Below are 101,850 nucleotides of genomic sequence, written 5' to 3'. Positions count from 1 at the left end.
CCAGTGGGGTCACCACTTAGCGGTCACAAAAGACAATTGAAATTTGGAACATGGGATATATGGATACAGATAGGGAATGTCCTGAATGCAGGACTGCCATCATCGCTAGGGAGTTGAGACTTTTAATATTGACATAGCAGCACTCCAAGAAACTCAAAGAGCAGGAGGACAACTGAAGGAAGAAAACGGAGGTTATACCTTCTTCTGGAAAGGACTGCCTGAACAAGAATGACAAATACATAGCGTAGGCTTTGCTATTAAAAATAATCTTGTGGAGCTCTTGTCAGAAGTTCCTATTGGCATTAATGAACAACTCTCAACTCTGCGGTTAAAACTTGCCAAAAACCAGCAGGCAACTATTCTAAGTGCTTATGCATCAACATTAGATGCTGATGAAGACATCAAGGAAAAGTTTTATAACCAGCTGACCACTATCTTATCAGAGATACCTAAGGAGGATAAAATTACCCTCTTGGGTGATCTTAATGCAAGAGTTGGGCGTGATTTTGATTTATGGCCAGAAACCATTGGGAAAGAAGTAGTTGGCAATAGCAACCTGAATGGAATTCTACTTCTGACTAAATGTGCAGAGCATAATCTTGTTATCACAAACACAATATTTCACCAGAAAAATAAATTTAAAACATCATGGAAGCACCCTCAGTCAAAACACTGGCATCTCCTGGATTATGTAATTGTCCGTGCCAGAGATCGTTGTGATGTACTCCTCACCAGGGCCATGACGAGTGCTGATGACTGCTGGACAGATCACCGATTAATTCGATCCACTATGGCCATTAATATTGTTCCTCAATGTAGGCTCCAAGGAAGAAAACCAAGGTGTAAAATGAACATCCATGCCCTTCGAGATCCTATTAAGTGAGCCTGCTTTCAAACAAGTCTCAAGAAACATCTACCCACAGAACTCCCTGAAAATGTCGAGGAACACTGGATTAAACTGAAGACATCCATTATTGCAGCATGTGAACAAACTATTGGATACCAAACTAAGAAACATCAGGATTGGTTTGATGAGAATGATAGTGAGATTGAACATATCATTGGCAAGAAAAATAAAGCCTTCCAGATACGGCAGAAAGACATTAACTGTGCTGCTAACAAAAACATCTATGACGTTGCATGATATTCACTGTGTCCCTCTCAAGGCACACTCTGGTGCATCCTGCAACATCATGCAAATTCACATCTGTAATGTTTCTTCAATTTCATCTAATTCTTAAACAAGAAAGGAATTGGTCATCATCACATTCTGGATGCGATAGAACAGGAAATGATAGCTCAAGTGTGTGAGTGACATCTGTTTCATTTTGTTGCACACACTGTTAACTGTGGTATCGGGTGTGCAACTTTTCTGTTTTGTCATCCGGCTGAATTGCTCAGTTTATAGTGTTAAGGGTGAATCCTTACCCTGGTGCAGCAATGCTGTTATTCCTGTACTGCATATTGTTAAATGACATGTGCATACATTTGAGCAATCTACCTCTGCGTATTGTGTGGTATTTTGAGGAAATTTTGAATTTGTGCCAGTTTAGAGTTAAGGAAGAACACAATGTAAAAAAGGTGTGTCTGAAATACCAAGAAAAGAGAAAAAAAATGATCTGGCAGCACTAAAATTAAACCTACAATTAAGATGACCTGAAAACAAAAAAGGACACATTCAGGAAGTGGAAGGAAGGCCAGACCACAAAGGACGAGAACAGACAGGTAGCACGGAATTGCAGGGATGGAGTCAGGAAGGCTAAAACTGAGAATGAGCTGAGATTAGTGAGAGATGCCAAACGCTACAAAAAAGCTTTCTTCAGGTACATCCATAGTGAAAGACAGAGAAAGGAAATGGTGATACAGCTACTCAATGAGGATGGCAAAATGATAACAGATGACAAAGAAAAGGCAGAAGTGCTCATTTCCTACTTTGGCTCAATCTTCTCCCAAAAGAGGGTCTATGACCCTCCTGGGATACATGAAGTAAAAGGGGCAGGATTGGAGCTTGAAATTGAAAGAAAAATGGTCAAGGAGTTCTGAATCACTTTGAAGAAGTTCAAACTGGCTGAAGAACTCTCCGAACCAGTCTATTCTCTTTTCGAAATCATGGAGGATGAGTGAAGTGCCAGATGCCTGGAGGAGGGCTAATGTTGTCCCTATCTTCAAAAAGAAGGAACCTGGGACATACAGATCAGTCAGCCTGACATCAATCCCTGGGAAAATTCTGGAGCAGATTATAAAATGGCCAGTCTGTAAACACTGTGAAAACAATGCAGTGATTACTAGAAGCCAACATGGATTTATCGAGAACAAATCCTGCCAGAGTGGACTAATCATATTTTTTGATCGGGTAACTTCCCTTGTAGACTGTGGCAATGCTGTGGACATAATATATCTCGACTTCAGCAAAGGTTTTGACAAAGTGCCCCGTGATGCAAGTTAGCTAAATGTGGGCTGGATGGAACAACTATCAGGTAGATCCACAGTTGGCTACAGAATCATACTCAAGGAGGGCTTATCAATGGTTCCTTCTCAAAGTGGGAGGAGGTGTGGGGTACCACATGGCTCAGTCCTGGGCCCAGTGCTCCTCAACATTTTTATTAATGACTTGTATGAGGAGGTGCAGGGAATTCTTACCAAGTTTGCAGTTGATACAAATAGGGAGAGATAGCTAATACCTTGGAAGACAGAAACAAAATTCAAAGGCATCTTGACAGGCTGGAGCATTAGACTGAAAACGACAGAATGAAATTTAACAGGGATAAGGGCAAAGTTCTACATCTAGGAAAAAGAAACCAAGGGCACTGTTATAAGATGTGGGATACTTGGTTCAGCAATACAATGCTAGAAGGATCATGGGATTGTTGCTGATCACAAGATGAACATGAGCCAACAGTGTGCTGTGGCTGCAAAAAAGGCAAATGCTATTTTAGGCTGTATTAACAGAAGTATAGCTTCCAAATAACATGAAGTATTGGTTCCCTTCTATTCAGCACTGGTTAGGCCTCATCTTGAGTACTGCGTCCAGCTCTGATCTCCGCACTTTAAGAAGGATGCAGACTAACTGGAACAGATTCAGTGGAGAGCAACAAGGATGATCAAGGGACTGGAAACAAAGCCCTATGAGGAGAGACTGAAAGAACTGGGCATGCTTAAGTGCCCTGATCTCTTCTCGATCATCCCAAAGTGCAGGACATGGAATAATGTGCTCAACTTACAGGAAAGTAGATTTTGACTGAATATCAGGAAAAACTGCCTAACAGAGCTGTACGACAATGGAACCCATGACCTAGGGAGGTGATGGGCTCTCCAACATGAGGCATTCAAGAGGTAGCTGGAAAGCTGTCTGTCAGGTATGCTTTAACTTGGATTCCTGCACTGAGCAGGGGGTTGGACTCGATGGCCTTATAGTCCCCTTCCAACTCTATGATTCTATGACTACAAAGCCACAGTGAGGACCAAACAGAAGGAATTAGGATTGCTTGTCCGCTCATCTTCTTGGGCAAAAACTGGAGAGTAATGGCAATGTTGGCAGAATTAGAGAATTTGTCACAGAGATCATTCAGAGCCAATAACTGCAATTTGGCGATAGAAAATATTGGAAATCCAAAGACTGTGTGTGCACTCAAGGAGTTTGTGGCTTGTCTCAGTTTGAGTAATTTTGTTGGATTTATTATGTTCAGACTTTTTCCAGTTTTCTAATGCAAAGAATCCTTTTCAACTGAGGCTGGGGTCCCCACCATGGCACCCATGGACACACGTGTATCCCACAAAGCTTTTCCTGGTACCCACAAGAGAACCTAAACCCACTGAAATGAAAATTAGACAATTAGAGGCTTTAATTTTGTTTTCTGTGTGACAGGGCTTGATGATGTTCAGTCATTCTTAGGAGGAATTGTATGGGGGGAAATGACATAAGTGGGAGCACCAATGTTTTCCCCCAAAATGTTTGTGGACTCCGGCTCAGAGGCATCAGATGTATTTGTGGGAAGACTTGAGGTCTGATGTGCCATATTCTGAACTTGACAAGCTTGGACTGAATCAAATCAGCTTTTGGCCATAGTACAGATCAAGGTTTCCCAAACTGTGGTCCATGTACTACCGGTGGTCCACAAATGTCATTCAGGTGGTACACAGAGTGTCTGTAATATTTCACTTTAAAAATTCTACAGCATCTAGCAGAATGCATTACAATTGCCATAACAGGCAAAAGCATCATTAAGTGGTTTGCCAAGACCCTCAAAAATATTCAAGTGATCCATACAGAAAAGTCTGGTAATCATTGGTATAGATCAGTGGTTCCCAACCTGGGGGTGGTGATCCCCAAGGGGACTGTGAAGTAATCTGAGGGGGCCACAAACAGTAAATAAATTGATTAATTCTTTTACAAAAGTCTTCACTCCCTGAACACTGTCTGATCCCCACTGCTGCTGCAGACAACACCTTCCCCTTGTTCCAAACGAGAGGGGAGGACTTTTGCTGAAGCACCAGAGCATCTTTCAGGCACACCGAGGGCAAGCGTCTGCTTATAAAATGTGGCAGATGCCAAAGGAGGCTGAGGATGGAGCTACCAGGAAGAAGAGGGGATTACTATTGCCAGCTCCCGTCTCCTTGCACTGGGGCTCCTGATGCCCTTGCTCAGAAGGAGAGGAGAGAGCTTTAAGAAGCACGGCCGCAAGGGAAGGCTGCTTTCCCTTTCCTCCCTGGCAGCCAGCCTGCCTCCCTTTCTTGGCTCCTGCTTCGCTGCCACCTCCTTTTAAAAATTATTCTTATTTGTGAGGCCGCCCAGAAGACGGAGCCAAGGAGCAGTGAGGAAGCCCAGGACTTGCTTGCCCCCATCTCTGAGGCTTAGTCCCCCCCTTTCTTCCACCTACACTCTGCCCCCCAATCTCTCTCTCCAAGATGCTGTGGCAGTTGAGGGCTTCCCCCCCCCTCACATGCCTGAATGCATGCACGCCTGCAGATGCTTGCAGGAGGGGCAGGTGTGTGCCGATCTGTCTTCTGCTCCTCTCTCATTCCCCAAATGCATGCTAACCAAGTCATCAGTTCCCATGATCATTCCAAGGCCTAAAAGCACTAACACCTCAATTTAATCTGTCCACTCTGCTGTCTGCAGTGCACAATCTAGCATCCCCATCACCACCACATTGCTGCTGCTTGCTTTTGCTTTTAAACAGCTCAGCAGCTCAGCGCTGTCACCCACAGGTGATGGGAGACAGGACTGTACATCTTCAAACTGTGTGGGTGGGTTGGAAGGGGGATGCCAATTTGTTTAGACCCTTGCATTAAAAAAAGAAAGCAACACGTTCCTGTAAATAGATTATTTGCACATCAGGGAGTTTCTAATGCAATTCATGATTCTGGGTTTCTGTCTGCAGGGAGCTTCTAATGGAAAGGGACATTTGGAGATGTGATTTTGCCAAGCACCATCTGAACGTGTTCACTCCATTACTACCACTTCAGAAATGAACATAAGAACAAAATCAGAGTCGAAAACATAAGAAAGAATAAAGGAGGCTCAGCGGATGTAGGATGACTCAGGAAAAGGCAAGACTGACAATAAAAAATGCTAGGAAGTCATAAGAGGGAAGATAGGAACAGAGGTGAAAGCACTGACCCCCCTCGTCAATCTATCCATTCTTTTGTCTTCACAATCTAGCATCCCCACCACTACCACACTGCTTCTTCTTCATTATTATTATTATTACTATTATTAATAATAATAATAAAAAGCTGAACAGGTTGGCTGAGGCTTCCTAAGAAGGGTTGCTCCACTACCTTATGTACGGTTTTGTTTTTATATTTTTTAACCTTTTACTTTTTTTATTTTAAATTTTTATTAACTGTTTTAATTTTTGAACTGTAAGTCACTTTGAGTGTGCATATGTGTATAGAGAAGCAACTAACAAATGTAATAAATAAATATTGCAGGATAAACAGGTGGTGGTTTACAATGTGGATGGAGATTTGTCATAATGATGACACAATAAATTTTTGTCCCTCAGAGGAGGGCCAGGATCTCTTCTTGATTGTTCCAGAGTGCCATACACAGAATAATGGGCCCAAGTTGCACAAAGTCAAATTGCGAACTTCAGGAAAAACTTCCTAACTGTTAGAGCAGTACGACAATAGAACCAATGACCTGGGGAGGTGGTGGACTCTCCAACCCTGGAGGCCTTCAAGAGCTACCTATCAGGGATGCTTTAATTTGGATTCCTGTGCTGAGCAGGGGGTTGGACTCGATGGCCTTATAGGCCCCTTCAAACGCTACTCTTCTATGATTCTATGACCAGGACTATATTCTGTGCTGTGATAACTCCCGCTTTAGGCACCACTAATATATATATATTAGTATATATATTAGTGCACTAGCCCTGCAAACCAAATGCACAATGATTGGGCAAATGCTCCTCACTTCTTGGGGATTTGCCCAATCATTGCGCATTTGGTTTGTGGGGCTAGTGCATGTTCAAATAACTTTAAAAATGTTGGAACATTTATTTAAACCACAACCATAGATTTTGTTATGATTATCATAAAATACTTTCATCTTAAAAAGCATGGTTAAAATACTTATAAATATGCTGCCAGTCATATCATTCTTTGTTATTATTTTTGTTATTGTTTTTCTATAGATAAAAATAATTAGAATCATTAGCTAATAGAAATTTGAAGACATCATTCTTGTAAAGCCATACCTTCATTCTTCATCTCATAGTTCTTATTCAGGAATTTATTTTATGCGACACCACTTATTCAACAAGTTTCCACAATAAATGCTTTCTGTTTCTGTTATTGGCCGAGCAATCCAACCTATCCCCTGATCTCTCACACTGGAAGGGATGAGGATGTGGAGGCCGCTTTCCTCAGCTCCGCTCCACTAGTGAGGGGCCTCTGCTGCTGCTGCTGCAGGGGTTCTCCCTGTGCCAAACAGAAGTGCAGACATGAAGATGCTTTCGCTGGCAGTCAGGCAGGCAAGGGCTGCCACTTCTGGTGCTCTCCGTTTCTCATTTTTCCAGTCTTAAGTTCAGTTCTCCACATTTCTGCAGCAATCTGCTAACTTTAACCCTATCCCCAGGGTCCGAAACTGAGCCCTCTAAAGGTCTCTAGGCAAGGGCTGAGCATCAGAATAAAAGGAACTGAGAGCATAGAATCCCAAGTCCTTGCATTTGTGAACCTCAAAGTGTTTATCCTTGTATTTGAACTCTGGGTGCCAAAACAAAGGAACAGTGGAGATAAACCAGGAAGGCAGCTTTCTTTCCTTTGTGCCAAAACTTGAAGGGCAGCTTTGAAATGTAACTTTGATTATTCAAAAGGGCCAGCCGAAGTTATTTCCGAACAAATGGGATCTTCTCTAGCAGCAGGGGGTGCAAAGCAGTTTTGCACTGCTGACACCTGAAGCCATTCATAAAAACAAGCAAATATCTCAACTGAAAGGCTTTAATAAGGGAACTCCCCACTCTTCTTGATTTGGAGACCCGTAATGCAAGAGGCTTGGCTGACCTTGGCTTTTTGCTGCAAAAAATAAATAATTAAATTTTGGGTCTGCCAATATTGTCGGAATTGCTCTCTATTGAGATGTGTAGAAAAGTTACGTAGTGCTGCAGAACGGAGAGTATTGAGCGAGCTGTGTGTGTGTGTTTGAATCTTTGCTAAGATTCTACCTTCCCTGCAAATTAGTCAGAGACTTAAAGCTTTAAAATAAGAAACAACTACTTTATTCTGGAAGTACATGCTTGATAGGAAAGAGTTCTATATCTAGCTTCACTGGTTATGTTGGAGAAGCGAGCACTGGTCCCAGCACTCACCCTCATCCTGGTTGAGAGGAGAGACAAAGAGAAGATGTCTGCTCCCCTCTCGAGAGAAAGAGAACACAGAGAGAGGCGGGAAGGAACTGAGATCAACGTTCCTTTGCTTATCAGCCTAGCAGGAAGGGAAGAGACGGCAGGATCACAGGAATAGGTATAGCCTCAACCAGCAAGAGGTCTAGCTCTCTAGCTACCCTTATTAACCCCCATGCAGCCTCAACCCACCAAGTTGGAGTTGAACCTCATACGTTCCAACAAATATTTGAAACACCTGTCTGCCACCGCATGGGGAAGAACTTAAAATAAATAGGACAATTTCAGAAGAGCAACCATCTTGACTGCAGTCAGGGCCTGTCCCAAAGGGTGACCAGGTTGGGCCCTGGCCAAGGATCCCTGGAGCCACAGAAGCCCCTGAGGTGCCTCTCGATAGGGTGGGGGAAGAGTAGCACTCCTTTTCCGTGATCCGTGGCAGAGTAACTGTCACGGATCACAGGGAGGGAGCTTCTTCCACCAGCCCGTTCATTGGCTCCAACTACCCGTCTCTTCTGTCATTTGCAGCTGCGCGGGCAGGACTGCCATTAACCAAGATGGCGGCTGAGGTTTACCTAAGGGGCTGAAGCCTCCACCACCATCTTGGTTGATGGCAGCAATGCATGTGCGTAGCAGCCCGTGCAGTCGCAAAAGACAGGAGAGACGGAGCCAGCGAATGGGCGGGCGGAAGCTCCCTCCCTGTGAGAGACAGGTAGGTGCGCATGCGTGTGTGTGGGCGCATGCTCCGGGGCCAGCTGGTGCCCATGGATGAATCAAGATGGAGGGCAATTTCGTGCTGTGTGTCTCATTTCTGGTTGAAGGCTGCTAGTAGTTCTCTGAACATTGCACTTTCTGCGCCAGAGAAGAGGCTCTGATAAGAAGTTGGTACAACGTTGCTGGATAGCCAAAATAATGTCAAAGTGAAATAATAATACAAATGCATGTTTGAAACTCTGACAAAAGATGTCAGTGGAAAATCACAGATGCAAGGGTTTCAGGTACTAATTTTATTTCCCTCCCAGATTATGGTAATTCATGGTCTATGTATTGTGGGGTTCCACTCACAATTATTGAAATTCATGTTCAATTACTGGATGATTCCAGCCTCCTGATCCAAGTTTGCCAGGTGATATAAAGGGATGTATTTACGTTGTAGAAAAAAGCTGCTTTTCTTAAGGGGGGGAGGGAATTGCCTTTGGATTGCTTTTTATTTTCTTGCTATCTGCTCTGTTCTGCTTTGTCTATTCTAGGAAACTCAGGGTAAAAAATATACAAGTAGCGGGCTGCAGTGAGTTAGGAGGAAAATATGATTTGTTAGTTCATATTTTTGTTTTAATTAATTAGCTTATGCAAATATATATATCGCTTTAAGATACCTTCTAACTTATTTTACCATTACATTTATGTAAACATTACCAATGTAACTTTCAGTTATTGTATTTTGTTCCATCATTTGATTGTATTGTGCTTTTTCATTACAACATCTAATTCTTGTGAGCTCTGTACCTTTAATAAACTGGTGTATTCGTTCCAGTGATAGTTGTTTTCTTTTCTGTTCCACTAGGTTGTTGCAGAGTAAATAGACCCAGGGTGATGAACTTCCAAAGAAGCTTGATGCACAAGCCTTGATTGGATCCACAAATTTAGAACCTAATTATCACCCAGTACTTTAGATATCGCAATTTGAGTCTTGGGTGTTAAGTTAAAACAGAGCAGAACTGATTTTTTGAAGTTTACTTACAATCCTGCTGCTGCCTCAAAAGCAGCCAATTCAGGTTTCAATTTTGGGAGAGCTCCGACTGAATTTTGTAGCATCAAGGGCATGTCAGCAACATAAATACTGATGGCATGATCAGATTCCTGAACAGAGATACCCTCAATACCGGGATTAGCCCAAATCTTATTGGCAAGAAACTCAATAACCAAAGTGAACAAGTGGGCACCAGTACGTGTATTTTGTATGCAGTTTGGAGGCCATTTCTCCAAACATAATGTATTTTATATGTTATTTTGAGAATATATTCCTTTTGATGTCCCCCACTATATGCCTTTTTGTAAACGTTAGAGAACTGCATTGCAAAATTCGGGAAAGTGCACATTTTGAGAAACAGCTGTGTATCCTGAGTGGACAACTGAAGGGCAACCTACCAAAGCTAGCTTACTACAGCCGCCATCATTGTTTGAGTCTCAAGACCCACTTCTCTGGATGTTTGTAGAGAACATGAGACCAGCAGCTTGTTATCAGACACCAAGAGAATCTAAACTAAACATCTGGCTCTTCAAACACCGCTGTGTCCGGTTCCTCCATGAGACCGGCCTGGCCATGATCTATGGAGACGCTGTAACTGGTGAAGCTGCCCATCCCTGGCCAAGCGGGTGATGCTGGGCGACTTCAAGGCGCTCCTCAACTGGCCCACTACAAGTTCTACTTCAAGTCTATGGACGATGATTTCGGGGAAGAATCCGATGTTGGTGAGCAAATCCTTTACAACAGCTGCTCAGTGTTTGAGGACTAAAATCCTTGAAGAGGCAGTACTACATTTTAACGACAGATTATCTCCAGGCCTGTAAAGAACCTTGGTTTTTTTTAACAATGTTAATATTTTGTTATTTAAATTTTTGTGCACTGTATTCTTTTCTGATGTGTATTTTGTATTTATTTTTTTGTGAGCCGCCTTGAGGGCTTTTTGGCCAAAAGGCGGCATAGAGATAGAATGAATGAATGAATGAATAAATACATCTTTGACCAGATGTGGCTTTAAAGGCAAACTGAGGCATTTCTCCCGCGTCCCTGCCCGCGGGAATCGGCATGACCTCCTGAGGCGAGGCCAAGGGCCAGCCTGGCTGCTGCAACGGGCTCGCTCGCAACCAGCCTGGAGGGGGCTCCATCCGAAGGGGCTCTCGGCGGCCCTTCTTGTAACCTGGGGCCCGGCAGAAGCCCCGGGAGCCCCTCTCGGCGTGGGGCGGGAAGGGCAGAAGCGGGGCCGGGCCGGGATCCGCGCATCTCCCTCCCTCGGCTGCCGCGGGAAATGAGGGTCAAGAGGTCGCAATGATGGATTCGCGAGCATCCCGGAGGCGCTGCGGCCACAGGACGTCGCTGTCGTCGGGCTCTCCTGGGCGGCGCCCTCGCCTCGTCCGCCTGCCTCTGTCCACGCGGGCCGGCGGGCGGGGAAGCGGCCAGCCCGGCTCTCTTGAGGAGGACGTCGCCCGCCCGCGGCGGCCATGAGGGCGGTAGGAAGGGAGGAAGGAGGCGGGGGCAGCGGGACGGGCCGCAGGAGCGCCGCGCACGGAGGGCTCGCCTGAGAGGAGCGGACGGAGCGGAGCGGAGCGGAGGCGAGCGCGATGCTGCGCTACAGCTCGGGTCTCACCCTCACCACCACCACGCCGAGGAGGGCCGGCGCCGAGGGGGGCCCCACGGAGAGGAAGGTGAGGAGCCGCGAAGGGGCAGCCCCGGGCGGGGACGAGGGAGCCTGCCGAGGGGAACGAGCGACCCCGAAGCGGCCCCTCGGCGGAGGCGCGCGCATCAGGGAGCGAGTGCGCACGCGCGGAGGGAGTCGCCCCCTCCCCCGGCCCCAGAAAGGCGGGAAAGGCGCCGCGGCGCTCCTGCCGCCTTCGGGCTCGGGAGGAACGAGTCTGGCGCCGCGCCGGGACCAGAGTCGCCTCTTCCGGGCGCAGCGTGTCTTGACGCAGCCTTCCTTGGTGCCCTTCCTCCAGGGGGGCCTGGCCTGGCCTCCTCCGGCTCCCATGAACCCGCCCCAGGCAGCGTGGCCAGGGACCAAGGCGCGTCTGGGCGGCTCCGGGCCCGGCGCCTCCGCAGGCCCCCTGCTGCCGTCAATTGTAGGTGTTCAGCCGGCCTGAGAGACGTTTTGGGGCGTGTGTGTGCAAGGAGGAGGGAATGTGCCCCCAACCCCGCTTAAGATGGCGGACGGGGCAGGGGTGTAACAACCTCAGGTCTGCCTGGCGGGTGGAGAAAGGGGACGGGGGCATTTTTCTCCCTCCCTCAAGAGGAGCCTTGGTTCCTTACCACGCATGGTTGGAATGGCAGGCCAGGCCAGCCCCGGCTTGTGTTCCCTGTGGCACCAGGAGTGTTTGGAAGTGTGGCGCACAAAGCAGGCCACTGATGGGGTGGCGGTCGGTGGCTTTGAAGGAACAGGAGAGGCAAAAGCACCACCGGCCAAACCAAAAGGGTCAAAGGCATTTGCAGGGAGACACTGCAGGCAAGTGTTGATACGCTAACGCTAGAAGCCTCTGAACCAACACTGGTGAACTGGGGTTGCTTGTCTCCGAGGTCAGCATTGATACAGCGAGCATAACGGAAACCTGGTGGAATGGAAGAAACCAGTGGGACATGGTTATCCCTGGATAGAAACGATCAGAAGGACAGGGAAGGACATATTGGAGGTGGTGTCGCTCGAAACATGAAAGAGGGCATTGAATCCAGCAAGCTAGAAACCTAAAAGAGGCAGACTCTTCCACAGAATCATTGTGGGTGGTGAGTAACGGGACATTTTATCATCCCCCTGATCAAGATGCTGAGGGAGATCTTGAGATGACAAATGAAATCAAGGAAGCATCCAAACTTGGAAATATTGTGGCAACAGGTGCCTTCAACTTCCCTGACACAGACTGGCTACATATGTGTTCCAGTCATGACAAAGAAGCAACATTTCTAGATACCCTAAATGACTGTGCCCTAGAACGGGGACCCTGGACTTAATCTTAAGTGGCAGCCAGGATCTGGCGTGATATATAAGTGTTGTCAAACCGATTGGGAAGAGTGACCACAGTGCTATTAATTTAAACATACACGTAAACGGCCAGTTGCCAATAAAATCCAACACAGTCACATTTGATTTCAAAAGAGGGAACTTCCCCACAATAACGCATGGCAAAAACTAATCAGAGGCAGTGAAAGTAGCAGCCAGCTAAAAATGTAGCTCAGTAAAGCAACACAGTTTTATCTTGGGACAGGAGAGAGAGAAAGGGCTCATTCACAGGGGAGCTAAACTTTGTATTAGACACAGCTTTTGCCTTCACAATAGATTTGCAAGGTTCACACTTCCTACTTTCAAATCCGCTGTTTTACATTCACACTAGTGGGTGTTCCCCTGGGAAGGATGTTTACTTCCTCCAAGTATTGCTATCCCAAATGGAGAAGGGGATGGGTTTGTTTTTTTTCCAGTTTCATTGTTTCTTGTCAATTGCATTCCTCTCCTGGCTAAAACCTGGGGGTGAAAATTGACAGGAAACTGGTGAGGGGAAGTGAGTGAAGTAGGCAAACAGAACTCCAATGCAGCAGGACAGAAGGAGGCAGAAGTGGATTTTGCATTATCAGCGAATTGGGTTGATACATATTTAAAGGGGGAAATTTCATTATAGCTTCTCCTTGCCTGCAAGGTCATGTGAACCATGTGAATTAAACAGGGATGCAAGTAACACCAATCTCATAGTAAGTCGCCCTGTGAAAGAGCCCAAAGCCTCCAGGCAGGGCTGTCTATAAGGAGGGGCAACGGGGGACGTTGCCGTGGGCCCTACACTTCGGGCACCACTGTGCCTGGCCAAGCCTTGCTGCCTGTGCTCCCCTGGCAAGTCTTTCCACCTCCTCCCTAGAGCAAGGCAGAGGGCCTCGCTGGCACTGCTGCCCCTAAAGCAGCGGCAAAGGAAATAATGGAGGCAAAGGGGAGATAGGAGAGAGGATGCTGCTGCTGAAGTGGCAGCCGAAGAACACAAGCTGAGGGCGGGAGGAAAGGCTGCCCCCACTGTGAAGAAGAGGCAGGCGGTTGAGGCAGATGGAGGCAGTTGCGTGGAGGGGCTACAGTGTGATTTGTGCTGGCCCAGCGCCTCCCTAGGAATGACTCTGTTGGCAGGTAAAAAGTCTTCCAAAATGGAATAGTCTTTGCTGACCTGCTGAAGGCCCATAGAGAGAGGGGGCTATATGGGCCTCCCTATGCAGGGAATTCCCAAGCAGCTATTGAGACAGCATTCTTTCATGTTCCTACCAAGTGTGCATCTGATATTAGTAGGATGTGGAGGACACAGAGGGCATCCCAGTATGGCCTTTTTTTTTGCTGCCCCGAGCAGGTACACACTGGAGTCTGAGCGGTGTGCATGTAAAGAGTATGAAAAAATTGCCTTAATTCTAGTCAATGCTCATGATTGTGTAGGAAAAAATGGTGCAAATAGATAAACAGCATATGTTAATAATTGTGAGAGCTTATTTACATATTGCATTCCAATTATCTTGTCACTTGTTGCAACATTTAGGTCACAGGTCAACACAGATTAAGCAATAGTAAGTCTGTTGAAGTCTCTTGTGACCTCAGCCTCTTGTGCTTAATGTTCACGTGTTATAAAAATTATGGCTGTAACCAGAAATAACTTTTAAGGCTGCAATTCTACAGACAGTTACCTGTGAAGAAGCCTGTTGAACAAAGTGGGACTTTCTTCTGATTAAATATGCATAGGATTGCACTTACATGGTGATAATAGCTTTGAAATTTGAATTATGGATTACTACACAGATATAACATGTACAACATATATGCTACAGAGGTGATTTTTTTATGGAGATTGTCATGATTCTTAATATTTTTATTATTCTGTCACTGTGATGTGTATGTGCCCAGAGCTTTTTCCCGCTTTCTTTTAAGGCAGAGTTGAATCCAACAAAGCCATTCTCAGCATAGTCCACCTTGATTAAATTAAGTCTACCGATTTCAGTGGGCCTAAGATGCAACCCAAAAGCCATCTGTGAGCTCCCTGGCTCTTGCCTGAACCTGTACTCCAGAATCTCAAAAACAAATTCCAGTTGCCAGTATATTATTGGCACATGTACTGATTTGTATGTCTCTTTCTCTGTCAAGGTCAGGGAAGTAGAAAGGCAACATTTAGTTGTTTAAGATACTCAGATTGCACTTGTTCATTAAAGCAGATCTAAATGAAATTGTTAGTTCCATATTACAAAGGTTAATTGTTTTGCTTAAGATAAATTTTCTCCAGAGCTATGCATTCCCTCCCTTTTACACACTGAGAGACCTATGTACTTCAGGATTCGCAGCCACATTAAGATGAGCTGGCCGCATGTGCAATCCTATATAGTTTCCCCTTCTCCCAGTTGTGATGTTAATGTGACTTGTATTGCATAATTGTTTGATCCATGCCATAATGTTCATTTAAGAGAATTTATAACCATGCTTCCACTGTCTGTAGTGTTCAGGGCAGCTCAGAATAGTTTAAAACTACAAAATATAGAAATAATAAAAACAATAACAGTAAAATAGAAATATAGCGACACATAAAGTAACTTAAAGCAAGGAGTCAGCACTATATAATAGTATTAAATTACGGTGTAAACATACTTCTCTCTTAGGCTAAATGCTATTTTCTGCCTGTATTTTTCATGAGTGAGACTACTCAAAACGTACAAACTAAAGGGGCTAAAATAGTTCAAATGCATGTCAAAGTGCTTAACTGGCTGTATGCAGTGTCTCTCTTCAAGTGGCACTTTTGGTTTGGCTGGTGGTGCCTTTGCCTTTCCTGTTCCTCCATGAATCTGGCAAGTCCTGTAAACCTCACAGGATTTAATTTGTATTTATACGTTTGAGAAGGTGTTTTTATCATGGTACCAGGTAAAACACATTTGTTTTGTTGTAGTATCAATATCTTGTCTAGTGCAATCGTTTTTTGTTATTTTTATGTCCAAACCATGTACAGCATTTTCCTGATTTTAGATAGATGTTGGTTGTGGCTTTGATGGTTATAGAGAAGCAGTCAGCATGGAGGCATTTGGTTTGGCTACAATGAGTTACAGTCCTTCTACAAAGAATTTTTTAAAAGAAGTTTGCAGTGGAATCTGAAGTATGAACCTAGTAGGAGCAAACTTGTGTTTGCAAACAAGTACACTCAGGAATCTAGGCTTGGTTGTAGCTCTTGTGAAGTGTGCTTTCAGAGATAAACCTGGGTTTGCCTCTGCTTAGTGAATGAAAAACCCCTAAAGGAATGAGTAACAATGATGATTTTGCTGCTTCCTTGGATACTGGCAGTTATCACTTATAAGCATTAACTTAAAACTATGTAAATTGTTTCTGAAACATCTCAAAATCCTGGTAAAACGTGAAAAGGCTGTTCATGTATTCATCCTTCTGTAAATAGCATTTCCACTAGTTTGACAACCTAGACTGTTGCCAGGATGCATACTATTTGCATGCTCTCGGGACAGAAAACCAAGATCGGCTGATAAATGCTTGCTTTTAGAGAGCCATTGTTCTGATGTTTTGGAACATTTCCTGTCTCTGTTCGTGCAATGGAGCACCACTCACAGATAATAAAATGATGGCAGAATATTAGCATGCATCTCATGCAGTAAAAATGTTGAATAAGATCTGACTTGCGCTAGAACCCAAGAAGCCTTAATGCACGGGTGGGAAGACTCAGGCCTGGGGTCCCTTTGTGGCCCTGCTGGGCTCTCATTGCGGCCCATGCAACTCTGCACGTCCCTCCTTGGCCCTGCTTTGCACCTTCCTTGGGTACTTTTGTCTGGAACGTCTCCTTGAGCTCTTGCTTGTCTGGAAGGAAGGCAGAGTGGCCAACCAGATCGTATGTGGAAACTAATCTGCATTTACTGGTCTGCCTGCTTTTGCCCTTGCCCCCCCCCCCCGGCATATGGCCCCCGGAAGGCTGCCTGACAGGGAATTTGGTCCTCAGTCTGAAAAAGGCCCCTCACTCATACCTTAATGCTTTCTGTAATTGATGGGGAACTGTGGTAAATCTTGCACTCAGCATCACAGTATTTATTGCCTGGTTATTTTACCATCTCTTGAAAAAATGTACTGGAAACAGCTGTGTCAAAATGGTTGCAGAGCTCTCCAGAATGAAAGCAAGAGCAAAATTTATTCCGTTCAGAGGAGTGCAGTTTTATGTATTTTCTTTGGTAAAGTAAACATTTTCCCCACCTAGTTCACTCTCTCTGTTTATAAAGTGGCAATTGTCTGTTGTTCATGAGAATATTTTCATATTGATAATTCCGTTTGTCATGGAATGAGTTTGACTTATGAAAACTGTTGCTTGTAGATAGTCCTTGTCTCACCTCCCCCCCTCATCTTTCAACAGCATTTAATCATTTCTGATATAAAGTTGTTCTTGACTTCTGTTTTTCTTGTTCCTTGAACTAAAGAAGCTGTCCACTAGAAAGTAACTTTTCATCTTTTTCACAAAGAAGGTAATGTTCTTAATATACTGAAAGCAGAGTTTTGTCTTTCCTTTAGGCAAATGTTTGTCGACTACGCTTGACCCTGCCCCCTGAAGAATGCTCGCTTTCTCAGGAAGCAAAAAATAAGAATGAAAGAACAAAAAAGGTAGGTTAATGAGGTTTTGCTAGTGTTTGCTTCACCTGTGTTGTCGTAGACAACCTCCACAAGAGGTAAGCATGAGATGAGATTGCTGATCCATCTAAAAATAAAATCAGATGAGTCTGTCGGGTATACATTAAGCAAAGGTCCTAGAAATCTGCACTACAATTCACAGATTTTGTAACAGTAATAAATTTTATTTATTTATTTATTACATTTATATCCCACCTTTCCTCCAAGGAGCTCAAGGTGATGCATATGGTTCTCCTCCGTCTCCATTTTATCCTCACAACAATCCTGTGAGGTAGGTTAGGCTGAGAGGCTGCGACTGGCCCAAAGTCATCCAGCAAGCTTCATGGCAGAGTGGGGATTAAAATCCTGGTCTCCCAGGTCCTAGTCCAGCACTCTTCGTTTTATCAAAAGGTATTCTCTCTGCTGCCTCCCCTTTTGGGGCAAAACTAAGGCTAAACTACATATTTTGTTGCTCGCACTTTTTAAAAAGCATGCTTAAGCTGGCTGCCTTTCTTTTGAAGGAGAAGCAGCTGCTAAGCCAATCTGGATCGTTGCAGCTCTCTTTCACCAGTCGTCCCCCCCCCCCCACCATTTGCCTCTGAAGGTGCTGTTTACAGGAGTAAATGGGGAAGCAATAGTCCCTTCAGTTGTATGCGCTTAGCCTTAGTTGCAAGCTGAGTGACAGCAGGTAATGGGAATGAGGTGGCTGTGCCAAAGGAGAGATGTGACGGAAAAGAGGCAACGTCACAGCAGTGTAATTGGGAATAAGAACATAAGAAGAGCCTGCTGGATCAGGCCAGTGGCCCATCTAGTCCAGCATCCTGTTCTCACAGTGGCCAACCAGGTGCCTGGGGGAAGCCCGCAAGCAGGACCCGAGTGCAAGGACACTCTCCCCTCCTGAGGCTTCCGGCAACTGGTTTAGCAGGTTTAGTAGTTCCTGGCATCAGAGGGAGCAAGGGCAGGTGGCTTCAAGGCCTAGGTGAGGGGATCCAGAAGTGCTGTGCCTGCCTTAATAGTGGGATTTTTCAAATGTCCTTTGCACCATGAATATATTAGTAGCCTTTGGAAGCTATTGTTCTCTTAGCCTCAGCCCTTGATTTACAGTGGGGTGATAAGAATCCTGTACTACAGGACTGTTGTAAGTAGTACTGAACTTACTTGAATTGTTTAACTGTTAATATGCTATATCAGCATGAAATAGTATTGTTGTTGCTGTTTATAACCTTTTCTATCCCGCTGGAAGATAGCCTGTCTATGGCCATACTACCCTGAACACACCTGATCTGGTCTGCTCTCGGAAGCTAAGCTGGGTCAGGCCTGGTTAGTCCTTGGATGGGAGACCGCCTGGGAATAGCGGGTGCCATAGGCTTGGAGGAAGGCAATGGTAAACTACCTTTGAATACCTCTTATCAGAAAACCCTATGAATATATCCAAAACAGATTCATAGGGTCGCCCCAAGTCGTAATCGACTTGAAGGCATATAACAACACCAAAAGATAGCCAACAAAAGTTAAATATAACAATCAAAAACATGTTAAAGCAAATGATAAAAACAGCATCCCGCTAAACAATATTCCTATAAAAATCATTTACGTAGCTACCCAGAGATTCAATCTGTGCCCCCAGTGTAGTGAGCAATTAAAAATGTTTTTTTTCTCTGTAGCTGTGTTGTCTGATGAGTGCTGTGCTATGTCTTAGGTTTGTGATGCTCTTCGCCATTTGGCAGCTTTGACTCCTCAAAAGTTTTCAGTTCTGGCGCTGGCCAGTATTAGTACTATGGGAGACATTTCCAGTCAACAGCTTCTGACACTCTGGGCACAACTAATCTGTAATTAGGATCTTGGAAACCTGTAATTAGGATTTCCTATGAGAGCCCTGATCAGATTTGTGGGAGGTTTTGGGATTTGTTTTTGTGCTTCTCCTTTGTGATGTTTTCCCAGTTTTAATCCTCTTTGATGCTATTTGCCCAAGGGGAAAATGTTCAGGTATCCATATGGTACCTGTATGTTTTTCCCTGCAAAGAAAAAAAAGCTGGAGGGATGAGGAGTGATTGAAACTGTGATGCATAAGGGAAAGGGGCAATCCTATTCTTGTGAATCCAATTTGGGAACATATATGTAATTACATATATAACAATTTATCAGATTATCTTGACCCATTCCAATCTGGGTTCAGGCCTGGTTATGGGACTGAATCGTCTTTGGTCTCCTTTGGGAGAAGGACAGGGGGAGCGTGACCCTGTCATTCTTACTTGATCTCTCAGCAGCTTTTGATACCATTGACCATGGTATCCTTCTGAGCCGACTTGGTGAAGTGGGTATCGGAGGCACTGTTTTACAGTGGTTCGGATCCCACCTCCAGGGTCGCTTTAGGAGAATAGCATTAGGTGATTGTCTTTTGGCCCCCTGGCAGTTTTTATTTATTTATTTATTGGATTTCTTAATCGCCCATCTGGCTGCCTAACCAGTCACTCTGGGCGACGTACAAAATAAGCAAAATAGCATAAAGTGACACATCAATACAATAGCATTAAAATCTAAAAGTAATGATGTTAAAATCTAGCCCACCCCAAAGGCCTGCCTGAAGAGCCAGGTCTTCACGGCCCGGTGGGAACTCAGTTGTGCTGTGGGGTGCCGCAGGGTACCATCTTGTCTCCAGTGCTGTTTAATATCTATATGAAGCCCTTGGGAGTGGTCATCAGAAGATTTGTGGTGAGGTGTCAGCAGTACACTGATGATAGCCAGCTCTATTAATCTGTAACATCTGAATCAGGAGAGGTTGTGCAAGCCCTGGGCTAGTGCCTGGACTCTGGTTTGGGTGGGGTTGTACTCCCTGTGAAAGAGCAGGTTCATTGTCTGGGGGTGCTCCTGGAACCATCCTTCTCGCTAGAGGCCCAGGTGACCTCGTGGCTAGGAATGCCTTTTACCAGCTTCAGCTGGTAAGACAGCTGCGGCCGTTTCTGGACTGGGATAGCCTGACCACTGTTGTCCATGCACTGGTAACCTCCAGGCTGGATTACTGTAATGCTCTCTATGTGGGGATGACCTTGAGGTTGGTCTGGAAGCTGCAGCTGGTGCAAAATGCAGTGGTGTGACTGCTCACTGGGGCAGGGTATCGCCAACATGTTACTCCTCTGCTGAAAGAATTGCACTGGCTGCCCATTAGCTAAATTCAAGGTACTGGTTTTGGTGTACAAAGCCTTATGCAGCTTGAGACCAGGATCCTGAAAGATCATCTTTCCCCTTATATACTGAGTTGATCACTGTGCTCTACAGGTGAGGGCCATCTTATCAGGAAGTTGTTCCATACAGCACAGGAATTGACCTTTAGTGTTGTGCACTGACCTTTTTTGAATTCCCTCCCCTTAAATATTAGACAGGCACAATTTCTGTTATCTTTTCGGTGCCTGCTGAGGACATTGCTCTTTCAACAAGTCTTTTAAGTGGAGACCTTATCCCAGTCTGCATCTGTGCTGGAATTGCTTTTTAATGTTTTTTAAAGTTGTTTTTTAGAAGATGCTTTTAATATGTTTTGTTTTAAAGTCTTTTGTTCTTTAGATGTATTAATTGCTTGTAGTGTTTTTGTTTGCTGCCCTGGGCTCGTTCTTGGAGGAAGGGTGGAATATAAAATTGAATAAATAATAAATAAATAAACATACTTTATCTTTGATGAGTAGGGTGCTGAATGTGCTGGTGCAGGTGACACTTCTTCCCTCCGCCTTCATAGCAAAGTGAGGCTGACAAGGAGGTGAAGCAATCTCAAGAGCTTAGCAATAGCTCTGTTATCACACCCTCAGTTTTATGAGGCCATGTGAAAATAGCTGTAAATGCCAAGCTACATTTTGAAATGGGGCTGGGCTTCATTCTGTTGAGGCACAGTGTCAGGCTGGTGGCTCGGTGGCACTAGCTGGATTACCCTGCCAAACGACTATTGTAAGTTACTGGTTGATGTTGATGATGAGTGCATTTTATTTAACCATTACCTGTCTCATGAGCAGTTGGTAGCTGAATTTGGTGGAGAGCGCCCTCAGTGGCTCCAGCTACACCAAGTAATTCCCTTTATTTCTGTGGCAGCTGTTCTTACTCATGCCACACGTCCTTTAACCCAGTTTGAAAATTTGATTCAGAGTATATCCCTGACCACAAAGAAAATATTATTTGTATGTTATAAAATAAGAAGTGACATCAACACATCCAGTTTAGATTTGGTGAAGTGCTAATGGGAATCTGATATGGGAACTGAAATGGATCAGGGTGATTGGAACAATATATGGATCAAGAAACCTGTGATATCTGTCTTGGCTAAAATCTGTGAAACACTATTAAAATTTTACATAGGTGGCATCTGATTCCACAGAAACTCAACAGGATTGACCCACAGGTGTGCCCTCCTTGCTGGAGGCGTTTTAATACTGTTGACACTGTGCTTCATATGTGGTAGCTTCGTTTTAGAAAAATGTCTTCAATAAAATGAATATTGTGCACGCCCCAGTCTCTGAGCTCTGCAAGACTTCCAGGGGTTCAAGTGCTTACCCAGGGTTTGGTTTCCTTGGAATGAAGGTCAGCAAAGACTGTGGTGTTTTTAGGATATATAGTTTTATTTACACACACATACACACACACACAAAACGCGGGCTTAAGATGGAGGGGTTCTCAGTATTAACAGTCCAATAGATCTTGCTTCCCCATTAGACTTGTAGGGGACTGTTCCCAGCCATAGCTTGGGGTTCAGCACAGACAACAGAGAAAGCTCCTCTGTGTCTTTTCCCAGCTCCACCCAGAGTAACACTGATTCAAACACATAAAGTACTTCTTTATGAGAGTGTGGGGGGAATTGCTCTCCTTAAGGAGCATCCCTGCCCATTTCTTCCTATGGCAACACATATCTTCTTGTCCAAAAATCCTTACAGATGTTAATGGAGCAGTTGACAAACTTGGCTGAACCCATTAGCCCATGAAAGGAACTTGTTTGACCAGTGGAGCAGATTTCTCTGCTACAACTCCACTTGTACAGATTCCAAATTGTGCTGAAAAAAAGACACCAATCCATCTCAACCCCCCAATCCTATAACAGTATCATTACACAACAAGGTGTTGCCTGCTCACCCTGGTTGGCTTTATTGACAATTTTCCATGAGGACTAGAAGGATCTACTATGTAAAGATTACCTTTTTCCTTGTGGCAGCAAGGCAAGTCACTGCACAATACTGGAAAGGACTGGACATTGTAAATATACATAGTTGGAGGCAAAAAATGTGGACTGTTGCTTTAATAGAAAAGTTGATGAAACAAGTATGGGCCTTGAACGACCACAGGAGTAAAGTCGACTTTTTGGAGACATAGTACTCATTTACAACTCATGCATTGAGAATAGACAGAACTGGACGCCACCAGTGATACATGAACAACTTTGGGCTAGTGTTTAAAAATGTACTTTCCCATGTCCATCACATTGGAGGAGGGAGGGAGGATGGTGGGGAGGTGACTTATTTGTTATTTGTTGTTGCTTGCTTTGGAAAATCCAATAAATAAAATGGGGGGGGGATCCAAATAGCATACCAAACTCTCCTAAGAAAATTCAGCAGTCAGAATAATAGTGAAAGTCCTCTGATGGATCAGTACCTGGTTAAAACCATAAAAAAGGGGAAAGGTCCATAAGAAAAACTCCAAACTCCACATTGGGGCAATCCCTTTAGATCAACTAAATTCGTACAAAATAGCTTTCAAGCTTTCAAGTTCTCTATCAACTGTTAATCATAGCCCGATATGGTAAACAAATGGGTTGGGGGGGGGAACGCTGATGCTGGAACCACGGATGGAACAGGAAGCCAAGAGCAGGAATAAATAGACACATTTCACAATGGAGGGAAGTAAACAGTGGGGTTCCTGTGGGATCTGTGCTCAGGCCAGTGCTGTTTGACACATATATGACCTTCAGTCAGAGTTGGAGTGAGGTGGCCACTGTGCTGTGTTGAATATCTTCAGTTTGCACCAACATCTTTGGAGTTACAGTGCAATCCTGTGCATGTCTACTCAGCAGTAAGTTCCATTGAGTTCAATGACTTACTCCAAGCTTATTGTGCTTTAAGCAGGATAAATTGCTACTTGGCTTTCACAAAACCTAGAGTTTCCTCATGTAAAATTGTGATTTAGTTCACTGTACAACCAGCTTTTCCCCCTAAGTGTTCTGTGCAAGAAATGTGTCCATTTTTTATTTAACACACATTTTTGCAGTTATTTCCTGACAGATTGTTCGCTGTCTTTTGCTCCCTACTTTCACAAGCAGTGAGAAGTTCAGGGCAGTTGTATGGTGTTTAGTTTGCTTTAGATGAGAGAGAACGCTGGAGACCAGTGGTATCTTTGTAATATTTGGTTATAAATGTACAAGCAGAATATAGTGGAAGCGGACTCCTAAAACAGGTAGCACAACCACTAATTCTGTTTGGAAGAGCGGTAGCTCCATGGTAGAGCACCTGCTATGCGTGCGAAAGATCTCACGTTCAATTCTAGCATCTCAGGGTGGGGCTGGAAAGGACTCCTGACTGAGACCCTGGAGAGCCACTGAGTGTTGACGATAGTGAGCCAGATGGACCAAAGGCCTGACTTTATATGAGGCCGTTTTTCTATGTTCCTTTGTTTAGGAGTCCCAAAGAGCAACTGAACTCCAAACTGGCTTCAATTTTAAGCAATTCCAGTAAAAAAAACCTCCATGCTCTCTCTTTATTTATCGACACATTCAAACTGCTTCTTGCAGTTTCTCATCCAAACTCTGATGGGAGTCGCATCTCAAAAGCTGGACAGAGGTTTAGGATCTTAAGGATCATCAGGTTCCTTTTGTTAAATGCTCTTGACAACCCATCAGGTTACTTAACACCATAACAGTAGACCCATTCACAACAATAACATTCATAACTTTGATTTAGACAGTTAAGAACATAACAGCCCTGCTAGATCAGATCAGAGGCCTGATTATTCCAGCATTTGGTTCCCACTGTAACTAACCAGGTGCCTGTGGCTAAGCCCACAAAAAGGACCTCAGTGTAACAGAGCTCTCCCCACTAGGAATTCTCGGCACACTGCCTCTGATAGTGAAGGGGTGTGTGTGTGTGCACCATCATGACTGTCAGAAGATCAGCACTCTCCATGACAGTACTAATACTGTTCATCCTGTTCTGGATGGGGTTACACTCCCCCTGAAAGAACAGGTTCGTAGTCTGGGGGTTCTTTTTGACCCTTCCTTGTCTCTCGAGGCTCAAGTGGCCTCGGTGGCACGGAATGCGTTTTACCATCTCCGTTTGGTAGCCCAACTACGCCCCTATCTGGATGGTGACGACCTCGCCTCAGTTGTTCATGCTCTGGTAACTTCGAGATTGGATTACTGTAATGCGCTCTACGTAGGGCTGCCCTTTAAAACAGTCCGGAAGCTTCAGCTCATGGGGTCTGAACTGGCGGTGACCGACCAGGAGAGAGACCTCAGGGTTGTAGTGGACAGCACGATGAAAATGTCGACCCAGTGTGCGGCAGCTGTGAAAAAGGCAAATTCCATGCTAGCGATAATTAGGAAAGGTATTGAAAATAAAACAGCCGATATCATAATGCCGTTGTATAAATCTATGGTGTGGCCGCATTTGGAATACTGTGTACAGTTCTGGTCGCCTCATCTCAAAAAGGATATTATAGAGTTGGAAAAGGTTCAGAAGAGGGCAACCAGAATGATCAAGGGGATGGAGCGACTCCCTTACAAGGAAAGGTTGCAGCATTTGGGGCTTTTTAGTTTAGAGAAAAGGCGGGTCAGAGGAGACCTGATAGAAGTGTATAGAATTATGCATGGCATTGAGAAAGTGGATAGAGAAAAGTTCTTCTCCCTCTCTCATAATACTAGAACTCGTGGACATTCAAAGAAGCTGAATGTTGGAAGATTCAGGACAGACAAAAGGAAGTACTTCTTTACTCAGCGCATAGTTAAACTATGGAATTTGCTCCCACAAGATGCAGTAATGGCCACCAGCTTGGATGGCTTTAAAAGAAGATTAGACAAATTCATGGAGGACAGGGCTATCAATGGCTACTAGCCGTGATGGCTGTGCTGTGCCACCCTAGTCAGAGGCAGCATGCTTCTGAAAACCAGTTGGCGGAAGCCTCAGGAGGGGAGAGTGTTCTTGCACTCGGGTCCTGCTTGCGGGCTTCCCCCAGGCACCTGGTTGGCCACTGCGAGAACAGGATGCTGGACTAGATGGGCCACTGGCCTGATCCAGCAGGCTCTTCTTATGTTCTTATGTTCTTAGTGCAGAACGTGGCAGCTAGACTATTGACGAGGACCAGTCGGTCTTCGCACATAACTCCTGTTCTGGCTCGTCTACACTGGCTACCTATCTGTTTCCGGGCGAGATTCAAGGTGCTGGTTTTGACCTATAAAGCCTTACACGGCGCGGGACCGCAATACCTTGTGGAACGCCTGTCTCGCTATGAACCTACCCGCTCACTTCGTTCTGCATCTAAGGCCCTCCTCCAGGTACCAACACATCTTGAAGCCCGGAGAGTGGTTACTAGATGTAGGGCCTTTTCTGTGGTGGCCCCCGAGCTGTGGAATAGCCTCCCTGAAGAGGTATGCTTGGCGCCTACATTACTATCTTTTCGGCGCCAGGTAAAGACCTTTTTATGCTCCCAGGCATTTTAACTATTTTAATTCTATAATTTTCAATCTTTTTAATGTATTTTGTCTTTAGTTTAGTGATGTTTTGTTTTTCTATTTGTGTCTAGTATATGTTTTTGTGATTCTATCATTATGATGTACCGTATTTTACTCTTGTTGTTCACCGCCCTGAGAGCTATTTTGCTATGGGCGGTATATACATTGAACTAACGAACTAAATAAATAAATACATACATACATACATACATACATACATACATACATACATACATACAGAGCATTTCTTGGTGTTTTCCAGTTTTGTGCACGTGCATTATGCTGAATTATGACACAGTATCTCAGGACTGAGAAATGATATTTTGAATGATGCCAGAACTTATTGTTCTGTGAGTAATGTTCAAGTCCTTGGAAGAGTAAATACTTCTTTTGAAGCACTTGTTCCTAGTTCAAACTACTTTACTGTTTGGTATTTCACAGAAATGATTCTTTAATGTTTCAGAATGAATAATAAGTTAGGGGAGTGGCTGATACCAAAGCAACAAAGGAAATATTTAATCCAGGAAATGAAAGGCTGTTTTTCTATGTGGTGCCAAGCCCAGTTCATATTGAATATCCGTGCTTCCCCTCTCCTTTTAAAAGAAAACAATATATTTTACGTGACAAGTCAGAACTGTGAGGCAGTGTGATTATACATATGTATTACACATGACATGTATTTATTTGACATTTTATGCTATATACTAAAATGGGTGGTAAAATACTTCTCTGTGGATAAGAACCAAATGTGGCAGGGGCTTCAAAATCATACAGACAGATGATCAGTAACTAGCTTTATCCTGACCTATCTTTATCTGTACTGATGTGTTTTCAGATTGTTGTGGTGGTGTTGTTTTTAATGAGTTTGCTTGTTACAAATGGTTTTAATGTTTTGTTGTAAGTCGCTTTGTGAGGAAAGTGGCTGATTAATAATAATAATAGCTTAATTGGTATTCTAAATATATGTAATATCTCTCTGCATGCACAAATACAAAGAGATCTTCCATCAAAGTAAAACCAATTTTCCATGAATCAATGCAAGATCATTAATTGCCAATAGTATATAAATGGAAGCATCACTCTATAAATACTTGGTAGTGCCCCCTACAAAGGAATAATTGGGTAGTATATCCTCAGTTTCATTCAACTGTGCACATCATTTCCTGTCCTGCCATTCTCCTTGTAATGGTCTGATCTGTGGTTCCTTCTGGATTTTGCAGTGCTGTAAGATGTAGCCACAGATCCTTGTAATAGACACCTGTATTATCTGTGGGACTTGCTGAACACTAAAGCACATGTTCAAAAATAGTGGTTAAGGTATTGGACTATGACCTAGGAGAGCAGGGTTCGAATCCCCACACAGCCCCACACAGCCCTGAAGCTCCCTGGGTGACCTTGGGCCAGTCACTGCCTCTCAACATCAGAGGAAGGCAGTGGTAAACCCCCTCTGAACACCACTTTCCATGAAGTGGTATCAACTTGTCGGAATCGACTTGAAGGCAGTCCATTTCCATTCATTCTCTATTCTCAGTTCACAGTGGTGAAGAAAAGCATCCAGTATCTGGGAATCGTTAGCTGTTCCATGCTTGTAAAAATATTTTAATTCAATTCCACTGCAGTTATATTTATTTTAAAATGTAATCCATACCCCATGTTCAAGGTGGATACGACAGAGGAGATAAAAGCAGCTCTAATGTAATTATATTTTTGTATGCGAGCCACCTTGGGGATCCTCTCAGTCAAAAGGGGATAGAAATTAAATGATGATCATATAAAATAAGGTATATATTTGCCTTTCCTCATATTGATAAAAATGTATTTATTTATATATAGCAACTCTACCATGTTCCCAACGGATTATCTGCAAGAAACTTACCACATGGTGTGGTGTATGGTGTGGTGCACAGATCGGACGATAATCATAACAAAGAAATGGTGGTTTATGGATGGTCAACTCATCAGCTGAATGAAGAAATGAAATATATAAGAGATGTGAGTTAAGGTTCCGTATACTGCTAGAATTCTGATCAGCAAATCCAACTGTGTAAATCAACTTGCTACCCTGCCTCTCCCTTTTCTTGTCCTTCCCTCCTCAGCTCTATGAAACAAAAGCTTCCACCTTTCCTTGTCACTGCATGTCACTACCGTGGGGAAGCCTGACTTTTGTTTCGTGCCCACAGTCCTGGGATGAGATGAAATAAAAGGCAAAGCTCCCACTGGTTTTAATGACCTGGATTGTACCCTTGGTCTGTGGCAGGTTTCAGTGCTCTGCATGAGAAAACTCTCTGTACCTGGATTTCCATGCCAACTGGATCACTTTATAACTGAGTTTGAGGGCCAAAGTAGACACAACAGCAGCATCAGACCCATTTGCCTGCCCCAGTCCCATAGAAAGTGGAGGTGGACATTGGAAGTTGCCTTGTTCTGAATCAAACCATTGATCCATCTGGTCCAGTCCTGTCTATTCTGACGGCAGCAACTCTCCAGGATTCTGTGCAGAGAAATACCTTTTCTAGTCCGGCTACCTGGGAGTATGATGGGAGTATAATATTGGGCGGTGTCAAAGTATGGGCAACAAGATGCAGTTTCAGGAGTAAATCTCAACTGGAGTTTGTGCTTGTCGTGGTCTTGGCTTTATATGGTTGCAGGAGTGTATAAGCCACCACTAGAACCATTTCTCTGTTAAGAAATACAACAAAGATTAAACTGAGCACATACAGGCTTTAACTTGGATTCCTGCATTGAGCAGGGGGTTGGACCCAGTGGCCTCATAGATGCCTCTCAACTCTACTGTTCTCTGATTTCTGATGATATTTTGTGTGTTTTCATTTTGTCGTCTTTTTAAGTTAAATTTGATTGTGTATGTTGTGTGTTAACACTTAGCATGACATTAGGCCAGATGACTACTTATTAGAGTAAAAGCAAAAAAATGGATTATGTTATAAGTAGAGTGTAAGTGGTTCAAGTCTCTCTGAAGCCAATTGAACATTGGTTAGTACACACAGTTGTGCCTACCATGTGGCAGTGTGCACTGCAAAGAAGGCTCACTTCAAACCTTCCTTCGCAGCCTCTAGTAACCAGCCAGTAGAGTTATTTCAAACTGTTCAAAGGTTACTGGCTCCCACTATGAGGGAGGGACCTCTAGAGCATTCGAGGACCCACTGTGACCAAGTGGCTACACACTTTGAGGATAAAGTTGCTTAACCTTAGAGTGACCTTGACTCTGCTGTTGCAGTTTCAGATGAAGTACCCAACCCTGAAGTCGCTCATGTGTTGTGGGATCAGTTTCAGCTTATGCAGTCAGCTGATGTGGACAAGGTGCTGGTGGCTATATGCCCAACCATGTGCCCTCTTGACCCCTGTCGCTCCTGGCTTATTAAATCTAGCAGAGGGTGTTTGACTGGTTGGGTCCAGAGTGTGGTTAACACTTCATTGCATCAGTGGGTGGTCTCTGTGGCCTTGAAAGAGGCGGTGGTGAGGCCACTCCTAAAGAAACTGTCCATGGTTCCTTTAGACTGGAATAACTGTTGACTAGTTGCAAATACCCCCTTCCTGGGGAAGATGGTGGAGAGGGTAATGGTGGGGCAGCTGCAGGCATTCTTGGATGACATGGGTTACCTAGATGTGTTCCAGTCTGGGTTCAAACCTGGCAATGAGATTTGAGTCATCCTTGGTTGCCCTGATGGATGACCTGTGTAGAGAGCAGGACAAGGGGAGTGTGAAAGCAAAAACCTTTTTGTTTAAGCAAGCCTGTCCAGACACATAAATGTTGATCAATCTCTCTGTGGCTTTTCATACCATTGACCATGCTATGTAGCATTGGGCAGTTGTTTTTTAGCCCTCTGGTGGGGTGAAACGTGCCTTGGGGTGCTGCAGGTTACCATCTTATCCCCGTTGCTATTTAATATCTGTATGAAGCCAATGAGAGCAGTCATTATGAGTTTTGGGGCACTACTCCATGATTTTAAGCATCAGGAGAGGCTATGAGGGCCCTGGACCTGTGCCTGGACACAGTGTTGGAATTGATACAAGGAAATAACCTAAGCTTGAATCCTGGCAAGATGGAGGCACTGTGGGTGAGGGGTTCCTGTGTCCGAGCAATTGGTCAATTGCCTGCCCTGGACAGGGTTGTGCTCCACCTGAAGGAGCGGGTACGCAGCCTGGGAGTGTTTCTGGATCAATCTCTCTCGCTGGAGATGCTGTGGTCCCAGGTAGCCTCAGTGGCTGGAAGTACCTGGTGAGACAACTACGGCCATTCCTGGACCAGGAGAGCTTGGCCACAGTAGTTCCGGCCCTGGTGGCTTCAAGACTGGATTGCTGCAGTGCGCTCTGTGTGTGGGGGGGGCTTCTCTTGCGCTTGGCCCGGAAACAGCACTTAGTGCAGAATGCTGCAGCCAGATTGCTGATGGGAGTGAGACCCTGTCAGCATGTCACACTTCTGCTCAGAGATCTGCACTAGTTGCCCATTTCCTACCAGGCCATGTTCCCATGTTCAAGGTGTTGTTATTGGTATATCAAGCCCCTAACAGCTTGGGGTTGGTTTACTTGATGGATTGCTTTACCCCATGTGTGCCCACTCAAGCACTTCAATCTGTGGAACAGGCAGTGTTGGAGGTGCCACATAATACTTGGTCTGCACTTGTAAGAAATCACTACTGTGGCAGCACCTACTCTTTGGAACTCCCTGCCTATTGACATCAGGCAGGTGCCTTCACTATATTTCTTTCGGCGCCTGCTTAAAACTTTTTTGTTTAAGCAAACCTGTCTAGTCACATAGATGTTGATCTCTCTTAATCTTTTTAGTAGCTGTTTTAATTGTTTTTAAATATGTTTTAATTACTTGTTTTTAACTCTTTTAGTGATAATTTTAATGTTTTGTAAACGGCATAGAGGTCTTTACACTCAAGCGTTATATACATTTTGTTAAATGTATTGGATTTTGTTGGTTATCACTATAAGTAGGTCAATATATTAGAGCTGAGGAACTAATAATGGGAGCAAGATTCAGTACTGTAATTGTTTTGCTTCTCAGGTGAGATTAACATTGGAAAAAGTAAGAAAGAAAATGTATGGAGAATATGATGATATGAAACGGAAAATCCAAGAGCTTACAAATGAACTGGCAGTAAGTAACCATGTACTTTAAAGATGACAGAAGTAATGAGTTGAATAATTTCTGAATTCTGGTTATGCTGATACTGTTAAGGTGGAATGAATAAGAACATTTTATGCCCATCAGTATTAGATGCAACATTGGTCTGATGCTCAAGGATGCTTACATTATAGAAAAGTATGAATAATGTGTCAGAAGACAAGGCAAGGATCATTTCCCCAACCAGTTTTCCCTGCTTAGTATTCCTACTGTTCTTTCACTCTTATCAGCTTAGTCTGGAAACACAGATGAACAGGTTACAGGATGCTCCTGCGCTCTGTCACTTTCTTTGTTCAACACCTCCCTGGTTCATCGACTCCTAAAATCTGTCTGCTTTTGCATTCTGCACTTGTCTCCAAAGTACACCCTACCCCCGCTGGCTTAGTTTTGCATGTGCCCGCTTAGGAAGCAGTTTATGGAGTAACTCATTAATACATATTTTTGGAGAGCTGGCCTCCAGTGCATGTACATTTCTTCTAGATATGGATCACATTTGATGTTGGCAAGGCTACACCTTTTGGCTTAATTGACATTATTTGATTTACTGTGGGATTTTCTGGTAATGTATTTTTGTGATTCGTAATTACATGTGCTAGTAGTCAGTCTGTAATATCCTTCTCTTAGGGCAGAGACACACGTGGTTGTGCTGGCTTCAGTGTGTCTCCACCTCCATTTTCTGAATGTCGGGACACATGACACTAGTGAAATTCCTCCTTTGGCAAATATTCCCACTTCTAACCTAGCTGAACCCAGAGACAGTGAAGGATTCAGAGATAATATTCATACTAATGCCTTCCCTCAACCAAACACAGCCCAACTGAATCTAACACACAGTGTATAGATATCTCTTTGTCTATTTGTGATACCGTCATGAAATTTTTATAGGAAACAGATTCACATTCCAAGGTTTGTTATCCCTATCCTAATGTCTTTGGTAATAAACCAAAAACATTATGCTTATCTTGAAGCTGTAAAATATTGGAGTGATGACCATCAATTACAAGTAATAAAATCGTACTGATAATAGGCCATTAATTACTTCAATCATAAATCCCTAATTGGCTCCAATTAGTCGGACACCTTGTTTGTAGAAATACTGAAAAACATTGCCTAATTGACAGTTTTTGGAATGTCCAGATGGGAGAGCCAGTGTGGTGTAGTGGTCAAGGTATTGGACTACGACCTGGGAGACCAGGGTTCAAATCCCCACACAGCCATGAAGCTCCCTGGGTGACCTTAGGCCAGTCACTGCCTCTCAGCCTCATGAAAACCCTCTTCGTAGGGTCGCCATAAGTCGGAATCGACTTGAAGGCAGTACACACAGATGCATACCAGATAAAATTAATATCTAAGAGAATTAATGTATGTTATTCTGTAGCTGGGATTTGTAGAATTTCTTTCATGTATTCAGATATATTGTGGAATATATCATCTTATTATATTTTAGGATAGTTAATTTTTCTCTGACAATTGTGATAAGCAGCAATAAGGAAAATTTAGTATAAATATTCCTGCATTTAAGGATCAATTCAGTCTTCCATGAGAAGGCTCATACCTTGCTTGCTTCCTTGGGGAAGCAGGAGGTTCCCGGCATCAGTATGCACTTTCCTGGGAGTAAGTCCCATTGAACCCAATGTAGTTTACTTCTTAGTAGACATCTATTGGATTGCAGCCTTAGACTCATTCATTTCAGCGGGTCCGAGTATAACCCAAGTCCTGTCCAATGACTTCATTGCATCTACTCTTGAGTAGGGGTAGCGTTGGATACAACCTTTAGTTACCCACTTTCCTCACGTCTGTATTCCATCCCTCCTCAGTGAAATTCTTGAGCTTGAAACTACTATTAGGATTAAAAAAATGTCCAGGTTATTTCCAGCTTTCCAAAGTAGGGTTAAAATTGAAAAATACTTATCAGATTGTCTTGGGTATATCTCTATCTAATCCTAACCTGTTGCATAGACAAAATATTGTGGGATTGGGATAGCCATAATTTTGTCCCTTTGTAGATGTGGGCTTTGCTACTTGTCCCTACCGTGTGTTATAAATGCTGTTCCATGGATAGGCCAGGATCACAGAAGCTTGATTAGAGTGGCTATGGATTCAGCAATGTGCCTTTGGGGCTTCTTTTGAGGAAGGTGTATTGAAAAAGCTTCAGTGGGTTCTCGGTGGCAACTGGGGCAGATCTCATTGGCAAAAATAGAATGCAACTTGCCTTGTCCTTTCAAAGGTGCATATTGTGGCAAGTAATGTAGGGTCACATATATTTCCATAGATGCCTCATTGTATAAACGTGTAACCTCAAAGCAAGTCAGCTGGTAGGTTTGCAGTGCCTAATGTCTTAAATTGAGGGGGAAATCTTGCTTGTATTTCTCTAGGTATCAAGCGCTCAGCAGGAATCATTGGAAAATCACGTACAAGTGCACTCTGCAGCTCTGGATAGCTTCAATGCAATGAATAGCTCATTGACCTCAGCCTCAATTGAGTTGCAGGTAAATTGATGATATCGTTGTCACTATAGATACATAATTCTGTTAGCAAACATGACCACGTTTGCACCATTAGTTTAAAGTGTAGGTAGGACAAAATGGCAGTTAAGTAAACATTTGGAGGGAAGAGTCTGTTCGTTCAAATATCCAGTGAGAGAAAACTTAAATGCTAGATTTAAGCACTTAAGGTTATTTTCTACAAGGATCAGTTAATATTAATGAACTTTGTTGATTTCCTTGTTTTTTGGCCTTCCTGCCAACATTTCATGCTTGGTCTAGTGATCAACAACGCTTCTTGGGTTATTTCTGGATGGGTTTACATCAGAAGGTTACTCTTCTCCCTTCTTTTCGTCTGGTCTCTAGTCATCCTCCAAGGCAGGGGTGTTGAACTGGTTCTGGCCGTCGGGTCAGATTGTTATCTCCCCCAGTTCCCATGGGCCAAGATTGACAGGTGGGAAGGAGTGCCTACCTGACATCGCAGTGATGTCAAATAACCCTTTTTGTTGAAATGATTTGAAATCAGTGCACAGCCTGCAAACGCCTCTAAAAGCACACTGCAGGGGTGCGCTGCAAGGGGCTTTGCAAGCTGATTGACGGCTGTTGCAAAACCCTTTTGGCTGAGCCAGGTCTTTACCTGCTCGACACCTGACATCAAATGTAGGACAGGTGGGCGTGGCTTGGCCAAAATGACTTAGCAGGCCACTTGGGGAAGCAGGAGGTTCCATGCCCCTCCTCAAAGGTATCTGATGTAGAACCAGGTCCTGCAAATAATCTACCGTATTTATGGCTCCTTGTATAGCACACATTTGGCAAGTCTGATCCTGAGGTTTACTAAATGTGTGTTGCTTGGGTAGGGCCACTCAGAAAATCTAGTTTTTCACAGATTTACCAAAGAATAGCTAGGGGGAAATGCTGGCAGGAAAAAAACAAAATCTGTTTCCTGTCTCTTCAATTTTTCTGGCAACAGTGAATTAATTTTTTATTTATCTGATTATGTTCACAGAAAACTCTAGTTGATGTTACGTTGGAGAACACAGTTATAAGAGATCAGATAAAGAATTTAAAACAAACACATGAACAGTCCATGGAAAAACTGAAGGAAAAAGAAAAACAGCTGGAAACTGCCAGAGTGGAAAATGAATTGCTCAAACTCAAGGTAAGCTGAGGCAATGCATTACATGGCGGGTGGAGGCTCGTCTTGCAGGTGATGCTTGGAAAAGAAAACTGCAGTATCTCTTAACATTGGGATCGTAATAATCTTTTCAAAGCACTGACTGGTTAGAAAGAGAGTATCTGTGGAATGTGATACCATTACTCACGTATTGACAAAGAATTCTGAATGGGTTTACTAGATGAAACCTAACCTCAAAACTTGCCCATTTTCCTGTCATTGGTTTTTGTTGGTGGTGTCAATAAAAGTGTGTAAGAATAGTAAGGGATATTTTAGGTGACCTGGATCAACATTGTGGTGTTCTTGTTTTTGCAAAATTCCAGTGGCTTAGTAGGCAAAGTGAATTATTTACATGTAAGAGATGAGTCTTTGAAGGACTTAATGTTAGGTGACCTACACTGACAAGTTATAAAGAGACTTACAATGGAGAGGTTATGATTTTCACTCGGCTGGCTCAAGAGCTCCAACCCAGTAAATCCAGCATACATGCACAGGCTTTTCCTTTCCCCTCCATGACCCCCACCCCACCCCACGTTTGCACGGAGCATTTCTGTTCTTCAGGAAAAACAAAAGGTACCCCTCTCCTGCTGTGCTTGGAATCACACTCAAAGGACTGGGCACAGTAGCTCTTATTTGTCACTTGTTCTGTTTACTAGAGAACTTAAAAAATGAAGGTATTTTCACAAGAGCGTATGGGAGGAAAGGATTAGTACTTTTGAGTAGCTTTCTTTCTAATTTTAGATACAGCTTGGATCCATTCCAGTCTGGCTTCAGACCTGGCAATGGCACTGAAACTCTGTTGGTCACCGTGGTTGATAGCTTCTTTCAGGAGAGAGATAGGGGGAATGCAACCCTGTTCATCCTCTTTGATCTCAGAAGAGGGCAACCAGAATGATCAAGGGGATGGAGCGACTCCCTTACGAGGAAAGGTTGCAGCATTTGGGGCTTTTTAGTTTAGAGAAAAGGCGGGTCAGAGGAGACATGATAGAAGTGTATAAAATTATGCATGGCATTGAGAAAGTGGATAGAGAAAAGTTCTTCTCCCTCTCTCATAATACTAGAACTCGTGGACATTCAAAGAAGCTGAATGTTGGAAGATTCAGGACAGACAAAAGGAAGTACTTCTTTACTCAGTGCATAGTTAAACTATGGAATTTGCTCCCACAAGATGCAGTAATGGTCACCAGCTTGGATGGCTTTAAAAGAAGATTAGACAAATTTATGGAGGACAGGGCTATCAGTGGCTACTAGCTGTGATGGCTGTGCTGTGCCACCCTAGTCAGAGGCAGCATGCTTCTGAAAACCAGTTGCCGGAAGCCTCAGGAGGGGGAGTGTTCTTGCACTCGGGTCCTGCTTGCGGGCTTCCCCCAGGCACCTGGTTGGCCACTGTGAGAACAGGATGCTGGACTAGATGGGCCACTGGCCTGATCCAGCAGGCTCTTCTTATGTTCTTATGATCTCTCAGCGGCTTTTGATACTGTTGACCATGGTATCCTTTTGGAACGTCTCAGGAAGGTGAGAGTTGGGGGCACTAAGCTTCAGTGGTTCCACTCATACCTTCAGGGCTGCTTCCAAAAAGTAGTTATGGGAGGCTACTTTTTGGCACCATGCAAGCTGTCCTGTGATGTTTTGCAGGGTTCCATCTTGTACCATCTTTAACAGCTCTATGAAGCCGCTGGGAGCTGTCATCAGGAGATTTAGAGTCAGGTGTTATCAGTATGCAGATGACACCCATCTGAATCGGGAGAGGCAGTTGAGGTGCTAGACTGGTGCTTGGAGGCGGTGACTGGCTGGATGTGAGGCAATAAACTGAGTCTAAATTATGAAAAGATAGAGGTGTTATGTGTCTAACGCTCTCATGTCTGGAAAGAGGGGAGATGGCCTGTTCTGGATGGGGTTGCAGTCCCCTTGAAGGAGCAAGTCCACAGCTTGGGGGTATTCCTGGATCCAACATTGTCATTAGAGGCTCAGGTGGTCTCAGTGGCAGGGAGTGCCTTTTTATGGCTCCAGCTGGTTCGCCAGCTTCAGCCTCTTTTGGACAGAGATAACTCGGCTAGAGTGCTCCATGCTCTGGTAACTTCCAGATTGAATTATTGTGATGTGCTCTACATGGGGCTGCCCTTGAAGACAACTCAGAAATGTCAGCTGGTCCAAAATGCAGTTGCCAGATTACTGAGTTTTCCTTTAGATTTCACGTAACCCCTGTTTTAAAACAGCTGCATTGGTTGCCAGTTAGTTTCCAGATCCAATTTAAGGTGCTCGTGCTAGTGTTTAAAGCCCTAAACCACTTAGGTACCAAATATCTGAAAGGCTGCCTCCTTCCCTACAGATGCTCTCAGGTGTTGAGATCAGCAGAGGGGCCCTTTTGGTAGTTCTGCCACCTGCAGAAGCTTGGAGGGCATTTTCTGTGGTGGACCCTAAGTTGTGGCACTCCCTCCCCACCAAGATGTGTCTGGCAACTTCATTGTACAGTTTTAGGCAAATGCTGAAGACTCACCTTTTACCCTGGCCTTTGACACCTGAAGTGTATATTTTTAATATATTTAATGCTATATTTTAGAATTGTTGTGACCTATCCTAGAGCCTTTGGGTGCAGGGTGGGTAATTATTATTATTATTATTATTATTAATAATAATAATAATAAAGTAGTAGTAGTCTGTTTACCATGACAGTGGGGAACAGTTGTGTAAACTGCCAAAGGGGAGACTGAAAGCCTACTAGATTGTATATCTAAAAAGCAAAGTAAAAATGCATTATAAACAAATAAAATGTGGTGTGAATTTCACTGAAGTGACCAGAGGTATCCTTGGTTGTGCTCATGCACAGGCCATTTTTATTGCAAAGAGTCCTGTGCCAGAGAAGTCTCTGGTGGATTCAGGATTGTGCCCCATGTTGACTTGTGGGGGAGAGGGCTTCGGGGTTTTCTGCTTCAGGCGTAAAATGTCTTAGGACAGCTTGTTGAGCTTATGCCTTATGACATCTGTTTTTCTTCTCCCAGTTTTTAATATTCCTTCCTCTTTCTGTCTTGTCCTTGTTTGATTTTGCTGTGAAAATGTCCCCAATTTTCCATAGGTGGAATGTTCACAAGAAGCAAATGCAGAAGTAATGAGAGAGATGACCAGAAAACTATATAGTCAATATGAAGAAAAGCTACAAGAAGAAGAACAGAGACATAAACTTGAGAAAGAAATCCTCATGGTATGTGGGAAGCTGTTTCCGTGTTGTGCATTCCCTGCGGATGGGGGAGTCTTACGTTAAAAAGAACATGAAAACCCTAGATTGCCAGTTCCAGCAGGCCTCTCCCTGCATGGCTGTACCTAGTCCATCTGGCTGTAAAGATGAGCTGGTCAAAGATTGTCCACTGTTCAGGGAAGCCAATATGTTTGGATAATTTATGGACACATGCTTTGTGTTATAGTTCGTTTTTAATTGATTTTCCATTGAATATGCATGTGCTATGTACACACTAGTTTATCTGCTAGTGCAGAGTCTGGAAGCTAAACCACCCCTTTTAAAAAATATTAAACTATCCATCCTGTGGTCTGAAGGCACATGAGGCCAGCATCCCGGTCAGGTCTGGTCAGTGCCTGGATGGGAGACTGCCTGGGAACCATATATAAGCTGCCTTGGGTTTCTATCATGGAAAGAAAAATGAAATGAAAAGAAAGGTGGGGTAGAAATGTAAATAAATAATAATACATTGAGGTGTGAGGAAATGTTGAAAAGTAAAAATCCCAAAACATTTCATTCTAAGGAAATGGAAATACTTCAGTCATATGCACATTTAGTTGGAAGTAAATCCTATATAACTCAGCAGAACTTGCTTCTAAATAAACATTTGAAGAATTGGGTTGTAATAGGTTGCTTTTAAGTTAATTTGTTTAATTTCTGTAAGAAAAAATATGTTGCTTTATGTTCTTTCAAAACTGAAGTTTTCAATAATTCTGAGGTCAGAGATAACAAAGGAAGTATGTTTACTGTAGTTCTGGTTTTACACGTCATTGGATTCTCTAGTGATCGTGGGGAAAATATGTGCATGCAGAATGAAGCCTAGTACGTGTTGCCTGGGAAGAGCTGTAGCTCAGGGGAAGAGCTCCTGTGTAGCATGCAGAATGTCCCAGGTTCATCCCTGGCCTCTCCAGGTAGGGCTGGGCCAGCCTCCTTCCTGAAACCCTGGAGAGCGGCTGCCAATCAGAGTAGGCAATGTTCAGCTGGATGGACCAATGGTCTGGCTCAGGATAAGGCCGCTTGCTGTGTTCTTGTGGCCCATGTTTCTCTGGGGTTTGGGAGAGGAGACTTTCAGAGCTGGGATGAAGCTTACAAGAGAAGCAGGATAATATTCTGCTGATGGAACATTGCTTTAGACACACTGCCTTACTTAGTGTGTTGCTAATATGGCCTAATGTTTACTCTGCAGTCTGAAACAAATAGACTGCTTACAGCCATTGAAGATGCAAATAAGAAGATGAGACTTACAGAGATGAGTTTACAGGAAAAAGACCAAAGAATTGGTGAGCTGGATCAGTTCATTCTGCGCATGGAAGAGGTAAGGGTGTACAGTGAAGCCCTTCACTAAATGTGTGTGCATGCATAATCTTTTTATTTTACAAAAATAGAAAGATCATTTAAAATCCCCTCACTTGTTGCAGTACGGAGGGTTTTTCATATATAAAATAGCAACATGGGAACACTTGTTTTTATTCTTGTCTTCCATTTCCATGTGCACAAACTTCTTTGTTCATGTTAAAGTTGCATATAGCACACCATTGGTTCATTAAGTGACCTCCAAGGTGGCTTATAACACATTCATACAATATCCTCTCCCCCACCTTCAGCTGTTGAGCGCCCTTGCTCCTCTGGCTTGTGGAAGGGGCCAATTGCTGTCTCAGGGCAAGTGGCAGTTTTGAGCAAAGTTCTTTTGTGGCAAAGAGTAGGGCAAGCAGGCTCCCTGCACCTGCTCATTCTATGGCCAGTGTCTGGGTCTAGACCAATCTTCTTGCTGTGGTAAACTTCCGGAGGGAGCGAGGGGATACAACCCCCCAGTGGCCCTTAGACCCCTGGTTTAGGAACATCTGTGGCTCTCCAGAAGTTGTGGAACTCCCATAAGCCCCAGCCAACATGACTAAGGGGCAGGGGTGATGGGAACTGGAGTCCAAGAATGTCTGAAGAGCTGCAGATTGCCCACCTCTGTGAAAACTTCCTTTTGCTTCTGCAGTCACAGGGCAAATGGCTCAGTACTGAGTTTGTTTGTTGAAGACACAGCCAAACACACTATGTTTTTACCAGTGAGTTGTAAGTCCCTGACAGCAGCAGTCCTGCTGGCCACATATCTCACATAACATTAACAGTACTGCTGTTGAACAAGTTGTAGCAGATTTTCGTTCCTTGCCCTTCCCTTTTCATGGACTTTGCCCTAGGTGAAAGTCATGCCAGTTTTGAAATGATGGCTGTTTCTCAATGTGATCTAACAAGATAGAATTTAATGCATGCTAGAAAGTCTGTGATGCAGACTTCTGCTATCCCACATCTAAAAATGTTATTTTGAAAAATTGTTCTGTAGTGATCCTCCTAAACCTATTTACTTTACAATATTTGTACAGTCCATATGTGACCTCAAAGAGAAAGAAAACGCAGTATGATCTACTGCCATTCTTTCAGATTATGTTTGAAGATGTCCTGTGGTGTATGCCGCTTCCACAGTGGTGTAATGTTGCTGAGCAGTTTTGTGCCCCAATCTGTCAGGCTGGCACTTGGGTTCTGTGCTGGAGACTTGCACCTGGGCTGCACAGAATGAGACGAGAGCCAACTGCACCAGATGTTAGATATCAGACATCTGACTAGATCTCCTGTCTCTTTCCATTCCTCTTAAAGAAGCAGCAGGGCACCTGAGTTGGATTGGGACCATGAAACTGGACGGACGGAGACAATTGTTTTCCTGATGCTGTTCAACCTCCCAAGCTGCTATTTGCTCTATTAGGGAAAACACACGGCTACATTATAATGTGGGGCAAGATGCCCAAAGGATTAAGCGCCTCCTTCCCCTGACACCATTGCCCCAATCCACAGTCCCTGTGGCTGCTTTTTAAAGAAATATCTGAGCTTGGATTTCCAATATTTCATCTAGTTTGGCCCTGAGACGGGGATAAGTGCTTGTGCTGAAAGGCTTTTATTGTTGAGGGAACATTCAAAAATTGTATCCCCCCCCCCTCGTAGTCTGAAGTGGTACAGTCCATTCTGCAAATCTAGCCCAGACCTCGTTCTGTTATTGGTTGAGGTTTGTAAATAAAAACAATAGAGGCAATTTTAAAAAATACGCAGAACAGACTGGATATGAATTAACTTTAAAATGCCTGGGCAAAAAATGAGTTGGTACCCATCACACCCCTGCAGGAGAGCAGTCAACAGGTGGGGTGCCACTACACCGAAAGTCCCTGCATCGTCAATACCACATAATGAACTTCAGCCAGCAGTGACTGTATGGAGAAGAGCCTCCCTGGAAGACACAGGCAGGCTGGTGTCGGGAGAGGCGTTTGGGTCCCAAGCCATGTGCAGCATTAAAGGGAAGCACCAGCACCATGTACTGGCTCAGAAGCGAATGGACCTGTTCTTTTAATCCAGATGTTTCGATTTCTATGGCCAGTGTATACCCTCCAATGAAAAGTATCTTGCATAGCCAATTTGTAACATATTAAAAGGCAGAAATACTTACAAATATATTTTCCCCTTAGGAACGCCATCAACTTCAAAAGCAACTAACAGAGTATGAAATACAACTTCATGGAACAAACCTTCACAGCCAGTCAGGCAGAGAGAGGTGAGGTCCTGATTCTTTCTAGAATTCTTGGTGCGGATAACATAGCCCCTAACTCCAGCTGGTGATTAACTTTGGATGAATGTAGTGTTAGAGTTACTCAATTTGAGCAATATTTTAAAACTGCTAGCATGCCATAGATACAATTATTACCTATATTTGCAATAGGGAAGGAGTTCTGCACACGTCACAGGTGCATTCACTTATAGTAATTGGCAGTAGCGACTCTCCCAACAATGGCATCAGTGCAGCATGCCTGGATTGGGGGGGGCAGTTGGTGGCAGCAAGGTTGAGGCTTTGTTGCAGAACCAAGCTGGTGCTCCGGCTGCACAGCCCTCACCTCAGTGCCCTGCCCGCCACCCAGGTAAACTGCAGTGCAGCCAGTGTCAGTAGGGTGGCTCCACCCACTCCTCTGGCCAGCACTGGTAATCTGTGTGCAGGGATTCTCAGATGTAAATAAGTGTTCCTTTCATCTTCATTGTGTGGAAGAGCTTAAAGGTTTTTTCAAGTGCTAAAATGTCTCACGAGTTTCCCATATTTAGAGGATCCTCCTAGGAGTCATCTACTCATTTGGAGAACTTTCATCACAGAGCGGGAGACCAGCACTAACGCTGCCTTACCCTTTGAGGGAGTTTTCTACTTGTGTTTCTCTCCTTAAAATTCTGATTTTCATAGCTATTTTGTGGGTTATTTTCTGAGAACCATTTATACTTGCCTTGCCCCGCAGCTTTGGCAAGAATGAGCTCAAGTCCTGAAAAGAAGAAAGAAGAAAGATAAGGACAATTAAGAAAACTATGCAGAGACACGTCTTCCAGACAGGAAAATGTCTTGAGAGGAAGTATTTATAATGGGGAGATAGCAAAACTGGGCCAGAAACACAAAAGGATGACTCCAGTCTCTAGAAAGCCAGTCTGGGTTGTCTGTCTTTGCATCCATGTGCTGAAGGGGCCTTCTGTGCAGGAGCCCTTCAGGTGTATACAAAGGCATTTCTCATATGAGGGGCACCTGGCCTATCACAGGCACGTGTAATAAAAATATTCTGTGAGGAGATCCTTGAGCTGAGCAAAATTTACCATCACTTTGTCAAGAAGCTCCAGATGTGTTCAAAGGGCAGGCAAGACCAGAGTTGTAAAGCCATGCCACGTAGATGTGACAGTGACAACCACGTTTGTTGTTTACATGTCTGCCCCGTTAATATATAAGGTGGTCTAGTTTTTGTTAATCAGGACATCCAACAAGGGCTCATGCATCCTATGCCAGATTCTGTGTTGTGCATCAACCCTTACTGAATTTTTTAATCCTGGTTCAATTTGATCAGCAGCAGCCCGGTGGAATAAGGAGTAAAGTATGATGACAGAAAAACCACAAACTCAGACTGTAACTGAAACAAATACACCGGTTTGTTGATGTACACCACTTAGAAAATATTTACTGATAGAAAATAAAACAAAGGCCATTTGAAATTACAGCAGCTTAAAGCAATTTAGAAAATACCTTAAAGCAATGTAAGGTATGTAATGTAAACAATGTAATGTATGTTATATATTTACATAAGCTTAATGGTGTTGTAGTAATGATAATATGAAGCAATTGAAAAAAGATATTTGTGGTTGAACCAACTAATGGTTAATGATGACATGAACTAAAAATTTGTTGTTATGTGCCTTCAAGTCGATGACAACTTATGGCGACCCTATGAATCAGTGACCTCCAATAGCATCAATGGCTTCCCTAGCTGAGCTGACGGAGATAGTCTCGGAGGTATTGTTGAGATCCCCCAGACTTGTGGTACTGGGGGATGTCAACAACATTCATGCCGAGGCTGTCTTGTTCGGGGCAGCTCAGGACTTCATGGCCTCCATGACAACCATGGGGCTGTCTCAAGTTGCTACTGGCCCGACGCATGTATCCGGACATACTCTTGATTTGATCTTCGCCACTGGTCATGGAGATGGTGATCTGGGGGTGGGGTATTTTTCATCTACTCCATTGTCATGGACAGATCACCGCTTGCTGAGCTTTAGACTCACGGCAACCCTTTCCCTCTGCAGAGGTGGGGGACCTATTAAGTTGGTCCGCTCCCGGAGGCTTATGGATCCTGTTGCTTTCCAGAGCGCTCTGGGAGTTTTTCCGGCTGATAGCACTGGCGCTCCTGTCGAGGCCATGGTCGATCTGTGGAATGCGGAGATGACCCGGGCCATTGACATGATCGCTCCCGCGCGCCCCCTTCGGTGCAGAACTCAAACAGCACCATGGTATACCCCAGAGCTGAGAGTGATGAAGCAAGAGAGAAGGAGGCTAGAGTGCAGGTGGAGGCGAACTCCTGACGGATGTAGTCATTCTTTGGTGAGTGCTTCCACTAAGTTGTATGTAAAAGCGGTTAGGGCGGCAAAAAAGTCTTATTTTGCTGCCACCATTAGATCATCTCTTTGCCGCCCAGCGGAGCTTTTTAGGGTGGTACGAGGGCTTTTACATTCTGGCCCTCCTGATACTAAGGAAACATCGGAAGCCCACTGCAACGAATTTGCGGAGCACTTCCAGGACAAGATTGCATGCATCCGTCGGGACTTAGACTCTGATGTTATGACAGATGACTCCATTGAAGTGTCCAGAGCGTGGTCTTGTCCTTCATTGTTGGATGAGTTTCAGTTGGTGCAGCTCGAGGAAGTGGACAAGGTGCTTGGAATGGTGTGGGCGACCACGTCTGCCCTTGATCCTTGCCCATCTTGGCTGGTGAAGGCCAGCAGGGCTGTAACCACCGGCTGGGCCAAAGAGGTGATAAACGCCTCCTTGAGAGAGGGAGTAGTCCCTGGTAGTCTCAAGGAGGCAGTAGTGAGACCTCTTCTAAAGAAACCTTCTTTGGACCCAGATATTTTGAACAACTATAGACCGGTAGCGAATGTCCCTTTTTTGGGCAAGGTCCTGGAGCGGGTGGTCGCCGGCCAGCTCCAGGCGCTCTTGGATGAAACCGATTATTTGGATCCGTTTCAATCCGGTTTTAGGCCTGGTTTTGGCACTGAAACAGCCTTGGTCGCCCTGTATGATGACCTTTGTCGGGAGAGGGACAGGGGGAGTGTGACCCTGTTGATTCTCCTTGATCTCTCAGCGGCGTTTGATACCATCGACCATGGTATCCTTCTGGGGAGGCTCGCGGAGTTGGGAGTTGGGGGCACTGCTTGGCAGTGGCTCTGCTCCTACTTAGCGGATCGTCGCCAGAAGGTAGTGCTTGGGGAACATTGCTCGACACCCTGGACTCTCCATTGTGGAGTCCCTCAGGGGTCGGTCTTGTCCCCCATGCTTTTTAACATCTACATGCAGCCTCTGGGTGCGGTCATCAGGAGTTTTGGAGTGCGTTGCCATCAGTACGCTGATGACACGCAACTCTACTTCTCCTTTTCACCTTCTTCAGGTGAGGCTGTTGATGTGCTGAACCGTTGCCTAACCGCGATAATGGACTGGATGAGAGCTAATAAACTGAAACTTAATCCAGACAAGACTGAGACACTGTTGGTGAGCTCTTTACCTGCCCAGATGGTGGATGTTCATCCTGTTCTAGATGGGGTTACACTCCCCTTGAAGGAACAGGTTCGTAGTCTTGGGGTTCTTTTCGATCCTTCCTTGTCTCTGGAGGCGCAAGTGGCCTCGGTGGCACGGAATGCGTTTTACCATCTTCGCTTAGTAGCCCAACTACACCCCTATCTGGACAGTGACGATCTCGCCTCAGTTGTTCACGCTCTGGTAACCTCTAGACTGGACTACTGTAATGCGCTCTACGTAGGGCTGCCCTTGAAGACCGTTCGGAAACTTCAGCTAGTGCAAAATGCGGCAGCCAGGTTGTTAACGAGGACCCGCTGGTCTGCGCATATAACACCTGTCCTGGCCCGCCTGCACTGGCTGCCTATTTGTTTCCGAGCCAGATTCAAGGTGCTGGTTTTGACCTATAAAGCCTTACACGGTGTGGGACCACAATACCTTGTGGAACGCCTCTCCCGCTATGAACCTACCCGTTCACTTCGTTCAATATCCAAGGCCCTCCTCCGGGTACCAACTCATCAGGATGCCCGGAGGATTGTTATTAGATCTAGGGCCTTTTCTGTAGTGGCCCCCGAACTGTGGAACAGCCTACCTGTGGAGATACGCCTGGCGCCTTCGGTACTTTCTTTTAGGCGCCAGGTTAAGACCTGGCTATACTCCCAGGCATTTTAATGTTCAATGTGTTTCATTTAATTTTTTTTTTTCGTTTAACTTGTTGCTGATTTTATTGTAATTTTATTGTAATATTGTATTTTAATCTTGTTTTGTTCACCGCCCAGAGAGCTATTCGCTATGGGTGGTTTAAAAATGAAATAAATAAATAAAATAAATAAATAAATCTGTCATAAACCACCCTGTTCAGACCTTGTAAGTTCAGGTCTGTGGCTTCCTTTATGGAATCAATCCATCTCTTCCTTGGCCTTCCTCTTTTTCTACTCCCTTCTGTTTTCCCCAGCATGATTGTCTTTTCTAGTGAATCATGTCTTCTCATGATGTGTCCAAAGTATGATAACCTCAGTTTCATCATTTTAGCTTCTAGTGATAGTTCTGGTTTAATTTGTTCTAACACCAAATTATTTGTCTTTTTTGCAGTCCATGGTATGCGCAAAGCTCTCCTCCAACACCACATTTCAAATGAGTTGATTTTTCTCTTCTCCGCTTTTTTCGTTGTCCAACTTTCACATCCATACATAGCAATTGTGAATACTATTGTCTGAATGATCCTGACTTTAGTGTTCAGTGACACATCTTTGCATTTGAAGACCTTTTCTAGTTCTTCCATAGCTGTCCTCCCCAGTCCTAGCCTCCTTCTAAGAATAATATGATAAAAATAAGAACTCGTAGCACTGACATTATAATTATGTAGCATTGACATGGCAAACATTCTAGATAAATGATTATATTTTCCACTTAATTCCCTCCACCCTCACTACTTGTGTATTTTAGCTCTAAGGTTCCCTAGCATATTAAGAAAAATCAAAAGGGGTATGAAGCGCCACCTCACTCCCCAGCCACACATACCCACCATCCAGCACCAGAAATGAGTTGGGTTGAGAAGAAGAAAAAAGTGCTTGGCCCAATGGACAGTGGCAAAGGGGGGATGAGGATGGTTTAGCTCCCCCCACTTGTATGGTCCCTTTGCTGTTAAAATTAGATAGGCAGACACACATGTCTGAACAGGGAAGGCAGCTGAACAAACAAAATGTGGCTGTCACCAAATGATATAAAAAGCAAAGGGAGGATGCTGTTGCACTCAGATCCTGCTTCCGGGCTTCCCAAATGTATCTGGTAGGCCACTGTGAGAATGCTGAACAAGAAAGGCCTTTGAGCTGGCCCAGCAGCCAGACTCTTCTAATGTTCTTATGTACATACATATTTTTGAGCTTTCATTTGGAGGTGAAGTGAATTTGTTTTTGTCTCCAAATAAAATGTTCACAGATAGGATTATTTATATGTCCAACTTAAAACCTTCCTGGGATTGTGACCAGGCATAAAATATGCCAGGCACATATTTAACAAATTCCTTCATAAAATTATCTCCTCCACCAATTTTTCAAATTAAATTGCTTCTCTATCCCCTATCTTCTCTGATCCATATTCCAAAATAATTTAGTTGCAACTCTGTTGAAAAAACTTCCATTTTATAAAATAAAAATAAAGTGAGACAGGTGGTAGTTGGTTTACTGAAGACAATTATGTATTTGTGGATATATGTAACACTTCCAATTTTTGTGTGTTTTGTTTTATTATTTACATACTATTTTCTTATTTAAAAATGTATTTGTATACCACTATTTTATTAAAAACATCAAAGCGGGTTACAAATTAAAACAAACAAACAAATGACATATGATAAAAACATTAAAAATACAATAAAAACAAAGGTCAACTGTTGCAAAAAAGCATCTACTTAGTTGCCTGTATAAGCCTGGCAGAACAGAGAGGTTTTCAGCAGGCATTTAAAAATTGAAACAGAAGGTGCCTGCTGAATCTCTGTTGGCAGAGCATTCCAGAGAACTGTGCCGATGACACTGAAGGCTTGATTTCATGTCAATGTTAAATGAGCCTCACCAATTTGGGGGGCGATCAGAGCCGCTCCTGCAGATTATCCCAGTGATTGAGCTGGAATATAAGGGTTCAGGCGGATCCTAAGATACCCTTGATATGTTTTTGGGGAGGAGGCTATTCTCACATAGATGTATATCTTACTCAATTTAAATTTACCAATTTAGGATCTACATTTTTTGTTAGGTCACACCAGTTGGAGGAGGTTACAACTAGTTTGCGAGAACGAATCAAACATCTGGATGACATGGTTCTTTGCCAACAGAAGAAGGTCAAGCACATGGTTGAGGAGGTAAGTTACAGTATTTTTTAATTTATTTTTTACTTTGAATAACCTAGGTTCTTATTGACAAGATTCTCTTAAGGTAGATTGGAAATACATGAGCATGAAGATGTAAAAAAAGTTTTTAATGCCTTTAATATATTAATTTAAAATATAATTTTAACACATAACAATTGTACTGGAAATCTGACAGCACAGTCTGTGAAATGCTGACAAACTAGTAGAATTTTTCTAAATATCCCAAATCTGACTGTTCTTGGCCAACCTGGCAGATGGAACATGAATTGGATTTCTGAAATGAAGTGAAATGAAATACATGAATACATGTAGATACATGAAGCATCATTTCTAGTTAACGAAACTGCATTGAAGGCTCATACATTTTTATGGTAGAATAGTGAAACAACTGAAGTACATCTCCTTGTTACATTTTCCTGTTTCTAAGCTGGTTATCTGCCTTATTCAAAAATATTCCCATAATGTAAGCAAACCAGCTTTCCCACCTCCCTTTGCTTCTTGTTCTAGAGGCTTCTTTGTGCTCACCTCCGGAAAGTTTTTCATGCTGCTTGCTATTGAGAATGTACCTCGTATTGTACACCAAGGTTTTTTCTGTGGCAAGTTTCTCTGAATTGACGTTGCTGTTTGCGAGAGCCAAACTGACTTCTGTATCCTAGTGGGTCCAGGTGGGCAACAATTTGGGACCCATGCAATGGTGTGTTTTTTGGATATGCCATCACAAAGTAGTGATCCCATAGTCAGTATTCCTTTTCCAGCTCAACAAGTGTTCTATGGACTAGATTTAAACCAGTGCTTTTGGCGAAACCTAAATCGGAAGATAATTTGGCATGGAGAGTTAATGGCCCCAGAATAAAATTTGGTGAGAAAATCTAACTGAGGATAAATGTGGAAACTTGATCTACTCAGTGCATCTTGTATTGTTATATAATCCTGATGTGGGGAGCAAACACAAATAATTTAGAGATCATGGCTAACTGTGGTTCACACCTAACAGGAAATGCATTTTTCTTTATTTAAAATATTCCTTAACCACCCTTCATCAAAAGATTCTAACGTGATGTACAAAAGTGTGAATAAAATTAATCCACAGAACATATAAATATAATTGCAAACCAAGAAATATAACGAAATGCAACAGTGGTACAATCCTACTGTCCCTGGAGGATGTTCGAAAGGCCATAGGATCAGATTTACCTCTCTAATGCCTGAGAGGGAGGTTTGATGTTGAAGCTTTCCTCCCCGCTACCAGCTCTTCTGACACCCTGGCCCAACCAACATCAGACTTTCAACATCAGTAGGGCCAAAAAGGGCATGTTGTTGGTGTTCCAGGAAGCAGCTTGGATCCAAGGAATCCAAAGCTGCCCTGGTCCCCTGAAACACCCGCAAAGTGTGCAGATACTTAGTCACCCTCAGCTTTCAACGGGGTGGAAAATGTTACAAAAATTTAAAAAGCAAAACCATCAGGAACACAGAGGTCTCCTCCACCCTCACTTCCACTCTGCCATTCTGTGCTCAACAAGGCATAGAATAAGGTGGTACAACCACTTTTATCCCACCCCCACTTAGGATTGCACCCTTAAAGTGTGATCAAACAGATTCATGTCTTAACTCAGCCACAGCCCCGGGCAAGCCATTGCGTGTGTGTGAGCACCAAACTATACATTGTGTTAAGTGTATGAATTAAGTTAATATGTTGTTGTTGCTTGTTGTTGTGTAAATACCAGCCACTGGGAAGCCTGACCAACCTCTTTCTCTTCCGCAAAACAAAAATGCTCTTTCTGCAGCTGCATTTCAAGGAAAGCCTCGCCAGCCCCACATACTTGTGAGGCTGTAGGCTGCTATTTACAGAACAAAACCTTGTACATTAATTACATTCATGCAATTAATATTGTGTCTAGTTTTGCCCTGAACTTTCTAGTATCTGCAAAATGAGAATGATAATGCTCTACCTCTGAGGATGGTTTGAGGGAATGAATGAAGTTAACATGCACAATTGTAGACACCCTCTATCATGCATCCCTCATACTCTTGTTTTTCCTAAACTAAGAAGTCCCAAATGTTGCAATCTTTTCTCATAGGGGACTTGGTGCAGCCCCTTGATCATTTTGGTTGCACTTTTCTGCACTTTTCCCAGCTCTACAATATCCTTTTTCAAATGAGGCGACTACAGCTGTACACAATATTCCAAATGTGGCCACATTTGTATTTGTATAACAGTGTTACGATATTGGCAGTTTTATTTTCAGTCCCTTTCATAATTATCCCTCACTTTGTGGTGCAGCAACAAACATTAAAACCTAGCTGATAGTTCCAATACATTATCTCTGGGCTTTGTACTCAAAGTTTTGTTTCCTTGCATTTTTTTAACCTGTCATATTAGGTAACATAATTTGTATCGGCTTTGTCTTTATTTTGAGCAGTTGTGTGGAATTAATGCTTGTACAGTGCTGCAAATGTATAATATATATACAAGAAGAACCAAACAAATAAACCTGAAAAACTAGTTTATAGGAACTAATTTATAGATAAAATCTCAGGTGTTTTTTGACAGGTGATGCTGTCAGACAGTTACGTTCTAAAATGAGGAAAGCCAAAGCATAGAGGGGGAAGGGGATGAATGAGCTGCAGGCACTGCCAAGTCTAGAAAAATAATTATATGTTTCAGTGTGTGATATTTAACAGGGATAGCAATGTTTTAACTGACTAAGAAATGTTGTAGCCTGTCTTATGTGAATTATAAGGAATTAATGGATAGATGGTGAAGCAGACCTAACAGACCTGGAAAATAGGAATTCATTGTATGCCCTTGGCCTAAATGCCCTAAAGAAAGTTCATGTATGGCCTAATCTTCATGATGTTGCATTCCAGGGAATAATGAACCCCCATATTTACACCACTTTATTAGTGAAGCTGCTATTTATCATAGTTGCTTTCTATGCCACCCCAGTAAGGTTTTGATCTGAGATATTAGAAGGAACAAATAATGTGGTTACTTCCAGTGCCAACACTAACTCTTTCTTTCCCCTGCCGTCCTCTGTGAAGGTTAGAAAGTAATGACAAAATAAGTCTCAACTGTGTGATCGCCCTAGTTCAGATATTACTGAAGTGGTATGGGAAGGAACCACAAAGAGATGGCAACCACCCTCTAATGTGCTTGTGTCCCCAAATTTTATTTTTAAAGTGAAGTGTGTGGTAATTGCTTTGCCTTACCTGTACAAACAGCTGGAAATGAAAGGAAATGCTTCCAAGTTACACAAGTATGATTCTCTTGCTCACACACTTTACACCAAACTTTTCTGTAGCGATTCCTATAGAACCAGCTGGCTAAAATGTGAGCATCCCGATCAGCAGTTAGTCGAAATTCAGCTGTGTTCACTGCCCCCTTCTTGGAAGGATCAGGACGATGAGTGGAGGCTTAGGATAAGCAGCTGTGACTTGTAGCAGAGTCATAGGCTCTTTTAAGACTTGGTGCTGGTGCCCCTGCCAGACCACTGCTATACTTAGTCCCCTTGGAAGGCTTAAAGTAAAAAGCTAATTTGAATAAGCAACAAAAATGTTTATTTAGCTTGAGAAATCCTTGGCTACAAAACAGCCTAGTAAGAAGCAGAAGAGCAAGAACCAATTTTTTACTGATTACATAGAACCACATTTTGCACCCTGGTTATTAAGACATCTATTCTCCTCGTCATATGAAGAGGGTAATTGTAAAAGCAAGGCTCATTGGTAGATGGAGATTTACAGAATTAATCTAAAAGGAATGTAAAAAAAGGAAATGTGTTCCTTATTTAAGAAGCAATTTGCAGAGTACAGATTTAGAGTGACATTCCCCTAACCAACTGAATTGAACTGTCTCTAGGTCATGGCACATGAGCTGTTCTCCACATTTAGTCTCAGATTCATTGGAAGATGATAAATGGTGACTACCTGAAACAAAAAGATCATGGAGAGAAATAACGTGGATGCACCACAACCAAGGAATGTTCTCTGATCCATTCTGTGCAGCTTCCCTATACCCAAGCCAAACTGAAACTTGACACCTGTAGCTACTTCGAAAACTGTCATCATACCACACTAGCAGTCACTTGGAAATCCAGCTGTCAGAGAAGCAGTGCTGAAATGCCTTGCTCACACAAACTCAAGCCATTGCAAGTTATGCGATATTGCATATTTTTTCGTTCCCCAAACGATGCTTGATTGAATTAAACTGCTGAAAAAGAAGTCAATGAAGCAGAGAGGCCATGGGCTCAATATGCAACTTCTGGATGGATTTGAGGAATGTGCATTGTAAACTGAGCCAGTTACATTAGTGGGAATGTATAGTGGTACACTGTGGTAGAGATACCAGTTCTGAACACCTGTGTAACCCAAGTACAAAAGTTCAGAATTGCATGAGGTACTGATTCTAATCTCAGGTTTGTGCAATATATTCTCAAAACCAATTAGTTAGGCACTTATAGTAGAGCAATACTTCTTGTAAAACTGGTTGGACATATAGTATCTGTAAAAACAAACTCAGTGAAATGACAATTTTACTGAATATTTATGTAGAGTAAATAATAATATTAATAACAGACTGGAATTTTCAGAAGGCATAAGAGGAAGTTAAGTTCTAATCATAAATCTCAGTGAGAATGTTTGGGCAATGAGAAGTTTCTGTGAATCTCTTTGAGGAAACACCATGTCTGTGTGGTTACATTAAAATCTGCACAGTTTTTGAACAGGCAAACCCAGAAACATTCAGACTCTTAGGCTCTACTTTTAGAAAGCCTTCTTTTAAACTAGTTTTATTTTACTGGGTTTGATAAACTATGGAATGTATTTAGGTGAAATCTGATCTTCCTTGTGTATAACTGATGGCAAAGTTTCCATTCATCTAATTGCACTTTCTCTCTCTTGTAAACATTCATGTTTCTGATGTTTTATATCTAACATCATATGCACAAAAAGCAAATGAACAATTGTGAGGAGGGCCTAGGCTCAGTGACAGAGTACTGTTGAGGGTCCCAGATTCAGTCCCTGACGTCTCTAGTTGAAATAATCTCCATATCAAAGGCTGGGAAGGGTCTTTCTCTCTACTTGAGACCCTGGAGAGACACTGCCAGTCAGAGGAGACAGTACTGAGCTAGATGGGCCAGTGGCCTGATTTGGTGTAAGACAGCTTCATCTGTGTTCCTCCTGCTACGGAAGCCAAGATTGTGTCTGATTATGACATTGCTTTATAATTCCTGGAACTGCCAGATGGAGAGGGGGAAATTCCCAAGGACATCCCAAAGAACAGGGACTTCTGGCCATTGAGAAAGGGAGAGGAGGAGAAAGAATTCAAGAGAGAGAGGCTGAAAAAAATGGAGATGCTGGAAATGAATCATGAGGAAGTATTGCCGTGAAAATAGATGTGCGTCAAGGGGAGAACACAAGCAAAGACGGGGACAGAAAAGATGTTGAGGGTGGAGAAAACTGCCGATTGTATTTTCATTTTTTATTGAAAGTTTTGTACCTGCTCATTTTTCCTTCTTGTACAAGTTGCATGGACACAATTTCACACAACATTCTCTACACTTATAGCTCATTGTGTAGTGGCAACAACTGCATTTTCCTGATAATTTCTGCACCATCTCGTGCCTTGGCCATGTGCCTGGGGATACCAGAAGCAGTATGCTCAGCTGAATCATTGAAGGCACACTGTGCTGGTGATAAATGGCTCCATATGGAGCCCAGATAAGCCAAATGTACACTCTTCTGCCATTGCTAGCATTTATTCTTGTAGATGATGCAACATTTAAGTACTATCTTCCCACATATTAGGAGTTTGCACGGGTTGGTTCTGTTTTACTTGAATAAATCTTGCAAACACTGTAAATGTTATAAATATTGATCTGATTTTTAAATGTGTTATGAAAACAATGCAAAGATGAGCCAATAACCTTATCAGGCAGTGCACTTTTATGCAGTGTTAACTATGTAAAAATACTGTCATGTAGTATCAAGTGTTAGTAGAGTACATGTTTTATTTTAATAAATATTTTATAATACTTTTAAACTTTCGCTTTTCTTTGTTTTTCAAACACAGTCATGTGTCATTGTTTGAGAGGGTTTGGGAAAGGCAAAGTGCGTGTCTGTAAGGCTGAGAAACTAGACTTCTCAGGCTGTTTTTGCTTCTGTGTTGCCATCTCTGAATGCCTGCCCTGACCCAGTGACAGGTTTTGGTGGCCAAGAACTAAAGGATGAGATCTATCCAGTGTAGTGTGAGAAGGTATTTGCTCACACAGTAGGGCCACTCCTCCAGCTGCATCCCCCTGTGCACCCCAGAAATCTACTCTGGAGGACTAGGGGACTTTCCAGAGCAAATGTTGGGGGCATGTGGGAGGCTGCAGGGAGCAGAAGAAAAATTGGATTTTCCATTGTCAAGTGGATTTCCAATGTGCAACTGGGCGGACATCACTGGATTTTGTCCAATATGTTTATTTGCAATTCTTCCAGGATTCTGTGAAATACATTAATATTATTCAGTCTGAAGCCATAAGATCTTACACTGCTTCTACTGGGCATGATCCTGCCAAAGGTTTAATAGACCCGTCCAAAATGGTGGTGGTGGTGTTTTTTGCAGATGTATACAGCAACATGTCATTAATGCAATAATAGTACATTAGTGATGGATTTGTACTAGACTGTCTACATGTCATTCTTGCTTTATTATTTGTTCTGCGATGCTTCCTCATTGCATCATTGCTGTCTGGAAGGGCACTCTTGCCCTATAGTGCAACAAAAGCAGAATGAAAAGTAAATCTGAACATTTGTGGTATAAAAAATGACAGGGTTTTGGCAGAAAGCTACAGGACATTCACTGATTGGAAACAAGGCAATGTGTCTGCCTTTAAACTTTTGCAGCAGCAAATAGTATCGAAAGCAGGATTACAGATAACCACCCCAGTACCACCATGAGCACAAATCATCGTGAATGCACAATAAAAAAGGATGTCTGGAGAGGCCCTAAGTAAATACTTAACTCTTACATTAAAATCAGGGGGACTTCTAAAAGTGCTTAACTTTGGCTGGTTACCCATTGTAGTTCAATGACTGGTTGTATGTTGCTTCAAGCTCTGCTTTTTGAGAAGGAATTGATAAATAGCCTACATAAAATACATAGTAAATCAAACCTGAATTGAAAATCAGTACAATCCACACTAATGCATGGAGCAAAAATTGGATTTAGGGCCACCTCAAATGTATTTTTCTGACATAGAGACTTGTATGATCTCATAGCATTTGCTGCCATTGCTTCAGTGGTTGGTCTTCTGTGAGCGTATATCAATGGTAGTGGTTTCCTTTAGGTTTCTAAAGTCAGCGATGCTAATACAAATTCTGCTTGAAAAATATTCATCTTTTATCACTGACCTTTTTTCATCTTTCTTCTTTTCCGACTATATGGCTCAAGCTTTTTTCTTATATATACATCTGTAAACAGTGGACTTATTAATGAAACATCTATCTTAAAAGTATTAACTTGAATAAAAGATCAACTACAGAATCAGAACATTTTAAACACTTTTTATGCATGTGCATTTTAGATGGGAATCTAATTTATTCTAAATAAGAAACCAACTCTTCTCATGAGCTCATTAAAATAAACAATCCCTTTGCTATAGTTTATTTATTTTAAAATATTTTATAAGACAAGTGAGAGCCATTCAGACATCTATTTAATAGAGTGTACACTTTATAGAAAATTTTATAGAAAATTCCTATTTATATTGCTCTGGATCTTTTTTTAACAGTTTTCTTACAGTGACACAGTAAAAGCTATTTATTACTCTTTTTGGGGGGCTCACAGCCCCGTTCTTGCATTTAGTTGCCCAAACAAGGAAGTTTATGGGTGCACTTCACATCAAATATGAGTGGCATGTGATATATAAAGCACATAGGAAGTCAGGTTTACTAATGTGCCATTATGGGATTAAAAAAAGGGAAACTTGCATTCTCCCCCTGCCCCCTGGCAAAAAAAAAGTGTATAACATGCTTATAGCTGTTATTTGTGTTCATGGAGTGTCTAACCTCCAATTCTGAATCCTGCATCTTCATGGGAAATGCAAGATACTTGTTTTAGAAATCGTAGAGCAAAAGAAGAATCCTGCTGGATCAGACCAAAGGGCAATCTAGGTCAGCATCCTTTTCTCACCCTGGCCAACCCGTTGCCCCCGAAGGGAAGCCCACAACCAGGTTCCGAGAGCAACCACACTCTCTCCACTTGTGTTCCCCAGCAACTGATACTCAGAGACTTACTGGCTGTGATACTGGAGGCAGCACCTACCCTTCATAGCTATTAGCCATTGATAGCCTTGTCCTCCATGAATTTATCTACTCCCCTTTTACAGCCATCCAAGCTTGTGGCCATTGCTGCATCTTGTGAGAACGAGGTTAATTAAACATAGTTTAACAGCTCAGCACTAGATTTGCTTCTTGGCTTTGGACTGGTCATTGTTTCTGAAATATAAGGGAAATATTAAATACGGCTCTCAAATGTAAAGGAGTGGAAGTATGGGCCCTCACCCACCCGCAGTCTAACTTGTTGCAGTGGTTTCGAACTCCTGTTAGGTGGGTGGTGACCAAGGACTGGGTTTTCTCCATGATGGCATCCCTCTTTGGAACATACACACACACACACACACCGGCCCAGTGCCTATACTTAGTTCTAGCTGCCAGGTCAATGTCGTTTTATTCACCCAGGTTCTAACATTTCTAAGCGTTTGCTGCTATGGAAGTCTCAATTTTAACATCAGACCAATTCATCTGCAGTGCATTTAGATTTTTTAAAATTCTGCTATTTGGAATGGATTTGTTTTAAAGTTCTGCTGTTGATATTTATCCTTTTATTTAGTACAAAATGGTTGTGATTGTAAGTCACCTCAGAAAGCCCTTTCATTTATTTAATACACAAACAAATAAAATGATGACTGCGCTGACATGGGGACAAATAAGGAAATGAAGTTAGCTATCCTGAGTTGCTTTTAATGTAAAGGAAACAAGATAATTACCAACTAGTCATCTGTGTTTATGGTTTTCTGGATGCATCCTGGTATGCTGTGTCCCAGCCCTAACAGACACTGACAGGCAGCATCCTGTTTGGTTGCCTCCTTTGACTCAAGCTGCAGAAGCATTTCCTTCCAGGCTGGTGGAGCCAGAACAGCCGCCTCCCACTCCCGTCTTGAGGCACATGTGATTCTCCAGGGACCTCAAATGTGCTCACACCCTCCAGCATCCCATTCCTCCTTTAACTCTTTCCTTAGAATGCCATTTTCTGGAAGTTTTTTGGGGCTTTTCCTCTCCCCCCCACCTCATCTCAAACGTGTTAGTAAGGAGTTTGTTTAAATTGTGCCTGGATGAAGCCTTGAGGTACAAACCACCAAGATGTCAGCTCAGCTGAAATGCACAGGAGTGGAGCAGCAGAACTGCAGAACTGGTCATCGAAGAACATCCTGGTACATGATGCAATCCGGCTGATCGATAGTCACGAGGGTGCCATTTGGATTTTCTGTTGATGCAGGCACTGAATGTCTGGGGTGGCCTCTGTTGCTGAATTGGGGTCCATTCTCATGACCCCCCCTCTGCCCAGGACCTCTTCATTATCTCAATATCCTCCTTTCTCTGCTGCTAGTTCTGCCCCTCTCTGAATTCAGCGACTGTTGCCTGGCAAAGCGCTGAAAGAAAGGAGTCGCAGTGGCAGAGCAGCACAAACGGAGGGCAAGACTGAAGAGCCATGGAGTCCTCTTACTTTGTGCAGTAGCAGCACATAGCTTGTCCAGACATTCTATTATTAATTAAGTTTATATCCTGCCTTCCTCCCAAAAGGAAGGAATATATCTTGGGTAATCTGTCATCAATTATACATGGGTACAACAGATTGACTTCAGTGAGACTTTTGTGCATGAGATACAAGGGACTGGAACACTAATGAATGATTTATTCATTACATTTGAATTTACCCCCTTACCACAAGATGATCTGGCGGCATATATGGGGCTGCCCTGTCCCCACCCCCCCCAATCTTGTGTGGTAGGTTAGGCTTGAGAGAGTCCAAGGACACACATGGAATTCTTGTCTGTGCAGGGATTTGGAGCAAGTTCACCCTGCCTTCAGTCCAGTATTCAGCCCACTACCCCATACTGGCTCTCACTGACAATGTTTATTTGTGGTGTCTTCTTGCCATGTGATGCTAGAATCAACCATCAGACAAGGGCAGTAAGATATGGGGCAAAATCAGTCAAAACCTGATGTCTTTTCTGGGTGTCCCCCCCCCGCGTCCTCTAAAGGGTGGCCCATGCATGCTTGCATGAGGGAGCCTTCTCAATGGTCCACCTCCAGGCTATGGGAATTCCCTTCCCCAGGGAAGCCTGCCTGTCTGTAAGCAAACAGTAGAGGTCTTCCTCTTTCAGAAAGCATTTGGAAGTCGTGCAGAATAGCTGCCACCATTTGCTGCTGTCTAGCACTGTTTACTGTTTTATGTGTTTCTGCGAGTTCAGAAAATTAACAAAATAAATTATCAAATGATTGTTTTGTTTTTTATATTTTGATCATAGCCCTATTATTATTGCTTTTAATGAGAAAAAGGTTGAATAAGAGTGCTTTAAATAAACAACACAAATAGTAACATTTCATCCTTTGAATCTGGAAACTAATTATTGCACTCGGTTACCTAGTCATGTGTTCAACAATCACAATTTGAAAACTTAGCTGTTTTCACACTGCAAAAATATTCAGTTTTAGCTATAAGGTCTGAAGTGAGTCATTTCATGTTCTGAGAAACAGAATATTGCATGGATCTTGTTTTTGTTGCTGCTGTGGGTATGTGTGCATCCTAATTTCTGGGTAGTAAACTTATTTAATGACATGGCTTCTCCCGCTGTCTTTTCTGTCTTTACAGTTTTTCTTCCTTTTCTTCATAGATTGAGCTGCAAAAGAGAAAGATGAAGCAAAAAGAACTGTTTATATTACAACTTTTAGAAAAAATATCATTCCTTGAAGGAGAGGTAAGGATTATATACTGAAAGTTATTGTTGCTAATTAATATTCAGTTTATTATCTTTGCCTGTGTAAAAATACCTGAAAAGTCTTCAGCAAGATTGCTACAACTGATTTTGTTATGATTTTAATTCTTGCATGTGCATCCTCCTACTTTTTCATTATCTGGTAGGATGCTTTTGTGATTTCGATTAGATTGCTATTTAGGCAGCATCCATCTTCCTACATTTTCTGTAACGCCTATTTTTTTTTTCAGGCTCTCCACAAATAGTAGATATTCTTATTTGTATTTTGCACAGATGAGCAGTAGGCCATAAATATAAGCCTGTGAAAATTAATAGAAAAGTTTTTTTCACCTTTGTGGTTGGATTTGAGAGATGGCAATGTAGGGAGCAGCCTTCTCCCGAGTCAAAACATTGGTCCATCCCATTCAGGGTTATCTGGCAGCAGCTCACTGGGGAGAGGTTCTTTGCAGACCTACCTGGAGATGTTGGGAATTGAACCTGGGACATTCTGCATGCAAAGCAGACGCTGCACTGTTGAGCGATGGCTCTTCCAGGGAAACACTGGCAACTAGACTCTGAAGGCACCATGGCAGAGGCAGACGTCTGGACTACTTGTTGCTCCTCGTTGCAGAACAGGAGTCCTGGAGCTGTGACATGGAAGGGGGTGCAGAGGACTGAACATTTCAGCCATGGGGCATTCCAGCAGGATTTGACCTGAGGGTGGGCAGCTGAAAAAGTGGACGGGGACTCCTGCACCTTTATCTTTGTGGAGAAAGAGGAGGAGGAGGAGACAGAGAAGACAGTAGAAGAGAATCATAGAGCTGGAAGGGGCCTAGAAGGCCCTTGAGTCCAGCCCCCTGCTCAATGCAGGGATAATAATAATAATAATAATAATAATAATAATAATAATTTAATTTTTAGGCCGCCTATCTGGCCGAAGCCAGATCCAAATTAAAGCATCCCTGACCGGTGGCTGGCCAGCTGCCTCTTGAAGGCCTCCAGAGTCGGAGAGCCCACCACCTCCCTCGGTCATTGGTTCCATTGTTGTACCACTGAAACAGAAATGTCCCTCTTCTCCCCAGCTTTTAAAGGTGCAGGACCTCTGTTGTTGTTGTTTGCCTCTGGCTGCCCTCTTTGACCTGCGTCTGCCTTCCTCTCCCACCCAGCTGAGTTTCCAGTATTCCAACAGGTGGGAGGAAGCTCCAAAGCGCTTCATCCCCATCAGTGTAACAGGTGTCAGAGCAAGGAATTAGGGAAGATAGAGCTACTACTGGGAGCTCTCTTAAGAAGAAGAACACTAATTAAGAATACCCCAGATAAGCTCTGGGCTTAGAACAGGGCCCCATTCACACCATACATTTCTTCCACTATTATTCCACTTTACATCGTCATGGCTTCCCCCAAAGAATCCTGGGAAGAGTAGTTTGGGAAGGTGCTGAGATCCCTATTCACTTTATAGAGCTAGGGACTGACTGTTAATTCACTCTAGCAATTGTAGCTCTGTTAGGGGAATAGAGGTCTCCTAACAACTCTCAGCACCCTGCATAAATGACACTTTCCAGGAATCTTTGGGAGAAGCAGCCATGACTGTTTAAAGTGCAATAATACTGGAAGAAATGTATGGAGTGAATGTGGCCCAGTTAATTAGACTGACACAGCCTCTGACCCTACACTTCCATTCTCAAGCAGAAGTGATACATGAGGAAAGTTAATTGTTGAAATGGAAGATGAAGGCTGGCAGAGTACATGTTAAGAAATATTTTTATTTAAATCTGTGAATCTAGGCTTTCATCTTAGCCGAGTGTTCAGTATCCAATGAACTCATAAGTCCTGTCTACACACTGCATCTATGCACTGGGGATGAAATCAGAAATAGGATATAAACGTATGGATAAAATTGCAGGCAATTAGTGGGAATAGATCCTACCCTGCTATGTCCCAAGCAGGACACACGTGAGAGTTCCTAACACAACAATCCTGTGAAGTAGGTTTGGGGGGGGGGGAGGATAAATTCAGCACTCTGTCCACTATATTTCCATGGTGACTTTTTGCATTATCCTCTCGCTTTCTGCACCTCTTATTACCTCTTATTAAAGAAATATCCTATAACCTTCCTGAGTATCTCTTTTAAGTAGCCCATTCCCTCTCTGCCCTCTTTGTTGGATTAATTTTCTTCTTCTTCGAAGGTAAAAATAAATCAAACAAGCCTCTCTTAATCTAAAGAGATTAGATTAGATGGGAGCCTCTGCAGTGTAGTGGTTAAGAGTGTTTGATGAGGAGCGGGGAGGGGGGGGGAGAGACTCCCTCAGGCCTGGTTCAAATCCCTGCTGGCCAGGAAGCTCACTGGCCAAGCCACCGTCTCTCAAGGTAACCAAAGAGAGGTTATACGGATAACAGTGGGGGAGGGGAGTCAAGAGCTAATGGGGGCAAGGAGGGAATCGTGCACTGTCAGGAGTTTCTTGGAAGCTGGTGTATTGTCCTGTAATAAAGTAAATGTGTGAGGGAATTGCTTTGCTTTATAAAGTAATAATTAAGCAGGGAGCATGTTGGAATACTGTAATCTGAGGAGCTATGCTTTAAATTTTGTGTGTTTCAGAATAAAGAATTACAAGACCGTTTGGACTACTTGATGGAGTCACAGTCAAGGACTGATGTAGAAACCAGAGATGTTGGAGTAGGGTGTAATCTTCCACTGAGGTATCTCGGCATGAATACATTCAGGGGCTCCTTTGTAGTCCATCTCTTTAAGAAACATCTGCAGTACATTTGCATAGATTCCAGATAAATACAGGGCTTTTTTTGTAGCGGGGACTTGTGTGTGTGGGCATTCCCACGAGAGAAGCCGTGCTCTTTTGCGGCCAAATGAGAAACAGTGATTAACCATGCGTGATAAACTTCCATGCATGTGCTGGTTTCAGCGTGCCAGAGGAAACGTGAATCTCAGCCGCATGCTAACTTAAGTCATTTCACTAGAGCACTTTAATGAGGCACTAATAAAATGACTCAGTTATGATTTTGCCTTTCTGACATTTCAACACTGGTTGCAGAGCTTCAGCCTAGAGGCGCTATACTAGGAAAATGCTGAGAAATCTCCAAACATGATGACAGCTTATTGAGGGACCCTCAAGGCGCCAAAGCATCTTTGCACTGTTCATTTGGAAATTTATTCTCAGCCTTTACTCTGCTTAGTTTTATGAAGCTCTTTGTTTTTCCTGATTAATTTATAAATAAGAGTTAATGAATTTTTATGGACTGTGGAAAGCTCAACGGTCCTAAACCAAAGGAATGCATCCGTGGGATGTGGCAGATGCTCCTCCCATCATAATAACCTGGCAAATGGCAGCAAGAGACCAGGGAAAGGCATTTTTCATGCTGTTTGTAAGTAGTTAATTACTATTCCTCAAGCACAGGCTTAAAATTTGAGATCAGAATTGTCTGCATAACCAAACAGAGACCCAATTATATCTATATAGTACCCGTATTATACTAATATAAGTTTTCAACCATGTACAAAAGTGTTAAATATCAATTAATACCAATAACCATGGATGACTGGTAACACATCCATTTAAGCGAAGCCTTTTTGCAGTCCCTACACGTGAATAATAACTTTTACGTCCTTGGAGGAAAGTTCTTAATCTGATTCCAGCCTGAACGATGAAGAGTGCTAGTCTTTCCAGGAATATTTATGTGTTATATGTAATTCTTCCAACTTGTTGTGTCATCTTTTGTAAGGAACTAGCAGCCTTGTTGCTTGGGAATTCTAAGAAACAAAAGAAAGATCTATGTAGTTTTGAAATCAGTGGTTCAGATCAGTGTAGTTTTGAAAGGTTTAGTCCACCATCTTGTTATCAAAATGGCATCCAATGACACCCAAACATAGACAAAAGCCTGCTTGTGATCTCAGGAACCAAGCCATCATGCAAAATTTGCTTACAGTATCTTAATAGGTGTGCAAATGCATAGCAAAGAAACATCTTTCTAAATGTATATATATTTGTTTCTGATTACCAGTTGTGTTCCTGTATATAACACAAGCAGCCTGAAACACTGTCCTCACTCCACTTGCCTAAGGAAAGAATCATATATGTTGTGGATTCATTTTTATTGGTTTCGATTGGTGATATTTGTGAATCAATATTGTTTAGTCTCTCAAGTGTCTAACATTTTGTGTTGCTGGTTTTGATTCCCAGCACTGAGAACAGCAGCATGTCTCCTGAGACATCAAAGCCTGCCAGGACATACACTCCATTCAAAAGAGTCCTGGAGTATTCGTCAAAGCACAGCAAGTCCTCTAACCTTCCAGGCCCAGGCATCCCTTATAAGTCTGCCAGTCTCTTGCATCCCTGCAGTTTGAAAGACTGATGTGGAAGCCTTTCATGTACTTTTCTCCATGAGGCTGGCCTGTATTTATTTGCAAGGAACCCAGAGGTGAGCAAAACCTCTGCCACTTCTAATCTTCGGAGGAAGGAAACTGTACAGAGCCAGCTGAAGCTTTTTGAGCATGTGCAAGGAGAGGCTGTTCGACAGTAGTCCTAACTGTGAAGGGAAACTAATGTCATATGAACTTTAATCTAATGCTACATAATATAAGCACAGTTTTCTTCCTTTGACAAAGGCAATAATCTCTTAGTTCCTCTTTTTCTTCTTGGAAAAGTGGTAGTTACAGCCAAAGACGTATTTGCAGTTTATAGAGGAGAGTCGTCTGTGCTTTTTGTAGCTCTTTAAGATGCTGGCTGTACAAACGCTGAATGGGATGATGGTGCTCCTGAAGATGTCCTGAGGAATGCTTGGACCACCCACCAAGCATGCCAATGTCCTTGTGAGCCTTGCTGAAATGGAATTTTCTCAGCAAATAAATGCTCTTGGCTGGTGCCTCAGGATTTATCTTTTTGGGGTTTCTGCCACAATGCACTTAGTTTTCTAATCTCAACAGTATTAACTACCACATTGATTTCTGTAGCCAGTAACCTCCAGTTCTCCTCTGTGTTCTCTTAAGATTCACACTGGGATTTTTTTCAGTCTTTCACATCCACCTTTCATCTGTCTCCAGGAAATATGGCACCAGTCCCTCATGTATTGATACCTGGAACTTCTGTTTATAACCTTCCTGTTTAAGAGAAATTATTGTTTTGTATATTAAAAATCCCTGAATGTTGTTCTATTGAAATATGGGTTAAAAACATTTGCCTTGAAGCTCCAGCTAGATTTGACTAACTCACAGTATATATGCATTTTTGTATTGTGCTATGTTGTAAATGTTGTGTCATTTACAGTGATGTTGTTCCTCAAGCATTTAGCACAATGTGGGGAAAATGTTGATTTTATTAGCATAATGCTTTTAAAGACTGGTCCACTGCTACTATGTTTAGCATTCGACTATGCTCTTTCAACGGAGCTAGTGTTTTCTTCATGGATTTGCACTATTTAGCTAGTAAATAAAACAGGACAAAGTACAGGAAGGAATCCTGATTCATTGGGGTGATTTGGAGAACTTTGGGCACCATCCAGCAAACTCAGTTCCTGCCATGTGGCTTGATTAGGGCTACACCCTTTATGGTCAAAGTTTGCACGTAAACTTATCCATTCCTGTCCACATCAGTTTCACATTCCAGAAATCTGTTCTGTCCTGTTTCCACAATAATCTGTGATTTTTTTAAAAAAAGATTCACAACAATGTGCACAATTGTTTTTACAAAAACATATTTTCTCTCAAAATAGTACTTTTTAAGTATATTTTGATAACGTTTTTAGTTGAGGACTGCACTGGAACACCTGGAAAGCATGAGAGCCAATGGATAACAAAGTTCCAATCCACAAATTAGTCCAGGAGGTGCAGATCAGGTAATTTTATATCAGAATTTGCAGTTTGAATTCCAAATCCATCCATCAAGGGGAGGGAACCTTTGGACCCACCCATAATGCATGAATCAGATCTGACTAATTAGTTGGCCCAGCTAAATATGTTTATATTTGTAATCATGTTATACATATGAGTAAGACAATATTTCAGAATAAGAAACAGTTTTTAGATAACGTACACAAATGTTGCAGGAGGCATTGCCTTGTGTATAACAGAAGGAAAAAGAATCTTCTGAGATGGAGCCTGCCACTCATCAGTTTTGTATTAAATAAATTAACATTGGCTTTAAATGGGGGGGGGGGGCTGTAGTAGCCCAAGGGCAGCATTCCCTTCTGAGGGCCACGTGGGAGTTGTGGGTGGAACAACCAATGTGGAGGTAATAAGAACGTAAGAAGAGCCTGCTGGATCAGGCCAGTGGCCCATCTAGTCCAGCATCCTGTTCTCACAGTGGCCAACCAGGTGCCTGGGGGAAGCCCGCAAGCAGGACCCGAGTGCAAGAACACTCCCCCTCCTGAGGCTTCCGGCAACTGGTTTTCAGAAGCATGCTGCCTCTGACTAGGGTGGCACAGCACAGCCATCACGGCTAGTAGCCATTGATAGCCCTGTCCTCCATGAATTTGTCTAATCTTCTTTTAAAGCCATCCAAGCTGGTGGCCATTACTGCATCTTGTGGGAGCAAATTCCATAGTTTAACTATGCGCTGAGTAAAGAAGTACTTCCTTTTGTCTGTCCTGAATCTTCCAACATTCAGCTTCTTTGAATGTCCACGAGTTCTAGTATTATGAGAGAGGGAGAAGAACTTTTCTCTATCCACTTTCACAATGCCATGCATAATTTTATACACTTCTATCATGTCTCCTCTGACCCGCCTTTTCTCTAAACTAAAAAGCCCCAAATGCTGCAACCTTTCCTCGTAAGGGAGTCGCTCCATCCCCTTGATCATTCTGGTTGCCCTCTTCTGAACCTTTTCCAACTCTGTAATATCCTTTTTGAGATGAGGTGACCAGAACTGTACACAGTATTCCAAATGCAGCCGCATCATAGATTTATATAACGGCATTACGATAGCGGCTGTTTTATTTTCTTTGTGCATGGGGCTAGTTTCTACACGCATTTCACACACCCCTCCCTGTTCATCGTCCAGACAAGTGAGAGGCATGCAAGGACACATTGCATCCATGCAAAAACATTTAAGGAGTTTGTGAAGGGCTGTGGCCTGGGGAACGTCCCCAGGGCCACATGAGAGGGCTGGAGGCCACAATCAGCCCCTGGTGTCTGGCGTGGAGATTCTCCCCCTGTCTTAAATGGTGCCTGATCAAAACGGCACTTCACCTAACCTAGCACAAAGCCACTCTCACAAGGGAATCCAAAAACGTCAAGCAGATGTTGAAGAATGTATTAATGCAATTAATTCCAACAAGTGGAAAGTTCCTCTGTTTTAAAATATGCTTCCCAAGCATTTGAGTTCATGTGCTTTCAGTTGTTGCCCCAAATAAGAGCATTTGGTGAAAGACACTGGGCAATTCATTTACATTAACGAATTCTCCTTTAGCGTTTGCTTAAGGCTCACCTCTCTTTTTTGGCTAGTTTTAACATGACTGCCAGGGCAACAAAGATTACATCTTTGGCTCCACCCTGAGCATACGTGCTTGCCTTGTACGGCATCAAACCGTTGATCTTTCTAGCTGGCTGGGGCTCATGAGAGTTGTTGTCCAAAACATCTGGAGGGCACCAGGTTGGTGAAGGCTGCTCTACACCCTGACTGGCAGCAGCTCTCTAGAGTTTCAGGCAGCAGACCAGCCCTACCAGGAGATTGAACCCAGGACCTATGGTAAGCTGTGCTCTGTTTCAGTTGTGCCCTGTAACATAGATGAAGTCTGCCAATGTAACTCCACCCACATCTGCCTATCCACAGCCCGGCCCAGTGAGGTCATGCACATTTGAGGGGGAGGGTGTTAAGGAAATGCTGGGAAGGGGCCTATCCTGGCAACCTGAGCTCACATCATTTCTTTGCCTCTCCCTTGCATCCTTCAAGTTTACTTGAAGCCCCCAAACCACCCCACTGGGGGGGGTGACATCACCCAGCAAGGATGCCATCTTAGGTCTGCTTTCCGCTATTCCCAGGACTAATTTGTAAGCTTTTAAACCACCCAAGTCTTCAGTAGAATTTTACAAGGAGGTGTTCTGACTTTCCGATGAACAAGAGCATACAGTGTGCTAAAATTTTGGAACCTCAAGCGAACTCCTGCCAGCGGGAAGCCTGAAGCGCCCAAGAGAAAACAATATAAATGCCACCATGTGTCCAAAGGCTTCCAAGAGCGGCAAGGTTGATGTTGATCTTGTGTCTGACATTTTGGAAAAATTTAGAGAGGATATGTTTTCCGAATGGGAGAAAACTATACGTCCTCTACAGCAATAAGTTAAAGAATTAGCAACTCAGGTAAAAGAAATCATGCAAGTAACAGCGGAGGTGAAGGAGCAGGGAATGAAGCACAAGGCGGCCATTAAAAACCTATCAACTGAGCAAAATAAAGAGGCATATTGCTGACCTGGAAGATTACTCCTTCTGCCAGAATTAGAGAGTGGGAGGGGCTATTCAACAAGAGGGAGAAGCAAATGCATCTTTACTAAAGAACTTGGTAATGTGGCTGAATGATTAATTTCCCGAGGTAAAATTGACAGAAGAAGATATTGAAAGAGGTTCAGAGCTTTATACTCGAAGCCAAGGGCGGGGGAACGTGCTAGAGACATTATAATACAATTCACCAGATATACCTTGAAGGAAAAGATTGCTCAGAAGATTAGATCCCTGGAGTGGAAAGACTCCCATCTCAGTCTTTCAAGACCTGAGCCAAGATACACTTCAAAAAAGGAGAGACTTCAAACCATACACAGACTGGTTCCGCAAAGTGGATCTGCAGTACACGTGGGGATTTCCCTTTAAACTGCGTCTAAGAGCAGACGGGAGCAGACGTGTTCCTAACTGAACTAAGGAAGCAAAGAAGGTAGTGACTCTAATGGGTCTAAAATCGAAAATCAATGAAAATCTGGAAGCCATCTCTGACAGCTCGAGTGAGGAAGAAGACAACTTAAAATGGTAGAAGATGAGGAAAGGGGGCAAAAGAGGACGGCACTTTAACCCAAAGTCGTATGTACTTGGCTAATGGCTTTAAGTCTTTATACCCTGCTTAAAATGGTTCATAAGGAAAATTAATAGTTCTTAATTATAAAAGTGATGTATAACTATAGCAATGAAGTTATTTATTTATTTTATTATTTGATTTATATCCCGCCCTTCCTCCCAGCAGGAACCCAGGGCGGCAAACAAAAGCACTAAAAACACTTCAAAACATTATGAAAACACTTTAAAATACATTAGAACAAAACGTCTTTAAAAACTTTTTTTTTAAGCTTTCAAGACATCTTTTTAAAAAAAGGTTAAGTTTAAAAACATTAAAAAGCAATTCCAACACAGATGCAGACTTAAGGTCTCTGCTTTAAAAGGCTTGTTGAAAGAGGAAGGTTTTCATTAGGCACCGAAAATATAACAGAAGTGTTGCCTGTCTAATATTTAAGGGTAGGGAGTTCCACAGGGTAGGTGCAGCCACACTAAAGGTCTGTTTCTTACGTTGTGCAGAACGGACCTGCTGATAAGATGGTATCTGCAGGAGGCCCTCACCTGCAGAGTGCAGTGATCAGCTGGGTAAGACGGTCTTTCATTGCATGTTTCACTAGGCTTGTTGACAGTGCATCTGCTTGGGTTGGTTATAAGGGGGAGATTAAAAATTATCATAGCTACTGTTTAAATTGCACTGTCCCAAGGGAGGGGAGGGGGTACTTAACTACTTCACTTCCACAGTTTTATACTGAAGTGAAGGGATTTTGCCTCTTTTAACTTTGGGCACCTTTGTGAGGACTCTGGCAATATGAAACTGGAATTATGTTTTCATGTTTATTGGGGGGTTGGGGTGGGTGGGAAAGGTTAATTACGGGGGGTATTAATATTTTTACTGAGAAATTTAAATCTGAAAACGGTAGTGTTCAAAGGGATTATACTTTCGCTGTCTTTCTCCTTAAACACTTAATGCCTGATTTATCAATTATGTCTTGGAATGTTAATGGGCTAGGGACTGTGGTCAAAAGGAAAAGAGTTGCTAAGTTTTTATACAAGAACAATGCAGATATTATGTGTCTCCAGGAGACTCATAAAAAAAGAATCCAGAATTCCAGTACTTCCCCCTAGAGTGGGAACTTAGTATTCCGCCCCAGGTTCCTCTAAAGCCAGAGGAGTGGCATTATGGCTAGCCAATAGGATTGGTTGTGTAATAAATAAAGTGCTCACAGATCTTCAAGGCAGATATGTGTTAGTCAAAGGCATGACTGATGGTGTGAAATATACGCTGGGCTCAGTGTATGCCCTAAACACAGCACAGTTAAGCGTCTTGACAGACTTTTTTGCCCAACTAGAATTATTCCAGGACAGTAAATTAATATTAGGAGGTGACTTAAATGTAATGCTGGACCCGCTCCTAGACAGGAAGTCTGAGCGTTCTAATACTGTACATAAGACAGATCCACCCTGTTGAATTCACACAAACTGGTAGACTCTTGGAGATTTTTGCACCCCCTAGATAAGGATTTCAGCTTCATCATGCATCTTCAAGGATAGATTACATCCTATTTACAGATGACCTTCTCTCTGCCCTTAAAATAGCCACAATCGATTCAATAATTATTTCAGATCATGCCCCAATTTCTGTTAAACTAAGTTTTATTCCACAGCAGCAGCAGCATAGATATTGTTTATGGCACTTGTCCCCAAATCATCTTCAGAATGTGTTGGCCTCTGAAAAAATTAACCAAGACATTAAAGAATTTCTTCAAAATAACAACAAGGTGGCAAAAATCTCAGCAGCGCTGCATTATGTCAGCCAATCCTTGTCCAAATTTGGGGACAAAAATTCAAAATTGTTGGCAAATAAATTGAGAAAGAAACAAATCAGGAATAAAAATAATAGCATTAAAATCCATTTCCAACACACAAAATTTCAACACAGAAATCCCGGATCAGTTTTGCAGTTACTGATAACCCAGTCAATAAAAGAGTACCTAGTAAAACATGGTACTCATCAGCCAAGCCAGGAACATGTAGAATATTTAGACAGGGAAATATCAGTACTGGAAATCTCAGGCGCTATTAGCAAGCTCAAACCAAATAAAACACCAGGTCTAGATGGTTATAGTGGAGCCTTTTATAAAAAATACGAAGATTTATTAACCCCACTCTTATAGAAACTCTACTGATACACAAAGGGGTGGCCAAATTCCAAGTTCCTGGAAAACTGCACATATTGTTCTACCCAAACCAGGCAAAGATGCGGACTCAGTTGAGTCTTACAGACTGATATCCCTCATAAATATACAGTAGGGCCCCGCTTTCCGGCACTTTGCTTCTCAGCGCTTTGCTAAAGCGGCGGTTTTGAATTGTATCCATGTTCCATATGTTCGGCGCTTGTTCCGTTTTTGCGGTGGAAAATTGCCAGAATACAGAGAGATGGTGAGTGCACAAATTGATGGTGCCTGACGCCTTTCTCGGACTCAGCTACTGAGCACGTCGTCAGAGCTTGGAAACATTCCTTTTTAAAACTACATTGGACTGATGGGAGTTGTAGTTCAAAAAGAAACGTTTCCAAGCTCTGATGACGTGCTGGGCATCCGGCACCATTTTATTGTCAAGGGAGGTGGCAGAGGACGAGCGAATGTGTGAGCGAACAGGCAGGGGGGAGAGCGAGCGGGCAAGGGGGGATGAGTGAGGGAGGTGGCGAAGAGCGAGTGAGCGAACAGGCAGGGGGAGAGTGAGCGGGCAAGGGGGAGACAAGCAAGGGAGGCAGAGGAGAGCCAGCGAGCGAACAGGCAAGGGGAGGGCAAGTGGGCAAGGGGGGACAAGTAAGGGAGGTAGCGGTGAGCAAGAGAGCGAACAGGCGAGGGAGGGTGAGCGGGCAAGGGGAGGGCGAACGAGGGAGGTGGCGGAGAGCAAGAGAGCAAACAGGCAGGGGGAGGGCAAGCGGGCAAGGGAGGACAAGTGAGGGAGGCAGCAGAGGGTGAGTGAGCAGGCTCAGGCAGCTCCCTCCCTGCTGCAGAAGGCGAGCACTACTGCCCCACCATAACAAGGGTGAGTGATGCGAGTGGGGGGGAGAGGGCAATGCATGGAAAAGCGGAACATCGATCAGCTGTTGCGCAGGGAGCTTCGGGGGCCAAGCACTGTCAGCTGGAGCTCCCCACACTACAGCTGATTGGTGTTCCACTTTTCAGCGGTTTTTGCTTTTCGGCGGGAGTCTGGTCCCTAACCTGCTATATAAGTGGGGCCCTACTGTAGCTGCTAAACTGTTCACTAATATTCTTGCAGATCATTTAGTCCCAAATTACATTCATTCTGACCAATCTGGATTCATTTGCTTTTTCTCATTATCTGACCCAGTTAGCAGGATATTGAATACAATCTTCCACTAATGTATGGAAAAGTGAAATGGCCTTGGTGTCTTTTTATTCAATATATTAGAGCAGTGCTTCCCAGACTTTATGAGTGCAGGACCCTCTTTGTAAGCTCAAAAAATTTCATGACCCCCCCTCATGCTAATTGTAATTTTAGTCTGTTAATTGAAAAAAAATGGTATGTGGCAAAATCACATCTCCAAATATCCCTTTCCATACAAAGCTCCCTGCAGACAGGGAGGTATTGCTTTCTTTTCTTAATGCAAAGGTGCAGTCAAATTGGTATCCCCCCCCCACAGTCTGAAGATTTACAGTTCTGTCTCCCAACACCAGTGAGTTACAGTGTTGGACTAAGATCCTGGTTCAAATCCCCACCCAGCCATGAAGCCCTCTGGGTGACCTTGGACCAGACACAGTCTCTCAGCCTGACCTATCTCACAGGATCTGTGTAAGGATAAAATGGAAAGGGGGGGGATCACATGCACCTCCTTGAGCAACTTGGAGGAAAGGTGGGATATAAATGCAATAATAATTAAATAAATACATTTCAGCTGCAGTATGTGGACCCCAGCCTCAGCCAATGTGCTGAGCTTTTAAAAAATAATAATAAAAGAAGCAAAAATGTGGTCATGGTGGGGATGCTAGATTGTGAAGACAAAAGGGTGGATGAACTGAGAAGGAGGGTTAGTGCTTTTAGGCCTTGGGATGATCATCAGAACTGATTACTCGGTTAGTGTGCACTTGGGGAGTGAGAGTGGAGCAGAAGACAGATCAGTGCAGGCACGCACACAAACACTCCTACCTCCCCTGCAAGCATGCAGGCATTCAGGCACATGGGAGGGGGGAAGCCCTCAACTGCCGCAGCACCTTGGAGAGAGAGATTGGGGGGGTGGAATGTAGGTGGAAGAAAGGGGGAATGCTGGCACACACATTTAGCCTCAGAGATGAGGGGTGCATAAGTCCTGAGCGTCCTCACTGCTCCTTGGCTCCTTCTGGGCCAAAGATGAGATCTGGGCGGCCTTACAAATAAGAACAATTTTTAAAAGGAGGTGGCAGCGAAGCAGGAGCCAAGAAAGGCAGGCAGGCTGGCTGCCAGGAAGGGAGAGAGCAGCCTTTCCTTGCAGCCTTGCTTCTTTTGCTTCATGAAAAGCCCTCTCCTCTTGTTCTGAGCAAGGGCATCAGCAGCAGCGAGGAGACGAGTCAGCAATAGTAATCCCCTCTTCTTCCTGGTAGCTTCACCCTCAGCTTCCTTTGGTGTCTGCAACATGTTTTATAGGCAGACGCCTGCCCTCGGCATGCCTGAAAGACGCTTTGCCACTTCAGCAAAAGTCTTCCCCTCTTATTTGGAGCAAGGGGGAGGTGTAGTCTGCAGCGACAGTGGGGAGCAGACAGCATCCAGGGAATGAAGACTTTAAAAAAAATTAATAAATAATTCATTTCTTTACTGTTCGTGGCCCCTCTGGATTACTTCATGGCCCCCTGGGAGTCATGGCCCCCAGGTTGGGAATCGCTGTATTAGAGCAAATGAATTTTGGTCCTGTTTTCCTCCAGGTTTTGAGATTGCTATATTGTCGGTGCGTGCGTATAGATATCGCACAAGTAAGAAATTCTGGTGCCGGATAGATTCAGTAAATAAGCCAGGCCAGGCAAGTATCTTGTAAGAGTCTTTACTGACAAAAAGCATTAAACACAAACGACTTTCCCCCACACCAGAGCTTCTGCAAGAGCAGCTTCTTATCTACCAGGTTGCCCTTGCCAACCACCTGCTGGCCTTGAGGAACCTGGCAACCCCTCTTGCTCTGTTTAACCTGTTTATTGCAGGTTTCCTTCTTTAACTGAAAAACCCTGTCTGTGTGTCTCATAGCCTGCATTACTGATCAACAGCCCCCACCTGAGACTCACAGATCACAAAACTACATTTATCTTATTTTACAGTCATACATTACAAGTTCAATACACATAAATATACACATCCTTTTGTTTCTCTTTACAGTCTCTGTTTCCATTTCAGTTTTGTTTCTTTATTCATACATGTTATACAGCATTTTGTTCACTTTTATTTGATAACACTCATTGATATTTCATTCTTCAATACAGTATTTCCACATGAGATCCATTGTTTCTTTGTCTATTGGACCTTCTTTTTCCCATTCTACAGGATATTCATCTGTCTCATCATTCTTTTGTGTAACGTTAAATGTGAATCTATGACGTGGTTTTCCTTTTGTTTTTCTTTCTGATCTCCTAACAGTATCTATTTCCATTTCTTCCTCACTCTCAATTTTACTTGGTCCTGCACCTGTGTCTGCACTTGTTCCTGCACTAGTACCTGGCACCTCTTTATCTTGCATTGCCATGTCTTCACTCCTCAGTCTTTTCACAGTACGTTTGCCACTCTGAATTAAGTCAGTCAATGCGGTTCTTAATGGTATTTGATGCCCAAAAGGAACATCTGCTGCTTCCTGCTTGCTTGCACCATCAAGTATTACTGTTTGACTGTCTTTCCAAGGTTTATCTATCACCTTTATGCTTCTACTTAACACTAATTGTTGTTTCTCAGGCAACCAAATTCTATAATATGAATTCTGAAATCCCAAAATGCGACCTGCCTGAGCTCTTGGGGCTAATTTACCATGCCTTTTCTGCTTTGAAACATGCACCCAGCATTTTGCTCCAAAACACTCTATGTGTTTTACCCTGGGTTTTCTTCCTGTCAGTTTCTCATAGGGAGACATGCCTATTACTGTGTGCAGAAGACGGTTCTGAATGTAAGCAGTGTACAGAATACATTTTCCCCAATAGGTGTTATTCATGTCTGCATCAGCCAGCATGGCTCTCATTGAATCCTGCAGCGACCGGTTCCTCCTCTCTGCAGTTCCGTTAGAAAATGGGCTGAAGGGAGCAGTGAGACTTTGGATTATTCCCTTCTTTTCTAAATATGTTTTAAACGAATTACTGGTAAATTCCCCTCCTTGATCTGATTTGATATTTTTAATAACAACCCCATATTGTGTCTCTGTCCTCTGTATAAATGCCTTTAATTTATCTTCTGCTTCACTTTTCTTTTTCAATAAGAATACATGTGTAAATCTGGAAAAATCATCTACAATCACTAAATAAAATCTTGCCCCACCTTTTGAACACTGGAAAGGTCCAGCCAAATCCACATGTATCAGCTGATAAGGTTTCGTGGTAGTACTTTCAATGCTCTGATTAATTGGAGTCACTGTCATTTTTGTTTTATAGCATACCTCACATTCATCCACATGCTCACAATGTGTTAGTTCCAAATCTTGACTATGCTTTGGGGTATTTTTCACTTTCTCAAAATGTGCGTGCCCTAATTTTCTGTGCCATTCATGTATACAGTTTTCGTGTATGTTTTTATTTACTCCTATCCAGGCACATGTGGGTTTATCAAGCTTGCTCTCTACCATAAACATTTGGTTCTGTAATTTCCCTTGCATACAGATTTCACCATCCTTTCTCACAAAACATCTATTCCCTTCAAATATAATTTTACAACCTATTCGAGCTAGTTTTCTCACCGATAGAATGTTATATTTTAAACCAGAAACTAATAACACATCTGTCAATATAGTTCCCAAATTACTTAACCTGATCGTGCCTCTTGCAATTGCGTTCTGAGTTGATCCATCAGCCAGGTAGATCTTCTCTTGCACTGGCTTTGATGTGTAAAACAAACTAGAGTCTGTGATCAGGCAATTAGACGCTCTGCTGTCGAGAAGCCATTTAGAGTTAATTAGTTTATTGTCCTCCTTAGCAATAAAGTTCACGCTTGGTTTCCGATGTCCAAAGTCCCTGTTATTTCTCTTCTTACTTAAACAATGTCTCTGTATATGTCCTCGGGACCCACAAAAATAACATATTTTATTCTGTTGCCTGTTTCTTTGATGTTGTTGTTGTTGTACAGCCTCAGTCTCTTTTATCTCAGTCTTCTTACTCTCTTGTCTCCTATTCCATTCTTGTTGAAGTTTCTGCTCTACAAAGTCCAGAGATAAAGTTCCGTCTGGTAAAGTCTCCAAACTAGAGACCAGTACATCCCATTTTCGATCAAATGAAGATAACAGTATATAGACCATCTGAATGTCACTATGATGTACTCCTCTATCTTGAAGTTCAGCAAATAATCTACGAAATTCAGCCAGATGCTCTGTCATAGTCACTTCATCTGTAAAACGCATCTGATAAAGCTTCCACGCTAAACACAGCCGGCTCCCTGCAGTTTGCTGCACATGAGCGGTTCTTAGCTTCTCCCACATTTGATGAGATGTTGGCTCATTACTCTCCAGCAACAGTTGAGAATCAGACAGCCCCAGAGTAATAAAAGCCTTCGCTTTCTCGTCTTTCTTCGTCCACGCTGCTGAAGGAGCTGCCGGAGGGTTTTTTTCTACAACATCATTCAAATCTTCTTTAATCAGAACTGCTCTCATTCTCCATTTCCAGCTGGAGTAGTTTACAGCATTCAGTCTCTCCATCGGCATCCCGGATGACAGGTTTACAGCCATGTTGTCCACTCTTTACTTGCCTCTTTCTTGCACTTTCTTTTCTCTGCAGCAACGTCACGTAAACGACACTTGAACCCCTTACTTTGTGTGATAAGCTGGGCCCATAACCCCTGTCGGTGCGTGCGTATAGATATCGCACAAGTAAGAAATTCTGGTGCCGGATAGATTCAGTAAATAAGCCAGGCCAGGCAAGTATCTTGTAAGAGTCTTTACTGACAAAAAGCATTAAACACAAAACGACTTTCCCCCACACCAGAGCTTCTGCAAGAGCAGCTTCTTATCTACCAGGTTGCCCTTGCCAACCACCTGCTGGCCTTGAGGAACCTGGCAACCCCTCTTGCTCTGTTTAACCCGTTTATTGCAGGTTTCCTTCTTTCACTGAAAAACCCTGTCTGTGTGTCTCATAGCCTGCATTACTGATGAACATATATAAGGGCACCTCTGCTTGCATCAGGGTAAATGGTATGGATTCCAAACACTTTTGCATAAACAAAGGTACAAAACACGGTTGCCCTCTCACCTATTTTATTCGCTTTTGCACTTGAACCTCTGGCGAATGCAATAAGACACAATCCTCTAATAAAAGGGGTTACAGTCAATGGTCAGACCCATTTGCTCAGTCTTTTTGCCAACGACATAGCTCTGATGTTGTCTAACCCAAAGGAAGCAATTCCAGCAATAATGGAAGAAATTCACACCTACCGGAAAGTGGCAGGTCTTGAGATTAATTTTCAAAGATCAGAACTGTTATGCTTTAATATGCCTCCAGAATTGACTCAAAAAATACAATAAATATCTAAACTAAAATTATGTTCTAAGTCATTTAAATACCTTGGAGTGATGATCCCAAAAAACCTACCTAAATTAATGTAATTAAATTTTATCCCCATAAGAAAATAATACATATGTGAAAAGGATGGTCTCAATTCTCCCTATCACGGCTGGGCCGGATTGCAGCAATAAAAATGTCTGTTCTACCTAAATTAAGTTTTTTATTTCAATCCATTCCATTCCCTAAAGACAAACCAACAATTTGGCAATGACTTACCAACCAATTTATTCACCAGGGCAAAAACCCCAGATTAATTAAAAATACTCTCTATAGGTCCCCCAAGAAAGTTGGTCTGGACATACCGAACCTGCAACTTTATCATGATGTATCCCATTTCAAAAACATAATACCTCTACTGCATGAATCTACAGACAAATATTGGATTGACATGGAAAGAGTGGGTATCTCCTTACAAGAATCCAGAGGTCTCCCATTTGTGACTCATATAAAGAAATAACTAGATGCTACAACTAACCCACTTTGAAAAATAACAATTTGGAAAAATTGGCACTCAGAGTTACACCCCCCCCCTGATCTCACCTTTGATCCCTATTCTCAACCATCCCGTTTTATGAAAGAAAGAAATTCCACCAGTTCAGAGACTGGGAAAAAGTGGATCTTTACCACATTAGGGAGTTTTATACAGGGTTTGCAAAAATGCACTGAAGCTGATTTTTAGAGGGTACCTCACTCCCCACACCCTACATAGAATTCATAACGAGCTCTCCCCCTTATGTTGGAGGGGGTGTGGGGAGCGAGATATGTGGTGGTCCTGTGCGTTGATCGTTCCCTTTTGGCGGGAAGTGTTTAATGAAATCAACAAGGTTACCAATCAGTCCCTTCACCTTGACCTCCATCACTGACTTTGCTGTTTGTCTTTTGTGAAGTCAATAACAAAGTCACACAGAAAACCCTGACGATCTTTCTTCTTATAGCAGCATGACTGGTGATAGCTGCTTCCTGGAAAACACTAGATCAGGAAATATGGAAATTAGCGCTTATGGAAAAACTAATGCATAAAAACAATGAGGCAAGGAACAGAAGCAAATAAGTTCTACGAACAATGGTACAGCTTTATTGTATTTGTTAGTCAAAGTGATGGGGCTTGCAAGCCTCCAGCCTTGATTGTCAGATTTGGTGGTCCATATTGGGATAATCTCTGTAAAAAAAGCAGAACAATAATTAAATTAATTCATACTTACCTTCCTAGAGCATTGCATGTATAACAACTCTTATTGATAACTATACCATTTTCTCACTGTTGTATAAGTTAGGTTATATTTGTTTTGTATTCTGTTTTATCCAAAACCAATAAAAACGTTTTTTTAAAAGCTACTCACTACATCAAAAGATCTGAAACACAAAGATTTAATCATCTTTCTCCTGGTAGCAGCACCGTAGTTCAACTATGTCAAGCCATAGTTCAGCACTGGAAAATGCCTAGCCATTGGATGCTGGTACCAATTAATAGCCATGTGTTTGTCTAATCCTCTATCAAACTATGGAATTTGCTCCCAAAAGAGGCAGTGACGGCCACCAACATGGAAGGGTTTAAGTATGTGCTGTGTGAAAAAGTACTTTTTTTGTCTGTCCTGAATCTTCCCACATTCAGCTTCACTGGATGTCCACAAGTTCTTGTATTTATGAGAGGGAGAAAACTTTTTCTCTGTCTGCTTTCTCCATGCTATGCATAATTTTATACACTTCTATAATGTCACCTCTTACTTGCCTTTTCTCTAAACTAAAAAGCCCGAAATGCAGGAACTTCCTTGTAGGGCAATTGCTACATCATTTATCATTTGGGTTGCCCTTTTCTGAACTTTTCAAACTCTGCAATCTTTTCTGAGGTGAGGTGATCAGAACTGTATACCGTATTCCAAATGCAGGTCCACCATAGATTTGTATAATAGCATTATATTGGCAGTTTTATTTTCAATACCTTTCCCAATGAGCATGGAATTTGCATTTTTCACAGTTGCCGCACTGGGTCGGCATCTTCATCGAGCTACCCACCTCAAGGTCTTGTTCTTGAGCTTTCACCTCCAATTCAGACTCCATGAGTGTACATGTGAAATTAAGATTTTTTGTTCCAATATGCATAACGCTACACTTGTTTACATTGAATTGCAATTGCCATTTTACTGCCCATTTTGTTGTAACAACCCTGAGCAATTTAGTATCATCAGCAAACTTGGCCACCTCACTGCTCACCCCTAACTCTAGATCATTTATGAACAAGCTAAGAAGCACAGGTCCCAATATCAATCCTTGGGGGACTCCACTTTCTACATCCCTCCATGGAGAGGACTGTCAATTTATTCCTCCTCTCTGCTTCCTGTTACTTAACCAATTCCTGATCCACAAGAGGACCTCTCCTCTTATCCCATGACTACTAAGCTCACTCAGGAGTCTTTGGTGAGGTACTTTTTTGAAAGTTTTTTGAAAGTCCAAGTGCACAGTGCCAACTGGATCACCACTTATCTATCCTATATGCTTGTTGACATTCTCAGAGAACTCCAATAGCTTAGTGACACAGGACCTACCCTTGCAGAAGCCAGGCTGGTTCTGCTTCAGCAAGGCTTGTTCTTCTATGTGCAGAATGCGGCTGGTAAGTGGGGCAGCCCAATGGGACTGTGTGTTCCCAGTCCTGAAAGTGCTGCACTGCCAGAGAGCTGCCAGCCCAATTCAAGGTATTAGTACTAGTGTACAAAGTCCTAAATGACTTGGAACCCAAGAACCTAAAAGTGCGTCCTCCAGTATCAACCATCTCAGGCCCTACAACCAGCAGGGGAGGCCCTGGTGGTGCTGCCACTACTGAGGGCTGCCCAGTTGGTGTTGAAACATGACAGGGCCTTTTCGGTGGCAGATCTTCATTTGTGGAATGCCTTCCCTGGGAGGTGTGCCTTTCTCCCTCGTTACTGACTTTCAGGAGGGATTGAAATACATTCATGTTCACCCAGCCATTTGATAGCTGAATGATACCCTTCCTGACAACCTCTAAATTCTTAACTATGATAATATATGACTGTTTTTAAATGTTGTTAGATATTCTTAATGTTTTAAAATGTTTTTACTTATTTTAATTATATTGTTCTGCTTCCTTGTTTGTTGCCCTGAGATCCTTTCGGAGGATAGAAATTTAATAAATATTTTGACTTTGGTTTGAAGTAAACAAAATGTAATGAATGCTAATTAAAATGGAGCATGCTACATTAATTTTCTTATAATTAATTTGAACAATGTAAATATATTTCAGCACAGAACCCCACCCTTTATAGCAGGTCCTTAAATCAGCAACAAAAGGCGATCCAAATAAGGGATCAGATAAACCTATTATGAATAGGAAGGGAGTAAATTCAGAGCAAGCTGTGAGAGTTTCCACTAGGGCTGTGCACAGACACACAGACACCCATCCATCCTGCAGCTCCGATTGGGAGGGGAGGCATCAGAGCGACCCGTCCTGGGTCGATCTTGGGACCACCCACCCTACTCAGAGCTCCTCCCAAATAAGTTTGGGAAGTAGGGCTCATGTTTAATGAGGGTTTTAAAAAAACCTAAACATATGGCTGGGAGGAGGCAGGGGAAGGAGGCGTTGCATCTCTCCACCCCAACTGAGAGTGGGCAATGCTGATTTGCAAAGGATTTGCTGATTTGCAGGAAAGCCCCCACAAAACAGCACATGCGCCCCCAGAGGATCTCTGTGGCTGCCTCTTCTTCCTGCCTGTAGCCCTGTGGCCTGACAGCCCCAGGTCGCTCTGGGTCATCAAATCTGACCTGTAGCAGTCTGTGGCTATCAAAACCTGACTTGGCCAAGGCCCGAAAAGGTCCTAATGGGCCCAATTTGGCTCAGGCCTTGGCTGAATCCAGTGCAGAGCCCTACTTTCTACAGCCCTACTTTCTACAGTCACACATCACTCCGACAATATAACCCAAAGAGGAAGAGGGAAAACACAGGTGGAGTAAATGTGTCTGTTTTGTTTTGGCCACTAACTAATTTTCTTTTTTCAGTTTGCTTTTCTAACAGCCATTTGCCACACTTTAATGTACCACCTGTCCAGACCTAGATCTTTCATATCTTCCCAAGTTCTTGCAATGAGTGCCTTTGCTGTTGTTAGGGGGTGACAGATAAGATCCTTATTTTTAAAAGGGTTGTTACGTAGATAAAATATATTAAGAGCAAGTTGCAGTGCCAGTCTATTATCTCGTTTGTGATCATCTGTATTTCCCAAAAAAACTTTGCCCAAAAGTCCTGAACCCAGGGATAGGACCACCACATATGCAAATAGGAATCTGTTTCTCCCCATCCCCTCCAGCATAAACTAGATTGTGTTTTAGTAATGTGAGATCATAGAATAGTAGAGTTGGAAGGGCCTATAAGGCCATCAAGTCCAACCCCCACAATTTCAATGGAGTCATGAACCAATGATGTACCAACTTCTGTACTAATTGAAGCTTCCAAAATGTTTCTACAAGGCAGACCTACGTGAAGCATATTGCAATAGTCCAACCTTGAGGTTACCAGAGCATAGATTACAGTATCTAGGTTATCCCCATCCAGAGATAGGGTCATAGTGGGCCACCGGCCTAAGCTGATCGAAAGCACTCCATGCCACCAAGGTCACCTGTGCCTCATGAGACAACAATGGATCCAGGAGAATCCCCAAACTACAAACAGCCCTGTGCTCCTTCTGGGAGGAAGAGCGGGATATAAATTTAATAAATAATAAAATAAAACCCGCTTTTTCAAGGAAGTGTGACTTCATCTAGAGAGGCTGCACACCACAGCCGTTCAAAGGAACCACCACCAGCAGCATCTCAGTCTTGTTTGGATTAAGCGTCAGTTTATTGGCCCTGATCCAGTCCATTATTGCAACCAAGCACTGATTCAGCACATCCACTGTCTCACCTGCAGAACAAAAGTAGACCAGCTTCAAAACTCTGTACGAACCCACTCAGCGGTTTCAGGTAGATATTAAACAGCATGGGGGACAGAAGTGACCCCTGGGGGCCCCATGCTGCAAAAGAATATAATACTGGAGAACAATACAACATAATTTCCATAAGACTTTTAAGTAGAGACCTTATCCCAGAAAGTGCCTGTATTGGAACTGCTTCTTTAAATGTTTTCCTAAATATTTTTTTTAAAAAAATGCTTTTAAGATGCTTTGTTTTTAAAATATTTGAAGATGTTTTTTGTGTTTTGTCCCTTGCTTGCCACCCTGTGCTCCTCCTGGGAAGAAAGCCAGGATAGAAATTTAATAAATAAAAAAATAATTTCAAGTCTTGGCTGGATTTGCTAGTGATGCTTACAGGGATTTGTTATTGTCCCAGCTGGTGTTCAGCTACTGTACAGGGATGGTCCTAATTCTCTGTAGGTGGCACGAACTCTTCTTGCTCAAACCAAAAATAAAAATCTCTAACCCCTGGGCAGGGGAAATTTCAGAGATACTCTTACAAATTTTAGAGACTAAGGTGTGAAGCAGTATGCATGGAAATGGACATGGACTGCCTTCAAATCGATTCCGACTTATGGCGACCTATGAATAGGGCTTTCATGGTAAGCGGTATTCAGAGGGAGTTTACCATTGCGTTCCTTTGAGGCTGAGAGGCAGTGACTGGCCCAAGGTCACCCAATGAGCTTCATGGCTGTGTGGGGATTTGAACCCTGGTCTCCCAGGTCACAGACCAGCACCTTAACCACTACACCACACTGGCTCTCACAGTATGTATAAATGGCTGAAATAAAAAATAATAACCTCCAAATTTCCCCATGCATTCCCCCAGTCATCCCTAGTCAAAAATGTAATCCTTTCAGATAGAAAATTCTATGGTCCCCTTGGATAGAATCTCTGGCAGATAAACTTGCCAGCAGCTGCAGATGCACCTTACATAATCAGTCAAACAGGAAGAAACAGGAGCTTACCCTGAAAATGATGAACAAATTAATTAAGAGTTGGAACATAGATAGATATGAAAGCTGTTTCTAGAATGCTCTTCCAAGTGTCCAAAGCAAGCAAGATACAGATGGCAAAAAGCTACACCTTAGCAAAAGTAATAATGCAACTCCCATTTTGGCAGGTGAACTCTGAAATAAGGAATGAGCCACTGAGAGCCTTGTGAAACCAAATGCTATAGATGCACGTCACCCCCTAAAGATGACCTTTGCTTTATGACTCTCCTTTGCTAAAGCTTTATTTCTATTTAAATACTGATATTGTAAGCAGGGCACCTCCCAAACTATACTGGGAAACACCTACCCAGTCAGATACAGGGTGGACTTTGAAACAGGAGAAGGGAATGCAGTCCTACATTCTTGCATCTGAATGACTACAGCTGTAATCATTTCAGATGTAACCTGGAAGTGTGTAGGCAGAGAACTTCTATCCAGCAGCTCTACTGAAGTGCTAATTGAGGTTGCCTTCCCAGGCCACAGAAAATGACTGCCTCACATGGCTGAGGCCATCTGTTTGGATATGGATTAGAATGAAAGTTGTAGTCAAGTGAAGATATGGCTTTTTTCTCTTTACAAGTTCTGTGTCTTTTCCCTTGTGTTAGCATCTTATCTGCAGTTAAATTAAAAATCAGTTCACATTCTGAGTATCTTTTGGGGAATACAAAAGAGAGACCACTGGATGCAGGGGGAGACTAGAGTCTGGGCATTTTCCCCGTAGACTCTACCACCTGGCCCCCAAAGTTGTACCGCTAGATGTTAAATGCAGTTCAGTCTTTAGAAAGGTGTGTAGAGTTTAAATGTCACTGGACAGAGTAACGTTAGCAAAGGAGGTCCCTGCCCAAAGGAATTCATGATCCAAACTTAGACCGTTGGTAGCCGTCAGTCAACAGAGAAAGACAGAAGCATTGCCCTCTAGTCCTTGATGATGGAACTGGTCTTAGGACACCAAAAAGACCTCTTGTGCAAAGCTGCCTTGGCCACTGAGGTCACTTAATGCGGCCCTTTTGCACACACATCCCACCAACTTCTAAGGCAAGGGTGGGAACCTCAGTCCCATCTATCCAGCTCTCAGGATCATCCCCAGGCCACAATCCCTCTCCTCAGGCCATGTCTCTCACCAGCCTTCCTTTGAGCTCTCAAGTGCTTTTGCCTTGTTGGAACACATTATTGAACAGTGATCATGTCTCTTCCTTGCCTGGAAGGTGGAGAGGGTGTGTGTAGAAATCTCTGACTTGCTTGTGGTTGGAATGTGGCCTACTGAGCAAAGTCACCTCTTTTCCTCCTCCTCGTTGCCTCTGCTCTACCCATCATGCCTGGCGCGTGTTTTCCCCACCACAAGTGTGTTCCGGCTGTCCACAAGGGAATGTGGGCCTTGGGCTCAAAGAGGCTTCCTGCCCCTGTCTTAAAGAGAGGATGGTGGGCAGCCACATTTATAGAGGAAGCATGGGGGGGGGAAGAGGTGCATAGTGCCAGCCCCCCCCCCAATGGAGAGGATGTGAGGGCTGGGCCAGGCCAGGGAAGGGAAAGGCTATGACCTTCCCCTTCCTCCATCCAGAGTGTGTTAACTCACATGAATGAAGTTTAGTTGATTGAATTGTCTCACCCTTTTTTGAGAGCTCCCCAGGAACACCAGACCCAAAAGCTTGACTTTGCCTATAGCTACAGCCCCCTTTCACCTGGGGTCTGTCTCTGTGTTCTGATCCTCATGAGCTTGGCTTTGATGCTGCATTTGGTATCTCCATTTTAGATTCCACCTGAAAAACAAACTAGTTCATGCTATAAGCTTAGCGGAGGGCAGAGAGAAAATAAAAACTTTAGGGTGTGTTTGTTAATCCCTCCTTGAGAGTCCCTCCTTCTAGTCTTGTTCCTGACCTTTAGGTTTTCCTTTCTGTTGGACAATCAAGGGAAAACTTTTAAACTGGCTGCTATATAAAGGACTAATTAAGCAATTGGAAACGAATTGTGGAAAGCAATTGGATTTTTTTTCACTGGTTGCTGGGTTGATTTTTCTGTCCAGAACCCTGAAAAGGCCTCATGCTGAGCTGCACATATTGGAAAAACCAGAATAGGCCTAATTTAGGTGTCCAGCTAGCTAACTAGGTAACTATAATGTACACAGCAGTATTTCTATTCTTCTAGGGCTGTTTTCACCCTTTGCCATCAAGTTATCAAGATAAAGAAGAAAATAGCCACTATGCAAGTATAGCGAGTGCTTTAAAAGAGTAAAGGGTAACTTAGGGTAGATATTATTTCAGTTCAGTTTAAGTGATCTCTTTATCTCATCCTTTAGCAATAAGCACCCAATCCTGCTCGACTCATTATAATAACTGCAGAATAAACAATCTCTTACTTCTCACTGCAGGCAAGCAAACATGCTTCTTTATTGCTGACTGGGTAGAGAACACAACTGAAACTGAATCTGAAAAGCAGAGCAAAGGAAAGTCCAAGGGGTAGAGTCTAAGGGAGCAATCCAACTGCCAGGAAGCTGGTGGAAGAGGAGCTGGCAGAAAGCTCCGCGGGATCCTTCTCCTGCTAGGGAACTGCCGGCCTGGCTCAGTCAGGAGGCATGCGCACAAGCCGGCTAGAAAACTCCAGCTCCAGCCAACAGGCCTCCCCAGGAGTAAGTGCTCCCCATAGGCCTGAATGGGATTTTAAAACAATATATATTTTTAAGGGGAATCAGGACCCGGGGAAATGCAAGGAGGACCTTGCGTAAGTCCCCCCCCATGGCACCTCTCCTGCCACACCCTGTTTGGGAGGCTTCTGCCAGGCCTCAATCTTCCAGGTTGGCCATCCCGGCACCGCCGGGGATCCATGGCATCCAACTCACCCCAGCCCAGCAGAAGGGTAAGTTGGATTGCTCCCTAACTCTAGCCCAGAATACAAAGTTCTAATATGTAACTCTTCAAAGGTCATGTTACCATGCAGGCTGTTTTTTTCAGGATCACTTAAGTAAACATACGGTGACTGTTATCATGAAAAATCCACCCTCAGTCAGGGAACGCCTTGAGTGAGCAGCTGTTTGGGGGCCTTTTCCAGATGAGGCTTTTGTTGTGCACTCGCCCTGCCTGATTCACTGAATTTTTCGGAGGGTCTTATTCTTAAATTGCTCCCATCCTTAAAACAAGCTGTCATTCTTTAAATGGAGGTTGTTGCTGTCTGCCACGTCACAAATTAAAAAGAAATTTTTTCAAAAAAAATCTGAGGGGGGGGAAGCACAGCTCTGTGGGGCAGTACACTTACTTGCCCCCCTCCACCAGCTATAGCATTGCTGGTAGGGATGTAGTAGAGGCCTTTGCTGTTGGGGCAATGCTCCCTTTCCTGGGGAGGATCACTTGGCCCCCTTGTTTTGGGGGTGGAGCACAATCAACAATAGAAATAACTGTTTTATTCAGGCAAGCCTTAGTTAGTTCTTCGTTTTCAGCTCTCTTGTTTTGATTGGTTCTGCTACCATTCTTGATATTGTTATGCTTGGTCTTAGTTTTTATTTTGATACTCTGATGTGTTTATGGATATTAGGAACCTTAAGACACTCCTGCATGAGGAAAAGTGGAATAAATAAATTTGTAGTTATGGTGCAAATCTTGCACCTGTAACACAACAGCTGTGCAAATACTTTTGTCAAGTACTGCAAAGTGGGGATATAACTATGACCTATTTTGCATGCTTTATCCAGGTTAGAAGGAAGCCCCATTAAAGTTGGAAGGACTTGTTTCTGAATCCACGTGTCTAGGGTCAGGCTGTAGGTTCTTTTTTAAAAAGACCCATAATTTGCAGAGCACTTTTTACACGTCCATTTTGGCCTGTTTTGTTTTCTAAGCTCTGATCGGAGCTGTATTAAACCCACTCAGCAGAAATAGTAGGAAAACCCTCCCAGTTGGTGGATTTCCCTCTTTAGAAAAATGAAAAGAAAGTCCAAAGTGATTCCTCTTTGGTCCAAATAATCGGAAAAAGGAAATCTGATGCAGTCACTCACTGTTCAGTCAAGTATTTGATAAACAGGATGGTCTGTGGGTCAGGCCCTACAGAGGAAGAAAGGAAGGAAGCCCGCTTGCAGACTGTGGTGTTCACTTTTCACAGTTATAATCAGTTAAACCGGTAAAGCTAGGAAGGGGTCTATATTAGAGTAAATGTGGTATGGAGAGTGAGAAGGAGGAGCTAGTGAGTTAGAATGCTGAGGAATACTATGTGCTGATTGGCAGAATGAATGGGGATGGTGAATATATCTGGAAGGAAGTGGGGGGTTAGATGGGTAGGAGAAGCAGGCTTGTATTTTTATTTTCTGATATTTTGCAAGATAAATGAAAGCAGTAATCTTTATCTTGCAGCCACATTCTCCTGAAACCTGAATATGGAGTAAACTTGTTTCTATTTCTTACATCTGCTATATAAAAAAATTCATTTGTTTTTAACACACACCTGATTTTTGGCCTAGTTACCAAATAGAAGTGCAGCTGTGACTAGTGACAAAGCTACACAGTAGACTGACATAAGGTAACTCATGGCAGAAACAGTTGTTAGTGGTGGCAGCGAGATTCCCAGTAGAGAGAAGCAGTTACTGGTAGCAGAACAACCCATAGCTAATAAAAGTATCCAGAGGAGTTGAGGCTTTCTGTTGCCAAAGCTGTTTGTAAGCAAAGGCTGGGGGTGGGAAAGAAAACAGGGTACCTAGAGCCTAGCAACAGCTTTGCTTACCTCAGTGAGTGGAATTAGGATCTGTCATGGGCCCCAAGGAGAATCTCCAACACAGTTGGGAGAATGGAAAAGTGGTTACCGACCCTGGGGAAGACATTGCCAGCACTGATGAAGAAAATGAGGTTAAGAACATAAGAAGAGCCTGCTGGACCAGGCCAGTGGCCCATCTAGTCCAGCATCCTGTTCTCACAGTGGCCAACCAGGTGCCTGGGGGAAGCCCGCAAGCAGGACCCGAGTGCAAGAACACTCCCCTCCTGAGGCTTCCGGTAACTGGTTTTCAGAAGCATGCTGCCTCTGACTAGGGTGTCATAGCACAGCCATCATGGCTAGTAGCCACTGATAGCCCTGTCCTCCATGAATTTGTCTAATCTTCTTTTAAAGCCATCCAAGCTGGTGGCCATTACTGCATCTTGTGGGAGCAAATTCCATAGTTTAACTATGCACTGAGTAAAGAAGTACTTCCTTTTGTCTGTCCTGAATCTTCCAACATTCAGCTTCTTTGAATGTCCACGAGTTCTAGTATTATGAGAGGGAGAAGAACTTTTCTCTATCCACTTTCTCAATGCCATGCATAATTTTATACACTTCTATCAGGTCTCTTCTGACCCGCCTTTTCTCTAAACTAAAAAGCCCCAAATGCTGCAACCTTTCCTCGTAAGGGAGTCGCTCCATCCCCTTGATCATTCTGGTTGCCCTCTTCTGAACCTTTTCCAACTCTATAATATCCTTTTTGAGATGAGGTGACCAGAACTGTACACAGTATTCCAAATGCGGCCGCACCATAGATTTATACAACGGCATTATGATCTCGGCTGTTTTATTTTCAATACCTTTCCTAATTATCCCTAGCATGGAATTTGCCTTTTTCACAGCTGCTGCACACTGGGTCGACATTTTCATCGTGCTGTCCACTACAACCCCGAGGTCTCTCTCCTGGTCGGTCACCGCCAGTTCAGACCCCATGAGCATATATGTGAAATTAAGTTTTTTTGCTCCAATGTGCGTAATTTTACACTTGTTTATATTGAGGTTGCAGAGAATGTGTTTCCAGAAGCTTCAAAGCCGGCTGCTGCAGTTACGAGGAAGGCTCAGACAGCCTGTCCTTGTCTCAGCCGGCTGGTGAGGACTTTCTGCTGGCACCAAGGCCAAGCATAACAGCAGAAGAGATAAGTATTAACAAAAACATTGGAGCTTCTCAGGCAGAGGAAGATGAAAGCGACTCAGCAGTCTGAAATTGGCATGTCTCCAAGGTCATGGAGGATAGAGATGGTTACAAGTAGCCCAGTTTCATCATAGCCCCCATCTCACAGTTAGTGCTGAAAAGAGCCTGAAGCAATAGCATAAAGTGTCCATCCTTTTTCTGTATATATGATGTAGCACTGCTTGTATTTGCTGTTGCAACAACTCGTCTTTCAACATCTAGGATGTGTGTTCCTGTTTGAATCCTGGTTTAGGCCTGGCATGAGATGCTAGATCGCTGTTCTGATTGCTGGAATAAAGCTTTATGCAGAAAAACCCAGGCTCTGAGTCCTGAATCTGCTTCTCAGGTTGGGAGGCAGGACAGGATCTCCCCTTGCACTAGGCAAAGCATGGAAACAGGGATTCTGGTAATGCGTGGGATAAGAAAATCTGAAGGAAAAATAACTATTTCCTCCTGAAGAAAGAGTTTTGGCAAGGGGAGATATGACAGAGACACAACCACAGCCACCCCTTTGCTCAGATGAAGCTCAAAGGCCTGGGATGGAACCAAGTGCTCAGCTTTCTCCAGAAAGGTACTTAGAGCAGGCTGAGGAAACCAGAGAAAGCTGGCACAAAGACCAGAACCTCTGTGTGTATTATTCAGTGTTTCAATAGTTCCATGAGAACTGGGCCTTCTTCTAAAGCCAGCCATGTAGCCTTCTGAAAGGGAGGTGCCATGTCTTCCCAAGGGGCAAGTCATTCTGTGTATGTTCCAAGGAAATGTGTCCTTAACAAAGCAACAAGCAGGAGCTGCTCGTTCACCTCAAAGGAAATAATTCTGCACATGCTCAGAGAGACACTGCCCATGGGCATTATGTCTACCAGTTGGTTTAAAGTATGTAAACACCGCTGTTTAACCGCCCAAAGAGGTTTTCAATTTAAAAGAAACATACAGAATCAATGAATATGAATAACGTAAGGAAAGAGAAGGCAAACATCCTAAAAACAACAGAAGGTGGAAGAAGATTTAGAAACAGTCTGCATTGGATTTTAAGATGTTTTATACGTTATTTTAGTGTTTTATCGCTTGTTACCTGGGAGGAAGGGCGGGATATAAACTTATAACAACAATAAGCAAACAACTGCCACTTCTCTCCATGACAGGCGCAGAGCGCGGCCTATGAAGCGAGCGAAAGCGTAAAGGCGGCGCCGCGGTCTGACCCTTCCCAGGAGCCGTAGGGCCCTTCCGGAAACATGGCGGCGCCCACGCGGGGCCGGAAGTGGCTACTTTGCCGCTGTTGTGCCGCCGCCGGGGCCATGCGGGCTTTCTGTCCCCGGGTAATCCGTCAGGATGGCGGTGGCGCCGGAACCGCTGCGGGGTCGGAGCCTGCCGGAGCTGCGGGAGATGCTGAGGCGGCAGGAGAAGCTGCTGGGAGACCGGTAAGGAAGGAAGGAGGGGAGGCAGGGACGGAGGAACCCTCGCGGGCGGGCAGCGACCCGCCTTTCTTACAGCCCCCGCCCGCGGCTTGCTTCGTGCCGTTCTTGGTGGTTCTGGTCTTTTCCAGCCGCCCCGCAGGAGCCGCTCGCCAGGGTTGGGCCTGGGTCTGACCTTGCCCTTCTTGGAGATGCTGAGCCCTGGAGCTTGTGCCTGGGCAGCAGGCGCTCCGTTCTCGGCGTCAGGCCCTTCTCGAATGCAGGGAAATAAAGAGATCTGCTGCCAGGCAGCGCTCATGAAAGAACCGCCAGCGACTCTCCGGCTGGTTGTCACACGTGAGAGCAGGCCCGTCACGTGCATTCGTGGCTGCAAAGAATCAATGAGCTGCTGCTGCTGCTTTCCCACTCCCCCATAGCCGCCTTATCTGGAAAGCAAGTGTTGCTGCACTTGAAATGGGACAGGAGCGCTGCAAGCGCACAGCAGTGCCCCTGTTGTCACCTGTGGGATGTGAGGCGCTCCGCCCCCTTGAGAAATGAAAGCGCCAAGTAAGGGTGGCTGAATGTCACATGGGGCGAGATGCGCCCTCCTCCAGTCCAACTTGGATTTATGCGCTGGGGTTTAAGATACTCTTTTAGTCTATGAAACAAATGTTGTACTATACCTAACAGAGCATTGTTTGTGATGTCCCCTAGTTTATATAACCAACTATATATGTCCAACTCCCCCTTTTTATTGTATGCATTCCTACTTAAAGAGGTAAGGAGGAGGTACAATTTAAATCCTTTCAAGAAATACAGTTTTGTTCATGATGGTTGCAAAGCAGGTGGGGAATGGAAGTTCTTGGGCTGTATCTACCAGAACAGCTACCATTTCTTGTTTCTGCAATTATATTAATAGTGATTCACATATCTTTTTGATGTGAACTAGGCAGTCATTCAAAGACTAAGTACATAACTATCAGAGCTGTGATAGTTTTTAGCTATTTGAACCCCTATACTCAGCTCTTACCAGAAGCAGAATTTCTCGAGTGGTAAATAGGTGAACAACTTTATTAGGATCTTCTCTAGCTTACTGTTTGATACAGATACGAGAAGGAAACCATGGAGGTTGAAAATGTAGGGTAGCACTTGTATCCTGGGTCTGGGGAGGTCTTCAAATTTTCAAAGGAATAGTGGAAATGGGTATGGGAAACTGATGGAAAACATGAATATAGAAATTAATGACAGCAGATTTTTCCCCAGAGAAAGGACCATCCCAAAACACTTAGCATTTTGAGGGGGAAAGCACTGCTTGATGTAAAAGTGGAACATGCTACAAGAAAATATTCTTTAATTTAGAGGAGAAAGAATCCTCTGTAGCAATTATTTTATACCATAATATATTTTCAGGGTGTCTCTTTGACAGAAATTGGGAGTTTTTGAAAGAAGGAAGGAAAACATTTTGAGAATACATTTTTGTTGAAGTTTAGAAGGGGTCTTTTGTAATTTTTGATGGCTTCACTTGATATATTGAAGTGTGAGGATGAAGGACTAGAGAATGCGTCTGAAAGAAAAAGATACTCATCTTACTTTGTAATACTATATATAAGACTCTTCATTATTTGACTACCTAAGTAATACTTTGAATGTACAGTCTTGTGGTGATTCATGGCTTGAAACAACAAGTTACTTCTGAAAATTTATATATATATATATATATATATTCTTTTAGTCTGCTGTCTATAGACTGATGAATTAGCAGCAACATTGATCATGCAATTGACCACTAATGTTGGGTAGAAGACTTTCCATTTCATACCTTAACTAGCAACAATGAATGGATGCCAACTGGAAATACAGTATTTGGCAAGCTTGTTAGTTTCAAATTTTTTAGCTTTGTTTACTAAATTAAAGTAAAATAAACATGCTAAATTAGATCACTCTGTAGGGCATCAGAAGGTTTTCCGGTGCAAACTGATTTGTTTCCAATGAGTGTTTCAGAAACTTCTGGAAACCCCACATCACTGTCTCTGACAATCTCAAACTAATCTAAGGGATTGTAGCAGGCTATTTCCTGAGGGGATCAGGAGGAAATTAAAATGTAAGTTAGAACTCATCCTTGCATTCTATTTACCGTGATTGTGAATCACCATTGCCTTTATGATGTACATTATAGGAAATTTATGTCTAGACTTCCGGATAAAGGTAAAAAGATAGCCGATTTTGCTGAGAAATTGAAGATTGCCATCTTGCAAGAGGAAGAAATAAGGAGAACAGCTGAGCTTTTATCTGATGTTAGATTAGAGTTCCAGGAAAAACGAGAGGCAATTGAATCTAGCAAGCAAAAAACTGTTGTCAGCAGCAAGTCAGCAAGTCAAGATCCTTTTCTTATTTCTGAATATCCTGCTCCTTGTGTCAACAATGAGGTCAAGTCAGCTCTGCAGAAGAAACAAAGTGTCTTGACGAAGAAAACAAGCAAAGCAAATAAAAGTGAATCAGCAAAGCAAACTCTTGAGGACACCAATATTCCTCAAGGAAACAAAACTGTTTCGGAGGGATCAATAGCCAGGCTTCCCGGAGAGGTTAAGGAGGCCCCTGGGCACAATTCTGTAAGCAAAGATGAAAATCCAACGCAGTCTGCAAGCAGGAACAGCGAAGCACTGGTGGACGTCTTTGAAAGAATGTCTGTTGGGAAGGGACAGTGGGGAAAAATCTCTGAGGAAGGGCAGAGAGGCCATCCTTTTCAAAGCCTTCCAAATACACCACCAAAACCTCCACATTACACTGAAGTGCTGGAATGGAGAGTGAAGAACCCTGTGACAAAGAGAAGCAATTTTAAAACCAACATGTAAGTACTGCAGGAAACATACGCTGCTGGTGATGCACACTGGGAAGTTGTTGCTACATTTTGGGGGCAGGCTTTTTTTTTAAAGGAGCATTATAAACTAGCTAGTTAGTATTAATTGCTCTGATACATTAATATATATATCAATATAGGGGAATATAAAGTGTGCCAATTTTCTATAAGTCATAATCCTTGGAATGGAGCAAGGAGGAGGCCGTTTTTCTTCCTTAGTGCTTCAGGTTCCACTTCCTAAATCAGATGTAAGAAAGGACAGGCAGAGAGGCAGAAACTCCCCAATAGCACCACTCCTCTTAACCTTCTAGGAAGTTCTCTTGTAGAAGTCCACTTTAGCAAACTTCCCAGTTCATCAGATCTTAGCCTTGCACTCTTTCAGTATCCAATACTGAAATTTTAGAGAGAACAGGAGTGGAGGGAGGAACTTTATAAGCCAGTGGGCTGGGAGGCATTACATCAGCTGTGCTTTTGTTTTCTTCTAGATTGCCGGCTGAGTCAAGTAGATTGTTTTGTGCCTCCCCAACTATTTCTTCAGCCAGAGGTCCCCCCTCTTCATTTTCTGCAGAGGAAAGACGCCGTAGAGATAAGAAGCACTTGGATGATATCACAGCTGCACGGTTACCACCTCTTCATCATGAGCCTATGCAGCTGCTATCCCTAGAAGATTCAATAGCGATTCAAATCCAACAGAAAGAAGCATATGAGGTATGAATGAATTAGCTGATGCTGTTAAACGCTGATGGGACATGGAGATTGGGGCGGGGGGGGTTTCAAAGGAGGGGGCTGCTTATCCCCATAGTTCAGAACAGGTGGTGGAAGCAGACAGGCTTCATTACTCTTGCTTTGCCCTGAGCTCTGGTGAACAGAGGAGGGAAAGGAGGAGCAAGGCCTAGCCTCAAACCAACCCACTGGGGAGGGTGCATAGCTCAGTCATAGAGCACTGCGTTGCATGCAGAAGGTTGCCGGTTCAGTCCCCAGGGGCGTCTTCAGTTCAAAGGGAGCGGGAGATGGAAGAGACCTATTTATTATGCATGCTGTGGAAAGAGCGGGCAGGGCTCTCCCACCATAGTAGAACCCAATGGGTATAGCAGGATGGTGGAAGATCAGGACTGACAAAAGAAAGGACTTCTTCACACAGTGCATAGTTAAATTAGGGAATTCACTCCCACAGGCGGTAGCGATGGCCACCAGTTTGGATGGCTTTAAAAGAGGATTAGAGAAATTCATACAAGATAAGGCTGTCAGTGGCTACTAGCCAAGTTGGCTGTGTTCTCTGCCCACTGTCATAGGCAGTGTACCTTGTGACGATCCCACCTTTGGCTCCACCTGTCAGGTTCCCACCTGCTTGTGGCTACCGCCTTTCACGAGGCACCACCTCAGGACACCACCAGTCAGGATCGTCATTTTTTTTTCTCACTCCGCACTAGCACAGATCTCTCAAGATCCCACTGCTAGGCAGCACCACCAGCCACTCCCTGTAAACAATACTGCTAGAGACTCCGCCTTAGTCTCCCTATGGCTTGTTACTTTGTGTCTGGGTGCCTTTGCTGTCCACAACCCCCCTGTATCTTTGTCTATAAAGCATACAATCCTGGGTTACTCTGGATACTTGACGATGTTACAATATCTCCCTTCACCGCGGCCATCATTAGGTACAGTTTCCCTCCAGCCTTGGTAATTACCCTGCCCTCCCTTCTGGTCTGTGTATTCCCAGCCAAGGATCAGGCTTTTGGTAAACCAATAAAAGTATTTATTTGATAACACCAGGAAATAACAAGATTACTTTAGGAATGTTTAACAAGCGTATGGTTTCATACAGTGTCACTCTTATGTTTCCAGTTATATATATTCTGTCCAAGTATCAGCCTAATAGAATCCAAACCTCCCTCAGAACTCTGTCAACTCAATCCCAACTGCCTCCCACTTCAACTCCTTTCCAATCGCTCTCCTCTCAACTCCCCCAACAACCTCTCATTTATACCTTCAGCCATTCAAAACACTGAGCCAATCATCATCCAACATTCTCCCGCATTCTAGCCCATGTAGTCCCCCCTTACTCAATTCACTTACCATATATCCCTATATAAACCCACACTTACCATATTTACAGTTTTTAACATATAAGGATATCACATACCTCTGCATACCAGATGCTAGAGAACATGGGTGCTGTTGGGCTCCGATTCTGCTTGTGGACCTCTCCAAAGAGGCATCTAGTTGGCCGCTGTGAGGACCGGATTCCCGACTAGATGGGCCCCATTGGCTTAGTCCAGCTGCTGCAGGCCTCCTGCGTTCCTGTTTCTGCCTGGGAGACTGGAGAGCCGCTGCTAGCCACAGGAGGCAATAGTTAGCTCCATGGATCAATGGGTCAGTAGCATCAGCATTCATCGTCACTAACAAGACGTTGCTTTGTAAAAATACCTGGATATGAATTTTCAAAGCAAACTTTCCATAATTTGTACGCTTACACCCCATCTCTGTGTGATTAAAATCAAACTCAGGTTGGCTTACAAATAAAAATATAAATTGGCGCACTGAAAACAATCCCAGCAGGAAAACAAAATATGCAGATGGCAAATAAGCCAATGTTGCAAAGTTTTGAAATTGTACATGCTGAATTTGAATTATGAATCTTTTTCAAATGCATGTGAAAGTTCTGCATTTACTTGCTAGACTTAATTTAAATGCAGATGAGGTTTGTATGAATGCAGACAAGTATAGACCACATAAATTAATTTTCTTCTGTCATATTTTGCTTGTTTGTTTTGCTTTTTTTATGTTAACATAACTTTGGATGGTGTATCTGTAATTAAATAACAAACAATGAATGCCAGATCTGGTCCAACCACCAAACTCTTTCTAGGATTTGTATACTCAGCTAGATAAACATCAGCCAGAGTATACTATTTCCCTGAATACCTAAGTCTGAAGTACAGTTCTGTATAGCGCAATAGCTTGCTTCCAGCCTTTTCACAACGCCAAGTCTTTGAATAAAAGATACGGCTTTATTTCTTATATCGTGTTCATGAATTAATACATCCGCATCAAATCTCCAGGGTTGTGGGTGCCAGGGAGAGAGAGGATGGCATCCCTCCTCCATTTTTCTTAGCTGCACAGGAGGGTATGTGGCCTTGGGTCCTTTTAGCCATCTGTTACCGCAGTGCCTTTTTGTAGATATACTTCCCAGTGTTCAGTATGACGTGGCAGAGCTGTCTTTGCCTTGTGAATGACAGTCTGTCTCTCCCCACCCCTCCCTGCTTCTCTTTTTCAGTATCTTCCTTGGTGGCAGCACAGCAATGCGCTCTGATACAAAAGGATGCTGTGGACTGCTCATACCAACCCGTCTTCCTCCACCGAGTTACTGTGGGGCTTTTCACTACCCCAGCATTTATTCTAACCTTTATTCTGAGTTTTATTCTTTCTCTCTGTTTTTGTAGGAAATGCAAGCCAAGCTTGCAGCCCAAAAGCTTGCAGAAAGGCTTGGTGTTAAGATGGCCTGCTATGAGCCGGAGGGGGAGATGGTCAGCAGCTACAGAGAAGTGAGGGATGAAGAATGCGACAGCTCAGCCGAAGACTGAGTCCAAGACAGAACCTGCAAGTGGACCCTGGGGTTTTACCTGAGGTGTTGTAAAGACTTACAGCAAATCACAGTGGTTCTTTTCCTTGTGGGCTGCTGCATTCTCACCCAAGGATGTTAAGAGTGCTCACTTGCCAGAGGCCCTGGACAAACCAGCGCACTGCAGTGCTTTGCTCTTGCTTGCCAAGCAAGCTGGATCATTTTGGGATCTTGTAGGGCACAGAAACAGCAGTTCACAGCAGTGTGCCTCATTGGGCTTGCAAAGGAGTACATCGACTCGACTGTGTCCCACCTCTAAAAGGACAGTGGTGATACAGGAGCAGCCAAGTCATGCCATTTGCCTTCATGTCTTTCCTGGGGCTGCTTCCATACGAATGCGGGATGTAAAAGGTTACAATATTTTCTATTTCCAAATATGCGTGTTGTGATTCTATATTTTTACCTGGCCTTAAAATTCAGGAACACATGTTTCAATGTGTGTCTCCTTGTGATCCCCAGGGAAGAAAGGCTTCCTTGTAAAGATGTATTTTAAATTGCTGTGATAAATGTAACATACCAAGTTGCGCTACCTGTGAAGGCATCCTTTGGATCTGGGCTGGCCGAACTCTGGGTGCAGGGTGTCTCTCTCTCTGTTCTGCAGACCTCTGCTCAGAGGATGAGGCGGTCCCACCCTTTGCAGATGGAGCATGTGAAACACAGAGTCCTGCTGGGTTTTTTTTGCTGCCTCTTGGCCAAACTTTGGTAAGAGTCACCGTTGTTGACAGGGCGGGGGAGGGTAGATCCAGCTCTTGGTCAAGCAATGGAGAAGGGTCCTAATTCACCTGCTTTACATGCAGAAAGCCCCAGGTTCAGTGCCTAGCAGCATCACCACATGGGGCTGGGTAGGTTTCCCGGTCTGAAACCCTCTGCCAGTCAGTGTGCCCCCCCCCCCAATTTTGACCACTTAATGTATTCATTATTTCCTGACTGACTCCTCCCGCAGATCCCCGACTGTGAATTTGTGATGACAAAAGGTTATTGTGACCCCTGTCCTCACCCCATTTGTCCTTTTTTGTAATAGTCATGCCCACTTTTCGAGGTAGGCCCTGCTCAGTGTGAAATGTGGTCCCCAGAGGGTTGGCAACTAGTCAGTGTGGCCCTTGGCCTGAAAATGTGCTAAAGAAAGGGTGCTCTGGAGTAGTGTCACTGAAGTTAATGAACCGGAACTGCTCTGAGTAGGAGTTAGTTGGAGACAAGCACCTGTTCTGTGTCATCCGTTGTCCCTGCTGCCAGCCTACTAATGGCTAGTAGGTGCCATAAAAGATAGTGCCTCATTCGATCTTTTCTGGGAGCTTCTGAAATTCAGCACAGTTGAGCTGGTATGCCTCAAAGGCTTTCTTCTTCCCGCCATCTAGCCCTGAGCAGATTCCTGGCAGTGGTGTCTGCATGGCAATGGAGCCCTGGTGGGGGTCTTCCTTTCCCAGCCCCTTTGCCTAACACAATGAATGCCAGGTTAGTTTTTTTTAGCAGAATTCTGCTTTCAAGACAGGCTTTCTCGTGATGGTGGTAGAATCCATCTTGGGGTGCAGCACACTTAAAAATCTTAAGTGCATAAACTGACGCTCATATTGAGTGCACTTTAGGCTCGGGGCGGGGGCGCTTAGGAGTGGCACAGCCTCGTCCCCACCCAAAGGGTACATCTGATCAGAATAGTGGTAGTGCTTGTTTCCTCATCCAGAAGCCCAGATCACTTTCTGAGATTTTGTTTCGCTTCTCATTAGTCTCTCTCTCTCTCTCTCTCTCTCTCTCTCTCTCTCTCTCTCTCTCTCTCATCCTCATCCTGCTGCATCATCCTCTGCTTATCCCCCCCCCCCTGCACCATTTCCTCTTCCCACTTGCTGCCCTCCAAGCCCTCGTCCCAGATCCTTCCTGGAGCCTTTAATTCTGCAGGGTTTTTTCCTTGGGCTCTTCTTGACTTTGACTTTGGAGTTTGCTGCCTGCTCCTTTCCCTCCACTTTCCTAAAGCCTTACCCAGTTGGGGATACATTTGCTCAGCCGTTGGCAGGCAGGTGAGGTAAACAAAACATTTCATCTGATAACTGCGTTTATGAGTAAGAATTAGACTACGTTATAAGGTCAGTTTCTAAGACTTGCACATAAAACTCCAAAAGATTTATTGCTTGGTGGCGGCAAATATATAGCCTACATATATACAGCCTGCGTATAATCAATCACACAAGCACACCTGCCCTACCTACTCCTGTATCCGTCTCAGCCATGGTCTCACCCCCGTGGTCTCACCCCCGTGGGACTTGCACAGGAGGATACCATGACAGGTTGTGCCTCACTTGTAGAGAGTGAGATCCGTCCACCCTTAATGGTACCCTAAATTCATCACCCCTCTTTGCTTCATAGTATAATGAATCTCACCCTAATTATAGTCTGTCTTGCTTTTTTTCCTTAAAAATGAAGGTTAAGTGCAGGAATTTACTAACTTCTAATTAATCTGGTGGAAAACTTTCTTTTCCTGACCCATATAATTATGCACCTCCTTCTGTTCTTTCTTACTTAATTTTTTTTCATGTTAAGCCCTTCTGATTGTCACCGCACCAATTGTAGCAAGGTTTTAATGATAGCTGATGATAAATGTTAGTTTTCTTCAGACTGAAGGTAGAGTCATATGTCATGTCTAAAGGCTCTTCTTTTTGCAAGCCAAGCAGGGTTTGGTTTTTTTTTTTTTTTTGTGGCAAAGGGCCAGGAATTTTCATGAAAGAAAACATCAAAGTTGTAGAAGAAATGAGAATATTAGTCAAGGAAGATTCGCGGGGCTGCTCTCTGATAACCTCTGCTAACGGACTTCAGAACTATGTGGGAGCAACTTAAACAAACATCTGGACACCAAGTTTAGCCATCCCCAGTGACAGAACCCAGACAGATCTTCTGGACTTGCAATAATAAATATCTTGGGGAAGCCTCCATGAATCAACTTTAAATCCCTGTTTTCAATTATTCTCGTTTTAGAAAGACATCAGAGTTAATTATACATGGATAGAACCTCTTCTGATGTTTATTGACTTTGAGTTTGTTGTGGTTTCCACCCCTCCCTCTGTACTAAGGTCTCATTTTTATTAGGATCCTATTTGCTTTTGTTTGTCCCTCTAAAGCAACAGCCACTTGCCTAGTGTCATGGATGCAAAAGGCAGGGGGAAGACAAGCCACTTTTTGAAGTCTCAAAGGCAGTGTGATAATGGCGCTCTGTTATAAAATACATATATATGGGGGGTGGCTTTGTCCTGCTGTGATCTATGGGGTAGATGGGATGAAAAGTTCTCTAAGTTGCTGAGGGGGAAAAGCTGGCTCCAGAGGGGAGCTCTGACTGGCGCCTCTGGAATCGCCAAAACAACTCTCACCTTCTCTTCAGGGTAGTTTTTTTTAAAAAGTTTTCCTTAATGTTTTGCAAGCTGAAGGACAAGCATATAAAATCATACAACATATGTGCGGCTTTGAAAAAATAATTCTGTATAAGATGGGCAGCTTGTCTCGTGCTCCAGGTCATGGATGATCTTAAGGACATTAAGAGCTCTGTTGGATCAGATGAAAGGTCCATCTAGTCCAACATTCTGTTCCCACAGTGGCTAACCATTGTCGTGATTCCTTTGTCGAGGGAGGTTCGTGGTCCTCTGAGTTGTGAAAGGGCCTCCCCCCCCCCTTGAGATTCAACTAAACTGACCACTGTTAGGATTACGGTACCAGCTAAAAGCTTACCTCTTTTGTCAGGCTTTTAATGTTGATATTTACTGAGGAAGGAGCAGATATTTTATATTGTTTGAATATGATGGATGAGCTGTTGTATTGTTTTGTATTCTATATAACCTCTCCTGGGTGGCATAAAAATGAATAATTAACCAGACACCCCAAAGGGAAGCCTGTAAGCAGGACTTGGGAGCTGGCATCCATCCACCCAGCCATCCTGCCTTCCATCCTGGAGGTCATGTAACCATCACGGCCACTTATCATTGGCAGCTGCATCTTCCCGGACTCTGCCTCTTCTAGGATTAAATGTGCTGCCTTTGCCACCCCCACCCCCCAGTTGCATGGCCGCCAACAACCCAGTTCCCTAGACCCCTGCCCCCGTCTCTCACACCAGTCCCACCAACTGTTCCTGGGAGCCACGCTGTCTTCTTCCTCAGTGGTGACATTGTCCTGTTGAGGAAAAGTGCTGGTGAAACCCTCCGTGCCCCACCTTCCAACACAGCATGTGATGTTCAGCCTTGCTAAGCTAAGCACTCGGGCATTTCCTGCAATATATTTGACATCTGTTCTTAATAGGCAGGCATTGCTCCTCTGGGTACAACTGATGGACCACATATTTTTGGCAGTCTCCTGTTATTACGTTCACTCACTGTTGATATTACTCAGGTGTAGCATCCATTTGCAGGGGCTGTAATTATCAGGAATCAGCACCCTTTGCTTTGCAGTGCAAGCACTGTTTTATTTTTCTTATAAACAGCGTAGCAGCTTTTAAGGACAATTTAATATTTCCTTCTTGATGTTGTGGTTGGATGAAGAGGAACGCGCACACACCCTTCTAAGTTATCTTCAACCAAAAGAGCCCAGTGGAAGCTTGCTTGCATCCATCCTTGGCTGATGAGCAACTGAAGTTCTGCAGAGCCAAGGGGCCTCATTTTGGGCTGGACACCCCCAGGAGTATGTAGGTGGCTGTGAGCCAGCTCCATGGAATGTAAATTAAAAGATAATTATCAAGAGATCACTTAGAGTGGTGCTTTGCACACCTATAGGAAAGCTGTGAGACTCCCAGTGACCTTTCCTTTTTGATAATGCAGTTTTGCCCCACAGTTTGGTACAAGAAATGGGCCAATTTGCTGCTTGGGTAAAAAATCCATCCCCACCCCCAGCTAAATAATGTGGGACTCATCAATAAGACGTTCTCCTGCTCATGCATACTTCAGAACTCACAGTGCTGGTTTTCTGTTCTGGGTCCAGGACGTGACTGGAGGGGATGAAGAGCGCAACCAGCCCGTTGGTTTCCTGTTGAGCCAGAAGATGGCAGCAAAGGTACAAGTCTGTGATTGGGTCCTCCAAAACGCTTTTCCATTTGCCACTTGAAGGGCTTGAGCTCCGCTAGCAGAGTCTGCTGCGTCTCTGGACATAATAGAAACAGGGTTTGAGACTCCCAAATCAGATTTTTGTGGTTTTTTTAAATTTCAAAGAAAAGATATATGAAGGTGCGTATATATATATAAAAGAACTGTCAAACATGACAATAAACTTCTCTCAGTACATATTTCTGTAATTTCCCTCCCGTCAGCTCTCTGGGCAAGTATGAAGTAATGCAAGATGACGATGGCCAGAATTTTGCTTATTTCTGTTTCGTAAGTCAAAACCGTGGGAACGTTTTCACATCATTTGATTTAATCCTTGTCTCCTACGATATGCACAAATGTCTAGAACGGCACCCATTGAACCCTTCCAAATGTCAGCGGCCAGCAGAGAATGCTGATGGGATTCCAGGAGCTGCTCCATTGCAAA

The 101,850-nt window shown here is 43.4% G+C and overlaps 2 protein-coding genes and 1 pseudogene across 4 annotated transcripts; 2 read left to right on the top strand and 1 right to left on the bottom strand.

Moving 5' to 3' along the window:
• The first annotated feature begins 10,912 nt into the window (after window positions 1-10,912).
• Window positions 10,913-99,293, top strand: MYZAP (myocardial zonula adherens protein). Of its 3 annotated transcripts, XM_061595949.1 has the most exons (15): window positions 11,354-11,678; window positions 17,105-17,194; window positions 27,723-27,881; window positions 30,922-31,014; window positions 33,417-33,530; window positions 34,531-34,683; window positions 37,772-37,897; window positions 39,117-39,245; window positions 41,428-41,513; window positions 47,796-47,901; window positions 58,848-58,931; window positions 61,525-61,625; window positions 92,061-92,732; window positions 93,227-93,449; window positions 96,182-99,293. In XM_061595949.1, the coding sequence occupies exons 1-15, from the start codon at window positions 11,586-11,588 to the stop codon at window positions 96,320-96,322; spliced, it is 2,370 nt and encodes a 789-aa protein (XP_061451933.1). In that variant the 5' UTR covers window positions 11,354-11,585; the 3' UTR covers window positions 96,323-99,293. The 3 variants fall into 3 exon arrangements, with proteins under 3 accessions (XP_061451932.1, XP_061451933.1, XP_061451931.1); XM_061595948.1 differs by lacking the exons at window positions 11,354-11,678; window positions 92,061-92,732; window positions 93,227-93,449; window positions 96,182-99,293 and adding exons at window positions 10,913-11,267; window positions 63,122-64,386; XM_061595947.1 differs by lacking the exons at window positions 92,061-92,732; window positions 93,227-93,449; window positions 96,182-99,293 and adding an exon at window positions 63,122-64,386.
• LOC133370155 (5S ribosomal RNA) lies at window positions 18,451-18,569 on the top strand (annotated as a pseudogene).
• LOC133370036 (uncharacterized) lies at window positions 77,675-90,418 on the bottom strand. Its single transcript, XM_061595950.1, has 2 exons — window positions 89,566-90,418; window positions 77,675-77,803 (listed from the first exon to the last, which is right to left on the bottom strand). Exons 1-2 carry the CDS (start codon window positions 90,264-90,266, stop codon window positions 77,773-77,775), a joined length of 732 nt encoding a protein of 243 aa, XP_061451934.1. The 5' UTR covers window positions 90,267-90,418; the 3' UTR covers window positions 77,675-77,772.
• Window positions 99,294-101,850: the final 2,557 nt, after the last annotated feature.

This window comes from Rhineura floridana, chromosome 14, assembly GCF_030035675.1.
Source record: "Rhineura floridana isolate rRhiFlo1 chromosome 14, rRhiFlo1.hap2, whole genome shotgun sequence".
In the NCBI taxonomy this organism is placed as follows: Eukaryota; Metazoa; Chordata; class Lepidosauria; order Squamata; family Rhineuridae; genus Rhineura; species Rhineura floridana.
Note: the sequence above shows the minus strand (reverse complement) of the source record. Positions and strands in the feature narration are given on the sequence as shown.

Excerpts from the sequence above, each read along its gene's own strand:
- MYZAP (XM_061595949.1), top strand. The coding sequence starts at position 11,586 with ATGAACCCGCCCCAGGCAGCGTGGCCAGGGACCAAGGCGCGTCTGGGC. Across the intron at positions 17,195-27,722 it reads AGAATGAAAGAACAAAAAAG|CAACTCTACCATGTTCCCAA; the intron begins GTAGGTTAATGA and ends ATTTATATATAG. Across the intron at positions 27,882-30,921 it reads AAATGAAATATATAAGAGAT|GTGAGATTAACATTGGAAAA; the intron begins GTGAGTTAAGGT and ends TTTGCTTCTCAG.
- LOC133370036 (XM_061595950.1), bottom strand. The coding sequence starts at position 90,266 with ATGCACGTGACGGGCCTGCTCTCACGTGTGACAACCAGCCGGAGAGTC. Across the intron at positions 77,804-89,565 it reads TATCCCGCCCTTCCTCCCAG|AGATTATCCCAATATGGACC; the intron begins GTAACAAGCGAT and ends CTTTTTTTACAG.